The sequence below is a fragment of the Callithrix jacchus genome, chromosome 16 (genome assembly GCF_049354715.1).
Source record: "Callithrix jacchus isolate 240 chromosome 16, calJac240_pri, whole genome shotgun sequence".
Lineage (NCBI taxonomy): Eukaryota > Metazoa > Chordata > Mammalia > Primates > Cebidae > Callithrix > Callithrix jacchus.
Window position 1 is genome coordinate 33,327,310 of NC_133517.1, and position 117,813 is coordinate 33,445,122.

The following is a 117,813-nucleotide window of genomic DNA, read 5'->3' on the forward strand; positions in this document are numbered from 1 at the left end:
CAGACTGGCTGTTTATCATACAGCTTGGTTTTAACTCAATGAAAGGAAGAACCTCTCACCCTCAGAGCTTGCAGAAAACCAAATGGAGATCCCTGTAAAAGGTGATCTCCTAAGGGAGCCAGGAAGCGATGATCCACTGGGTACACAGGAAGCAAATAGGTGTTTTGTCCTTTGCACACTTGATGTGACCCAAGGAAAGAGCAGGGGTTCCGTAGCATGGAGGGTTGACAAAGACAGCCACACTTCTTGGCTGCCTTCCAGAGTCATTGTGATATTTGGCAGGCTAAGTGTGCCCAGTGAGGGGATTGTCTTGATTTAACTAAAGTATTTCCAACAAAATGGCTAAATGTCTAAAAAATGGTGACCACAAAATATCTAAGCACAAGAGAGCAGCAAGGAAAAGGCAGAGACGGCACTTCTCCAGCACTGAGAATTAGCTCTTTCTCAGCCACATTATGAGATAAATTCAAATCTGCTTAGAAGTTGGCCAAACACAGTTGAAGTGAACAGGAAGACTGAACTATGAGTTACATCTGCTATCGTTAACAAAAAATCAAGCTGGCAGGGAATATTATGTCTTGAGATACTAGTCCATCATAATATGAGGCCATCATGATTTAGCATTTAGAACATTATTAATAATAGTATAATTATAATGAGGGCAAGGGGGGTGGATAATATTAACAAAATAAAATTTGAGATCATTTCATGAGTATTATACATTTCATCTTTATCTTATCATTTAAATTCTGGGTTTTTGTTGTTGTTGTTTTTGGCTCACTACAGCCTCTGCCTCCCTGGTTCAGGCAATTCTCCCACCTCAGCCTCCTGAGTAGTTGCGATGCCTGGCTAATTTTTGTATTTTTTTGGTCGAGGCAGGGTTTCACCATGCCAGGCTGAAATTCTGTTTTTGTAAATGCTTTGATATTACCTATGTAGAACTCTAGACATATAGAGAGGAAGTATTCCTGCATAACATGTAATGGAGCACAGGAAAGGACAGTGGATTGCCTCAGTGATTAGACGTGGGATCTCACATGCATCAATTGATAGGAGAGAAACAGCTAAGAAGCAGGAGGCTTGGAGATAATGAGTTCTGTCATGGAAGCTGTTCAGACAATACATGGTCATTTGATAGCATGGTAGAGGGGATTGTAGAAACGATTGGAGATTTGGACTGGAAGACTTTTGAAGACTTTCCACCTTGAATTATTATTATTTTTTTTTTTTTATTTTGAGACAGAGTCTTGTTCTGTCACCAGGGCTGGAGTGCAGTGGTGCGATCTTGGCTCACTGCAACCTCTGCCTCCCCTGTTCAAGCGATTCTCCTGCCTCAGCCTCCTGAGTAGCTGGGATGACAGGTGCCAGCCAGTATGCCCAGCTAAGTTTTTGTATTTTTAGTAGAGATGGGGTTTCACCATGTTAGCCAGGCTGGTCTCAAACTCGTGACCTCAGGTGATCTGCCTGCCTCAGCCTCCCAAAGTGCTGGGATTACAGGCGTGAGCCACCATGCCCGGCTCCACCCTGAATTCTATATTTCTATGATTCTTCTGTGTTTCCAATGTACTCTGGTCAACTTATTTCATGGAATTTATCGCATTCTACCTTTCATTGTGTTGATTTATATATTTATTTGTCTCTTCTGAAAGATTAAATTTTTTTAGATGAAAGGTTATTTTGTATTTCTCCTTGTATCCCCAAGTTACCTGAAACCATGCTTTGCACACTGGTGGCATTCAATACATGCTTGTTAATTTACATAGTAAAATGTCATTTTGAACAATGCAAATAGCATTGTGTGACTTCTTGGAGAATAAAATGATGTATGAAATACTGGTGAAAGCAGTGAAGGAAGCTGTTCACAGATTACCTTTTCAGATTGTTTTCAGGATTGAATGCAGACCATTTTCAGTATTGAATGTGCCACCATTTATTAAAATGTTTTCTTTGTGCAAAGATGGTGGGATTGCTCCATCATAAGTAAGTCATGGCACCACATGAAGTTTTACTCTCCCAACAATAATAAATCCACATGTATTTACTGAGCAGTTATCCTGTGTTAAGAGCTGTGCTGTGCACGTTGAGGATTATACGATAAACATCAATATGGCTCTGTCTCAAAAAGCCCAGGATTCAATTCAGAAGACAACAGAGAAGAGGCACACATGAAGCCAAGAATGCTGAGATATCAGATATTACAACATCATAAACTGGTTCCAACTGAATGATCTAGAAGTCAAGGGATGGCTGGGCGCAGTGGCTCATGCCTGTACTTCCAGCACTTTGGGAGGCCTAGCAGGTGGATCACAAGGTCAGGAGATCAAGATCATCCTGACTAACACACTGAAACCCCGTCTCTACTAAAAATACAAAAACTTAACCAGGCGTGGTGGCACACAGTTGTAGTGCCAGCTACTCAGGAGGTTGGGGCAGGAGAATTGCTTGAACCCAGACGCGGAGGTTGCCGTGAGCTGATATTGTACCACTGCACTCCAGCCTGGGCGACAGCACAAGACTCCGCCTAAAAAAAAAAAAGTCAAGGGACAAGAAGATCTCTCCAGGTCAGAAAATAGGGAAAGAATGACTTTAGCGTAGCAGGACTGTGAGGACAGCATCCCATGTGTGGGACCAGCCCTTTCTTTGTCATTCATCCCAGACATTGGTTAGGATGCTGAGTAGAATCTGAGCCACAAGTTAGAGAGCTTCCTTGTTGTCAGAATCATCAGCTTCTTTGTTTGCTGCCATGATTAAGCCCCTAACCCAATGTTTTTATCTATAAATGTAGCAAATTGTGGTTGGGATGATGTTGAAAATTCCTTTCAGCTATAAAAAAAAATCTGCAATAACATAAGAAAAGATAATTTCCTGAGAGAGGAACAGATCCAGAGAACTTGGCCTTACCGTACAGGTCTGTCAAGGTATTTCCTTCCTTTCCTGAGAAAGGAAACCAAGCCTGAGAGCTACATAGAAAAGAACATAGCCAGGCTGTCTTCATGACAGCTTGAGCTTCTACATGACCCTCGCGAGCCCCCTGTGCCCTGGCCGTGCGATTGGTGTCTCAGGATGGCAGGGCCTGCTGAGGCTGTGCTTGCTGACTTGGGTTTGGTAGCTGGCTCTGCAGTAGCAGCAGGGCTGCTGCAGCCACAGTGAAAATTGATTTTGTTCCATCCTTCAGCCAAATCCATCTCTGCTGCTAAACATAAGAGCTCAGCTCTTAAGGCAGAGACTCTAAAATGACAGTTTCTGAAAGGAGGCTTTGCCATTAATGGATTAAAAGAGGAAGCTATTGTGAGCACAGCAGAACGAGAGGAAGTAGAGCTCAGGCAGGCGAAATCATTCTTCTGTTTGTTATCAGGGATGAGAATGGCTACACAGAAAACCAGCGATCAGAGGCACTTGCGTTTTTGTTTCTTGTTCTTGTGTTTAACAAGTACTATTTGAGCAGTACTTATTCATTTACTAGCTGTTCATCGGCTTGTTAATTCAACAAACTTACTGCTGCTCCAACACATCAGGCACTGTGCTATATGTTTGCAATGTAGAGACCAATAACATCCTGTCATGCCTTCTCAGAGATACCAGTTTATGCGAAAGGCAGGAGAGAACAATGCACTGTGACATGTGGATGTCAGGAGACTACAGAGAATGGGCGGTGGCAGCTCACAATTTGTCATCAGGGAAGAATTCCAGGCTGTAACCTGAGTTAAATCTGGAGAGTTTGAAAGTAAAATAGAATAAGAGAATTCAGACAAAAAGACCAGCTTAGACAGACACAGAGACAGATATGGTGAGTTCGCATATGAAAGTTATTCATTCAGCAAACATGTATTGATCATCTATTATGTGCCAGACACTGTTCCAGGTACTGGGAATACATCACCGAACCCAACAGACAAAGATTCCGGCCTTCCTGGAGCTGCTATTCTAGCAGGGCAGACAAATAAGGAATAATAAACACAATAAGTAAAGAACAGCAGCATGTTAGAAGGTGATCACTGTCTGAAGAAAGAAAAAAATAGAGCAGGGTGTGGGGTGGGGAACACCCAGGATGGGTTCAGGCCTCTAAAGGACAGGATGCAAGGATCAAAGAGACCGTTCAGCGTTATCGCTCTCCCTAACCTTCCAAGCCCTCCTCCCCAGTCCTTCTTCCAACTTGTGCCTGAGCCATCTTGCCAAAATGGATTGTGTCCCTCCTCGATTCCAATCATTCCGTGGTTGTTCCCTGGTTGCAAGCTCAGCCCTAAGCCCCTGAGCATGGCTCATGTGGTCTAGCCTCTGCCCACCTCAAGCTCCTCTTCTGGGGTTGAAGACATCTGTTCACTTCCTCCCCACCATCTATTTCTTTTTTTGTTTTTGTTTCTTTTTTCTTGTTGACAGAGTTTCACTCTTGTTGCCCAGGCTGGTGTGCAGTGGCGTGATCTCAGCTCACTGCACAATCTCTGCCTCCAGGGTTCAAGAGATTCTCCTGCCTCAGCCTCCCGAGTAGCTGGGATTACAGGTGTGCTACCGTGCCTGGCTAATTTTTCTATTTTTAGTAGAGACAGGGTTTTATCATGTTAGTCAGACTGGTCTCAAACTCCTGACCTCAAATGATCTGCCTGCCTCAGCCTCCCAAAGTGCTGGGATTACAGACATGAGCCACCCCACCTGGCCCCCACCATCTATTTCTCCCTCCATGCTTCCCTTTGGGATCCAGTGGTTCCAGGGAAGTTGGAGGCACCCCCAGAATCGAGCAGAGGCCAATCCATAGCCTCCACACCTGGCCAGTGTAACTGGTTGAAGAGGGCTTCAGATCTGAAGTGATCCAGTTCGGCTTGTTCCAGGAATGCTGGGGACACAGGGCATTTCTCATGTTCTGGACCATGTGGTAGGCAGAGGTGAGACCTGGAGCTAGGGCAGGCACTTCAGCTCTCGAGAATCAGCTTGCAGGTATATTGGAAGACAGAGGGGAGAAGCAAGAGACTGGGGAAGCAGAGCCCCAGTCCAGTGACACATGCACGGTCCAGGACACAGGGCATTCAGAGCAGCCTCGGTGTTCCCTAGCAGTGGCTACAAAGTCAAACCTTCAGTTTCCAGCCCAGCCCTCCAGGGTGAAAAGCATGGAGTGGGGTCCAGCCAGCTGCGTTTTCACAAGTTTTGCCAACTCCTTAAAGTTGGATAACCACAGGCCTAGAGTAGTTGTCTGAGCCAATAAATCCGCATAATCTGTTCAAGGTTCATCCATGGTGCAGCATGCAGTAGAATTTCCTTTCTAAGACTGAGTAATATTCCCCTTTTGTTTGTGCCTGTAGGCGTCGGTGAACACTTGGGTTGCTTCCACATTTTGACTATTGTGAATAATGCTGCCATGAACGCGGATATTCGAGTATATGCTGGAGTTCCTGCTTTCCCTTCAGGGAAATTCTTATCCCAGATTCACTTCCCAAATCCACTCTCTCTCTTTTCTCTCTCCCCTTGGAGCGAGAGGTGACCTGAAATTGGTTCTGGATACTTGAAATATTTTCTCTTGTATCTCAAAGCCTCAATCCAAATAAGCAACTCTGTATCCTGTTATACAACTGAAAACCGACGAACTGTTGCTAATCACCTGTGATAGCTCTGAAAGTATGAGTCATACACAGCCTCACCATCAAAGAGGAAAGAAACTCACTTGTATTTTAGAGGCTGCCAAGTGCTCTGAAAAGGGCTTTACATGTTTTTATCTCATTATACCGGGTAATGACCTTGCCAAATGAGGATTCTTATCTTCTTTCACAGATGAGGAAACAGCTTCAAGAAGGCAAGTAGTGAGTTTGAGTTCCCACAGCCAGAAAATAGAATCAAAACACAGGTCTGGGGTGGGCACAGTGGCTCACGCCTATAATCCTAGCACTTTGGGAGCCTGAGGTGGGTGGAGCTCCTGAGGTCAGGAGTTCAAGACCAGCTTGACCAACATGGTGAAAATACGTCTCTACTAAAAATACAAAAATTAGCTGGGCTTGGTGGTGGGTGCCTGTAATTCCAGCTACTCGGGAGGCAGAGGCAGGAGTTGCAGTGAGCTGAGATCATGCCACTGCATTCCAGCCTGGGCAATAAGAGCGAAACTCTGTCTCAAAAAACAAAACAAAAATACCACAGGTCTGTTGGTGTGCTAAGCATTTCCATTATTTCTTTATTCTACTGTAGTTTATATCCTTTTGTTGTTGTTATTGTTTTTAAGACAGGGTCTTGCTCTATTGCCCAGGCTGGAGTACAGTGGCACAATCATGGTTCACTGCAGCCTCAGACTCCTGGGTTTAAGAGATCCTCTTACTTCAGCCTCTCCAGTAGCTGGTACTACAGGTGAATGCCACCATGACTGGCTAATTTTCGTATTTTTTGTACAGACAGCGTCTCACTATGTTGCCAAGGCTGGTCTCAAATTCCTGGGCTCAAGTGATCCTCCTGCCTCAGCCACTTGAAGTGCTGAGATTAAAATGTGAGCCACTACACCCTGCCTATTATACTCTAGTTTCTTGTCTAACTGGAGAGACAAAAGTGTGAAGAAATGAAGTATAGAGGACTGACCACATGTTAACTCTTAGAAAAGGGAATACCATGGTGGACTATGCTGCTTTGAGAGTAGCCTGTGATGAAGGTTGAACTTGATTAGGACCTTGGAGAATGAGTAACATTTTGATAAACAGAAGGTAGAAGAGAGAACCTTCCTAGGGTGAGGAGTACACTAAGGCAAAGGTAGGGAGAAGAGCGTTCTAGGGACACACACTGGACCTTCCTAAGTAGTAAGTGCCTGTCAGAGAGCAGTAAGCAATAAGGTAGATACGCATTTGAGCCAAACTGGAAATCCAAGCCTTTTGAAAGCAACATGGCATAACACATACAGCACAAGATTAGACTTGGACTTGGATCTCTGCCCTGTCTATGTGGAATCTTGGGCAAGTCATTTAAACACTGTGATGCTCAGTTTCCCTCCCTGTGAACTAGGGATGATAATACCTACTCCGTGCAGCTTTTGTATGAATCTGTGATGATGTGCATACAAAGTGTCTGTCCCAGGCCTGGCACAAAAGTGCTCAGTACGTGCTAGTGATTGCTGCTGCTATCACTGTTGTGGTTATCCTTAGCAGTGCATTTGTTGGTAGGGATGCACTGAGAATTCCTAAACACAGGAGAGGCTGACTAGGAAAACTTGTCTAGCAGCAGAATGTAGTCCCAGTGGCTTAAGGGTAATGTTGGAGGCAAAGGACACTAGGAAGAGGTTCTCAGGTTATTGGGACACAGAACCACAAGGGTCTGAAGCAGGGTGGGAGGAACTGGAATGAAGAAGGAAAAGATGGCAGAGCTTGCTGGGGCTTGGAAGTAAAGTATTAAGCAAAGGAGAAAGTCCAAAACAACACCAAGCTTTCTAGTAAGAATGATGAGATAGAGGATCGTGCCTACTGGTGTCAGACACTAAACATCAAGAGGGAGAGCTGATTGTCTGGGGAGTGCAGAGGACCCAGGGAAGCTGTTAGGGTCAATTCTGGGCATGTTGAAGTTGGGAGGATGATAAGACATTAAAATAAAATAAAACTCACTTTGTTTCATGCATGGGGTGAGTTGGACTTGACACCAGAGTATATAGGGAAAAATCAGAGTGCCCAAGAGAACACAGCAAGAGTGGATTTGGGAGTGAACTGACATCAACACTCTTCATATAAAATGTTCTCATTGCCTGGAGTTAGTGGCAGAGAAACTGTGCACTTGTTTGACTGAGGAGGAAGCCACAGAGCCCCCGGCACCACGTCCTTTCGTACCTAGTCTGTGTAGTACTGCACCAGGCAGAGTGTCACGCAGTCCGTGCTTATGGCTGAAAGAGGGAAGCCTGTGTTTATAAAAAGTTGCTTGTCTTCAATGCTGGGAAACCCTGATCTTTTGTCTAGATACACCTCATGTGTCAGTTAATATAATGCAAAGCTAATACAACGGCATTGATCCTTATGTGGCGATGCTGGCATTCAATGTATATTCTATTGAAAATTTCCTGAACACTTCTAGGTTGCGAAGATGCTAGTCAAGACCACTGCAGTGTATCTTACTTGAAACAGTTAATATCAGTCCCCCAGTACTTTAAGTGTAACCCATTGCTTTAGGAAATTAAAATGGAATTAATTTGGTTTAACAATCATATGGTTTTATCCTTCTCAGCTTTTTAGAAAAAAAAAAAAAAAAAAAAACATTTCTGCAGAAATTACCTAATGAAAGAGCTGTTCTGTGAGTGAAGATTTTCTTTTGATTTTAAATCATATCTGACTATTTCCATGTAAATCACAGTGTTGATAATTTCTCCGAAGAGCCAGAACATCAGAGTGCGGCTCGTTTATTATTTGAATGAAATGGCATCGTTAGTTTAATCCTTGAGGTAGGCTCCATCTTGCTGCTATTGTGAGTTCAATCAGATTGTAAATGAAAGTCTAAATTTTACACAAGCAATGCAATGTCTCTAAACGTGCCTTCCAGGTAGGAAGGGAGTGAAAGGAGCAAGTTTCATTCTTGCTTTTGTTTTGGGGCTACACAGATGCCCACCGTCAACTTGAGCATACAGATGTACTAACAAACACATGCCTGTTTGTACGTAGACAGCAAATGCAAACCTGAAATTTTCACAACTCTAGCTTTTCTTTTTGGCACATGTTACATTATCATAAGCTGTTAGACCAGGTAAATAGAATACCAAGCATACAGAAGGATGTTTTGATTTTTATTTAGAGAATTTGAATAATATAATTTAAGATTTACTGAGGATGCCCCTCCTATACTTCCATTTTAGTCTCTGGTATCAAAACACTGGGGTGTGTTTATTTAACTCTTCTTCCATGAGACTGTTGGTTCTATGAGGAGGAGACCACATATGCCTTGCTCACCATCAGATCCCTAGTACAGTTCTTGTGTCAGATTGTAATCTGCATGCAATACATATGTGAATATCTAAATCCATGAACTATGGCAATTAATCTGTTTCATTTAACTAGTTGCACGGAATGCTAAGATATCTTTCTTGATCTTATCAATAGAATATTTTACATGGCCTATCAGACTCATAGAATCATAGGCTAGGTGTAGTGGCTAACGCATGTAATCCCTGCACTGTGGAAGGCCAAAGTGGGCAGATCACTTGAGGTCAGGAGTTTGAGACCAGCCTGGAAAACATGGGGAAGCCCTGTCTCCACTAAAAATACAAGAATTAGCCAGGCATGGTGGCACATGCCTAGAGTCTCAGCTACTTGGGAGGCTGAGGCAGGAGAATTGCTTGAACCCAGGAGGCAGAGGTTGCAGTGAGCTGAGATCACGCCACCGCACTCCAGCCTGGGCAACAGAGTGAGACTCCCTCTCAAAAAAAAAAAAAAAAAAAAAAAAAATCATAGAAGCTTATAGCTATATAAGCCTTATAAGCGATTTAGTGCAGTGGTTTTCAACTTTAGATGCCCATTTGTTTTTGTTTTCTGAGACGGAGTTTCACTCTTGCTGCTAGGCTGCAGTGCAGTTGTGCAGTCTCAGTGCACTGTAAGCTCCGCCTCCCGAGTTCAAGTGATTCTCCTGCCTCAGCCTCCTGAGTAGCTGGGATTACAGGTGTGCACCACCATACCTGGCTAATTTTTGTATTTGTAGTAGAGACAGGGTTTCACCATATTGGCCAGGCTGTTCTCAAACTCCTAACCTCAAATGATCTGCCCACCTCGGTCTCCCAAAGTGATGGGATGACAGGCATGAGCCACCACACTTGGCCTTTTTACATATTCTGGATAGTAACCCCATATCAGTGTATGGTTTGCAAACATTTTCTTTTCATTTATTTAAAATATATTTTACTGTTCCTTGTGGAGCAGGACTACCCCATAGGCAGAGTACCCGGAATAGCAGCCTGTAGTGTATTTTAAAGTCAGGTAGTATGATGCCTCTAGCTTTGTTCTTTTTGCTCAAGATTGCTTTGGCTATTTGGGTTCTTTTGTAGCTTTATATAAATTCTAGGATTTTTTTTCTATTTTTGTGAACAAATGTCACTGGTATTTTGATAGAAATTGCATTGAATCTGTAGATCACTTTGGATAGTATAGACATTTTAACAATATTAATTCTTCCTATTCATAAACTTGGGATATCTTTCCATTTATTTGTGTCTTCCTCAATTTCTTTCATTAATGTTTTATAGTTTTCAGTGTATAAATCTTTTGCCTCCTTGGTTAAATTTATACCTGTTTAAATTTTTTTGTAAATAGGATTTTTAAAAATTTCTTTTTCAGATAATTCATTGTACTACATAGAAACTCTGATTTTTATATTTTGAATTTCTATCCTGTAATTTTGCTGATTTTTTTTATTAATTCTAACAGTTTTCTGGTGAAGGATTTAGGGTTTTCTGTATATCAGATAATGTTGTCTGCAGAGACAACTTAAGTTCTTCTGTTCTAATTTGGACTCCCTTTACTTTTTCTCTCGCCTAACTGTTCTGGTTAGGACTTGAGTACTATGTTGAATAGAGATGGTGAGTGGGTATCCTTTTCTTGTTCCTGATCTTAGAGAAAAAGCTTTCAACTTTCCACCACTGAGTGTGACGTTAGCTGTGGGTTTGTCACATATGGCCTTTATTGTATTGGGGTACATTCCTTCTATATCTAATTTATTGAGAGTTTTTGTTATGAAAGGATGTTGAATTTTGTCAAATATTTTTTCTGCATCTATCATGATAATCATATGATTTGTGTTCTTAATTCTTTAAATGTGATATATCACATTTGTTGATTGAGGTATTTGAACCATTCTTACATCCCTGGGACAAATCCTATCTGATTATGGTGAATGATTCTTATGATGTACTGTTGAACTTGGTTTACTAGGATTTTGTTGAGAATTTTTACATCTATGCTTATCAGGATTATTGGCCTATAATTTTCTTTTCTTATAGTGTCCTTGTCTGGCTTTAGTATCAGGGTAACGCCGGTCTTGCAAAATGAGTTGAGGTATTCCCTTTTCTTCAATTTTTTGAAAGAGTTTGAGAAACATTAAGTGTTAGTTCTTCTTTAAATTTTTTTCTTTACGTGAAATTTTGCTTTTTCAAGAGATAAGCAAAATTGACAAACCTTTAACTAGACTAAGAGAAAAAGAGAGTAGACTCCCTCTCTCTCTCTCTCTCTCTCTCTTTTTTTTTTTTTTTCTTTGAGATGGGGTTGCACCATGTTGGTCAGGCTGGTCTTAAACTCCCTACCTCAGGTGATCTGCCTACCTCGGCCTCCCCGAGTGCTGGGATTACAGGTGTGAGCCACTGCACCCGGCCTTTTGAGAAGACTCTCTCTTTAAAGAAGACTTTCTCTAAATAAATGAAAGAGGAGATATTACAACTGATAGCATAGAAATATCAAGGATCATAAGAGACTATTCTGAACCAATTATATGCCAACAATTGGATAAGTTAGAGGAAATGGATACATTCCTCAACACATATAACCGACCAAGACTAAATCATGAAGAAATAAAACGTATGGCGAGGCGTTGTGGCTCACACCTGTAATCCTAGCACTTTGGGAGGCCACGGTAGGTGGATCACCTGAGGTCAGGAGTTCAAGATCAGCCTGACCAACATGGTGAAACCCCCACCTCATCTAAAAATACAAAATTAGCCAGGCATGGTGGCACATGCCTGTAATCCCAGCTGCTTTGGAGGCTGAGTCAGGAGAATCACTTGAACCCGGGAGGCAGAGGTTGCAGTGAGCCAAGATCACACTGTTGCACTCCAGCCTGGGCAACAAGAGCGAAACTCCATCTCAAAAAAAAAAAAAGAACAGATCACTAACCAGTAAGGAGATTGAAATGGTAATAAAGTCTCTCATCAAATAAAAGTCTAGGATCTGATAGCTTCATCGTTGAGTTCTATAAACCATTTACTCTTATCATTTGATATTTTCCTTTAAATTGACTTCCTTTTAAGCATTACAATTATTTTAAAAGAAAACTGTATATCATTTGATAAAACTGGGCAATCTGTTTCACCTGCTATACACAGATTAAAAATAAAAATAAAAGTAAGAATAAAATGTAATTAAGTTCTAGGTAGATAAAATTTTCTGCCAATGACTCTCAGCTGAAACTTGTCTCATTAAAAAGAATTGCTTGGAAAAATGTCATTAAATTGAAACCTTCTCCTTGACAAAAGAATTCAGAGAGAATTGAAACAGGGCAATATTTTTTATTACATGTGAGTCATATAATAAATTCTGGCATAATTAATTCTGTTATAAATGAATACATTCTGCACTCACATAGCACCTATAATTATTTTGGGAACCATAGTGGTCTACATAACATAATCCATAAAATACCATGCTGCAGGCACAGTTGGAGAACTGCTTATTTTATGAATATTTTTGCAATAGCCATCTAATCAGAATGGTTAAAGCTCAAAATACATTACAGGTAGAATTCTGGCATTAAAAAATTAGTATAAAATGGGGAAGAAAAGAAAAGGACAACTTTCTTTTGATATGCCCTCAAAAGGAAACATCTACCAAGAGCTTCTTTTATTGAGTTTAAAGCTCTTTACAAAGTACTAAGTAATCAAGTCTGATGCCGATTACAAACCAATACACATTGTTTCAGGGCTGTCTTCAAGCAAATGAAGCAAAAACATGGAGTGCCATTAAAAAAGGTGACAAGAAAGAGAGCTAAGTCAAATGCAAATAACCTGTGCTTTCTAAGGCAAAAAAAAAAAAAAAATTTGAGGCAAGATTTTTCTTATCAGACATGCCTCAATAGGTTGAACCAGTGGTATAGGACAAATTATGAAGGGGCATAAAACTTCATGTGTGCTTCCTCAAGCATTACTCTACAATGAGTAAACATTTGCTGGAACAAACCTTATACTCTCCATAAAATGCGGTCTTGGCACTCATTTCATTTCTTTTTTTGGAAACTGAAAATGTCTTTTGTCTACTGGTGCTGTTTAAAAGTTGTCTAATCAACATCGGCATAATGCTCTGTCCCTCCTGAGAAAGCCAGCTGGGATCTTTGGTTCTATCAGGGAGCAAGTTTTAATACAGCCACTTTCCTTTCAACATATTGGCTGGGAAATCTCCCCTGCCGGGAAGTCTAAAGCTTTAATTCTGTGAATCATCAAAGCTTTTTCTTATACATGTCGTAAAATAACCTTTCCTTTTCAGAAGGTCTAATCCAATAGCCTCCTGGACCTCAGAATGTCTGCAAATGGCATGTGCGTGCAAGAAGAACAAAGGAGGAAACCATTCAAAGCCGAGCCGTGTATTGCATAACACCTGGAATTAGAAAATCCACGACCCACAAAACGCTTACTTACTTTGTGAGTTTAAATAAAGCAGAGTGCTGCTCCTCTTTAAAGAACTGCTTTACAGTTATCTTCCTGTCAGAATTCCAATTATTCTATGACTCAGTGGGTATGGGTTTAGCGTTCTGAAAACTTTTTTTGGGGTAAGAATGTGAACAAGTTTTTATGAGAAGTTTGTAAAGGAAAAGTTTATATAATAATGCCCAGCTGCATCAAACACAAATACATTTTATTTCACTATCTGAAATAAAATATTTTTTAATGTTCTAAGAATTGGATCTTGTCTATAAGATAGATGAACATTTTCTTTGGTACATCTGAAAAACATAGTAATTCCCTCCTATTTAGGAATTAACTGCTATCTGTGACAGAGCTGGGAGTATTCAATATACGCCTCTCTCAGACCTTTGGACTAAGGTTTCCATATAAGAAGAATCCAACTGAAAATTTTTATGTACCAGAATTCATTTTTCCTGATTTTTACAAAACCTGTGCATAGGCACTTTTTGTTTCATCTGTACCAAAGAGTAGCTGCTGCTCACTTTCTCCACGTCCGCTTACCTCTGGGCACATAACTAGATGACATTTTTCAACTCCCCTTGCAGATAAGCATGGCTTTGTGACTCATTCTGGCCGAAGGAACGTGCACAGAAGTGATGCGCCTACCTTCAGCCTGGCCCATAGAAACCTCTCACGTGCAGTCTTCTTGTCCACAATCCACTCACTGAGTGGCAAAGGACCAGGCAAAGATGAAGAGGCTCTAAAAGGGTACCCAAGCCACAAAATGAACAACCACATGCCAATCATAAATATCCACAATGTTGGACTTTGAGAAATAAATTTTTATTGTTTAGATCACTGATATGTTAGAGTGCTATTGTTTTTGTTTTTAAAGTAGCTCTTAATATAATACATCACGCAATGTCCTTGCTTCTCTCTCTTTTGGCCTCCCTCTGCTCTCCTATTTTTCTTGCTCCTGTTATCTTTATCATATGATTAGGTCTTTCTGATTTAATAACCAAGTCAAAATGCCCTTAGAGGATTTAGAATCAAACCCTCAACTGTGTTGAAATAACAAGCAGACTCAATTAATTTAATTTAGAGAAAAGGTTTTACCAATGGACATTTTTTTTCTTTTTTTAATTTTTTTTGTTTGCCTTTGGCTACCCAAATCAAAAGGACAATTTGACTTTTTAAAAAGTTTACAAGTTGAATAGTTAAGATTACTTTTGTTAAACAACTGCTTGAGTGGATGAGCATTTATCTAGTTTAGAGATCACGTAAGAATCATGGTAATTGGGACAAACATGGTGATCTTAGCACAAATGACCCAGCAGATGTATATAAGATAAGCCTCTGCTGACAAAGAGGAAAACCAACGTGCATGACCTTGGAAAGACAGACTTGGAAACTCAGCCAACTTTCTTTATTTGTATGGCCCTGTGGCTTCTAGTGGGCACACGTAGACATTGAAATGGAGTCACAGATCTGTAAGAGCAGGCCAGAATGAGTATTAGTACTGCAAATAACTGGGTGAAGCTTCGAACATCATTGATGTTTCAAAAAATCTTTTCACAAAAAAAATCTAAAACTAAAATTCCAGTCTGATTTTGCATAAGCTGCTTTCTTACAGACTCCGTTTAGTAGTTAACTCACACTCTTCTCTTCTCCATGTAGGTGGTTCTCAAACTGGCCTCCGTGAAACCTGTTCAGAGACTGTCTCAAGAAGTGGGCGCCAGGAAACTCACTCTGGATTTAACCTGAAAAGCTTCATTTTGAGCGGTTTTGCAAACTGGGTTTTAGCGTAAGCATTTCTTTTTTGTGTGTGTGAGTGGAGTACCCCTTTCCTTGGCTGTAAAGGGGTACAAACCATTGCCTTATGTCTTATCTGGACATGACCTCTATTCTCAGAGTTTTAGTCTCACAAATACCCAGTGGTGTCCAAATCTGAATCTATGGCACATCTCTTTTCTGAGCCCCCCTCGCCCCCATAGTCCCACTCATATTTCACAGCTCTGCTTACTGGATGTCTCATACACACCTCATCACAATATTCCTGAAATAGAACATATTATCCTGCCTACTCTTTCTTAATTAATAACATCACCATCCACTCAATTGCTCAACATAAAATTCTGAATCATTCTGACCCCCTTTCCTCTCCCTCACTGTATCCAATCTGTCATTTGGTTCTGTTTCGTAAAGTGACCTAAATATCCTTTAAATATGTCCTTTCTCTCCATCCTCACTGCCACTGCCTTGGCATAGGCCCTTGTCATCATCCTTCATCTGGATCATTAAAATAGTCTCCAGATGGCTCTCATGTCGCTCTGCTTCGTGGCTGCCTTGATGGTTTATCTAAAATACAGTAGAATGCATAACAGTTAATATTTACGTTTAGCTTTGTAGTCAACCGATGCTTTCATGTACATTGTCGTATTTAAGTCTCACAACATTCCAGCAAAAAGACACTGTTATTATTCTTAATTCAGAACAGGAAAATGATGCCTAAGAAAATTACCTTGAACAAGGAATCTCACCAAGTTATAGAACTGTGCTTTGAACCCAGATCCAGAGACTAAAGTTTATGCTGATGACATTTAGCCATACTTCCAAACAGGCATCACCATGCCTAAAAGAGAAAGTGCAGAACATTTAGTCTGAGAAAATTTCTTTATAGTCATGCCCCACAGAGCATATTTAGTAGTTAATAGAGTTCTGGAATTAGAACTCACATTATAGTATGAAACCTAAGAAAAATTATGTAAACTCTGTGATCTGTAAAGTTTCTTAGTTTCTTCATCTGTGAGGTCAGGCTAATAATAGAGTTTATCCTACAAGGTTGTTGTGGGGCTTAAATAAATTTGTGCGTGTGAAGCCCTTCACACTTGGCCTGTCCCAGAGAAAGTGCTCAATGAATGTTGGTTGTTGGTACCAATTTATCAGCCTCATCCTGCACCATTTCCTTTCCATCTTCCGCAGAACACATTCTCTGCTATTTCTTCTTTGAAGCCTCAAAAATTCAGGTTGATGACTCCCCAGCCACTTTATACCACCCCTACAGTTAGATACTTGGTTGGAGAATATAACCTCTAACTAAGTCAGCAGTGGATTGTTGCCTGGGGTGAACAATCCTTGGTGAATAGGGCCTTGAGAAAGTCCCCATGCAACAGAATGTTCTTCCCTCAAACTCTCGCTGGTCTCCTGCTTTCGGCTTCCCATCTCCCCCTTCCCCTGCCATTTCTGACTTCAGATGTGTCCCCCAGGCTTGCCCTGGCTCCACTTTCCAGCCAGCTGCCTGGCCCCAGTGTCGTGGCAGCTATCTGACCTCAGCTCCATGCCAGTGCTGTGCTCCTGGGCAAGGCTTTGGCATCTTGGCCCTGTGGTCTCCGGCATCTGACCTCAGTCTGTCCTGTTTCTAGTTTTCCTGGAGCTGACAACTCCCAGGGACTGATTAACAATCGTTCAGATGGGATGATCATAGCTCTTATCATTCTGTTTCGTGTTATTTCTTTGTCTTTCTCGTTCATTAGACTGAACTCTTCCAGGACAGAAAGACCTTGCCTTTGATCTTGGTAGATCCTTCATAACACTAGGTTTAGAATAAGTGAGTGCTTGTTGATTGAATAGACGATTCTTACCCCACATAGAGGTATCTGATAGCATAATCTTCTGAAACTGCTGTTGTACAAACACATATAACTTTGGTCATATATGAGGTTTTATTTTTTTCCCCACCAGAATAATTTTGTAAAAACCTCACCTCTAAAATAGTTTTAAAAGATTATTTTCCATTATGTGCTGACAAGTTTCTATAAATTCGACTATGTCATCAACTGTCCTCATTAATTTCGTTTCATTCTATTCATTTGTATTGCTACCCCTGTGCTTTTCATCAAGCACTTTGTTGATAGTAATCCCTTACTCCTGTACATAGATTCCTTGAAAGGAGTTTGATTGTTGTGTTTTCTTGCAGCACCTTGCTGAGTAACTTTTCCAAGTATAGTATATGCTACATAATATTGCCTAAATTGAAATACACAGAAATTTTTGCAGCTACAAAATAATCTCATTTTGTTTGATTAAACCATCACAGCTTTCATTAATACATTTTTCTTTAACCACTGGGTCTTACTTTTATTTATTTATTTATTTATTTGAGACGGAGTCTTGCTCTGTTGCCAAGCTGGAGTGCAGTGGTGCAATATTGACTCACTGCAATTTCTGCCTCCTGCCTCCAGGGTTCAAGCAATTCTCCTGCCTCAGGCTCCCGAGTAGCTGGGACGACAGGTGCATGCCACCACACCCAGCTAATTTTTGTATTTTTAGTAGAGACAGGGTTTCACCATGTTGGCCAGGATGGTCTCAATCTCTTGACCTTGTGATCTGTCTGCCTTGGCCTCCCAAAGTGCTGGGATTACAGGCATGCGCCTGGCCCCTATTTTTTAAATCTGTAAAACAGTAAGGTTGCTTAGAATGAGCACCTTCTTTTTAACTCCAGTGCCTCAGTGTGTGGTTGTGAGATACGACTAAAAACTCTGGTGTCTCCTTGTCTCATGACCTCAAAATTAACAAAGGAAAAAATTTTTTAAATTCTATTGGTTTATTAAAAAGAAAAATGTACTTTGAAATTATTACTTTTTAAAAGAAATAAGCTTTAGAAAAATGCAAATTAATACAACAATGAGACACTTCTTTATATCTATTACCTAAAAACATACGGTTTAGGGAAATGCACATGAATGAAACAATGAGATACCACAAATTGCCTACCAAAACATGATTATCCCTGGTGTTGTGAGGCATTATTGTACACCACTGGTGGAAATGTAATTTGGTGTGATTTTCTTTTCTTTTCTTTTCTGAGATGGAGTTTAACTCTTGTTGCCCAGGCTGGAGGGCAATGGCGTGATCTCGGCTTACCGCAACCTCTACCTCCTGGGTTCAAGTGATTCTCCTGCCTCAGGCTCCCGAATGGCTAGTATTACAGGCATGCACCACCACACCTGGCTAAGTTTTGTATGTAGGAAACCAGCCCCCACATCACCTGTGGGTATCCCAAGTTTGGTGGTGACAAAGGAATGAGAAAAAGACAGATTAAGAATGCAAAAAGTGGGACCAGTGGGCCATCACTTGTAATGGAGGCAGTGAAGGCATCGAGCGCTGATATGCTACAGTATTTATTGGTTACAATCACTTTGATCTATAGGGTAGGCGGTGGAGTGATGGTGGGGAGAGGGTGATGTGATGGTGGGGTGAATCAGTGAGCCAGAACTGAATCAGTGAGCCAGGACTGAATCAGTGAGCCAGAACTGGTGCGTTATGCTAAAGATTGATAGCTGTGGTGGTTTGGGAGTTTCACAAAACAAGAACATGTAGTTATCTTTAGCTTATTATCTATGTGCAGCTGATGGAACTCGGAACTTACAAAGAGACTACAAGTCTGGTTACGTCTTAGTGCTATGAAGGGGTTTTACGTCCTTGAGCACAATGTTTATGGTAAAGAGCCTAGCTCACCCTGCACCAAAACATGAGGCATGGAGAAGTTTGCCTCCCCAGAGGCCTCCCGCAGTTTGCTGCGGTTTGTTGTTCCCAGTTTATATGTTACTCATAACCAATTTATGTAGGCACTCTGTAAGTCCTTTCTCCTTTGCTGCTTCCCCTAATGTTGTATTTTTAGTAGAGACTGGGTTTCTCCATGTTGGTCATGCTGGTCTCGAACTCCCAACCTCAGGTGATCCACCTGCCTCGGCCTCAGAAAGTGCTGGGATTATAGGCATGAGCCACTGCGCCCAGCCGATTCGGTGCAATTTTCATGGAAGGCAGTTTGACAGTATGTATTCACGAGACTTAAAAATGCATATAACAGCTGGGTGTGGTGGCTCATGCCTGTAATCCTAGCACTTTGGGAGACCAAGGTGGGCAGATCACTTGGACAGGAGTTCAAGACCAGCCTGGCCAACATGGCGAAACTCTGTCTCTACTGAAAATACAAGAAATAGCCAGAAATCGCTTGAACCCAGGAGATGGAGATTGCAGTGAACTGAGATGATGCCACTGCACTCCACCCTGGGCAACAGAGTGAGACTCCACCTCAAAAAAAAGAAAAAACAAAACCATATGATTACCCATCTGACAAGGGGTTAATAACCAGAATATACAAGGAGCTCAAATAACTCCATAGGAAAAAAAATCTAATAATCTGAACGAAAGATGGACAAAATATTTGAATAGACATTTCTCAAAAGAAGACATACAAATGGCAAACAGGTACATGAAAAGCTGCTGAATATAATTGATCATTAGAGAAATGCAAATCTGAACTACAATGAGATATCATCATTGATAGCAACGGGATATCAGCTAAAATGACTTCTTTCCAAAAGACAGGCAGGAAAAAATGCTGGCAAGAACGTGGAGAAAAGGGAACCATGTATACCCTTGGTGGAAATGTAAATTAGTACAACCACTATGAAGAACAATTTGGAAGTGCCTCAAAAAACTAAAAGTTGAGCTGCCGTCATGATCCAGCAATCCCACTGCTGGGTACATACTCAAAAGAAAGAAAATCAGTATATTAGTGAGATATCGGCACTACTATGTTTGTTGCAGCATTGTTTACAATAGCTAAGATTTGGAAGCAGACTAAGTGTCCACTGACAGATGAATGGATAAAGAAAATGTGGTACATAAACATAATGGAGTACTATTAAGCCATAAAAAAGAACGAGATGCAGTCATTTGCAACAACAGGGATGGAACAGAAGATAATTTTGTTAAATGAAATAAGCCAGGTATAGAAAGGCAAACATCACATATTCTCACTTATCTGTGGGATCTAAAAATCAGAATAATTAAACTCATGGACTAGAGAGTAGCAGGATGGTTACCAGAGGCTGGGAAGGAGAGTGGGGGCTAAGAGGGAGGTGGGGATGGTTAATAGATACAGAAAATAGTTAAAAAGAATGAATAAGGCTGGGCATGGTAACTCCGCCTGTAATTCCAGCACTTTGAGAGGCCAAGGTGGGCGGGTCACCTGAGGTCAGGAGTTCAAGGCCAGCCTGACCAACATGGAGAAACCCCATCTCTACTAAAAATACAGAGAATTAATCAGGTGTGGTAGTGCATGCCTGTAATCCCAGCTACTTGGAAGGCTGAGGCAGAATTGCTTGAACCCAGGAGGTGGAGGTAGTGCTGAGCTGAGATTGCACTCCAGCCTGGCCGACAGAACGAGACTTCATCTCAAAAAAAGAAAGAATAAGACCTACTATTCGATAGCACAGTAGGGGGGCTGTAGTCAATAATAGCTTAATTCTACATTTTAAAATGACTTAAAGAGTATAATTGGATTGTTTGTATAAGGAATAAATGCTTGGGGGATAGATAGCCCATTCTCCATGATGTGCTTATTTCACATTGCATGCCTGTGTCAAAACATCTCATATACTCCATAAACATATACACCCACTGTGTACCTACAAATTTAAAAAAATAAGCAAAATTGTTCTCATTAAAACAAAATAAATAAATAAAAATGCATATAACCTCTAAGCCAGAACTTACTCTTTTCAAATGTTCTCCTAAAAATATAATTGAAAATAGATGCAAACTTTTAGTTAAATGGTGGTTCTCAGCATTTTGGTTAGAAAAGAAGCTCGTGGCCGGGTGCAGTGGCTCACGCCTGTAATCCCAGCACTTTGGGAGGCCAAGACAGGTGGATTACGAGGTCGAGAGATCGAGACCATCCCGGTCAACATGGTGAAACCCCGTCTCTACTAAAAATACAAAGAAAATTAGCTGGGCACGGTGGTGCGTGCCTGTAATCCCAGCTACTCAGGAGGCCGAGGAAGGAGAATTGCCTGAACCCAGGAGGCGGAGGTTGCGGTGAGCCGAGATCACGCCATTGCACTCCAGCCTGGGTAACAAGAGCGAAACTCTGTCTCCAAAAAAAGAAAAGCAGCTCATTGAATGTTTGCAAATTACATTAAATTAAGTACCATTTCCCAAACAAGCAAGGACAGATATCTAGGGCTAGTGCTCTGTAAAAATTGTGTAGCCGGATACACAACAAAGAAGCAGCATCTAATCACCCTCTCTGAGGCTGAACCACTGGCGGGTGGAAGGTAAAGGCCGCTTTCCTTTATCCCTTCCCCAGCTCCATTTCAGGACAAACCAGAGAAAACTGAGCATCTTACAATCTGAGCAGTAAAAAGCTAGAAGGTAGGAGAGGAAGAGAGGAGGCCAGGTTGGACCTACTTCCAGAGCCCATCAGAGAAGCAGGTTCCAGAACACCAAGGAGACCAGGGGCAAGGAAACCTCTCTTGTGTCACCTTGTAATCCCCACGTGTGTATGCATCAAACAGAAAGGCTTCCTTCTGCTCATAGGCTGTACTGATGATTCTTCTAAATGGTTAGGATATATTTTAAAGTTTATGACGAAAATAATTTAAAGGTCCAACAATGGAAGACAGATTGAAGAAAATGTTTATAGAAGACTTTTACTAACATGAAATCGTATTTATAATATATAGTTGAGTGAAAAAAAGCAGGTTACAAAAAATGTATGCAAAGTTATCTCATTTCTGTAAAATATAATACATATACACATATATATGTACAGCCACAAACAGAAAAAAATATGGAATGGTGATATAGTTTCAATCTGTGTCACCACCCAAATCTGTCAAATTGTAATCCCCAGTGTGGGAAGTGAGGCCTGGTGGGAGGTGACTGGAGCATGGGGGTGGTTTCTCATGAATGATTAACACCATCTTCTTGGTGCTATTCTCGTGACAGTGAGTGAGTTCTCATGAGATCTGGTTGTTTAAAAGTGTGTAGCACCTTCCTTCTTTTCTCTTGCTTCTACTCTGGCACCTGCTTCCTCTTTGCCTTCCACCATGATTGTTATGTTTCCTGAGGCCTCTCTAGGAAGCCAAGCAGATGCCAGCATCATGCTTCCTGTACAGCCTGCAGACCCATGAGCCAATTAAACCTCTTTTCTTTATAAATTACCTAGTATCAGGTATTTCTTTATAGCAGTGTGAGAACAGACTGCTATATTTAGTATATTTTAAGGTGTTAACAGAATTCTAGGTACTGGGGTTAGATTCAGTAGCTAATAAGACAGACAAGACCCTTACTCATGGTGCTTTTATTCTCATGGGGAAATACATAACAAAAAATAAGCAAATAAATAAACATATAGTATGTCCACATACTGTTGTCAGTACTGGGGATACAATTTTGTGAACACACTAGGCAGTGATGGTCCCTGTCCTAACAAGTTCTTTTGTCTGCCTTCTGTGTCTGCTATGAATAGGGAAGCGAGGAGGCTGTGGGGACCTATGAAAGGAACACCTGACCTGGTCAGGAGGGATCTGGAAAGGCTTCCTGAGGAGGGTTGTCCAGGCTAACAGCTAAAAGATGAGTAAGGTATAAGGCAGCTGCAATAAGAGAGAGCTTTCCAGAGATAGATACAGGGCAGGCTTGCAGGCCTCAAGGAAAGAGTGAAGGAGGGCAGACAAACAGACTGGCTCAATGACTGACTGACTGCTTTATTCCAGGAATTCATTCTGATATCTGTGGCACTTAGGGTTTGAGCATGTTGGAGCAATGAGGAGTAAAGAAGCCCGAGAAGTAGATTGTGAAACCATGTTAAAGAGGGCTTGGGCTTGACCTTGAGTGATCTCTCAAAGGTCATCATGAGTAGTTCAAGCGCTCAGTAAATGAACTTAGCCCTAGTGTGTACTTCTTTAGGAAGAAACCATTTTTTAAAATCACAGTATCTTTAAAACCCATTTCTGAAGAATACTTAATTACAGGGAGATATACTTATGTTGTGGTGCTTAAAAAGAGCAGGCTATAAAATAATGTGTATAGTATACATGGTAACCCCCTTATGGAAAAAAGCATAAATATGCTATATGTTATTTATAATGCAAAGAAATATGTCTTACGGAAATATGCTAAAACCAAAATGTAACCTGCGGTTATCTCTAATGATGGAACTACAGATAGTTTTTGTTTTCTTTTCTTTGTGTTTTCTGTAGTTTAAAAAATTTCTACAATAAAATGAATATACACTCCTTTTATAATCAGAAAAAAATACTTAAGTGTGCTTTAGGGACATAGAGCAGTGACCTAAGCATTGTATATCACCAAGTGTCCTAATTATGCTTTTTTTTTTTTTTTTTTTTGAGACAGAGTCTCACTTTTTCACCCAGGCTGGAGTGCAGTGGCACAATCTTGGCTCACTGCAAGCTCCGACTCCCAGGTTCAAGTGATTCTCTGCCTCAGCCTCCTGAGTAGCTGGAATTACAGACACCTGCCACCACACTTGGCTAATTTTTGTATCTTAGTAGAGACAGAGTTTCACCATGTTGGCCAGACTGGTCTTGAACTCCTGACCTCATGACCCACCTGCCTCAGCTGCCCAAAGTGCTGGGATTACAGGCATAAGCTACTGCGCCCAGCCTCAAGTGTCCTAATTATGTAAAAGAGATATAGGCAATTATTCCAGGGAAAAAATAGGTTCAACATTGAAGTCTGTCCAGGCATGGTAGCATGCACCTGTAGTCCTAGCTACTTGGGAGGCTGAGATGGGAGGGTCACTTGAGCCTGGGAGGTTAAGGCTGCAGTGAACTGTGACTGCACCAGTGCACTTAATCCTGGGCATGGGCAACAGAGCGAGATGCTATTTCAAACAAAACAAAACAAATAACAAAAACACTGAAGTCCAGATGGGACTCTAGGACTCACATTTTTTACTCACATGAGATTTTACTTGCATTTTTCTGTAACAATGTGAATTGTAATTCAGGAAGCACTATCTTTTGACAGCACGACATAAATTTCTCTATTGGCAGACAGGTTTCATACAACTAATATAAATGCACATATTTTTGCATACCTAAGCATGTTATTTGTATATGCTTTAAACCATTAAGTCCTGTTTCTAAGAATTCTGTGCCACACTTGTTGTACTTGACAAGCCAGGTGAACCACCTAAATTAGGTCATTTCTCCGTGAAACTGTTCTCAGCCTGGCTATGGCTGTCCTGAGGCTTTAGTGCCAGCTCTCCACCGAGGGGCTTGCCAGTGACCTTGAACGTACCACAAAACTGCTTTGGGCCTCAGTTTTCTGAACCTCAAATGAATGAGGTAAGCTACTTATTGCTACTGTCTCCTAATATCTATGATTTTGGAATTTCCTCCCCATCGTAAAACTTGGCAACATGCTAAAAACAGAGTGAAGACCAAACACTCTTTGAATAGTAATAATTTTCATTTGTTGACTAAAGAAAAAGCATCAGGCTTTTAAATGATTAAAGCTAGCTTCATTTAGAAGTCTTCCTGAGGACTACGGACCAAGGCCTAGAGCCTGGGAGCAGTCTCTTGGCTCTGGCACAGTTTTTCATCCCACTGCTTACATGCAGGTGGTGGGGGTTCAGTACTTGCAAAATCACATCAAACGTTCTCAGAAGTTACATTAAAGCAGAATCAAGGTTTGGGTATAAGAGTACATCTGGTTAAAAATTACAGAGGCATAATCACTAACCCCATCTGACATTATCTTATGTGTAGGACAAGGCAAGAACCAAGTCATTTATCTTTTAAGGAGTATAGTGACTCAGGCAAGACACACGGGGGCTACGTACTCTCTTCTGTTTTGTCTTCAAAGCATCTTTCCAGAGAGCTGCATGTCCCACAGAGTCAGAGACTTTCTGAAATTGTGTTGACAGGAAGAAATGAACAAATATGGCTTCTTACGTGTACTACTTTGTCTCACATATTTTACAAGTTTTACAGAAATGGATCAAGTGCTATCTTATTAAATTTAAAAAATTGTTTATTTATTCATTTTTTGAGATGGAGTCTCACTCTGCGCCCAGGCTGGAGTACACTGGCACAATCTCTGCTCACTGCAACCTCTGCCTCCTGGGTTCAAGTAATTCTCCTTCCTCAGCCTCCCAAGTATCTGGGATTACAGGTGCCTGCCACCATGCCAGCTAATTTTTGTATTTTTAGTAGAGATGGGGTTTCACCATGTTGGTCAGGCTGGTCTCGAACTTCTGACCTCAAGTGATCTGCATACCTTGGCCTCCCAAAGTGCTGGGATTACAGGCATAAGCCACTGCACCCAGCCCAATTGGTATTTTAAAAAGAAATCTCTGAAGTTGCTTTCACATTTTGGAAGGTGGCAGAAAGAAGTGTGCTCTTTTGTTTGAGAAGTTCCTAGAGGGGAGTTTGATATAGAAGGTGATTTCTCCAAGGCATATTCTGGAAAGAGGAGATTCTAGAAGATAACTAAATTATTCTGTAGGTAAAGTAGAGATGGTGGAGTTGCAGTGCTAAAATGAGGGGTGGTTGTATCAATGCAAATGGCTTAAGCTCTTTCCTGTAGCCTCCACTGGATCTACCCCCCAACCCAAATAGCATACAGTCTAAGTAAAAACAGTGTGCTTCAAAGCAAAGCAGACTTTGAGACAAGACCTTTAGCCCCAGTTTCCAATCAGACTGTTCTCACTGAGCTCCTCCTGTATAGAGAGTTTTTGAGTCACTGCTGATGAAGGAGAAAGGTACAGGAACCCTGGGGACTCCAAGAAGATGATACAGAAGAATGAGGGTACAGAAGAAAGTTAGCCCTAGGAGCACAGCAGCAGGCCAGGCCTGAAAAGGAAAGACAGTAATGTAAATTGCCTGTGCTGGAGGGTTGGCTGAAGGACTTGGAGGATGGCAAGACTTGATGTCCAGCTTGAATCTGTTTTCCAAGCAGTGCCCCTCTCCATCACCCTAGGTTTTCAGCAAAGGTTGAAACATGCAATTGTCTAATGTCAACAGTGCTCTGGAGAATGAAGGAAGGGGAATCCCTATAGGGGATTCACCCAGTGAGGTGAAGTAGTAGAACAATAGCTGCAGGGCAAGATGAGAAATAGGAATTCAGCAGAACCATTCAGAGGGAGAGGTGACTTGACGAACAGAAGCCACCATGCCTTCTGCATACTCTGCTCCTCTGCTGTGACATCCACCACACATACAGGCACACAAGCATAAACACACACACATGCACACACACACACAAGCACATGAATGCATACCCTACTAGGAATCCTCAGAAACCTGGAAGGAGGCAGGGCTTCTCATAATATTTGGGTTGGGGACTGGACACTCACCATTTCATTTGGATGTTACAGGACAGAGTATTCTCAAAAGGTTGGAAGATTAACAAATGGCTTTCATTTGAATGTAAATGACAAAAAAACCAGTCTTGTTATATTAGCAATATTAAACCATCATCAGCTGTTATTTTTCTTTAAAAGAGACAAAGTGTCCACTGTAATACAAATTATTTGTCCAATTGTTGGCAAAATTCTCAACAGGTTATTTTTTTAGATGGAGTTTTGCTCTCTCTCTCTCTCTCTCTCTCTCTCTCTCTCTCTCTCTATATATATATATATATATATATATATATATATATATATATATATAGTTTCACCCACTATATACATATATACACATATATATAGTTTCACCCACTATATATAAAAAATACCATAAAGAAAAGGGGAGAGAAAGAGGGCTCTGTCACCCAGGCTGGAGTATAGTGGCATGGTCTTGGCTCACTGCAACCTCTGCTTTTTAGGTTCAAGTGATTCTCCTGCCTCAGCCTCCCAAGTAGCTAGGATTACAGGTGCCTGCTACCACACCCGGCCAATTTTTGTATTTTTAGTAGAGACAGGGTTTCTCCACATTGGCCAGGCTGGTCTCAAACTCCTGACCTCAAGTGATCCACCTGCTCTGGCCTCCCAAAGTGCTGGGATTACAGGTGTGAGCCATCAAAACAAGTTTGGTTTCTGTTCTCATCTCTTACTTCATCTGACCTAAATGCACACCTTGTACTCACATGTGCTTGTTAACCTGGCCATTCTTTCATTTCCAGGCCCCCTGTCTTCCCTGGGTCTTTTCTAAGAAAACCTTCACTTAAGGGGTCTCAAAGAAAGGCCTGGTCCACTCACATGGGTTGTCTCCTCTTACTTGTCATCGTGGTTTTAAAACTGGAAATGATTTTAGTGCTAGATGCTTCCTGTGCTCCCCACGTGGCATATGTAGAAGTGGGAGCACCAAACATATGACTGTGACAGGAGGGAATATGCCATATATGCTGCAGATCTCAAGGACCTGGCTTCATCCTGATTTAGTCTGTAAGTGTCCATGATTATCACAAGCTGAGAAAGTTCCAGACCCTCACTGTACTGTCACTTCTAAAATCAAAGTTTAAAGTATGAGATCAGGAGATGATTCTGCGAAGGCAGAATTTCTGATTATTCATGGAAATACGCGAGCAAATGCATTTTGTGTATGACGATTATAACAAGAATTCCTGCCAGGGAGAGCTTTGCCTGTGTTAGGAAAATACGATTCTGCCCGAGGTAAAAGTCGAGTATCTGGAAGCTGGGCTTGGCTTGTTATATAAGAAGCTCCTGGGTGAACCAGGAGGGAGGTCTGAGTCTGAGTGTGGATAAAATAACACTCAATGTAGAAAAATCCTATGGTTTTCATCCACAGTTCCTGGCTTATAACTCCCATAGCCCTTGTTACAGTCTTTGGTTATAATCTTGGGGCACTTTAGGCCTCAGAATCAGGCCTCAGAAAATAGAACCTTTCTCTGACCTTCCGCCACCCTTTTTTCTCTCCCCAGGACAGGAATCTTCCCCTACTTTTCTGTCTTGGAGTTGACCATAAATTCCCTGAGCTACCTTGTTTGATTGTAGGCCATAAAATCCCCATTTCAGAAGGGTCCTGCCCCACATCCTGGAGGAAGGAGCGCTGCACAGAGAAGCCAAGAAGAATCTGAACAGACAGGCCTTGCTGGGTCTCCCCACTCAGTCTATTAGCATTAGATCATATCCTTTTTGTCCAAACACATTTCTACATAGCTGTCAATCATGCTTCTCTGAGGACGTCTCTATAAAAGGCCCAAGAGGACAGCATTCAGGGAGCTTCCAAATGGCTGCGCAAATGAGATTCCTGGAGGGTGGAAAGCCCGTGTAAGCCCTGCACCCTTCCTGCGTACCTCGCCCTACCCATCTCTCCATCTGTATCCTTTGTAATATCCTTTATAACAAACTGGTTAATGTGTTTCCCTGAATTTTGTGAACTACTCTAGCAAATTAACCCAACTTAAAGGGTGGTTGTAGCAACCCCAAACTGAAGCTGGTCCATCAGAACTTCTGAAGTCCCTGACATGTGACTGGTATCTGGGAAAGGGGACCATCTTGGAGACTGAGCCCTCACCCTGTGGGATCTGACACTATCTCCAGATAGATAGTGTCAAAATCAAGTTGGGGGGCGCCAGGTGGTATCTGACACAGAAATGATTGCTTGTTTGGTGTGGGGAGAAACTCCCACACATTTGGTCACAGAAATTTTGTGTGTTGATTGTTGTACATATATAGGTTTTCATCCACAGTTCCTGGCTCATAACTATACACACACACACACACACACACACACACACACATATATAGTTTCACCCACTATATATAAAAAATACCACAAAGAAAAGGGGAGACAAAGAGGGAGATAGGAAGAAAGGGAGAGAGGAGATGTTGCGCTGTTCCGTGATGGGACCTCCTGAATTCCCAGAAAGTTAAAAAAAATTTCACAGAATGCTTGGTGAGACTGCATTTCTTATGGGAACCATAGAGGAACTGAGGAGCCAAGCAGCTCTAAGCCTACACGATCACAGGGAGAAGAGGCCCCTGGCTGCATTTGAGGGATGTGGCCCTTGAATGGAGTGCTGGGATTACAAGCATGAAATAGAGCAGTAGACCCAGTGAGCAGAAGTAGAGGTGCTGTATCAAGTGTGTTTGAGAAGTGAACACGGCTCATTAGTGAAAAGATCCATACACACAGAGCACTGACAGAGGAAATCTGATTTTGATTTAAGACTTGAGTGAGAGAGCTTATGAAAGCAGCTCATTCTGTCCATCTGGGACATAAGGTGACAAATCCTTACAGGAAGAAGAAAACTATGCCTATTTCTGCCCTTGAATGGAGGGCAGGCATGCATGGAAACTGTGACGAGTGTACAAAGTAGAGCCTATTCTCCTCCTAGGACAATGATTATAAGAACTGACCAATAACTCAGCATCACATAAGCCATCAATAGTACAAATCACATGTCATAAAAGCAAAGATAAGTATTAACTAATATAATTACCAAAATTATTCTTAATTTCTATAAAACAGCATAAATGTAATCTTGACCAATAACTCAGCATCACATAAGCCATAAATAGAACCAACTGCATGTCATAAAAGCAAAGAAAAATATTAACTAATATAATTACCTCAAATTGTAAAATTATTCTTAATTTCCATAAAATAGGCATAAATGTAATATACACATGATGTTACATGAGACTCTAGTATGCTATAAAATGAAGAGCCATAAAAACTAGTGCTAAAAAATATAATATGAAATGTTTGTTATAATAAAGATGAACTAAAAACTTGATTAATGATACTTTTGTTTGCCTTCTTAGCAGTTAAATATAGTTTTATAGCACAATATATAGATATAACTCTTAAAAGGGCTATTCAACAAAGTTCAAGCTAATATCTTTTTTTTTCTTTTTTTGAGATGGAGTCTTGCTCTGTCATCTAGGCTGGAATGCAGTGGTGTGATCTCATCTCACTGCAACCTCTGCCTCCCAGGTTTAAGCAATTCTCCTGCCTCAGCCCCCCGAGTCGCTGGGATTACAGGCGTGTGCCACCATGCCCAACAAATTTTTGTATTTTTAGTAGAGATGGGATTTTGCCATGTTGGTTAGGCTGGTCTCAAATTCCTGACCTCAAGCAAGCCACCCACCTCAGCCTCCCAAAGTGCTGGGATTACAAGCATGAGCCACTGCCTCTGGCTTCTTTTCTCTTGATAAGTGTTCCTGAATTAAGCAGTGCTGCTTTAAGTCAGTCAATCCAATTTCCCTAAGACACATTGTAAATACTACTTGTTTGTTGTTCTTGTTGTTGTTGAGGAGGATGATGATGGTGGTGGTGTTTTCTCTGAAAACACTGACTAGCATATGGCTACATGTTCTCTTAAGAGGTAGGACCTTCTGGAGGGTATCAAGTGAAATTAGTTTATACTATAGTGTATCTGACATGGAACAACTGGGGAGCAGTGGTTTGGGAGTATTTTATGAATCAGGATTGCATTACACTGCATGGATTAGAGACCTGTCTGTAAATAGGGCTTAGTCCTTCCCAGTAACAAGAAGAGGATGCAGCCTGGGGCTGGCACAGCTGCTCAAAGATAGTAGTCAAAAACCCAGCTCTACACACCTGCTCTGCATCCTCACGCTCCTACATCTCCAGGCATCATGACCACATTCCAGGCAGGAAGACAGAAGAAGGGCGAAAAGTGTATACCAGCCATGTTTATTCCTTTTTATGAGGAAATTAATAGCCTTCTCAGATGCTCCATCAGCAGACTTCTGCTTGCCTCTCATGAAACAGGGCCTCTTAACCACAATGGAAACTGAGCAGATTCTATTCCAAATGAAACCAGTGTTTCATAGTAAAAAAAAGAAGGGGAACCAGGCAACGTGGCTCATTCCTGTAATCCCAACACTTTGGGAGCTGAGGTGGGAAGATCTCTTGAGCACAGGGGTTCAAGACCAGCCTGGGTCACAGTATGGACTCCTTTCCTCATCTCTACAAAAAATACAAAACCTGGCTGGGCACAGTGGCTTACGCCAGTAATCTCAACACTTCTGGAGGTTAAGGCGGGTAGATGATGAGGTCAGGAGTTTGAGACCAGTCTGGCCAACACAGTGAAACCCCATCTCCACTAAAAAAACACAAAAAATTAGCCAGATATGGTAGTGTGTGCCTGTAATCCTAGCTACTTGGGAAGCTGAGGCAGGAGAATCACATAAATCTGGAAGGCAGAGGTTGCAGTAAGCTGAGATTGCATCACTGTCCTCAAGCCCAGGAGACAGTGCAAGATTCCATCTCAAAAAAAAAAAAAAATATATATATATATATATATATATAATATTAGACAGGCATGGTGGCACATGCCCATAGTCCCAGCTGCTCAGGAGGCAGAGGCAGGAGGCTTGCTTGGGAGCTGAGTCTGGAAGGCTGCAGCTGCAGTGAGCTATGATTGCTTCACTGCACTCCAGCCTGGATGAGAGTGAAACTCTGTCTCTTTTAAAAAATTAAATAACCACCCACGGTGGCTCATGCCTGTAATCCCAGCACTTTGGGAGGCCGAGGTGGGCGGATCACCTGAGGTCAGGAGTTCGAGACCAGCCTGACCAACAATATGGAGAAACCCCATCTCTAGTAAAAAAAAAAAAATACAAAAAAATTAGCTAAGCACAGTGTCAGATGCCTGTAATCCCAGGTACTCAGAAGACTGAGACAGGAGAACCACTTTAACCCAGGAGACAGAGGTTGCAGTAAGCCAAGATCATGCCATTGCACTCCAGCCTGGGCAACAAGAGTGAAACTCTGTCTCAATAAATAAAGAAAGAAAGAAAGAAAAAGAAGAAGGGGAGAATGGATATTCCATAGGCAACTAGCAACATCCTCCTACAGGTTGATTTATTTTGAGGTAGTAATTCAGGGCTTTGCTGCAGCATACTCCATGCTACGGGTCATGTTTAAATGGCAACTTTTTCACATATGTTGTCTGAGCTTAAAATGATGTACTTTTAATAAATTCTGCCATGTTTGCCTTTTCAATATTATTATCTGCCGTTTAAAAATATGTAAAACTGGCTGGGCGCAGTGGTTCATGCCTGTAATCCCAGCACTTTGGGAGGCTGAGGTGGGTAGATCACCTGAGGTCAGGAGTTCGAGACCAGCCTGGTCAACATGGTGAAACCTTGTCTTTACTAAAAATACACAAAAATAGCTGGGCGTGGTGGTGTGTGCCTGTAATCTCAGCTACTTGGAAGGCTGAAGCAGGAGAATCACTTGAGCCCAGGAGGCAGAGGTTGCCATGAGCTGAGATCGCGCCATTGCACTCCAGAATGGGTGACAAGAACGAGACTCCATCTCAAAAAATCATAGTAAAAAATACAAATAAAAAAATATAAAACTAAATTTTAGGATAAATGACATGTCCAAGAACAAGTGGGCTCAAATGAACATTAATCATCTTCATCCAGTATTTTACATGTAGAAGGTTATCAATTGACCTTAGAGAAAGAAGAGGACTTGAGACCATTGGGCTTATAAATGACACAGAAGCCCAGAAAGTGTAATGATTTAGGTGAGGTCTAGTCATCAACAAAGATAGGACAAAAATCTAAACTTCTGGATTTCCTGTTCAGTGTACTTTCCACTACCCAATTAAATGTATATCTAACCTTGGAGCCCATTTCTTTTGGGAGGAAGAGGAATTGAGTCACGCGGCTTTCACTTTATCCCTATCATTTCAGATTCTTTCCTAACCCACTTATTTAGAGTCCCTCAAGACCTGAATAACAAAGTTTGTTACTTAATGACTTAATGAACATAAACATGTCATTATGGAATAAGTTACACTCCCAAAATAGTACAAATATAGAAATGAGTCTATTACGATCTGATTAGTCTCTGACCCTTGAGTTTATTCTGCCTGTTAGGCAATTAGTTTCAAGATTTCTTATTTCAGTTGTCAGAGCTCACCATGATAGGAGGCCAAATAGATAGCCTCTTTCGACGTTGTGATTTTGTATGGGAAGGCTTTATCTGTACACCCAAATGGTCAATTGAGAAAGGATGGTGCAATCTATGTGGTCCATCCCTCCTCCAAGAGAGATAACCTCTCTTAGCATCCCTGTCTCATTTCCATAACACATATGCAGAAGGACTTAAATGTCAGGGAGCCACTATTATTTGAGTAGCTCTAAATTATCTAAAAATTCTTCACTCTTGAGCTGAAATTCATCATTTCATAGCTTTCATTTATTGATGGTAGTTCTGTACTTGGGAGCTATATGGATGTCAAACCCCATTTTCCTGGGACAAATGTTTGAAGAACACCATTATGGTTCTGGTTCATTTTTTCTCCAGTTCCTTCTATTATGCTTCATGGGCATCTTAGTGTCCTTCACTATCCTGAACACCATCCTACCAATAAAATCCAATTATCAAAGTACCTAGACCCAGGCATGTTCAGAAGCAGAAACAATACCAAGAATAAGGTGTGCATAGCACCCAATAGGGCCATTTCCTCCTTTATTTTGGACACTGAATTAATGTGGCCTTAAATTACATGAACAGTCTCATCCCAGTGTTGTTCCCTATTGAGCCTGTGGTCAGATGAAAAAACTATTACTGTTTTTCTGGAGCACTGTCATTACACCAGCTCTCCTTCTCCAGAATGTCGCACCTATACTCACCTCAGGCATACCACAGAAGCAGTCAAAGAGGTAAATGTGTCACATTGTTTTGTGGCTGTCAAAATAATAATTCAGTTGTAATGACACACTGCATTTGTTGTACACTGGCCTATTCCAGGCACTGTGCTAACAACTGTACCTCTATTATCTCCTTCAATCCTTATGACAACACTCTTGAGGAAGATATTATCCAGGCTGACAGATAAAGAAGAGGCTCACAGGCTGGGCATGGCAGCTCACACCTGTGATCACAGCACTGTGGGAGGCCAAGGTGGGTGGATCATTTGCAGTCAGGAGTTCCACAACAGCCTGGCCAACCAACATGGTAAAACCTCATCTCTACTAAAAATACAAAAAATTAGCTGGGTGTGGCTACTTGAGAGGCTGAGCTGGGAGAATCACTTGAACCCAGGAGGCAGAGGTTGCAGTGAGTCAAGATTGTGCCATTGCACTCCAGCCTGGGTGACAGAGTGAGACCCTATCTCAAAAAAAGAAAAAAAAGAAAGAAAAAAAAAAGAAGAGACTTATAGAGATGGGATAGTTTGCTAATGATCATATGCAAAGGAAATAGAGAAGTTGGGGATTCAAAGACAGGTCTGTCAGAATTCAAAGCCTTTGTCTTAGCCATAATTCTACTGTGCCTCTTTATCCTAAGCATACAGAAAAAAAAAGTGATTAAATGATGGCTCTTCCTGCAGCTTTATAACTGAGGAGCGCAGACAAAATAAGAGAAATGGGTTTGGAGTTCTATTTTGGTTAGAGTATAGGACAGATACTCTTGTGCATAAAATCTCATAGCCTTTTATCCTCTGGGAGTTAAAGCTAAAGTGTTCTAGTAATTCACAGAAATATTTAAAATGTCAATTTAATGAGTGTCCTTGGCAGCTGGCATTGTTGTGCTCGTATAATACCAGGTAGCTAAGAATAATACATGGAAAGGCATCTAAATTCTTATTAAAATATCAAAAATCAAAGCACAGTGCCAACACTGGCCACGATTATCTCCAATCAGCTGGCTTGATTTCAAAGCTCAGTAAGTGACATAAGAGGAAAAAGAGCTCTATGATTCATTTTAAAACCTTTTTTTTTTAAAGCCCTGGTTTGCTACCAGCTGTCCCTTAACTCCATACAATGAGAGCAGCTGCAAAAGATAACTGCCAACATGAAAACATGATCAGAATAGTAGCTGACCCCAGAAAGGAGCAGACCTTTCCCAAACAGGATCAGATCATTGACTTTGGCTTTGTGCTCTGAGTTTTGTCTGTCACCCTTCTAGGTAACAATCCTTTGAAATTGTGTAGAATGATGGCTTTGAGAGAGGCTCTAAAACATGAGAACTGTTCAGTGGATGGAACCACATTCAGCTAGCTAAAAAAAAGAAGACAAAATCTTTGTCTGTTTGCTGCAGTGGGGAAGACTGAAAACCTGAATTAAATGGGATAAGGCACTTCGTTTTTTCTTAATTTGAAACTATATTCTTGACTCTAAGTAAATCCCTTTTTGAATCCGGTCAATTCTGTCAAATGGCCAATCTAGACAAGGATGCCCCCATATCAGAGCCTTTGCTCATGCTGTTCCTTCCATCTGGAACATTCCAGCCTCATTCCTATCCTGTAGTCCTGGCAAGCTACTGCTCTTGCTTTATGTCTCAGTTAAAGTATCTCTTTCACAGGTCTTTCCAGACTACCCAAATGATCATAAATATAATAGTTTTTATGTTCTTGTACCCTATAGGTAGATTGTGCTCTATAATAGGCAAAAAGAATGCCCCCTACACCAGCACCCCCCCCACACACACGCACATACACAAAACCCAGGTCCTAATCCCCAGAGCCTATGAGTATGTTACCTTGCAAAGGGGACTTCACCAATGTGAGTAAGCTAAGGATCTTGAGATGGGAAAATTATCCTGAATTATCCAGTGGGCCCAATGTAATCACAGAAGTCCTTGAAAGTCAGAGAGCGGGTCTTCCTTAGAGCCTCCAGAAGAAGCCCAGCCAGGCTGACAAGTTTATTTTAGTGCAGTGAAACCCATTTCAGATTTCTGCTGCCCAGAACTGTAAGATGATACTTTTATGTTCCTTTAAGCCACTCAGTTGTGGCAATTTGTTACAGAAGCAATAGGATAAGAACACAGGACTTATTATGCTTTTATTGACTTGTTGTTCTGTCTTTTCTGTTTAACTATAAGCTCTATAAAAGTAGAGGCAATGTCTCATCTACCTTCTTATCCTTAGCACCTAGTATTCCCTTTGGGGAGACTGTATATAGAAAAAGGGCATTATATACTTTAGGTAAGAGTTTGATTTTTAAAGAGATTTTAATGTAAATACGTATTTCATTAAAATGAAGGGAAGGAGATTCCAGAATCATTAGATAATTCACTGTTAAATTTTTTCTGAAGCATGATCTGTTTTGTGACCCTAGTCCCTAGGAGATGGATGAAAGCATATCATCACTAATTTTAGCATTAGATTCCCTAACTTGGGTGTAAAAAACTCAGCACTAGATTTAGAATGCACTGTAGTCATCTGAGCTGCCCAGCACTCTGATGTGATAAAGGGCAAGATGACAGAAGTTAGGAGAGGGACAGTAAGTGAAGGAGGACGGAGAGAATGGCATTTCTCTTGCCATCACAGTCCTGTGAGCGCACTTACCTTTGAGCTAATCAGAAGAGCCCCAGCCGGGTCCTGAAAAGCTTACTGTGCGCTCCACTGCCACCTGCTGTCAGCCATGGGTTTGGTCAAATACAAACTGCAAAGGCTTCAGGTCTTCCTGTCTTGAAGATTCAGGATAGACCAAAAGTTATAAATGAATGTGAATTCCCTTACTTTACGTAGTAAACAGTATGAAACTTCTTTTGCTCCACACATTCTTGGCCACACATGGTATTTTTAAGTTTTTAACTTTTAGCCATTTTGTTGGGTTTGTAGTGGTATCTCATGGTTTTATTTTGCATTCTTATGACTAACAAGGTTGAGAACTTTTCACAGGTGTTTATTGGTTGTTTGGAAACCTTTTGAGGGATGGCTACTTAAGTCTTGCCCATTTTTCTATTGTGTTGTCTGTCTTCCCTATTGATTTGATGACTTCTTTATTCAGGACAGGATGCTTTGTCTAATCTGTTTGTAATTTTTTTTTCTTATATATATTGAGGTTTGCCTTTTCATTCTTACAATGGGGTCTTCTTCTGATGTTCAGTGTTCCTGATTTTAATGTAAATTTCAAATTTACACATAAATTTACATAAATGTAAATTTAACACAAATTGTAAAGTCCAATTTATCAATCTTTTCTTTTATGGTTCATCTTTTTTGGGTCTTGATTTGAGACAGACAGGGTCTCACTCTGTCACCCAGGCTAGAGTTCAGTGTGTGATCTTGGTTCACTACAACCTCTGTGGGCTCAAGCGATCCACCCTCCTGAGTAGCTAGGACTATAGGCACATGCCACCACACCTGGCTAATATTTTTGTATTTTTGCTACAGATGGGATTTCACCATGTTGCCCAGGCTGGTCTCGAACTCCTGAGCTCAAGTGATCCACCTGCCTCGGCCTTGCAAGGTGCTGGAATTACAGGCGTGAGCCACCATGCCCAGCCTTTTTAGGGTCTTGTTTAAGAAATCTTGGCAGGCTGGGTGCAGTGGCTCACACACAGGTGTGTGATCCTAGTGCTTTGGGAGACTGAGGCCAGAGGATCGCTTGAGGCCAGGAATTTGAGTTTAGCCTGGGCAACATAGTAAGACTCTGTCTCTACAAAAAAATTTAAAATTATCCAAGTATGGAGGCATGTGCCTGTAATCGCAACTACTCTGGAGGCTGAGGTGGGAGGATCATTTGACCCTGGGAGGACAAGACTACAGTGAGCCATGATCACACTACTGCACTCAAACCTGGGCAACAGAGAGTAACCTTGTCTCAAAGCAAAACAGAAAACTAAAAGACCACATGAAAGTCATGACTGTATTCCCTTATCTTCTAGAAACTTACCATTTACCCTTTCACATTCAGATCTAGCATCTACCTGAAATTGATTTTTGTGTAAGTGTGACATAGGGGTATGCATTTTTTCCACTGAGATATTCAATGGAACATCTAAAAAACACTTTTCCCTTACTGCACTGCATGCTGCCTTTGCCATGTCTGTGTATATACATATCCACACACCTGTGGACATGCCCTGGACTTCATTCTACTGATCATCTGTGATCATTTATTTATCCTTGGGCCACAGCCATGTATTCCTTGGAACAATAATACAACAGAAGCAATAATCATCATAAAAATAACAGAAGCAGTTCTTTTTTAAAGCCCACAGGCTACTGTGTGGCAGGCAGTTTGTCTACCGCTACTTTTAGCACACCCAGCAATGAGACAATGTCTTTTTTTTTTTTTTTTTTTTTTTGAGACAGAGTCTTGCCGTCACCAGGCTGGAGTGCAGTGGCGTGATCTCAGCTCACTGTGACCTCCGACTCCCTGGTTCAAGCGATTCTCCTGCTTCAGCCTCCGGAGTAGCTGGGATTACAGGCATACACCACAACGCCCAGCTAAGTTTTGTATTTTTAGTAGAGATGGGGTTTCACCCTGTTGGCCAGGATGGTCTCAAACTCCCAACCTGCTGATTTGTCCCCCTCGGCTTCCCCAAGTGCTGGGATTACAGGTGTAAGCCACTGTGCCCGGTGGATAGTGTCTTAATGTAGTCTCCAGTGGTTAATCTGGGTCTCTCTTTCTGCACTAAATATTAATAGGAACTACTCCTACTATTAGTACTACTACACAGCTTATACTCACATATCATTTACTATGTGCCAGGCACTTTTCTAAGCACTGTACACACAATAATTCATTTAATCTTCCCAATTAAGTCTTTGAAGTAGGTACTATTTATCTCTTTTACAGATGAGAACATTTTTTCATGACTAGGTCAAACTGCCCAGCCAGTAAGTGGTACAACCGGGACTTGAACACAGGCCAGTCTGGCTCCAGGGTCTGTGCTCTCAACTACTACGTTTGGTGCCTATTTTACGGACAATGCATTTGCTTGCAAACCACAACATGCAGCCAGGCAACAGAACAGGAGCACTAGTCTCCAACCTGGTTAAACACCCTATCCACGTGATGGAGATGTGGCCCAACATAAAAACCTTTAATGATGTGACTCCTGTTTTTTCCTTTCCAACCTCATCGCTCCCCAAAACCCCCAAATGTACTGTTCTGTGTTCTTTTACATAGAGATCAGTGAGAAATGACAAGAGACACACGAAAAAGTTTCTTACACTCACAGGTCCTAGAAACAGAAGGCACAGCACACCATGCACAGCCACAGTGGGGAAATCACCCGTCGGGAGGCAGGAGCAGCAGGAGCCAGGGGCGAGCCTGGGCGCTTACTGGAGTTTCCGAGGAAATGGCAAGGCAGAGCAGTAGGAAAAGTTTGGAATAGGCTTGTTGGAATAATTTCAGTGTGCTCTAAACTACAGAGGTTGTTTCTAGTTGCCTGTTACCTGGTCCTGGGATGATTTAAGGATGAAGAACATTGCCTCCAGGGGTTTCAGGGCCAGACAGAGGAGGTGTGGCTCAGGGCTAGTTTGTATACCTAAGGTATGCTCCTACCTGAGTCCTTTGCTGTCTAGAAGAACTGGGGAGTCCCAGGAGGGACAATCACTCCCCAGAAGGGAAAGTTTCTTAAAAATGGCAAAACATCTTATACAGAAAACTTTAAAAATATAAACAGTACATGTACTCTGTGTTCAAATGGCCCATAGTGCTCCAAACTGCCATGTGCTTCTTTGTCTCCAAGTATGTACTGTTGTTCCTTGCTTTGATTGCACCTTTTTTTTTTTTTGTCTTAAAATCTTAGATCAGGCCAGGTGCAGTGGCTCACACCTGTAATCCCTGCTCTTTGGGAGGCCTAGATGGGCGGATCACAAGGTCAGACATTCTTGAGACCAGCCTGGTCAACATGGTGAAACCCCCTCTACTAAAAATACAAAAAAATTAGTTGGCCCTGGTGGCTTGCGCCTATAATCCTAGCTACTCAGGAGTCTGAGGCAGGAGAACTGCTTGAACCCGGGAGGCGGAGGTTGCAGTGAGCCAAGATTATGCCATTGCACTCCAGCCTGGGTGACAGAATGAGTCTCTGTCTCAACAACAAAAAAATCTTAAATCAAATCCACTTCTCTGATATTAAAGCACTGAAGCCTTGATGACCCAGAAGTACAGTTAAGAGTTTTCCTTATATCACACCCCAGGGAATGCAGCTCTTTTCATAATGCTGTAATTATTGGTTAATATACCTGTTTCTTCTACCAATTATAAGACCCTTCTGAGGGGCTGAGGAGTAGAAAGAGATAGAAACATTGTTGGAATGAATGAATGAATGAGTGAGCAAATGAAAGAAACCCTCCCTTTCAGAGACAATACTCTACTCTTCCTGTCTTCTCCACTCTTTATCATGAACTGTGTCTCCCACAGGGGTGTTGTTTTCTTTTTATGTTTTACATGTATCAGTGACCCCTATCTAGGCCTCTTACTGGTGGAGCTGGGGGTGGCTGAGGAAGAAGGCAGGCTTGGGCTGGGCGCGGTGGCTCAAGCTTGTAATCCCAGCACTTTGGGAGGCCGAGGTGGGTGAATCACGAGGTCAAGAGATCGAGACCATCCTGGTCAACATGGTGAAACCCCGTCTCTACTAAAAATACAAAAAATTAGCTGGGCATGGTGGCATGTGCCTGTAATCCCAGCTACTCAGGAGGCTGAGGCAGGAGAATTGCCTGAACCCAGGAGGCGGAGGTTGCGGTGAGCCGAGATCGCGCCATTGCACACCAGCCTGGGTAACAACAGCGAAACTCCGTCTCAAAAAAAAAAAAAAGAAGGCAGGCTCAGAATTTTCATTGGTCAGTTACTGAGATCAGTAATCTGAGTTTTAATATCATATTATTAATTTATTGGCAAGATAAAAATATATTTTGGATCAGATATTTTAAAATAAAAATAAAAATTCCAGCATTCATAGTGTACCCAATGTTAAAAGTACATTTTAAGAACCTAATCCTGGCCAGGTGTAGTGGCTCACACCTGTAATCCCAGCACTTTGGGAGGCTGAGGAGTTCAAGACCAGCCTGGGCAACATGGTGAACGCTTGTCTCTACAAAAAAAGTACAAAAAATTAGCTGGGCGTGGTGGCATACACCTGTTGTCCCAGGTACTTGGGAGGCTGAGATGGAAGGACTGCTTGAGCCTGGCAGAAGTTGCAGTGAGCCAAGATCATGCCACTGCATTCTAACTTTGGTGAGAAGAGTGAGACCCCATTACACACACACACACACACCCTTCCAACAAGTGGTAAGCAAAGGGTATTATTTTCATTGTAGAGATGTAGAATAAAGCTCAGAGATGCCAAATGACTTTGTTCAAGATACCAAAGCTTGTAAGTAACAGGGGCAAAATTCTAATTTGAATCCAGGGCTTCTGTTACTAAATTTGGAGCATTTTTCATTAAGTCACACTGCTCACTGTTCTTTGACTTACATTCATTTCCCCTCAGCTTATATTTGTCAATATTTACAAAAAGGATACATGCTTCATACTTGCAAGAGCTGAGTTAATGATCATTTTGGATGTTCCTCAATGTAGGTAACCAGCAAAACCCTCTCAAAAGGCAGTTAGTTAAGAGAGCAGTGCCAGAGAAGCAAGCATTTACAAATCTCTCATAACCAAGGCCCGGGTCTACAGACGTATTTTAAGGGCTTATATGTTTCTAAGGAGCATACAAAGTGCACAACAGCTTCTAAACAACCTCTCTAGGTTTTGTTTCTTATGAAATGATGAAGAGACATCAAATGTTTCTAGAAAATCAGTAAAATCAGGGATATAAGATTCAAAGTACAGTGATTGCGTACTACAGAAATAAACAAAGGGTAATGAATCTAGTGAACATGCACATGATCATGAAATGTAAATTGTGACAATGTGAACAAAGGAGTCAACAGTGTTGTAAATTGTGACAATGTGAACAAAGGAGTCAACAGTGTATGAAAATCTGAACTAATTTTTATGCATCTAACCAAAATAAAAATATCATACAAAATTAATTAAGAATGATTTTAAATGTTTTCTGTGTTTTATCAGCAAGTAAGCCAATAAATCCTTTATTGTGAAATTTAATACTTAAAAACATTTACACTAAAATTAACTTCTGTGTTGAATGATGGTTGAATTTCTTACATATGCTTCTGAGTGAGTGGTTTTAAAAATCCATGCCAGTAATGTATCTATCTCTGCAGCTTTTATAAAGGCATTCCTGTACTGTGATCCTTCAGACACAGTAGTTTCAAAGACTTTCTTTTCAGTCATCCTCAAGATTCAGGGAAATGTGAAAGATTCAACTTTGGCAACGGCTGGGACCTCTGCCCCAATAATGCTATATTCCTAAATGCATGAGATATACATTAATCAAACAGAAAACAGAAACACCAAATCTTTTAGTATATATTTTCAACTGAGAAAATATAAACAATATTTGTACAGTATTGCATTTTAAGTATTTACATAGCATTAACACAGAAAGCAGTAAGAAACATGATACATTTACAGTATTTTGTTTTTTTTTTTCCTAAGATAGGTCTTACTCTGTCATCCAGGCTGGAGTGCAGTGGTGCTATCTGGCTCACTGCAACCTCCACCTCCTGGGTTCAAGCAATTCTCGTGCCTCACCCAAGTAACTGGGATTACAGGCATGTGCCACCACACACAGCTAATTTTTGTATTTTTTGTAAAGACAGGGTTTCAACATGTTGGCCAGGCTGGTCTCGAACTCCTGACCTGAAGTGATCCACCTGCCTTGGCCTTCCAAAGTACTAGATTGCAGGTGTGAGCCACAGCACCCAGCCTTACAGTTTGTTATTTACAGTCTTTAAACATAATTGAAAAAGCAAAACGGGGAGAGAACTCTTAAAATATTAAGAAATTAAAATGTATAAAAAACAATATTGGGAAAAATGTCACACATTATAGCTTAAAAAATGTAAACTATGTTAGAAATGCAAACGTATTTCATGGAAAGAGTATACTGACCTATACAAAGGAATGAATAGGTATCACTTCATGAGATGCATATTAATCCAACAGTGAATTAATTGACTGCCAGATACGGTGAACAATTAGAATGAGGCAAATTGAATCAGCAATAACACAATTTAAAATTTCTAAGTAAACTTGAAAATATCTTTCAATATTTATTTAACCATAAGCACATAAAACATGAAAATATCCAACTGAAAACTAGTCTTGAACTTGGAATCAAATTATTTTGTCAATGTGAGAAAATTCAGACAGCTCTCAGTTTATAAAATAATCTACAGAGACAAATGATGAAGACTATTTTAATTATCATTAAAAAGTACTATGCTGAAAGCAACATTTAGATTTTTTTTTGCCTCACTGTCACTGTTAATTACTTAGTGTATTAAGTACCACACACAATGGGAAAACAATATTTTCTACTATATCACATTATATATTCCCAAATTATAAAAATAAATCTTTCTGCAAATAAAAAACAAAAACAGAATAGTTTACATTACAAGTCTTAAAATATATGGCAAACTAACCTGATATCATGACACTTTCTTTTGGCCATGATTATACTGAGTCTTTAAGTTATTTATTCAGGAAGTTAAATCAAAAATCTTTGATCCACCAATGTTTTGGATGCCAAATTCTTTTGTCCTACTGTATTACGGATATATCTAAAAATCTGGAAAATTAAAACAATTCTGAATGAAAAGAAATATAAACAAAATGAAATATGCATATCAATAAAATATCTAGATTCAATTAGCTAATTCTCTCAACTATTTTCATCTATCAGGCATCTGAATCCCAGGGTGAAACGCAAAGTTATTTCAAGATGATAATTTCTTTCATACTTTCAAAGCAATATATGTTCTCATTTAGAATAAATTCTTATGAATTAATAATACAAATTCTCTCATGTTCACAGGGATACACTTTAAAATATTTAGAAAGGCAACTTTCTTCTAAGTCTAAAAGCTACGGAAACATCAAAAGAATCTACTCGCTAAGGACAGAATTTCTTCACAATTCTAGATCACTGTCAAGGGCTAATAAATTGCATCTTACTTGTATATATTCTTTGACATAATGGAGAATATTCAGTTGATAATAACAACATTTCAAGAACAGATTTGCCATTTCTTGATATCTCCATTTCAGAGTCCACACTCATATACGAAGTTGCTTTTTATTCACACAGGTAGGGAAGGTGTCAAAGTTGCAAGCTAAAGGGGTCTTCCCTTTGGTGCTGAGCCCTGAGCTAGCTCTCCAGTGCTTGCTTTTTTGTTACATTAACATCTATCTGGTGGAGAGGGTGAAAAGGACTCTAATTACTGTTCACTTGTAGCATCTAGGAGACTAGCAGTTAAGTGTCTTCCTATAGGATTCCTCTTCCAAGCACAATCAAGCAACTTATGCGTTCCACTAGACCCTGGTATTTCATTGACCCTAAAGGACAGAGTGCAGTTGGTTGAAATGTTACTCTTTCTTTTGGTGGGGTTAGTCATATTCTAAACCTTTACAAAATTGTAGTGAAAGCAGACATTGTTACTCTCTGCTATGAAAATAAATATCTACTACTAACATATTTCTCTCAAGAAAATGTAGAAAAATTTTTTAAATTTACCTCTTGTTGTAGATATGTAAGGAAGGCTGCTAAAATAAAATTTTGGCAAGCCAAATCCACCACGCAGAAGAACAGCAGATCAAAAATAAGAAGGGTAGCTTCATTTCCATAATACAGAACACTGCTGAAAGAATAACTTTCATCTATTAAAAAAAATTTAGAAAATATAAATTAGAAATTTTAAAAAGGAACAAGTCTGTGATAAATTTCTGGTGATAAAATTTGGATATTTAAAAACAGCATATTAGAAATATACTATATACAATACTTCATGGCTTACACAAAAATAAACAAAAATTTTAAGATTTGCTACTCTAAAAGAGGTTAAAAAACTCATAAAAAGCAGTTTGTTTGTTTTTTTTTGAGATGGAGTTTTGCTCTTATTGCCCAGGCTGGAGTGCAGTGGTGTGATCTTGGGTCACTGCAACCTCTGCCCCTCAGGTTCAAGCGATTCTCCTGCCTCAGCCTCCCCAGTATGTGGGATTACAGGAATGCGCCACCAGGCCCGGATAATTTTTTTTATTTTTAGTAGAAACAGGGTTTCATGATGTTGGTCAGGCTGGTCTTGAACTCCTGACCTCAGCCTGCCTTGGCCTCCCAAAGTGCTGAGATTACAGGCATGAGCCACAGCGCCCGGCAGCAGTTTTATCTTTTTAAAATTTTTATTTATTTACCTCAGCCTTCCAAGTAGCTAGGATTACAGGTGCTCACCACCACACCCAGCTAATTTTTGTATTTTTAGTAGAGAGGAATTTTCACCATCTTGGCCAGGCTGGTCTTGAACTCTTGATCTCGTGATCCACCCACCTCGGCCTTCCAAAGTGCTAGGATTACAGGCGTAAGCCATTGCACCCAGCCAAAAACAGTTTTAACATTAGGACCAATTGTTGGTAATGAATAACCTTTCTCTATTTCTTTATATAACTAAAGGCTAAATTAATCTTATAAACATTCCCTAAGATAGAGTAAATTAGAGAAAATACCCATCAAGGCACAGAATAGTACATAGTGTTCAAAAGTTCAAGAATTTATCTCAAATAGTCCCCCTAAGGTTTTGCTCTAAGACCTCTTTTCACTCTACCAGTGGGTTTCATCCTTATTGGGATATGAATACCCTTTTTAAAAGATTATGACAAGGCTGGGTATAGTAGTTCATGTATGTAATTTCAGCACTTTGGGAGGCTGAGGCAGGAGGACTGCTTGAGGCCAGGAGTTCAAGACCAGCCTAGGCAACATAGCGAGACTCCATCTCTACCAAAAAAAAAAAAAAAAGCTATAGTCTTAGCTATTTGGGAGGCTGAGATGGGAGGATTCCATGAACCCAGGAGTTTGAGGTTAGAGTGAGCTATTAATATCATCACCCCACTGCACTCCTGCCTGGGCAACAGAGCAAGAACCTGTCTCTTAAAAACAACAACAACAAAAGTCTGATGAAAACAATAGACTATTTCACTAGGAGGAAAAAAAGTATACATATACAAATCTTGCAAACAATTTCAGGGAAATCCAGAGAACTGAAGCAGCCCCTGGATACCGAGTTAGAAACATCTGCTTTATACAAGAGGGCATCTGAAGTGCTGGTTATGTTTTCTCTTAACAAGGGTACTAGTTACAGGGGTATATCCATTTGTGGCTTGTACTAGTAAAGGTTTTTTTGTTTTTTGCAGTGGCGCAATCTTGGCTCACTGCAACCTCTGCCTCTCGGGTTCAAGTAATTCTCCCTACCTCAGCCTCACAAGTAGCTGGGATTATAGGTGCACACTGACAAGTCTAGCTAATTTTTGTATTTTTAGTAGAGATGAAGTTTCACCATGTCGGCCAGGCTGGTCGGAACCCCTGACCTCAGGTGATCCACCTGCCTCAGCCTCCGAAAGTGCTGGGACTACAGGCAAGAGTCACTTCCTGTAATTCCTTTTTTACAAGCTATAAAATTGTTCAATCAAAAGAACAAAAGATTTAATAATCAAAAGATTTTTTTTAAAGCCATAAAATTATTAAATCAAAAGAAAAATATCTATAAGTACTTTTTTTCCTCAAACTTTGAAAACAGTTTTCAAGTTCTGTAAAGGGATTTAAAAGATACCATTGTAAAATATGCTTTTTTCCACTGGTTCCATGAATTCCATTCCAAGAATTCTTTCAAGAAGCAACTTGTCTTTTATAGAGTAATCCATTTCCTTATGAACCTAAAAAAAAAAAAAACAAAGAAAAAAGACAGCATCACTTCAAGAACAGCAGCAGTGAAATAATGCTTTCCAATTAATGTAAAATCAGTGGGAGGGAAAATGAAGAATGAATAGTAACAAAGAAAATCTGTTCTTCAAAAAGATTGATTTTTTTTTTTTTTTTGAGACAGAGTCTCCCTCTGTCACCAGGCTGGAGTGCAATGGCATGATCTCAGCTCACTGACACGTCTGCCTCCTGGGTTCAAGCAATCCTCCCACCTCAGCCTCCCAAGTAGCTGGGACTACAGGTGTGCACCACCATACCCAGCTAGTTTTTGTATTTTTAGTCAAGATGGGGTTTCACCATGTTGGCCAGAATGGTCTTGATCTCCTGACCTTGTGATCTGCTGGCCTCGGCCTCCCAAAGTGCTGGGACTACAGGTGTGAGTCATTGCACCCAGCCAAGACTGAATTTTCTACACTGAAACCTATGTCAAAATTCTCTTTAGGAATGTTTTAAATTTTAAATGCCCTTAGTAGTATTTAGGGCTAGACAAACTGAAAATGAGTTTATACAAAGCTTTTCAGAAATTTAATCATAGCATAACACAAGGATTTCAATAATGAATAATAGAGTGATATTTTGGTAACTGGCTAACAAAACTCCAGTGCACACACAGTTTAAGGGAATCATCATCATGTTAACAGACACATAAAATCTCATTTTACTTTTGTATAACCTAACTCTATTTCTAAGTCATAGTTAATGGCTAGAAATGCCTTTTTAAAATATATTATTCCTATGTATTGAAAGTGACAAAAAATGGGAAGGTCCTAAGGAAAGGTTCTAAGTTTACTGACTTAGTTGACTTGAAGAAATAATTGGCATTCCCATTCAACTTTCTAAAAATTGCATTTGATTCTAGCTTAAATATAAATGTTGACATACATACATGGTCAATGAAGGAGCCAAGAAATTTATTCATCATATGATAGGCTTTTATACTCTGCTCCAAAGTACTTGCTGATGAACTCAATAGTCTAGCAGGGCCATTTTTCTGATGTAAAAAAGAGAAATGAATACATGCAAAGTCTTATGTTCTTGGTATCTAGAAACATTAAATATTGACAAAATATATCTTAACTGTATTTTATACAAACCCTTATTAGAGTCTCATGAATTCTGTCATAGTGTTGTCTCATCTGGTTAGAAATCGCAATCTGAAAAGTCTGACCATCTGTGTTGGATTCCAAACCTCTCTGGCTACACAAATTTTCCTGAAAAGTTAAAAAATTTAAGTTAACATCAATATTATTAAAAATTTTCTGCCTCAAAAATAAAATATAAAACTTTTTTTTAGCTGTTATCATGTATTACAAGATTCAGATGCTAAGTGAAGTTTACTGAAACCGTATTTGAGAAACAGATTCTACCATTATCCAAAGTTCCCAGATTTTGCCAATTTCTACTTTATTCTAATTCATACTCCTTTACAGGATTTTATATCATTTCATTTTCTCTACTTAAATATATATATTTACTTATATATAATATATAAATATATTTATAACATGATATAATATATATTTATATATTTAAGTAGGGCAGATATATATATTTAAGTAGGGCACATATTTAAGTAGAGCAGAGTAAAGGTAATTATATAAAGACACATACATATTTATTATTTATTGATATTCTTAGTTTTCTTTATAATTAACCTATTGCTCTATTAATGTATGCTGAAAGGTCTTGCTTTGGAGTTAACCAGATTTATAATTGTAAATGGTTTTTTCTTGTTTTCTAAACATTTTTGAGATGCTTTCTTAATTAATTACAATAAAACATAGTAATACATGACCAAACAGTTAATGTTATAAACCAGATATTCATTTTGGGTTTCCTTAACACAACTTGGATCCTGACAACCACAAATACGTAAAAAAAAATTTTTATTTGATTGATGCTTCAAGGTTCGACACAAGTTCTCTTGCCTCCATAAAGCCTGTCTACCCACTGCAGTGGTTAATATTTTCCTTCTTTGCCTAAATCGAACCTGCAAACATAATATGGCACTTGGCTTTCTATACACTTAAAGGAAGAAGACATGTAGTGAACTTCTCTAAAAAAATTTTTCGGGGCCGGGTGCGGTGGCTCAAGCCTGTAATTCCAGCACTTTGGGAGGCCGAGGCGGGTGGATCATGAGGTCAAGAGATCGAGACCATCCTGGTCAACATGGTGAAACATCGTCTCTACTAAAAATACAAAAAATCAGCTGGGCATGGTGGCACGTGCCTGTAATCCCAGCTACTCAGGAGGCTGAGGCAGGAGAATTGCCTGAACCCAGGAGGTGGAGGTTGCAGTGAGCCAAGATCGCGCCATTGCACTCCAGCCTGGGTAACAAGAGGGAAACTCCGTCTCAAAAAAAAAAAAAAAAAAAAAAAATTTTTTTTCTTGATTAAAAACATACATGCCAGGCCGGGCACGGTGGCTCAAGTCTGTAATCCCAGCACTTTGGGAGGCCGAGACGGGTGGATCATGAGGTCAAGAGATCGAGACCATCCTGGTCAACATGGTGAAACCCCGTCTCTACTAAAGATACAAAAAATTAGCTGGGCATGGTGGTGCGTGCCTGTAATCCCAGCTACTCGGGAGGCTGAGGCAGGAGAATTGCCTGAACCCAGGAGGTGGAGGTTGTGGTGAGCTGAGATCGCACCATTGCACTCCAGCCTGGGTAACAAGAGTGAAACTCCGTCTCAAAACAACAACAAAAAACCATACATGCCATTGCAGAAAATTTACAAAATAAAGAGAAATACAAAAAAGAAAAAAAATTTACCTAAAATCTCAACACCCAGGGATACAGATTATCTTAAGGAATTTCATTTCCAATCTTTTCCCCAAGGCAAATACATATAGACAGCATAAAAATGGGATCACAATGATTTCTTTTCACTTAAAGTTACAGCCTGAGCAATTCACTATGTCGTTAAATATTCTATAAAATATGATTTTACCATCTATTTAAGATTTCACCACAAAGGTAAGCCAATTTATTTAATATTCTCCAATTTTACATACTTTTCCCCTTAGGAATAACCTCTGCGATGAAGATCTTGAATTTAAGTAGCTGTTCATATTGTTATTTTTTCCTTGAGCTAACATTCATAAAATAAGTGAAACAAAGATTATGAACTTTTAAAAAGCTCTTCGTATACATTGCCCAAACACCTTCCAGAAGGTCTGCATAAATTTAACCTGCGACCGGTAGCTTTGTGGTTGCCCATTTCACTGTGTCCTTGATAGTAAGTATTAGCTTTTCTTTCTTTCTTTCTTTCTTTCTCTCTCTCTCTCTCTCTCTCTCTCTCTCTCTCTCTCTCTCTCTCTCTCTCTCGACAGGGTTTCTCTATGTTGGCCAGGATGGTCTAAATCTTGTGACCTCGTGATCCATGCACCTCGGCCTCTCAAAGTGCTGGGATTACAGGCGCGAGCCACTGCGCCCGACAAGTATTAGTTTTTCTAAAAAATATTTTGCTAATTTGAAGAGAGGAAAACTATTATTTTTATAGTCAGTTCTTTGATTTTATAGTCAGTTCTTTGATTATGAGTTAAAATATTTTTAGAGGTTTATTAGTGTATATTTGTCATTTTTCCATTGAGATTTTAATTTAGTGTTTTCTTAGTGATTTGTATAACTCTTAACACTGTTTTCAATATCTTTGTAATATTTGTTATAAGTATTTTATCCTAACTCTTTTATGATTGTTTGATATGTAAATGTACCATATTAATAAAGTAACATCAATTAATATTCCCTTTTTGATGCTTTCTATTCTTTAGCCTTAGAATATCATCCCCCAGTCTGAAATATCCTGTTCTAGGTTCTTATGGCTTCATGATTTGCATTTAACTTTTTAATCAAAACATAATTTCTAATGTTTAATCAAGTGATCCAGTTCAATGTATTAAATAAATTCTTCTCTGAAATGCCATTATCATGTATCAAATTCTTACAAGTCACAGGTATGGCCCCTTAATCACGAAATCTTCTTGATTTTTCCTTTTAAGCATAACTTATTCTTTTTTTTTTTTTTTTTGTAGAGACGGGGTTTCACCATGTTGACCAGGATGGTCTCGATCTCTTGACCTGGTGATCCACCCGCCTCAGCCTCCCAAAGTGCTGGGATTATAGGCGTGCATATCTTATTCTCTAAAAAATTTTATTATGAAGTTTTCCAAATGTACATACTAGAGAGAATAGTAAACCACTCATCACCTAGCTTCAGCAATTATGAATATTTTATTAATTTTGTTTAATCTATCCTCCTGAATTTTCTTTTTTCTTAGAGTATTTTAAAGTAAAACCCAGACATGTCATTTCATCTGTAAATGCTTTGTATGTATTTCTAATAAGGACTTCAAAATAAATAACTACCATGCCATTTCATACCTAACAAAAGTAATTGTTCCTTAACATTTAGCCCACTAAAAATCTACCAGATTTTTCAAATAGTTGGTTTGTCTGAATCAGGATCCAAATAAAGTCTATACATTGTATCTCATTAGTTTGTTTATCAAACCTTTCTTATAATAGTTCATACACTGCCACCATCACCCTTCCATTTCTTTTCATGCCACTGATTTGTTTGGAGACACTGAGTCATTTATCCTGTGAGGCAGCCTATACTCCAGACCTGGCTAATTACTTCCTATGGTGCTATTTAATTTGTTCCTTTATCCCTTGTATTTCCTACAAACTGGTGGGTAGAGCTAGAGGGTTGATTATATTCAAGTTCAGTTTTTTAGCCAAAAATGCTTCATGTGTGATGTTATGTACTTCCTACTGCATCATGGCAGGAAGTGTGTATGTCAGTTTTCCTTATTTTTATTTACAGTGTGTCCAGATTATGTCAACCTAATCCTTCATTATAAAGTTCCATGCCAACAAATACTTAATTGTTTAGCATCCACTGATGATGGCAGCTTACATTCATCGATCAATTAGTCATTGCAAAATGGTAATTTTTCTAACTTACAATTCCTTCTACTTTCCTCTATAAGGAGGAACTTTCCCTCATGAACTGGTTACTGTGAAATATAGTTCATATAGGAACTGCAAGATAAAATTAGAGTCCTTCCCTTTATGAACGTTTGGGGTAATGAGTTGGTCCCTAGCAACTTTCAAAGTGATCAATAGGCCAGGCACAATGGCTCACACCTGTAATCCCAGCACTTTAGGAGTGCTGAGATCACAGCCAAAGCTGAACACCTGAGGTTAGGAGTTCAAGACCAGTCTGGTCAACACGGTGAAATCCCGTCTCTACTAAAAATACAAAAATTAGCCAGATGTGGTGGATGCCTGTAGTCCCAGCTACTAGGGAGGCTGAGACAGAAGAATCACTTGAACCCGGGAGGTAGAGGCTGCAGTAAGCCACGATCGAGCCACTGCACTTGAGCCTGGGTGACAGAGTGAGACTCCGTATCAAGAAAAAAAAGAAGTGATCAATAAAGACTTTAAAAAAAAACAAATCCTAGATTTATAAGAATCCATTTCTCAACTTAAAAACAAAAAGATATAAAACATTTTCATACCGATTCTCTTTTAAGGTTCATATTCATTTCTTCCATATTAGTATCTGCATGCCCATGTACTGATCTACCGTGAATATAATATCCAAAACATTTGTGGGATAACAGAAACACTGATATCTATAAAAAGAGAATAAAAAGAAGCAATTAATCTATAAAACAATAAAAAGGACTCATCTACAAAACAATAAAAAATTAAGTTTTCCTTAAAATTTCTTTCTTTTCCCCAAAACAATGAAGATTTTATTCTTGGGAAATATATAAAGAAGATAATAAAGTAATCAAGGATAATAAGGTTTTTTTTTAAGTGCTTGAAAAGGAGATTAAAGATATTTTCCAAGAAAAGGAGAAATAAGCCTGGGCAACATAGGGAAACTCTGTCGCTACACACAAAAAATAGTTGAGTGTTGGTGGTGCACACCTGTGGTCCCAGATACTTGGGAGGCTGAGGTGGGAGGACTGCTTGAACCCAGGAGGTCAAGGTTGCAGTGAACTACAACTGCACCACTGTACTGCAGTCTGGATTATAATGCGAGACCTTTTCAGAAAGGAAAGAAGGAAGGGAGGGAGGGGAAAAAAGAAAAGAGAAGCAGCAGCAAGAAGCAGGCATGCTATATAGATGAATGAACTATTTGCATCATAAGAAATTCATAATTAAAAAACTGCAAATAAACATTAAAAAAACAGGCTGGGCACGGTGGCTCACACCTGTAATCCCAGCACTTTAGGAGGTGGGAGGTGGGTGGATCACCTGAGGTCAGAAGTTCAAGATCAGCCTGGCCAACATGGTGAAACCCCATCTCTACCAAAAATACAAAAAAAAATTAGCTGGGCATGGTGAGGCACACCTGTAATCCCAGCTACTCAGGAGACTGAGGTATGAGAATTGCTTGAACCTGGGAGCCAGAGGTTGCAGTATACCAAAATGGTGCCACTGCACTCCAGCCTGGGTGACAGAGCAAGACTGTTTAAAAAATATATATATGAAAAAACTAAGGCAGTATTAACTTGTAGCTCATTATCATTATCTCTGGAATTAACAACCGGTAGAAAATTGGACCAAAAATTCAATCATACCAAATCACTTTTAAAGCCTCTCTTAACAAACTCATGACCTTTAAACAGTGAAAATTAACAGTTGCAAGATGAAGTCAGAAAATACTTACATTACTCATAGAGCATAAATCAACGAACTGTCGAATTTTATCTTCTATAAATCTCTCATAAAAGACAGCAAAGAACATGATCTGAAACATTAAGCCAAGTTTATGCTTATTAGCTTTTAGGATTTTAATTTTCTTTTACAGCCACAGTGTAATATCTTAAGAAAAAAAAAGTTCCAACCAAGAGCACAGTGGCCTTTAACAGTTCCTAAGGGATAAAATCCTACTTTTCATTTCTGACTCTTCTGTCAAAGGGAGGAGGATTTTAGAATTGTGTTGAGTCATTGAGGGAGCCTATTTTGAGTTTTGAAAACTTTTCTGTGTCATTAAAACAAGCTATGACAAACATGTGGGAAGAAAGAAAAAGTCTTTTTAAAACGTAGGATAAACGAATTCATCAATGGTCAGATTTATGTTTGGTTTTGCAATTTTGCTCATCTAAATGCCAAGACATGAGACAATTCTTTACTTTTCAAATTAATTTTCTCTGACAGAACAGCATATGCACATGAAAAGCATATATCTAGTATTCTGACTACAATGTATTAAAAACTCACATGGAATGGTTTCCAGTGTTTTCTTAGATTTAATATTAGAAACAGAAATTTTATAAATAAAAATTTCACATGGTAAATCTTTTTAGATATGTTTCAGAAAAATACAAAATTTCCTAACTCCCCTATTTAAAGCTGTCCCCACTGTCCCCTGTTCCTACCCTCCACTCCCCTCTTTTCTATTTATTCTCTATCTCATGTCCCTGCTGATCCTCTTCACAGCACTTGGCACAATCTGTCACTTGTTCCTATAAAAACATATCCATGAGCTCCAGTACTTAAGACATACTCAAATATGTGAATGAATAGGTAAATGAATCTACAGCAGCTGACTGCTGAGAAGGTTTTCCTACATACTCTCTCTATACATTTTAAATCTCTTTAAAGGATGTGAAAAACAGCAATGCTCAAGGTTTAAAAAATAAAAGATAACCACTTAAAAGCTGAAGAGGCTGTGTTTAAGGAAATAAAAGGAGTGAACAATGAAACCTGGCATTATTAGAATGAAGAACAGTTTAGACAAATTTATTTATTTATTCATTCATTCATTTTATTTCATTATTTTTTGAGACAGGGTCTCACTCTGACACCCAGGCTGGAGTGCAGTGGTGTGATCTCAGCTCACTGCAACCTCCGCTTCCCGGGTTCAAGCGATTCTCCTGCCTCAGCCTCCCGAGTAGCTGGGGTTACAGGCATGCACTACCACACCCAGCTAATTTTTGTATTTTTGGTAGAGACAGGGTTTCACCATGTTGGTCAGGATGGTCTCGATCTCCTGACCTCATGATCCGCCCACCTCGGCTTCCAAAAGTCCTGAGTTTACAAGCACAAGCCACCACGCCCGACCTAAAAAATTTCTAAAACTGTAACAGGTTGTTAAAGGAACCCTTAAGGATTCTTGACAAATATGTAAACACTGATCATTTTAGATTACAGTGAGGAGAAATGCTTTATTATCTAGCTGATGGAAAAGTGAGAAGCAAAGAATGAAGTTAGCTGGTGGTGTCTGAGATTGCTAGGTGCTGTCCCAACAATCCTTTCTCCTTAGTAACAGATCCCTCCCTCAAGCAGTATATACTGCTGCCCAGCTGAAAGATTCTAATGCAGCTAGGTGCGGCCATGCAATTAAGTTCTAGCCAAGAACTTAATGTTGAAAGGTACTTCTGAAAAGGCTCTTGAAGAGAAGGTGAGCTCACCCACCCTAATTCCCTCCTGTAACTCATTGGCCATTATGGACCATGAAGGGACTGTGGAGATGGAAGTCGCTTGTGGCCAGGCAGAAGGACAAGCTTTGGGGTCCTGACAGTAGCACTAAGCCACCATTCCACTCCAGCCCTGTACTTTTGACCTCTGTTCTTCTTCTTCATGGGAAAGACAAGGTTCTCTTTGATTTCAGCCACTCTTACTTTGTTTTTGGTTGTGTTATATTGAACCAAATATGAAAAGCTTCAGACGATACTGCTTTAGACTCTCTACATCTAGACGAGTCTGATATACTCACAAAATATATTGGTATATTGTACAAAATATTTCCTTACCATTACATTGATAATAAATGTCAAACCCTATACTCTTGATTCCATTTTGTTTCAAATTCTAATATGTTTGTCTTCCTTTCTGGTTGTCAGCTATCTTTCACTAATTCTATCTCTGTAGTTTCAAGTTTAAATAAGTATCATCAATTTAAAATAAGTATACATTTAAAAAGTTAATCCTGCCTGGCGCAGCAGGGCGTGCCTGTAGTCCCAGCTACTTGGGAGGCTGAGGTGGGAGGATCGCTTGAGCCCAAGGGTTCTGGGCTGTAGTGCGCTATGCCGATTGAGTGTCCACACTAAGTTCGGTATTAATATGGTGACCTCCTAGGAGCGGGGAACCACCAGGTTGCCTAAGGAGGAGTGAACCAGCCCAGGTTGGAAACAGAGCAGGTCAAAACTCTGGTGCTGATCAGTAGTGGGATTGTGCCTGTGAATAGCCACTGCACTCCAGTCTGGGCAACATAGCGGGACCCCATCTCTAAAAATAAATAAATAAATAAAAATTAAAAAATAAAAATAAAAAGTTAATCCTCAGATTAATGAATACCACCAACTGGACCTAATTCTCTAAGAATAAGCGCTCTTAAAAATATCTCAATCCCAAAAGATCAGCTGGGCATGGTGGCTCACACCTGTAATCCTGGCACTTTGGGAGGCCAAGGTGGGAGGAGAACTTGAGTCCAGGAGTTTGAGACCAGCCTGGCCAACATGGTGAAACCCTGTCTCTACTAAAAATATAAAAAGTAGCTAGGTGTGGTGGTGGGTGCCTGTAATCCCAGCTTCTCAGGAGGCCGAGGCAGGAGAATCACTTAAATTTGGGAGGCAGAGGCTGCAGTGACCCAAGATTGTGCCATTGCACTCCAGCCTGGGTGACAAGAGTGAAACTCTGTCTCAACAACAAAAAAGCTGCTGGGTGTGGTGGCATGTGCCTATAGTCACAGCTACTCAGAAGGCTGAGGCAGAAAGATTGCTTGAGCCCAGGAGGTTGAGGCTGCAGTGAGCTATGATGGCACCACTGCAGTCCAGAATGGGAGACAGGGGAAGACTGTCTCTAAAAAAAAAAACAAAAATCTCAAAAGATCCTTAAAAATAGGCTATTTTAGGTAGATAGCTAGTAGCCAGCTATAGGAAGTTAAAACTGGTTTCTCTGGAGGTCCTATCTTCAAGTGCTGATTATAAAAGTTAAGGAAATTTTTAAGCAAACAGGAGTCTTTCTGTTTATGAGTGTCTGAAAGTTAGATGCTTGCTGCTGCTGCTTCTTTCTTTTTCTTTTCTTCCTTTCCTCTTCTTTTTCTTTATAGCCTCTGCTAGATCCATGGGACCTGAGGCTAAAAAGACTTATTTTTAGTTTTAGTCATTTCAATAAATATTTCAAGAAAAACTCCCCAAGGGGTACAAGCAATTTGAGTGAGATTCATGATATATAAATAAATGTAAATGATAAGTTATGTTTCAAAAGAAAAGAACATATTTAGGGTAGCTTATCTGTCCCTGTATTTACATATAAACTAAACAAGGAGTCTGTCCTATGACTATAAAGCTGCAGACTCTCAAAGGCCCTTAAGAGCCTCACTATCGACAAGAACGCGAACTCTGAAATCATGTTGCCTGAGTTCAAATTCCAGTTCTGCCACTTACAAGGTGCATGACTTTAGGCAATTTTTTAACCTTCCTGTGTCTCAGTTTCCTCATCTATAAAATAAGGATAATAACAGAGTCTAGCTCTGAGAGCTATAATAAAATATTAAAACATTATTAGGTATAATGAAATTACAATTGTCCCTTAGTATGTCGGGATTGATTCCAGATCCCCCAAGTACACCAAAAGACACCCATACTCAAGTCCCACAGTCAGTCCTGCTAGAACCCATGTATACAGAAAGTTGACCCTCTACAGATGCAGAATTTGCATTCTGTGAACACTGTATTTTCTATTCTCAATGAGTTCAGTCAAACAGTTCAAGCCCATGTTGTTCAAGGACCTCTTAGCTAAAAGGCCAAGAAATGATGGATCAACTGTGACTACTTAATACAGTGCCTAATACAATATAAGAACTGACTACTGGCTGAGTGCAGTGGCTCATACCTGTAATCCCAGCACTTTTGAGAGGGCAAGGAGGGTGGATCACCTGAGGTCAGGAGTTCAAGAATAGCCTGGCCAACATGGTGAAACTTCATCTCTACTAAAAATACAAAAAAATTATCTGGGCATGGTGGTGGACACCTGTAGTCTCAACTACTTAGGAGGCTGAGGCAGAAGAATTGCCTGAACATGGGAAGCAGAGGCTGCAGTGAGCCAAGATCATGCCATTGCACTCCAGCCTGGGTGAGACTCTGTTCTGGAGGGGGAAAAAAAAGAACTGACTATTAGCTATTGTTCTTGTCACCTTCTTTCTGCTACAGAAATCAGGATGTGGTCAATATTTGATAATAACCAGTAAGTAGGCAGAGTTAATAAAGAACCAATGTTACTTAGAAGTATAATCTCTATTACCTGTATAATTCCAATGGCTAGCCAAAGAGCAGCAGACACTGCATATCTCAAAATGCGGCTGTAAGGAGCTATGTAGCTAGGTGGGCTTCTAGAAAGACTAGAAGATGAGTCCATTAATGCTAAGTTCTTGAATCCCACAACCTCGAGTAAAAAGAAAAAATAATAATTTATACACACATGTACAAATTTATACACTCTAGACTGAAAATGGAAAACCACTCCCTACTGCTCACCTTGAAAAACTAAAATATCCAAGTTTGATAAATAGTAGAAGATCTAGATAAAAATAATTATTATTCAGTATTTTAACTACAAAGTATTGGCCAGATGTGGTGGCTCACGCCTATAATCCTAGCACTTTGGGAGGCCAAGGTGGGTGGATCACCTGAGGTCAGGAGTTCAAGACCAGCCGGGCCATCATGGTGAAACCCCATCTTTAAATAAATAAATAAATAAAAATAAATTTAAAAAAAACTACAAAGTATTTATTACACAATATTTAGTTCATTTGGTATTCTTCTCAATACAACTAAGGGTCAAATATAATCTTACTGTCATACACATTGACAAAACTAAAAATTTAGTTAAAAGGATAAAACTTTCATCAGTAAACTACAATGTATGAAATCAACAACTAGTATTTCATGAGTATTTAACATGTGCTAGGCACTGTACTAAACACTTTTATACTTTAAAACAGTATACTACAAAATGTCTTCTAAAGGACGTAAGTTCTCTGAAAAAGGAATCCATGTTTAAATACAGTTGGTCCATCTATTACACTCACCACCATGCCTCCCACCTTGTAGAATAAAGGCTCTGAGAAGTTTTACAGTAAAAAGTAGCTACATTATTATATTGAATCCAATATTTTCCAAACTTACTTGACTATAAAACATTTTCATGTAACACCTTTTAAAGTTGAGGAAACACTCTTACACACACACACACACACACACACACACAAACTTTAGTACAAGAAAAAAGAAGTATGTGAGGTAACAGATAAACTAGCTTAATTTGGCCATTCCACAATGAATACATGTATCAAAACACTGTGTTTATGAACATATATAATTTTTATCTATCCACTTAAAAAAAAAAACAAAAGAAAAAACCAAAATGCGACTTCAAGTAAATTTTGCAAGTATTGCTTTTATCATTTAAAAGCCCTAGGGACACAAACATTCTTCTACTAGTTTTAAAAAAGGAAAGGGGAAAGAGAATGAAGAAAGAAAAAAAAGGGAAGGCTGACAGACAGAGCTGAAAGTTAATAATGTATATTCAACCTTAATTAAGCAGATAATTCCTGAGAAAACCTATTCCTATATAAACGGTTTCCAGGTTCAGTCTCATACTTAGTAGTGAATACTTCCTTTAATAATTCCAACCAAATCCATGAAATAACTGCAAATATATCACAAATATGTTGTGTCGTGTTCAGTCGTAGCCCCAGCTCTTAGCAAGGAACATAGTCTATAGTAAGTGTTCAATAAAAATTTGTTGAAAAATATCAAATTTACAATCGTGATTCTTTTTTTTTTTTTTTTGAGACCATGTCTCACTCTGTGGTCCAGGCTGGAGTGCAATGGCGCAACCCCGGCTCACTGCAACCTCCGCCTCCCAGGTTCAAGCGATTCTCCTGCCTCAGCCTCCAAAGTAGCTGGGATTACAGGCATGTGCCACCGTGCCCAGCTAATTTTTTTTTTTTTTTTTTTTTTTTTGTATTTTTAGTAGAGATGGGGTTTCACCATGTTAGTCAGGATGGTCTCGATCTCTTGACCTTGTGATCCGCCCGTCTTGGCCTCCCAAAGTGCTGAGATTATAGGTGTGAGCCACAGCGCCTGGCCTATAATAGTGATTCTAATGCAGGGGAGAATATGGATCATGGGGTAGGGAGCTTTTTCAAAATACAGATACCTGGGGTTACCTCAAAGCTACTATATCGAACATAGTCTCTAAGGGTAAGCCTAAGCATAGGTATTTTATGAAAGCTCCCCAACAGATTCTGATACAAACCATTGGTTTTAAAGCTACTCCTTTCACCTAGAGCAGTCAAACACACAGGGAGTATTATAGTATAGTGTTTGCCAGAAGTTAGGGAATTGATACAAAGTTGTTTAAGAGGTACAGAGTTTCAGTTTTGCCACGAGTTCTAGAGATGAATGGTGGTGATGATTTTGCATGACAATGTGAATGTACTTAACACTATTAAACTCTACCCTTAAAAATACTTATGACGGTAAATTATGTAATTTATTTTACCACAATTTTTTTGAAGTCACGTCTTTTTAATGGCCTCACCACAGTCTTTCAACCTTTAGAAAAATCTTCCACTGTCATGAAAACTTAGTTGGAATTATATTAGTTTAATATTTCTAAGGTACATGTAAGTTCCATACAATCACATCAAACAGTTCATACCTCCAAAAAGAAGAGGACAATAAATACTTGAAAGAGTGAATTAATTTTTCTCACAGTCTGAATTTCATTCCATTCATTTGCTACAAAATATGTTCTCCATATGCTTACAGGAACAGTGGCACTTCGTACACCACCCTCACCTGGTCAGTGAAATAAAATGAGTAAAAGAGTTTTACCTCCTTTGCTCTGCAATGGTAGCAAAAGAATTTTGGTACAAATGTTTATTTCAGTTACCTTCAACAGCTTTAAGAACCTTTCCTTTAGGTCGCTCCCAATCAATAAAGAATATATCTATTGTAATCTGGGATATGAGCGTATGCAAAAATTGTAGTGCCTGAGAATGACATATAATAAAACACCTAAGAAAGTATCAGCATTAAGCCTGCTTATGAAACCAATATTGATTCTTTAAGAAACATACTGTTATTACAAGAACATAAACTTTTGTGAGTGAATTCACATAAAGTTATAGTACCACTAGGGAATCATTAGAAGCTCATCAGATAACCTGGAATCACCAAATTTATAAAATTTTCATATATATATTAATTTACCTTACCTTTTTCTTTTTTTTTTTTTTAAATAGAGACGAAGTCTCACTATGTTGCCCAGGCTGGAGTGTAGTGGCTATTCAAAGGCACGATCCCACTACTGATCAGCACAGGAGTTTTGACCTGCTCCGTTTCTGACCTGGGCCGGTTCACCCCTCCTTAGGCAACCTGGTGGTCCCCCGCTCCCAGGAGGTCACCATATTGATGCCGAACTTAGTGTGGACACCAATCGGCATAGTGCACTATAGCCCAGAACTCCTGGACTCAAGAGATCCTCCAGCCTCAGCCTCCCGAATAGCTGGGACTACAGGCGCACGCCACCATGCCCGGCTCCCTTTTTATTTCTTTCTTTAAAACAGAAAATATGAAAAGAGGAGACTTTTTTACCTCTTCCTCACATAGGAGCTTGTATAATTGACCCTTACCCAAAGGTTCTAGAAGCACACTTTGTTGTATAGACCAGCTGACTTCTTTATAAGTAAATATATTTCCAACTATAGGTTTTCCTAAAGTTTTTGAATGCTCTTGCTGTCTTTTTCTTTCTATTTCTGCTATTAAGGTTTCTGATTTTTAAAGAATGTGTTGTTGAAACACATCTTCCTCATCTACAGAAGCAGTATGTTTAAACCGAGGCATTTTTTCTAGTTTCTGCATTATTGATCAAATAAAGGATAAAAATCTAAGTATGGGATACATCACTTAGATAAGCTCCCGGTCAGTGGAAAAAGCAGACATTTAATATTCACGGTACAATGGGATAAGGACTACCAAAAGGCACATAAAGAACTTCACCTACATTGACAGAGAACACTGAGTTGGGGACGTGGGGGCCATAGGAAGAAACAAGCAAAGGAATATGGAGACATACAAAACAATTTTTAAGATCTCAACACTTTATTCAGAGTGGTACCTTTTAACCTTGATTAGTGAAGACAAAATTCATGCCTGAAGACATTTTGTCCCATTGTCAATGTATCATCAGACTTTAAAGAAAGTTATATATTAAAATATCATTTTATCAAATTAGTCACAACTCATGTTAATCCAAATAGATGTACGGCTTCTTTGAAAAAAATATTTAAGGCAGATTTTCAGACTGAGTATCTACTATAAATAAAAGTAAATTTACCACATAAAATGATGAAGGCTTTCTTTCAAAACCAAAGTGAATTTCACACCAAAGATTTTGAAAGCATTTTAACTTTAAAGACTTACTAGTTCATTAGCAGGCCTTTTAAATTTAGTAAAACTTACCTTCAGAGCAAAGGCACATCCAACATAAGTGACAAAACGTTCTTCCTGAACTGGCATTGGGAGCAAAACAGAGACAGACTTTTGTGCCTATAATAAAAATTACTTGATTAAATACAATCACACAAAGTTTTTGTTATTTTGTTATTGTTGTTTTTGGAGAGGAGGGTCTCAGTATGTTGCCCGGGCTGGACTTGATTCTGGACTCACAGTATCCTCCCAGCCAAGTCTCTCAATTGAACAAGGTTTTTACTAAGCACAATTGATAGACCAAAGAAAGCATAAAAGAGGATGATAGTGATATAACCGATAAGCTCAGCACACTCAAGGAATGGGGAGTTGGGCACCTGTCTTAATACTATTGATCAAAAATTCTCCCAAATAAAAATAATTCCTTAAAAGGAAAGCTTTTCAATTATTCAGACATTGGCAGTTGGGGTAAATTCAGAAACTCACTCACTTTGAAGAAAATAAGCCAATAAAGACCTGTTCCCACTGTGATGATAAAGAAAACATTGGCCAGATAGCCAGCATAGTACACCAAGAATTTCATAACTGTCTGCAATTAAAAAAGAAAAAAGAATTACAGCTGTTTAAGACTCAATATATATAACCCCTTTAGTAACACTACCGCTTTTATACATCATCCACTCCATTTCTGAAGTCTTGTTTCACATATCCACATATAATCAAGCTATAAAGAACACCTGCATCCTCCTCCTTGCTACCTTTTTGTTCCTTATCTTTCTGTCCATTCCTGGTAGCCTCTTTTTTCAACTCTTCTCATCTTTCACTATCTAAGAAAGTTGAACTGCTTCCTAGTTTTCTGTTAGTTGGGAATCCTCCACTCTAATCTCTCCACACTACCACCAGAGTTAGTTTTCTAAAATGTAAATTGGATTGTGTCACTCCTCTTGTTAAAAATGAATAACTCCTCACTGCCGTATAAATTGCTGATCCACAAGGTCTTTCAGAATATGAGCCAAAATTAACTTTTCATCTGCCAGTTCCAGCTGTGTGGTTAACAATCAACCATTCCATTTCATCTTGAATACTTTGTAGAAAATGGGCATTGTTTTACCAAATATTCTTCCTCTGTCTGGCAAGCTCTCATGATCTCTGAGAGCACAGACTATGGCTGTCTTCACTCACTATCACATCCTCCAGTGCCTGGTAGAGTGCCAGACACTTCCACAGTGGAGCCTCAGTGACTACTGTGGAATGAATAGATAACCCCTCTTAAATTTCACTTCAATGGAAAGCCTTTCTGGACTATCACAAGTAGCAAATCAAGTCCTCCTGCCAATTCCTTAGCTCACTGGCTTTGGAATCAGAAAGATACTTTGGTTAAAGTTACCATGTAGCCTTTCTCATGTTCTTCATCAACAAAATGGAAATACCTATTACTGAGTTGTAGTAAAAATCAAGTGAGTAGAAAATTTAACCTTTGCCTCTATTTCATCATGTGTAAAATGTGACTAATAATAATAATATCTAACTTCAAAGAGCTATTGTGAGGATTAAGTTGTATCATATACGTAAAGATATATACATAAATTATATACATACAGCTTTAAAAAGTACCCAGTACATGGTAAATATTTTTTAAATGTTTGATAAAAATAAAAGGTTAAACATGAAGTGAAAGTATAAAGTTAATAGAATAAAATGTGGACTATCTTTGTGATCTTGACATAGAAAAAAATCCTAAAAACACATACCATAACATGAAAATATATTCAGATATGATGATATCAAAACTAAGTTTCTGGCCAGGCATGGCGGCTCATGCCTGTAATCCCAGCACTTTGGGAGGCCGAGGCAGGCAGATCACGAGGTCAGCAGGTTGAGACCAGCCTGATCAACGTTGTGAAACCCCGTATCTACTAAAAATACATAAATTAGCCAGGCGTGGTGGTATGCGCCTGTAATCCCAGCTACTCAGGAGGCTGAGGCGGGAGAATCACTTGAACCTGGGAGGCGGAGGCTGCAGTGAACCAAGATCGTGCCACTGTAGTACAGCCTGGGCAACAGAGTAAGAATCTGTCTCAAAAAAACAAAAACAAAACAAAACAACAAAAAAACTGAGGATTTCTGTTAAACAAAGGACCACATGGATAAAAATAACAGATGGGTCACATATTTCAACAGCAGAAACCAAAAAGCAGTTACTATTTAGAAAATATTAAAAAATCCTTTGAATAAACAAGAAAAACTGGAAACATAATAGAGAAATGGGTAAGGGATACAGGCAGTTCACAGGAGAAATCCAAACTATTAAAATGTATATGAAGAGTAATCAGAGAAATGATAATGAAATCAACAATGACATACGACTATTTGTCACAAGATTGGCAAAAAATGGAAAGGTTGCAAAAATATCAAGTGTTGCCAAGCATGCGCAGAAGTAAGAAGAGCACCGCAGGCAGGAATATAGACTGGCAGACAGTATGATGGAAGAACATGAGGTATGCATATACCATATGACCCAGCAATACTTAGATCCTAATTACATGCCTCAGAAAAATTCATTCTCTAGCCGTGTCTTATGAGAAGGATCCAGAATAGTCAAAAGATTAAAATATTCTTAAAAAATTCCTGAGATTTTACCTGTAAATCAATCATGGGACTCCCAATGCGCCTCTTCCATCCTGCTGTCTTCAAAAGAGATGCTAAAACAGCTAGCCCACCCAACACACCCAAAGCAATCTAAAAAACAAAAGAACAATTTAGAATTTATGTAATTTCTCTCATCAGTGTTCAAAAACACTGTGAACAGAAAGAAGTGCTCAAAAAAAACAGTGAGGGAGGGACATGTTGAAAGGACACAGGAGTCAAGGTGGAGAAACTTCTAAAGGACAAATCTGGGACAATTTGAACAAGAAAATAAACTATAATATAATTACTAAAACAAAACAAATATGAGTTCACAGTGATTTAAAAATAAATAATTGAATAAGTAATGTGAGCAAAGGGAGAGTTTCTCCTCACAGTAAATTTTCAAATTAAATAAATAAAAAAGTAATTAGGGAAACAGAAAATCACCATGAGGTAAATATCACAGTGAAACTTTCTGCAAGCAAGAAACACCAATGGATGCTATTTAATAAAATTAGAGGGCAAAATAATAATAAGAAGCAGAATGTTTGCATAATTTCAAAGATTCTCCCCCATGAGATCTATCTATCTATCTATCTATCTATCTATCTATCTATCTACCTACCTATCTGAGACAGAGTTTTGCTCTTGTTGCCGAAGCTGAAATGCAATGGCATGACCTTGGCTCACTGCAACCTCCACCTCCTGGGTTCAAGTGATTCTCCTGCCTTAGCCTCCCAAGTAGCTGGGATTACAGGCACCCACCACCATGCCCAGTTAATTTTTTATATTTTCAGTAGAGACAGGGTTTCACCATGTTGGCCAGGCTGGTCTCGAACTCCTGACCTCAGGTGATCCATCTGCCTCAGCTTCCCACAGTGCTGGGATTACAGGCATAAGCCACCATGCCCGGCCAAGATACTTATTAATTACAAATGGAAAAATGCAGTGGAGAACTCTGCAGACACCATCTTAGCCATATGATTAAAGTTAACATCATCAATAAGAAGACATGCTGACATCATGTGCCTCCCGATATGATGCACTGAGAAGGCACCGTATCACTTTGGTGGCATCTTTGCTAAAACTATACGAACTCAATTTGATCATGGGAAAATACCAGACAAACCAAACTGAAGGCTAAAACAATGGACCAGTGCTCTTCAAAAGTGCTAGGGTCATGAAGGACAAAAAAAGGTAAGAATCTGTTACACATTGAAAAACACTAAGGAGATATGACAGCTAAAAGCAATGTGTGACTCTAGATTGGGTCCTGAAACAGAAAAAAATTCAATAGTGAAATTTAAAAAGTATGTAGATTAGTTAATAGGAGTATATCAATATTAATTTCCAGATTATGACCACTGTACTAAGTAAGGTTATGTAAGATGCTAACATTAGGGGAGGATGGAGGAAGAATATCTGGCAAATTTTGTTCTAGCAACTTTCCTGCATATCTTATTTAATTATAAAATATACTGTATATATTTTAATAGGTTAAAATAAACTTACATCTGTCTGGATATCTGCTTCTCCATGATCCATTTCATAGGTGACTGAGAAAGAAACCTGATATTTAAAACAAAACAAATTAGCTATACTGAAATTATATAATACAAACTTAATATTATAAAAATACATTTGTAGCTGAGTTTTATCATAAACACTATAGTTTTTAACTATCAATATTACTAGAGTTGACCTTTACTTACACGTAAATACATATGCTTTTGAGAATTATTTTTGTGCTGCTTTAAATATCTCTTTCATACACATTATAAAGGAGCTCATTAGGAGATAAGTTAGATTCATGCACAAAAGTTTAAGTCAAACTAATCGTATTTCAATTTCCAATAGATTTCTGTAACTGAGGAATTTGATGAAACTTGTACATCAAGAATTTAGCAACTGGCTAAACAACCATACCCTATGCAAATTCATCAAAGGTATGAACAAAATTCTTAAAGATACCATACACTGAGACAATCAGACTAAGAGAAAGAAGAACCTAGTAAAGGGTCAGAGAAGAGGACTGTGATGGGTAGGAGAGGAAGATACCTAAGTCTTACCATGGTCACAGAATAGGGAGTTTCAAGGAGGAGGAGGTTGAGTACTGTGTCAAATGTTGTATAAATGTCAAGGTAAAGAAATAAAGCCACTATATGTGGAAATCATTGCTGACTTTCATGAAAGAGGTTTTCTAAGAAGTAAAATGGCAAGAGCCAGACTGCAAATGATGAAAGAGTAAATGGTTGGGAAATGATGGAGAAATAAATATCAACCTGGGCAGCTGGCAGAACTGAGTAAAATGTTTGGTTGGTTGGTTGGTTGGTTTAGTTTTTTTTTTTTTTTAAGATAAGGCAATCTGAGAGTCTTTATAAGCAAAGGAAAGGGACTTGTAGAGAGGCTGGCTGAACAAAAAGACATTGGGGATAAAACAGGTTATAGGAAAAGGTACTGTAAATGAGGTTAGACAGAAGATTAGTTTAGGAAGACAGGAGGGGACCTTCTTTCTCAGAAAAAAGGAACAAGAAATGGGAAGGGCAATGAAACAGAGATTCTGAAATATTAAAGAGGAAATCTTAAGGAATTTGTATTAGATAGTCTTGATCTGGTCAAGACCAGTTAAAGAGCAGAGACATAGCTGGATGTTTACAACTGATGTAAAATTTTACAACAGCTGCCATGAGAAATTAAGAAGTGATGAAAGAAATCTATGTCTTATAATTAGAACAATTTGAGGTAGACTTCATCAATGTAGTTTTCATGACTTAACTATTTTTTTTCTTTTTTTTTTTTTTTTTTGAGATGGAGTCTCACTCTGGAATGCAGTGGTGTGATCTTGGTTCACTGCAATCTTTACCTCCCAGGTTCAAGTGATTCTCCTGCCTTAGCCTCCCAAGTAATTGAGATTATAGATACCCACCACCATGCCTAGCTAATTTTTTTGTTGTTATATTTTTAGTAGAGACAGGGTTTCACCATGTTGGCCAGGCAAGTCTCTAACTCCTGACCTCAACTGATCTGCTTGCCTTGGCCTCCCAAAGTGCTGTGATTACAAACATGAGCCACCATGCCCGGCAGACTTAACTTTTTTCTATTTGTTATTTTTCAATTTATCAAGGCTTAGTTTAGAATTATTTTGGACAAAAACAGTATTTAAAGGAAAGACTTACAAGTGTTTTACATTAAAATAAATATATTCCTTTTCATTTTTGGCAGGGGATGAAGTTTCGTTCCTGTTGCCTAGGCTGGAATGCAATGGCACACTCTTGGCTTACTGTAACCTCTGCCTCCTCAGTTCAAGCAATTCTGCCTCAGACTCCCAAGTAGCTGGAATTATGGACTTCTACCACCATGCCTGGCTAATTTTGTATTTTAGTAGACATGGGGTTTCAGTATGTTGGTCAGGCTGAAAATCAATATATTCTTGATTACCCATAATATCACTCTAGGAAGTTTTAAACCAGGCAGACTTTTATTGTTACCAAGCATGTTTCTAGATTTTCTTCTCCTCTCATTACAGTGTATACAAGCTCAGTCAATGGAAACTAATTTTAGCATTGGATTAGGTAATACAAATGAGGATGGAAAATCTTTAAAAGTTATACTACATGTGTATTTTTGCTTAATTTTTTTTAACGCTTTTTAAAAAATAGAGACGGGGTTTCTCCATGTTAGTCAGGCTGGTCTTGAACTCCCAACTTCAGGTGATCCGCCTGCCTCGGCCTCCCAAAGTGCTGGGATTACAGGCGTTAGCCATTGTACCCGGCCGTATTTTTTGCTTAATTAAAGTTATAATCCAATAGCACTGGAGCACAAGTACCAGCACAACACAGAGGCCAAAAGCACAGGCTGAACAAACTAGAATATTAAAATTCAGAAGTAAAATAGTAGAAATTCAAAGCTCTTACAGAGTTTGGAGGTAAGAAATGCTTATGCTCCACTTCTCATGTTTTTAGAGAAGGAAGGGAATATCCATTTAATTTCTAGGAGGAAAAAGTATAGAAGAATTACCGCTGTTTTTTTTTTTTTAACCTCTATCCCTCTCTCATTTATGCCTCCTCAAAGCAAGGATGCTTTGTCTTACTGGAGAAGCTAAGAAGAGGAACTGAGTATGTGTGGCTCAACTTCTCTAGGCTCATTCTCTGCACTGCAGTCTAAGAGGTCTCGCTTCCATATATATAGGCCCTCCCAAGCATAAGAGGCCTTCTGTCCTGTGGTTAAGTTTAATTTAGTTGGGGAAGTAGCAGAAAACTTATGTGGCTTCAGGTCCAAACTACATCCTCTAGTTCATGTTAGCAATATTAGCTATAAAGCTGATAAATAGCATCTCTTTTTGCCTGTTGAAGCGTGTTTCTATCAAGTGGGTCATAGATTGATGAGCACACATACTCCCACTGTAAAGTCTGAGTTCCTGGCTTACTTGGGCAAAGACACAAAATCTTTTTTTTTTTTGAGACAAGAGTCTCACTCTGTCACCCAGGCTGAGTGTAGAGGCACGATCTCAACTCACTGCAACCTCTGCCTCCCAGGTTCAAGTGATCCTCCTGCCTCAGCCTCCTGAGTAGCTGGGATTACAGGCATGTACCAACATGCCTGGTTAATTTTTGTATTATTAGTAGAGACAGGGTTTCACCATGTTGGTCAGGCAGGTCTTGAACTTCTGACCTCATGATCTGCTTGCCTCGGCCTCCCCAAGGACTGGGATTACAGGCATTAGCCAACATGCCCAGCCCACAAAATCTTAACAAAAGCAAGGTGGCAAAAAGAATAGGAGCAGACTTTGCACATCACAGCACATGCCAGAATCCCTAACAAGGACACTCAACTGCTGGTGAGACTTCTACCGAAAACCATAATCCATTCTTCCTTTTTTATACTCAGGATCCATAAGAAATGCACCTCTTAACCATTATGGGTAAAAAATAATTAAGACTTGACTATAAGTAGAGAAAGGTTTATTTAGAACTTAGAAAAAGACTCTCTTTTGACCAAAATGCAAACTGAATCAGTATTATACTGTATTTACACATATGAAGGCACTGATTAGTCAGGAACTCACCTTTACAGACTGGCTGTTGTCATCTTTGATATCAATGTCACTATAGGCAATGGTGATTAAGGGAGGGTAGATATTTCCATTTATTGTGTTGGGTACCAGACGGATGCTATTTAAAAGAAAATACATTTACAGTAATCCAGGCCCTTAAACATACATTTATCCAGGCCCTTAAACATACATTTAACTTACCATTTCTTCTGAATTATTATGAATTGTCTGATGATCTCAGAACCAACCAGTTAACAAGGACCAAGGAAGGTTACACATAAGCTAATTATGACAGCACAAGCTACCTTGAGTGGTCAAAACTTAAAATATACCATCTGATTATGTAAGAAAAAAAACCAAAAATGTACCATCTGAGAGAAATTAGAAGCTCAATCTAAGTCCTATGAAGTTTACAAATGAAATCATTGAACTGCTATAAATTATCTTTGAGGAATAATCAATACATGAAGCCTGAAGAAAGGCAGATAAAATCTTGATTTTCAAAAGAGAAAGATGAATTCTTAACAAAATAACATGTGTTAAGCCAGGTGCAATGGCTCATGCCTATAATCTCAGCGCTTTGGGAGACCAAGGTGGGAAGATTGCTTGAGCCCAGGAGTTCAAGGCCAGTCTGGGCAACACAGCAAAACTCTGTCTCAAGATAAATAAATAAATTTTTTAAATTAAAAAAAAGTATCAGCTATAATATGGATGACACAAAGTGAGGTTCATTTTACCAAATTAAATGTATTAGTACTGTACAGTTCACGAATTCAAAAAGGAAAGTGCGAGTCACTAGGGGCCAGCATGGTTTCATCAAGAACACATCAAGTCTGACTAAGTTCATTTTCATTTTTATCAGGAATACCATATTAGCAGATTGAAGAAATGGTGAAAACACAGGACATTTGGATTTCAGCATGATATATAACAAAGTTTCTGTACTGTCTCTCTCATAAGATTATGAAAATCAAAATGCAATAACTGAAATAAAAGTAGACTGAAGTACTTCAAAGTACCAAACTACTGAGAGATGATGGTGTTGATTTTCATCACTGTATTCAAGGAACACAACCTAAAACATTAGGGTGGGAAAGTTACTAAGATTTTAGAGATCTCACACTGGAAAAGACAGAAAAATATAAGTGGTATGGTACTCTCCTAAGGTAGGATCATAGGTTATCCTAGGAAGAAGGAGGTGTTCATAATTATTCTGGGTAAACCTAGAACAAACGCCACTGAAAGAAATGAGGAAAGGGGAGTCCTAAAAATTAACAACCATCTGGCAGGCTCTTTCTAAAACACCAGTTTCAGCTCACTGGTATTTATTTAGCTATTTGCAATCCATTCTAATTCAGCAGGTCTACGTGGGACCTAGAATATGAATTTTACCTAACTCCTCACACTCTTCTGTTACAGTTTTCCCCTTGGCTATTTACTTTTACTGGTCTATGCCAATCTACACATATACCTAAAATAACCTGACCAATTGTTCCAACTCAGTCATCCTTAATGTTTTCATCTACTAACGACTGGCAAACACTTCCATTATGACGTTTTCCCAAAAATAATGTTGTTAGACATTTATTTACCTCAGTGATATCTGGGTGGCCACTCGAATTACTCTTGGCTGACTTCCTAAGTCATTTTCTCGTCCACTTACTGCATCCACTAAGAAAATGCGCCGAGTCAGAAGCCACTTGCCAGAGTTGCTGTCTTTTATTATAAAAAGAAAAAAGTTTACTGAACAAATTTAAAACATAAAATTACTGTTTTTAGTTAGAATGGCTGCAAGAAGCTATTGGTATAAGAAACACCTGACAATGGCCTTCTCTTAACTCATGTGAATGTCTTCTTTTGTTTTTTTTAGATAGGGTCTCACTCTGTTGACCAGGCTGTAGCGCAGGAACATGATCATGGCTCACTGCATTCTCAATCTCCTGGGCTCAAGTGATCCTCCCAACTCAGCCTCCAGAGTAGCTGGGACTACAAACGGATGCCACCACACCAAGCTATTTTTTTTTAGCAACAGGTTTTCATTATGTTGCCTGGGTTGGTCTTGAACTCCTAGGCTCAAGCAATTTTCCCGCCTTGGCCTCCCAAAGTAATGGGATGACAGGTGTGAGCCACCACATCTTGGACTTGAATGTCTTCTGATTGTTTAAACTTTTCATAAATTTGGAAGGCTTTTCCCGCAAATTACCTGAAAATGCAGGATTTTATAACATGAATAACAACAAAAGAAACTAATTTGTCCAAAAAAGTATATTCAGGACAGCTTGAAGAAAAAGTCCCAATTTACGGTTCTACTAATGTTTCTCAGGATATACCCTTAGCAATAGTATAATTTCTTAACAATATGTCTGGCAATAAAATTAGTAAAAATTTCTAAATCCACCAGCAATTTATTGCTTTATTTTTGGCATGCTGTATGGAACCATATGAAAGAGGATTCATGACCTTTCTTATAATCAGTGGTTTATTAAATTATCATGTGGGTTAACTTATTGATTTATTTCTGCTCAGGGAAAGAGTGGTTATGTATGGATGTCTTACCTTGGTTCACAAACATCTTATTGTGCTGAAGATTTAGGTTTAACACAGGCACAGCCAAAATATATTGATGTTGATTTTCAACAGTATATTCAAGGTATACATCATAAAATATAGGAGTGGGAAAGTCAGTTAAGATCTTAGAGATGGGAATCTCACACTGAAAAGTAAGATTAGAAATAAAAGCATATAAAACAGCAACTTAAAGTACTAAAAAGTAAAATAAAAAGATAAAAGATCACAATTGAAAATTAGCAAGCACATTTATCATCTTCAGAGTGTTTTTCTAGTTTTGCAAAATATCTTTACACTACCTTGTCTATATGCATTTCCATTTGGCTTCCAAAGCATGAATACCGTAAATACGATTATTTTATAAGAACCAAAAACACCAACAGTAAAGAACTGCTTTGTTCTTGAGCCTCAACTTGGATGAAGAAGGTATGCCTTCATTCTCAATAAGTGTACATCCATGAAAAGGCTTAAAACTACCGTCCTGTGGGATAAAGTCCCATTTTTTTCTCCTGATGTACAATGATGTCTATGATCTGGCTTCCATTAACCAAGCCAGGCTTATCTCTCATTACTCCCTATCAGTCTGTGGTGGTCCATTCATACTAACCTACTTGCAGTTTCTGAATATGGCATGCTATTCTATGTCTCTCTGTCATTGCAAATGCTATTCTATGTCTTTCTGTCTGACATTTCCTTCTCCACTGTGTTCTCCTGGCAAACTCATATTCATTATATAAGCCCAATATCACTTACTTTGTGAAGCCTTTCTATAGTTCCCCAGAAATCAGTACCTTGTACATACCTATAGAATGACACTTACCACATTCTTTGCAATTCTTTGTCTATATAACTGTTCTGCCCACTAGGCTATGAACTACTTGAGAAATTAAAATGCTTTTTAAACCTGATGGAACATTGGTTCCACAGTTTATGTGACACAAGACTTTGAGTAAATTACCTAATTATTTGGCATTATTTCCTCATCTGTGAAGCACAGATATTATGTATCTCACATAGTTATTTTATAATAATAATGATAAAATGCTGAGCATACAGAGACAGGCATTGCATAGGTGTTGATCTTCCTGGCCTATGTTAGACGCACAATAACATTTATTTTAAAAACAACAACAGGGCTGGGTGTAGTGGCTCACGCCTGTAATCCCAGCACTTTGGGAGGCCGAGGCTGCTGGCTCACTTGAGGACAGGAGTTTGAGACCAGCCTGGTCAACATGGCAAAACCCTGTCTCTATGAAAAACACAAGAATTAGCCAGGTGTGGTGGTGCACGTCTATAGTTCCAGCTATTTGGGTGGTTGATGCACGAGAATTGCTTGAACCCAGGAGGCAGAGTTTGCAGTATGAGCCAATCTCACCACCGCACTCCAGCCTGGGTAACAGAGTGACACTGTCTCAAAAAACAAAACAAAACAAAAAACCATAGATAACAAGATGCTCTGTTTATGCCACTTAAGCTTTTCTGTACCAAGATAAAAAATTATATTAATTAGTGAAATTATTCATTACTATTAAAACATTTCCAATCTCAAAAATTTAAGTATTATTCCAATTACTGTTGATGTGATATTTTGAAAAATAAAGCTAAAATATAGACTAATATAGTTCAGACTTACATTTTGTTGATAGGTTGTTCCAAACGAATAAGCAGCATTGAGCCTTGTCTCTGTGTCTGGACAAAGCTACAGTAAAAGAATACAATAGATAAATATCTCTCACAAATATTTTCTATGCTTATACTCAAGAGTTCTCAAACCCAAAAATGTATATATGCTCTACATAACACTTATTTAACGTATTAAGGATATGAAAAGTTAAGGGAACATCTATTATAAATTAAAGTCATAACTTTAAAAAAAAAAAAGAGGCCGGGCATGGTGGCTCACGCCTGTAATCCAAGCACTTTGGAGGCCAAGGCGGGTGGATCACCTGAGATCGGGAGTTCAAGAGCAGCCTGACCAACATGGTGAAACCCCGTCTTTAAAAAATACAAACAAATGAATAAATAAAATTTAAAAAATAAAAAAAAAGAACAAGAAATTCTCGTTTAAACTACCAGGAAAAAAAAAAGTCAACTGTAGTATGTAACTGATGCTCTATTCATACAATAATCTAGTCTTTTCCTCTTGTCTTTGCCTCAGGCAAAATCTAGTCTATTTCTAGGAAAAGACTAGGAAATCTAGTTTTTTTCCTCTTGTCTTCTCAGGAAAAGCCTGAGGCAAAGAAAAGAGGGAATAAACAAGGCACATTATTAATTCTTTAACTAGCATTATGCTTACCTGTAAAACACCTCCTTCTAAAGTCTGCCACTTGAGAAAATTTCCTCTTATATCATAGGAAGCAGCAACAAACTTCAGTTTTGTATTCTAATTAAAGAAAACAAGAGCAAAATCAGGTCAAATACTCTGAAAGTAATACAATATCCTATAAAGAAATTTTCATTGTTGACTCATCTTTTTTGTTGAAAAATTTCATTCAATTACCTTTGTTTTCAGGCTTAATCTATTTTTATGACTAAACATACCTAAAAGAATTAGGCTGGTTTTTTGCATGAAAATTATTATTCTAGAATTGAGAGGCAGCACTAATGATAGATAAGCTCCTTTCGAATCTGTTAAATGGGAGGCAATGTGGGAGAATAGTGTCTGCTCAATCTGGAAGCTCAAAAAGTTAGAGGTGGGAATTTAGCCCTGTGAAGTGCTGGGCAACGTCACAGAGCCCCCATCAATCTTTGAAAGCACCTCTTTAAGACATGAAAAAATAGGACAGAGATTTTTTTTTTTTTTTTAGTTTGAGATGGAGTTTCACTCTTGTCACCCAGGCTGGAGTGCAATGGCATGATCTCGGCTCACCTGCAACCTCTGCCTCCTGGGTTCAAGCAATTCTCCTGCCTCAGCCTCCGGAGTAGCTGGGACTACAGGCGTGTGCCACCATGCCCAGCTAATTTTTGTATTTTTAGTGGAGACAGGGTTTCACCTTGTTGACCAGGATGGTCTCGATCTCTTGACCTCGTGATCCACCTGCCTCGGCCTCCTAAAGTGCTGGGATTATAGGCGTGAGCCACCACGCCCGGCTTTGGACAGAGACTTTTTTTGCATTTGGTGATGAAAAGTACTCTTCCCAAACCTACAAGTACTATGTCTTGCCATAACCACATAATCTAGAAGTATCCATATATTCAATAAGGTAGCTAAACTCTATACTGTTTAGTTGTTATAAATTGCTAATATTTATATTTATTTTAGTAACTGAGTTTGTAGCAACAACCTAAAAAGACAAGAATTCTAACTTTTTTATTACCTTTTAAAATTGTAAATAAAAATGTAGTTATTCTCTAATGATATTAGAGACTTTTACCTGGTTTTCTCCTTTGAAACTGAAATTTGTAGGAAGAAAAGCAGTACTGAGCACTTGAGGTGCTAATCCTAACTGGTCTCCATAGAACAGCCAAGGAAGATTCTGTCTCCTATAAATAGTTACAATTGTTTTAATAATGGAGAATAAATATTTCTTATTATTAACATTATTATTATTTGTGAATATATTCATAAACATAATGAATTCAGTAAAAATAACATTTCATTAATCAAAATATCCTTACCAAAATGAAATAGAATGAACAGTGCTCAGTCCGCCAGTATTTTCAAAGATAAACTGAAATAGTCGACAAGCATCAAATGTGGCAGAGTTGTAAGAATTCATGTTCATCACACACATATTTCCAAGAGCTTGACAAGATGTTAGATTGGCATATACCTATACCAGAACAATGGCAAAGAAAAGTAACGTGAACCTGAACAGCCTATGCAAAAGTTCATATACAAATTTTATTTTGTTTTAATTTTACTTATTCTAGGCCAGGTGCGGTGGCTCACGCCTATAATCCCAGCACTTTGGGAGGCTGAGGCAGGCAGATCACTTGAGGTCAGGAGTTTGAGACCAGCCTGGCTAATGTGATGAAACCCTGTCTCTACTAAAAATATAAAAATTAGCTGAGTGTGGTGGCACACACCTGTAGTCCCAGCTACCTGGGAAGCTGAGGCAGAAGAATATCTTGAGCCCAGGAGGCAGAGGTTGCAGTGAGTTGAGACTTCATACTCCAGCCTGGGCAGCAGGGTGAGACTCCATCTCAAAAAAAAAACATTTTTTTTTTTTTTTTTTACCTATTCTACTAATTCTTTTTTTTTGTATTCTTTGGCTTGTTAAAACCTTTCCTCTGGCTTAAGCAGAAAATAAACTTTCCACATGGGAAGAGAAATAACATGAACATTTTAATTGCTAATTTTAGGCTATAATATAAAGACAAGAAACCGAAAGAACTAAGGAAAAACTCATAGCACAACATTAAAAAAAAATAATTAGACTATATTTGTAAGAATAAGAATTTGTATATTACAGTTTACACATAAAATCTAATCCATTTTGTTTAAGTAATCTGCTTTATAAACAACAAAATAAGATCATTTGTTGAGATTGCCTCTCAACTTTCTTTCTTAGTTTTCCCTATCAGGAGAGGACAGTTTCATTTTTACACTTATTCACATGAAAAACTTTGAACTTTTTTTCTCTCTTGCCCCATATCCAGCTCATGAATAAATCCTGTAAGCTAAATCTTCAAAGCATAGCTGAAAGTAAACCCTTGTGTCATTTCCACAGTACCACCTCATGCAATGGTCCACTATCTCTCACTCAAGTTACTCTAATACTCTCCTAAATGGTCTTCCTGCTTCTGTCCTTACCCAAACAAATTCTGTTCTCCATGCTACAATAATTCTTTCAAAAACTGAAGTTCTATCATGTCTTCCTTTGTATGAAATCCTTTTATCTCCCCTTAAAATAAGCCCCAGGTCCTTGCCATAGCCACTCCCTACATCCCTAACCTCATCTCCACTCCGCTTTCCCTGCTCACTCTGCTCCAGCCACTCCAGCCTCCTCCTTCTCTCTTAAATGAATAAGTCAGTAAACTCTATTTTGAGACCTTTGCTCCTGCTATGGTTTCTGTTTATAACACACTTCCCCTTGATGTTTACATGGCTCACTCACACTTTTTTCAGTTCTTTGCTTAAATATAGCCCTCTCAGAGGTGCCTGTCCTGATTACGACATAAAATAGCATCCCCACCTGCTCTATGTTCTTTACTCTTAATTATTTGCCTTCATAGCACTTAGCACAACCTGACATTTACTTAGACTGTAACTCCATGAGGGATTATTTTTCTCTTTTTCTAAACTATCTAACCTGATTTAAAAACTGGGCCTGACACACAGTAGGTCATCAATAAACATTTACTAAGTGACAGTCAGTTTCCCCTAACACTCATTTTCAGCTAAAAAAGCTTGGAGACACTCAATTTGTATATATTAAATAACATCTTCTTTATGTATTCCCTTTCAGCCCACTAGAAAGGGTTTATTCTTCTTATAAAATTATGACTAAGATGCTACAGCTACTTAGAAAGAAACTTTTATTATCTGGGTAAAAAAATGGTACAATTCTTCAAAATGAAATGAAATTTATTTAAAAAATTCAAACTTACCCAACACGCAGCTGCTGATGATTGCAAATACTTTGCAAACCATTCTGAAGTTAAAGACATGCCCTGTAAACAAAAAGATGAATTTTATTTTTAAGTTCAAATGACGTCAATATGCTTATTGCTGAATGAGAAGTGTCTCACATTACTTTCACAATGTTAGTAGAAAAACAGATACTAATAGGAATACAAAAATTGATTTTTAACCAATGTCAGTTATTATAAATAGGACTGACTTACAAAATAATAACACTTAGGCAAAAGATATAAAGAGAAGAAATGGGTCTATAATCCAGAAATACTACATGCCTATTTCACTAACATAAAAAATATAGTGTCAAACAAAAGAAAAAATAATAGATCCTGACTTAGTATTGAGTGGTTAATATTTATTGGTTTAGAATTATTATAAATACTGTACCAAAGTGGCAAGCAAAAAAAAAAAAAAAAAAAAAAAACAGGGGAAATCATTTCAAATCTCCAAAGTGGTGCTTCTCAAACAATGGTGAGCATTACAATCACCTGCAGAACATTCTAAAAGCAAAAAATGCCTGGCTTCACAAACAAAAAAGAATCAGAGTCTCCAGATTAGATCAAGGTAATTACATGGGTTTTGAAGGCTATGCATAAACCCTTGGTTAAAAACCATTGCTTTAAAGCTTATCTGCACATCTTGCTAAAATATGAAAAACTAAGAAGCACCTTTCAGAGAAAACTGTCTGGGAACAGACAGAAATGATACAACTAAATTATATGAACATGGGACCACAGAGATCAGATAAATCTATAATAAAAATTTAAGGTACTATTTTCTTATCTTTAATAAGCAAAAACTGGCCGGGCGCAGTGGCTCAAGCCTGTAATCCCAGCACTTTGGGAGGCTGAGGCAGGTGGATCACGAGGTCAAGAGATTGAGACCATCCTGCTCAACATGGTGAAACCCCGTCTCTACTAAAAATACAAAAAATTAGCTGGGCATGGTGGCGCGTGCCTGTAATCCCAGCTACTCAGGAGACTGAGGCAGGAGAATTGCCTGAACCCAGGAGGCAGAGGTTGAGGTGAGCTGAGATCGTGCCATTGCACTCCAGCCTGGGTAACAAGAGCGAAACTCTGTCTAAAAAATAAAAAATAAAAATAAGCAAAAATTATTTAGTAAGAAAAAAACATGCATAGAAGGCTGAGGCACATACACACACAAGTAAAAATGGAATGCAACACAACAGTACTGACAAATGCATGTAAAATGGAGCCAGATACAACGCCATTGATATTGTGAAAGTTGCAAGATACTTTTATAAAGCAATATCCATATACTCTAACCCAGAAATTTAGAAACATTTAGGAAATTTATCTTAAGGCAATTATCACTCCAAATGGGAAAACATATTTAGTGTATACAATGGTTGACAGCAATATAATTAATAACTGAAAACCTAAATATTCTCTGAAGATACAATTATACAAATTTTAGTGCATAAGCCAGAATATTACGGAACTATTAAAAAATATCATTTACAAAGTGAGTCTGGAACATGGTATAGAGAAACCAAGGAAATCCCTAAAGTCTAAAGAAGTCACATCAAAACAACACAGGAGCTATGCTGAAAGAAGTTCAAATTTGGTACAACTTGAACTTTGAAAAGAAGAATAACAGTAACAGATTATAACACAATGAATAAACAAAGATTCTATGAGTTGATAATAAAGCTTTAAAAAGAAAAAGCACAGAGAAAAAGTAAACTGTTTCTACAGACAATTGCTAGCTAATAAATGTACCCAGGCTGAAGTGCAATGGCATGATCTCAGCTCACTGTAACCTCCGGCTCCCAGGTTCAAGCGATTCTCCTCCTTAAGCCTCCCAAGTACCTGGGGTTACAGGAGGCTGCTGCCACACTTGGCTAATTTTTATATTTTCAGTAGAGACAGGGTTCCACCGTGTTGGTCCAGCTGGTCTTGAACTCCCGACCTCAGGTGATCCACCCACCTTGGTCTCCCAAAGTGCTGGGTTTACAGGCATGGAGCTACCGCACCACCTGGCCTAGCAATCAAATTTAGTATCACCAATAACTGAACAACCTGACAGACATTACATGCCCCTTGTTGTGATGCAATGGGCTGTATACAACATCTATACAATATCTTGCAAAAGTGTGTTTCACTGAGTTTAATAATGAGAAAACAACCAGAAAAATACAGAAGAGAAAACCATAAAAGCAAAGTGAAGCAGGGATCTGTTCTAGACTAAAGGACACTAGAAAGACTAACTGCAATGTGGGATCCTTGATTGGATTCTAGGTCTCCCTTCCCCCTAAAAAGGAAGGGAGAATAAAGAACACTTTTGAACAACTGGGAAAATTTGGGCATTAACGGGTATCAGTTAATTCTATCATGATAATTTTAAATTCCTTGGGTGTGATTCTAGGAAAACGCCTTACTCTCTTACTCTTAGGAGAGCCACACTAAAATAGTTGGAGTGCAATGCCATTATGTCTACAACTTATTTTCAAATGGCTCAGGGGAAAAAAATTATGTGTGTGTATATATTTACATATATACAGAGAGAGAAAGCAAATGTGGGAAAACTAATAATTTGTTAACCTAGGTTAAAGATATATGCATAGTCATTGTCTTATTCTTTCAGCTTTCCTGAAATTTTGAAATTGTTCAAAATAAAGTTGGGAAAAACACAAACCACAATGTTAGTTTACTATTAATGTCTTTGAGGGAAAAGGAATGGGGAGATACTAACTCATGCATGTGAAGATTGTTTTCTGATTGGCAAGTAAATTACACGTGTAGGATGAGTAGGATTGGATGCCTTGTTACAAAATTATACAAACAGAATTATGTTCCAATTTTGTTCTCTAAGAAAACTGCTGACCCTAATGTTGAAAGCAGACTTTTCTAATTAGGAAGAATGTATGTTATGAAGTCAATACAAGTATTTCAGTCTAATTTGCAATTATAGTCTCAACATAAACTAATAAACATGTATTCTGGTTTATTAATTAATCTAATCTCTTCTGAGTTTAATTACTGTAAACAATTCCTTAAAATCTGACTGACCTATATATACTTGGATAAAATGAGCTCTTATTCTTGCAAACTGAGGACTAGGTGAGGGTAGTAAAACCATCTTAACTAGATTTTGTTTATATGTTTTATACAGTGACTACATGGAACCAGGCTGAACACCAGTTGCAACATGAGTTAAAATCAGGAATTCCAAACCTGTACTTAGGAAAGAATCAGTGTTTAGAACTGGTATGGTTAGCGCACAATTGCTGTGGTGATGTCATGCTCTCCCTGGCCAGGTCTGATGAGGGACAGACATTCATGGCAAATGGGACCGCTCTTCTCATTCCACCTATGGGCCCCTTGCCTCTCCTTCCTGACTTTGGGAAGTGTGTGGGATGCAGGGATGCGTAATCTGGCTGATTTCGAGTCCCCCACCCTCTGCCTCGTGACATTGGCAGTACTGGGGGGTCCTCTGAGGCAGCAGACACCCATTGCTGGCCTCCTATGGCCGTTGCCTTGCAGGCGGCCCTTCTTCTCAGTGGTGGGAGTTGCCCCGCCAGCCTGTCAGGCTGTCCTTCCCTGCCCACACCGGTGTTGCTCTGCTAGACTTTTGCAGTTCTCCTGGAGCACTCCAGTTGTCCTCAGGTGCCCCAGGCCCAATGGTGGTGTCATTCCTGTTCCCAGTGCCCCATCCTCCAGTCACCGCTAAAGTGCCTGTGTGTGGGACCCAGAAAGTACTGGGGAGGGTTGAGGCGGTTTTTTTTTAAATTTAGCATTAATTTCTTTTAATTAAAAAGAATCTGGTATATTTAAATGAAATACATTAACTGAATCAGAACAACATTAAGGATGGAACCTCCCTACCCACCTATCAAAGAAGTCTACAATTAGTCGACTGCATGGTGCTATCAGAGGAGGGAGAATGTGGAGGTGGAAGAGAAAGTGAGGGGGTTGGAAGATTGGTTACATTGACCATATGAATAAATGGAGGATAATGAACCCCAGATTTTCACTACTGGAGAAGATATGTAAAACCTATCAAAGGGAAAGGTTAGAAAGAACCCTGAGATATTGCTTCAGAATTGAAGGTATCTGTATCAGCTATTTTTATTTTATTTTATGTATTTATTTTGAGACAGGTCTCACTCTGCCGCCCAGGCTGAAGTACAGTGGTGCAATCTTGGCTCACTGCAACCTCTGCCTTCCAGATTCAAGCAATTCTCCTGCCTCAGCTTCCCAGTAGGTGGGATTACAGGTGTGCACCACCATATCCAGCTAATTTTTGTATTTTTAGTAGAGACAAGGTTTCACATTGTTGGCCAGGCTGGTCTCAAACTCCTGACCTCAAGGGATCCACCTTGGCCTCCCAAAGCTCTAGGATTACAGGCATGAGCCACTGTGCCTGGCCCATTTATTTTAGTATATATACAGACACAAAAATAGTCATAGATATGTGTATGTAGATATGTGTATATTTCCTAGCTATGTTTGCTGAGAGGACATACTAAGTGTGTTAATCTTGGTTTCTAAATATTATTCTTCAAAACTAATTAAAGAAATGGTTGACTCCAGCTGGGTATGGTGGCTCACACCTATAATCCCAGCACTTTGGGAGGCCGAGGTGGGCAGGTCACCTGAAGTTGGGAGTTCAAGACCAGCCTGACTAATATGGACAAATCCCGTCTCTACTAAAAATACAAAAATTAGCTGGGCATGGTGGCACATGCCTGTAATCCTAGCTATTCGGGAGGCTGAGGTAGGAGAATCACTTGAACCCAGGAGGCCGAGGTTGCAATAAGCCAAGATCGAGCCATTGCACTCCAGCCTGGGCAACAAGAGCAAAACTCTATCCCAAACAAACAAACAAAAGAAATGGCTGATTTCAGGGGTGAGGGAGGAAAAATGGAAAAGTACAAGATCAGCCTAGAAATCTTCTTGTACCATAAAGTAAGCGAATGCTGAAAGAATGATGGGGACATGTCCAAAAAAAAAAAAATGCAGGTGCTAACTTGAAAGGACTTTTATTGGTCAGATATAGGACAATTTGAGCATCAAAACAAATAATGAATATATTAGATTAAAACTAACTGAATAAATGAGAAACCCATAAATCCACGTGGACATTAATTTTTAAAAATAAGTATATAGGCTGGGGGTGGTAGCTCATGCCTGTAATCCCAGCACTTTGGGAGGCCGGGGGAGGTGGGGGCGGATCAAGAGGTCAGGAGATTGACCAACACGGTGAAACCCTGTCTCTACTAAAAATACAAAAAAAATTAGCCAGGCATGGTTGCACACACCCTAATCCCAGCTACTCAGGAGGCCGTGGCAAAAGAATTGTTTGAACCCAGGAGGCAGAAGATGCAGTGAGCCAAAATCGCACCACTGCACTCCAGCCTGGGTGGCAGAGCAAGAGTCCATCTCAAAAAAAAAAAAAGTAAGTATATAAATGGGGAAGAAGAGATAGTTCTTCCTTACAATAGCATGTCAATTAATAAATGTGGACGTAATCAAATGTCGGTGGAAATCAAAAATTAACCTTTGGCAACCATCACAATAGTGGTTGTTAAGGGCAAGCATCAACAATGGAGACTAATGCTAGTGGGTTAAGGGTTAGTGAGAAAGTGTAATCTTAGAAATACTCCTCACAAATACTAATCAATTACAAATGGAAAACGGTAACTTTATGGTAGCCATGGTGACTTTAGGGCAGATGATCAAGGTTAATGGCATCAATGGTGGCACAGGTAGATATTGTGTGCCCCTGGATGTGATGCAGTGCACTGAGAAGAACATGGCATCTTTTTTGTGGCTTTTAGCAGGTACTGAATATGAGGAAAGAATCTGTAGGAATGGTAAGGCCTGTAATCTTCAAAACTGTTGCATTCATGAAAGACAGGAAACACTGAGGACCTGGTTCCAAATTGGAGGAAGCTAAAGGGACATGACCACTAAGTAATTGGGGATCTCAGACCAGAAAGAACAAAGAGCCATTGTTGAGACTTCCAGCAAAATTATTTCAACTTAATCATTTGAAAAAAAGAAAAAAGGAAAATTAAAGACCTGCAAATTTAATAATCATATACACACATTCACTTCAATCTGGAGGAGAATGCCCCAGAAGACATGTACTTTGTTACAGATGAGCCAGTTTTTAGATAATCTCAGAGTTCCCTATGTATACAGCTATTTTAGCTTCTATTTTGTTGTCTTGTAACTACTTTGTACTTGCCTGTCTTCTTCACAAGAGCTATACTGGAGGAGAGGAACTATACTTCACAAGAACTATACTTGCTTGATTCATCAAGAGCCTAGATCCCACTCTCATCATTGCTACTCTCACAGTCCTCTTAATCACTCCTAAGTTCAACAATAATATTAACAATAATGATATTAACAACTAGATCACAGCCTGTCCACCCCAAGCTCTGATATACTAAGGCATCCTCAGTGTTCATTCATTAATTCCTATTCCAACACCTAGTCATCTAACTCTTGTTCTCTTGGATTTGTGATCTCTTTAGTTACAATTCATCAACTTACTTCCCATTTTATACCCTAGAACTAGTTATCAACAGCATCTGTTACCAAAGCTCTAACTCTAGGCCTCAATAATCTCATCCACAAAATAAGGAACAATCTGGCCAAATAAGAATAATCCTGGCTAGGCGAGGTGGCTCACGCCTATAATCCCAGCACTTTGGGAGGCTGAGGTGGACGCATTACCTGAGGTCAGGAGTTTTGAGACCAGCCTGGTCAACATAGTGAAACCCCATCTCTACTAAAAATAAAAAAAATTAAGCCCAGACACGGTGGCTCATACCTATAATCCCAACACTTTGGGAAGCCAAGGCGGGTGGATCACCTGAGGTCAGAAGTTCAAGACCAACCTGACCAACAAGGTGAAACCCCATCTTTAAATAAATATATAAAAAAAGAAAAAGCAATTAGCTGGACATAGTGGCTGGTGTCTGTAATCCCAGCTGCTCAGGAGGCTAAGGCAGGAGAATAGCTTGAACCCAGAAGGCAGAGGTTACAGTGCCACTATACTCCAGCCCTCGCAACAGAGCTTCCATCTTAAAAAAAAAAGGAAAAAAAAAGAATAATCCTGATTTATCTAATGCTTACTATGTACAGGCTCTGTGATAAAGGTACTTTCATTATGACAAATTTACAGACAATAAATTGAAGTTTTGGAATTTTCTCAAGGTTCAAGGATACAAAACTAATGACTTGCAAATCCAGGCTTCAAATCTAGAGTTTCTGGTGCCCTTAAATGTATTATGTATGTATGTATGTATTTTTTGAGAGGGAGTCTTACTCTGTGACCCAGCCTCCTGAGTAGCTGGGATTAAAAGTGTATGCCACCACGCCCGGCTAATTTTTATATTTTTAATAGATACGGGGTTTCACCATGTTGCTCAGGCTGGTCTCGAACTCCTGACCTCATGATCCATTCACCTTGGCCTCCCAAAGTGCTGGGATTACAGGTGTGAGCCACCACACCTGGCCCCTTAAATGTATTATACTGCATCCTATACAGGACATATACCAGACATTTCTGGTGTAAACATTCTGTAAAGTACTGAAAAACAAACAGGCTATGGTACAGACTAAGTACTGTACTTAGAAATTATAATGCCGAATTATTAGACTAATGTTTCTTAGATTGATATGTGTTTCTGTTTTAAAATGATTTGCACAAAAGTGTTTCTCATTTTAGCCCAAAATTAATTACTAATGAATGAAATATAGAAAGTTCCTTAACAACAGAACAAAAAAATTTAAACATACTCACAACCTCTCCATAACGTGCAGTTGAAATTCTACGTAGAGGAAAACTCCCTGTGCTGCTGAAACATAATCCTCCTGTCTTCATAAATAAATGAGGAAAAAAAATAGAAGGTTATGAAAAGGCATAAGCAACTGAAATAAAAATATATATACTTCATCAATTTGCTTAGCCTTACTAAAATGTTAGGTTCTGAACATGCACAGGACCTGCTGGTATTGACAAATGTTGGCTCACATCGGATGCACCTGTTCGATATAACAAAAATAATTTTTAAAATGTGAACAAATTATACTAAACCTAATTTAATAGAAAAGCTGTCTTCCTAAACAATGGATTAGATTCATTCAGTAAGCAATTACATAAATATGTCAAACAAATTTAAAATAACACTGATTTGAATAGTTTTAGACCCTTCTGTGTTACAAAGCAAAGTATAAAGTAAATTAATCAATAATAGAAGAGTTTTAACTACGTGGACTGTACAGAATGAGTAATTCTAAATATCAAAGATAATTATATCACCCAACTAACAAAAGAGACCAATATCAAAATGCACATTATCGAGGAAAAAAAAAGAGACCAACAAACTCGCATAAATAAACCCAATCAATTTTTACAATTAGTTAATCAAATATACTTTCCTTATTTTATGTGCCACAAAGTAAAGAGGTAGCATAATTTAAAGAGAAATGTATATATAGCTCCTATCAAACCTACAACCAAGACTTTTAAATAAATTCTATTTATCATCTTTGTTTACTTTAGGAAAATACTTCATATCTTTCAGTAATGAATGACGTAGAGTAGAGAGAGGGAGGGTACCAGACCAGTGAGGACAGTGATGAGTCAATATATGGGTGTTCATCACTTGCAAGATAGAGCAGGTAGGAGTGGGGCTTGCACATGGCGTAAAACAGACTAGGCTAGGGGAAATAATAGAGGGGTAAACTTGGGGATCAGCCCAGTAATCAGTATTTGGATGCTGTAACTCAGGTCAGCCTTAAAGAAAAGATAATCCAACACTAGCCCTCAGAAAAGCTGCTCAACTATTTTCTGTATTAAACCTGGAAACTAAAGAAAAAACTGTGCCTCAAGGGAAGTCATGATGTAGGCCTCTAAAAAAATTAAAGAAGGCTGGGTGCAGTGGCCCACGCCTGTAATTCCAGCACTTTGGGAGGCAAAGGGGGGTAGATCACGAGGTCAGGAGTTTGAGACCAGCCTGGCCAATAAGGTGAAACCCTGTCATTACTAAAAACACAAAAATTAGCTGGGCATGGTGGTGTGTGCCTGTAGTCCCAGCTACTGAGGAGGCTGAGGCAGAAGAGTATCTTGAGCCCAGGAGGCCGAGGTTTCAGTGAGCCAGAGATTGCACCGCTGTACTCCAGCCTGGGTGACAGAGTGAGATTCTATCTCACATAAAAAAAATAAAGAAGCTGAAATTGGAGTAACATGCTTAAGTTAGAGGGACGCACATAGGCAGGCAGAGGTGTGTGTGTGTGTGTGTGTGTGCACGCGCACACGTGCCTATGGTTCACAAACACATGTACAAAGGGGGAACAGGAAGTAACAGAAAATGAGACTATAAATCAGGGTACCTGGGTTATGATTTAGTATGCAATTTTTTTTCTATGTCACATTTTAATACATAAGAGTGTTAGCATAGTACTTAGCATATAATTACATTATAGATTATAGACAAATGACATAGTAACAAAAAAAAAATAGCTACCCTTTACAGAGTGGTTACTTTGTAGCACTACACTAAGAACTGTACTTATTTGTTTCTGAGCCATTATAGCCTATGAAGTGGGTGGTTTATTACCATTCCAAAGACAAGGGATTGTGAAGTAGTGAGCCATCCGAGGTCAAATAACTAATAGACTGGACCAAAATTTGAACCCTATTCTGCCTCATGCTCTGGGCCTCAGCTTCTGTATCTGTTAATGTCTACTTCTATCCTTCCTTGGGTTATTGTAAGAAGCAAGTGATACGAGAGAAAAATACTCTTAAAAGTATAGATTATACATTAATATAAGATGGTATTAATAAGTCAGCCCCCATCACACTGCATACCTGTCTCGTAAAGCATTTGCTACTGTAAAAGAGTTTTCATTTCCATCACAGAGCTCACAAGTTGCTTGAGACAACAATGTTCCATTAACATCTCTTTCCACTAAACAGTTTAGAAACAAAATAAAGATGTAACTCATAGCAAACATACAAGCTTCTACAAATTTAGAAAATATTTAACAAAACCCAACTGTAACAATTATTCTAATAATTCTCAAAACACTTTATTTGCATTAAAGGCATAACAAGTATCTCCGTAATTAAGTATAGAGAAGTAATGCCTTCATACCCTGTCCATGCCTTCAAAAAAAGAGCGGTGATGCCTTCCCTATTCTCACATAGTAAAATATAGAGAATAATTTTCCAAGTCATCATAAAAATTAAGTGTTTTTTTCCCTCAAAATCTTCTTACCTCTTATCTATATATTGTCACACTAGGATGGGGAAGTAAGTATTTTCATAGGTTACTAATAAGTTTCTGCAACTTAGAAGGCTTTTAGTAGTGTCTATTAAAGTTTTAAATTCACATCCTTACAAAGGTACAATTTTGTGTTTACATACCTAACCTACAGAAACACTTGAACATGTATGTAAGGATATTCATTGAAGCATTATTTGTTATAAACAACATGAATATTTAAAATAGCAAAATGGTGGTATATTCATGCTACAAAATACTATGGAATAGATTTTTAAAAATCAGGTGGCTGGCTGCGGTGGCTGAACGCCTGTAATCCCAGCACTTTGGGAGGCTGAGATGGGAAGATCACAAGACCAGCCTGCTGTGAAATCATCTCTACTAAAAATACAAAAATCAGCTGGGCATGGTGGCGTGCGCCTATAGTCCCAGCTACTTGCGAGGCCGAGGTGGGAAGATCTCGAAGTCAAAATATCGAGACCATCGTGGCGAACCTCATGAAACCCTGTCTCTACTAAAAATACAAAAACTAGCAGGGAGTGGTGGTGCACGCCTGTAGTCCCAGCTACTCAGAAGGCTGAGGCAGCAGAATTGCTTGAACCTGGGAGGCGAAGGTTGCAGTGAGCTGAGATCGTACCACTGCACTCCAGCCTGGTGACAGAGTGAGACTCTGTCTCAAACAAACAAGCAAACAAACAAACAAACAAACAAACAAACAGAATCAGCTAAGGCAAGATGAGGAGGCTCATGCCTGTAATCCCAGCACTTTGTGAGGCCAAGGTGAGTGGATCACATGAGGCCAGGAATTCAAGACCAGCCTGGCCAATATGGCTAAACCTCATCTCTACTAAAAAAAAAAAACACACACAAAAATTTGCTAGGTATGGTGGCATGTGCCTGTAATCCTAGCTATTCAGGTGGCTGAGGCATGAGAATCGCTTGAACCTGGAAGGTCGAGGTTGCAGCGAGCATCACTACTTTCTAGCCTGGGCAAGAGTAAGACCCTGTCTCAAAAAAAAAAAGAATCAGGTAAATCTAACAGAGCATCAGAGCATATCTATCGCTAACTGAAAAAAGTATGCTAGACTAATATTTGTATATGAAACTTTTAAGCAAATATACCACTACGTTTCCTGTAGCTACATAATATAGATCCTTACAACAAAACAGAAAAAAATTCTGAATGTGAGCACGCGCGCACACACCCCCCAAAATAAACATCCCAAAATAACCAATTACTTTGGGGTTGAGGGAGCAATAGAAAATCAGCATTGGGAAAAGTGGTCAAAGAGGATTGTGGTCTTATCCATAATGTTTTGTTTTGAGACAGAGTTTCGCTGTTGTTACCCAGACTGGAGTGCAATGGCGCAATCTCGGCTCACCGCAACCTCCACCTTCTGGGTTCAAGCAATTCTCCTGCCTCAGCCTCCCGAGTAGCTGGGACTACAGGTGCGCACCACCTAATATTTGTAGGCCCAGCTAATTTTTGTATTTTTAGTAGAGATGGGGTTTCACCTTGTTGATCAGGATGGTCTCGATCTCTTGACCTTGTGAACCACCCGCCTCGGCCTTCCAAAGTGCTGCGCCTACAAGATGTTTTAAGTTTGTACATGGTGGTAAAAAGTGACTTTAACAAAAGTAAAGATGAACAACTTGTTCCTCATACAGTCATCCCTTTCTCAATAAATGACAGCTCCATTTGACCATTTACTCCAGTCCATAAGAGTCTCCTCATGTTCCATATCAAAAAAATAAAAATAAAAAACAGATCTGCAAACCCTGTCAGCTCTCTCTTTAAAGTATGTTCAGAAACAGAATTATTCTCTCTACCTGTACAACTAATACCATGGCCTGCTGGGTACAGTGGCTCATGCCTCTAATCCCAGCACTCTGGAAGGCTGAGGCGGGCGGATCACCTGAGGTCAGGAGTTCAAGACCAGCCTGATGAATATGGTAAAACCCCGTCTCTACTAAAAAATACAAAAATTAGCCAGGTGCAGTGTTGGGTGCTTGTAGTCCCAACTAGTCTAGAGGCTGAGGCAGAAGAATTGCTTGAACCTGGAAGGCAGAGGTTGCAGTGAGCTGAGATTGTGCCATTGCACTCCAGCCTGGGCAACAAGAGTAAAACTCCATCTCAAAAAAAAAAAAAAGAACAAAAGAACGAAGATATCCCAAAAACTGTTTACCTTGATTACCTGTTCAAATGATAATATTTTAAATAATATTAGGCTAAATAAAATACAGTATTAAAACTCATTTCACTTGTTTCTTTTTATTTTTTAATGTGTAGACAAGAAAATTAAAAATTACATATTTGGTTTGCACTGTATTTCTACTGAACTGCCCTACTTTAAATAATGCCAATTTTTATTCCAAATTTATAATTAAAATCTGGATTTTAATATAATTTTAGGATAATGAAAAATTAAAAATTAAAGATTTTCCATAATCCTAAGATTTATAGTAGAAACAGTACATCATGAAATGGAATAAATTCAAATTTCCATCCAAGTCATAAAACTTTCATTACTCCAATCCCTAAGAATAGACCCCCAAATACTATGAGAATCTAGTTAATCTTTTCAATGGAGGCAACGGTGCCAATGAAACTACTAAGAAGCCAGGTGACGTGGATTGCTTAAGCCCAGGAGTTTGAATCCAGCCTGGGTAACGTAACAAGACTTCGTCTCTAAAAAATAAATAAATAAAAGACCAGGGATAGTGGCTCACACCTGTAATCCCAACACATTGAGAGGTCAAAGCAGGAGGATTGCTTGAGGCCAGGAGTTCTAGACCAGCCTGAGCTATATAGTGAGACCCCCCCCATTGCTACAAAAATAATTACTAAAATTAAAAAATAATTTAAAGATAAAACATAAATAATTTTTTAATTAAAAAATTAATCTTTGGGTAATTAAGTATAAAAATAAAAGGCACAAAATAATTTATTTTATTTTTTGAGAAAGAGTTTTGCTCGTCACCCACGCTGCAGCGCAGTTGTGCAATCTCACTCACTGTAATCTCTGCCTCCTGGGTTCAAGCAATTCTCCTGCCTCAGCTTCCCAAGTAGCTGGGACGACAGGCGCCTGCCATCATGCTCAGCCAATTTTCGTATGTTTAGTAGAGATGGGGTTTCACCATGTTGGCCAGGGTGGTCTTGAACTTCAGAACTGCCCACTAGGCCTCCCAAAGTGCTGGGATTATAGGCGTCTGCCAACGCACCAAGCACAAAAGGATTTAAAATAAAAATTAGCCGGGTGCGGTGGCACGTGCCTGTAGTCCCAGCTACTTGGGAGGTTAAGGTGAGAGGATCACTTGAGGCCAGGAATTCTGGGCTGTAGTGCACTATGCCGATCGGGTGTCCACACTAAGTTCAGCGTCAGTATGGTGACCTCCCAGGGGCGAGGGACCACCAGGTTGCCTAAGGAGGGGTGAATCGGCACAGGTTGGAAATGGAGCAGGTCAAAACTCCTGGGCTGATCAGTAGTGGGACTGCGCCTGTGACTAGCCACTGCACTCCATCCTGGGCAACATAGCGAGACGCATCTCAAAAAAGAAAATAAATAAAAATTAAGTCTCTTTCCCAACATTCCCAGACACTCAGTTCTTCACTCAGGAGGCAACATTGTTACCAGATTCTTATGAATTTTTTCAGAAATAGCCTGTGCATATACAAGCACATATGCATATATAATGGTCTTTAAAAAGCTAAATAACGGCATACCAAATACATAAAATAGTGCTGATAAATAGCAGGTACTCAATAAATATTTGTAGATAAATGAATAAATTATTTTATATCTTGCTTTCTTACTCAATATACCTTAGATTTCTTTCTATAGCAATGTGTAGAGCTGCCTGTTTATTTTTCCATAATTGCATTCTATACCATTGTATGACTATATAATAATTTATTTGATCTCATCTTGATAGATTTTTTTTTTTTTTTTTGAGACGGAGTTTTGCTCTTGTTCCCAGGCTGGAGTGCAATGGTGCGATCTCGGCTCACTGCAACCTCTGCCTCCTGGGTTCAGGCAATTCTCCTGCCTCAATCTCCTGAGTAGCTGGGATTACAGGCATGTGCCACCATGCCCAGCTAATTTTTTGTATTTTTAGTAGAGACGGGGTTTCACCATGTTGACCAAGATGGTCTCAATCTCTTGACCTCGTGATCCACTGGCCTCGGCCTCCCAAAGTGCTGGGATTACAGGCTTGAGCCACCGCGCCCGGTGATAGATTCTTATATTGTTGACGATCTTTTGTCTTAGGAATAATGTTGCAAGAAAAAACATACAAACACTTCTTCATGCATACAGTTAAGTGTATTCAAACGAGAAATTTCTAGATGAGAGCTTTCTGGGCAAAGATAATCTGTATTTTAAATTTTTATAAGTACTGTAAATTTGCTCTCCACAGAGATTGCACCAACTTATAATTTTCCACTGATGCATGAATGACTGTTTCCCGGTATCCTTAAAAATGTATTGCCAAGGCCAGGCGCAGTGGCTCGAGCCTGTAATCCCAGTACTTTGGGAGGCCAAGGTGGGTGGATCACGAGGTCAAGAGATCGAGACCATCCTGGTCAACATGGTGAAACCCCATCTCTACTAAAAATACAAAAAATTAGCTGGGCATGGTGGCACGTGCCTGTAATCCCAGCTACTCAGGAGGCTGAGGCAGGAGAATTGCCTGAACCCAGGGGGCGGAGGTTGTGGTGAGCCGAGATCATGCCATTGCACTCCAGCCTGGGTAACAAGAGCGAAAACTCTGTCTAAAAAAAAAAAAAAAAAAAAAAATGCGTTGCCAAAGTTGAAAACTTTTTTTTGAGACGGAGTTTCACTCTTGTTGCCCAGGCTAAAGCACAATGGCACAATGTTGGCTCACTGCAACCTCTGTCTCCTGGTTCAAGTGATTCTCCAGCCTCAGCCTCCCAAGTAACTGGGATTATAGGCATTCATCATCATACCCGGCCAATTTTATATTTTTAGTAGAGATGGGGTTTCACTATGTTGGTCAGGCTGGTCTTGAACTCCTAACCTCAGGTGATCCACCCACCTCAGCCTTCTGAAGTTCTGGGATTACAGGGGTGAGCCACTATGCCAGGCTAAATAATTTTTATAATAAAATCTGGTAGGTTAAAAGTAAAATCTCATTTTGGTTTTAATGTACTTCTTACTCTGAGTAAGGTTGAACATTTTTCTCATGTTAAAATATTTTTTTCTGTGTGAACTTTACTCATGATTTTTTGGCTGTTTTAAAAATTGGGCTATTCATCTTACTCTTATTTACCTGTAGGAGCTTTACATTTATTGAAGAACTTTGACCTCTGTCTATTGTGTGCATTAATACTTTTCTTTAGTTTGTAGTTTGGTTTTTGGTATTATAATTTTATGGCATTCTGTAAATTTACCAATTTTTCCTTCTGTGGTTTTTTTCTTTTTGTAGAGACAGAGTCTTCCTGTGTTGCCCAGGCTGGTCTCAAACTTCTGGGCTCAAATAATCCTCCCACATAGGTCTCCAAAGTGATTGAGTATTTTTGGTCATTCTTAGGCCTATTATACCAAAACTACACAAATTTTTCCTACATTTTTTTAAGAACTTTCATATATTCATATTTAATATTTCACTCATTTGAGGTTTAATTTTCTCAGAAATAAGGTAGAAACCCAACTTAGTGTTTTCTCAGTTTTCTCAGCACCATTAATCAGTCTTATTTCCACATATATGAAATGTCACTTTTTTCACATACCAAATTCCCACATAAATTGAACCTATTCTGATGATCTGGTTTAAGTCTCATCAATCAGTCTGTGTACCCATATGCCTGTCATACATGTTATTATAATAGCTTTATAACATGCATAATATCTGATGGGGTAGTTCCTTCTTTCCCTTCCCAGAATTTTTTTATCTTTTCATATATCTTTCCTGATAAACTTCAAAATCTATTTGTATATTACCCCAAAACAAACAAACAATATCCTGATAGAATTTACTAAGATCCTTTAAAATATATAGACTGGTAGGAGAGTTGACATCTTTCTAATACGTAATCTTCCCATCCAAAAATAAATGATGCATCTTCACTTATAAAAGCCTGCCTTCGTATCTCTCAGTAATATTAACAAATTCCTTCAATTAATTATGTTGCGCATTCCTTCTAAAGTATATGCCAGCTGGCGCGGTGGCTCACGCCTATAATCCCAGCACTTTGGGAGGCTGAGGCGGGTGGATCATGACGTCAACAGATGGAGACCATCCTGGTGAACAAGGTGAAACCCTGTCTCTACTAAAAATACAAAAATTAGCTGGGCATGGTGGTGCGCGCCTGTAGTCCCAGCTACTCAGGAGACTGAGGCAGGAGAATTGCTTGAACCCAGGAGACGGAGGTTGCGGTGAGGCGAGATTGTGCCATTGCACTCCAGTCTGGGTAACAACAGCGAAACTCTGTCTCAAAAAATAAATAAATAAATAAAATATATGCCAAGGCCAGGCACAGTGGCTCACACCTGTAATCCCAACACTACTTTGGGATGCTGAGGTGGGTGGGTCATCTGAGGTCGGGAGTTTGAGACCAGTGTGACCAACATGAAGAAACCATGTCTGTACTAAAAATACAAAATTAGCCAGGCATGGTGGCCCAAGCCTATAATCCCAGCTACTCAGGAGGCTGAGGCAGAATAATTGTTTGAACCTGGGAGGTGGAGGTTGCAGTGAGCCGAGATCACGCCACTGCACTCCAGCCTGGGCAACAACAGCAAAACTCAAACAAAAAAATGAAAGAAAGGAAAAGAAAAGAAAGAATATGCCTAAGTATTTTTTCTTTTTTGTTGCTACTGTAAACATCACTGCTTTTTTGCTGCTGGTTTTTCTTTTTTTTTTTTTTTTTTTTTGAGACAGAGTCTGCACTATCATCCAGGCTGTAGTGCAATGGCACGATCTTGGCTCACCGCAATCTCTGCCTCCTAGGTTCAGGCAATTCTCCTGCCTCAGCCTCCTGAGTAGCTGGGATTACAGGCATGTGCCATCATGCCCAGCTAATTTTTTTGGATTTTTAGTAGAGACGGGGTTTCACCATGTTGGCCAGGATGGTCTCAATCTCCTGACCTCATGATCCGCTCACCTCAGCCTCCCAAAGTGCTAGGCGTAAGCCACCGCACACAGCCCTAGTTTTTAGTCATTCTCTTGGGTGTTTTAAACATACAATCAAATCAACTGAAAACAATGATTTTTTAACTTTTTTTTTTGAGATAGGGTCTTAACCCTGTGGTACAGGCTGGAGTGTGGTGGCGCCATCTCGGTTCATTGCAGCCTCACCTTCCAGGCTCAAGTGATTTTCCCACCTTCGCCTCTGAGTAACTGAGACTACAGGTGTGTGCCACTGTAACCGAATGATTTTTTTTTAATTTGTAGAGATAGGGTTTCACCATATTGCCCACACTGGTCTCGAACTCCTGAGCTAAAGCGATCCACCTGCCTTGGCCTTCCAAAGTACAGGGACTATGGCCTACCTTTTCTTTTCCAGTGATAAGTATTTTTTTCTCTTACTTAAGTGCATAGTTTGGACACAGTGACTAATGGCTATAATTCCAACTCTTTACAAGGCTGAGGCAGGAGGAACTCTTGAGGCCAGGTATTCAAAGCCAGGCTGGGCAACATAAAGACCCAGTCTCAATAAAAATTTAAAAATTAGCCAGCTGCAGTGGTGGATGTGTACAGTCCTAGCTACTCAGGAAGCTGAGGCATGAGGATTGCTTGAGCTGCAAAAAATATTAAGTAAACACCTAACTATTTAAATCAATACCCTTTTCAAAACACACACACACACACAAATGAAGATTTATCACTACTTTTTCGTAAGGAATCTAATTCTTACCTAAAATATGACCAGTGGGACAGTGACATTTTCCTTCTGCAGTTAAGCCACTAGGGCAAGAAATGCAGTCCCAGCCATCCTCAGTAACACCTTTCTAAATTAAAAAAAAAAATGTTTTTCTCTTTTTAAATTAACTTTCTTTTCCTAAATCATGTAAGTTCAAAATGCCCTAAGAGTATACAACTGAAGGGAATATTCAAATAAGTCATACATATATGAGCCACATAAAAATTCCCTGGAGAGATAATTCATGCTTATATTCCAAAATTAAGCTCTATATTATTACTATGTCCTGACAACTATTAAAGGATTAACTCTGGATAATAGTTCTCTTCTTCAGGATCTTTAATTCAAATGGATGCCTAATTTCATAATTATTTGTCATTTCGTTTTTCCATTTACAAATATAAAACACGGGCCGGGTGTGGTGGCTCACATCTATAATCCCAGCACTTTGGGAGGCCGAGGCCCACGGATCACGAGGTCAAGAGATTGAGACCATCCTGGTCAACATGGTGAAACCCCGTCTCTACTAAAAATACAAAAATTAGCTGGGGATGGTGGCGTGCGCCTGTAGTCACAGCTACTTGGGAGGCTGAGGTAGGAGAATTGCTTGAACTCAGGAGGCGGAGGTTGCGGTGAGCCGAGATCGCGACATTGCACACCAGCCTGGGTAACAAGAGCGAAACTCCAACTCAAAAAAAAAAAACAAAAAAAACAAATATAAAACACAACACAACACAAAAAGATTGAATCAATAGTTAACAGTTTAATCTTACCTGTCCAAAACATTATTCTACTTTTTAAAAATCCAAATACATAAAAAAAAATTTAGTCCAGGCACAGTGGCTTACGTCTGTAATTACAGCATTTTGGGAGGCCAAAGAAGGCAGATAACCTGAGGTCAGAAGTTTGAGACCAGCCTGGCCAACAAAGGTGATTCAAAATATGTGAATTTTATGAAATATAAATTATACGCATAGTTGTTAAAATTGATTTATGAGAATATTTTCTTCTATCCATTTATGGCTTGTACTAGTAAAGTTTTTTTTTTTTTGAGATAAAAGTCTCGCTCTGTCACCAGGTTGGAGTGCAGTGGCACAATCTCTCAGCTCACTGCAACCTGTGCCTCCCGGGTTCAAGTGATTCTCCTGCCTCAGCCTCCCAAGAAGCTGGGACTACAGGCATGCGCCACCATGCCCAGCTAATTTTTGTATTTTTAGTAGAGACAGGGTTTCACCATATTGACCAGGCTGGTCTCGAACTCCTGAGCTCATGATCCATTGGCCTTGGCTTCCCAAAGTACTGAGATTACAGGCATGAGCCACCACACCTGGCCTATATAGGACAATTTTAAAATTATAACTTAACGTCACTGAAAAAAATATCTGTTGTGGGATCACTTTTTATTAACAGCTTTTTACCACGGGTAATTCGGCTAGGATCAACATTTGTAAAGATATAAAATAAATATCAAAATGATAATCAGATCCTGTAAATTGGGATAACTTGACAATTTCATATTAAATTCCCAGAATTGCTTTATATGACAATGAGAAGAAACACTGCTGTAAATGTCAGAACTATTACACAGAGACTCTTAATTATCGAAAATGATTGACAAATACATTTGTGTTGATTGAAAATTATATACAGTAACTTAATTCACTAATTTTTCAAAAATTACCATATCAAATTACTAACAAAACAGTAACAGACATTATTTAACCTATTTATTAATGTAATTGGTATTTCATGAAATAATTATACCTTAGATATCATTATGAACATCTGTAATCATATAAACTATTGACATGGTGGGTCTTATACATTGAACTCCATTTTCACCAGTCAAAGAATATACACATTCCAAATTGCACACATCCTAAACTGCTCTACATATGCTTTATCCATTGAATTTTCTTTATAATCAAGTTATTCTACAAGTAAAACCAAAAACTTAAATTTTTACAGCTTTGTGGTTTTTTTAATTTCAGATTTTAAAAGAAATAAATCTCTGATTTTTCCAAGTTTGAATAAAATTTCACTGATCTCCCAAAATTTACTCTGATAAAAATAAAGTTAGCATAATAATTTTAAAGTCTGTGGGGAAACAGAGTAAATGTTAAATTATAGTTTGAAAAATAGTCACTTAACTTACTACTTTTTACAGTTATTTTAAAATAAATTATACGCACCATGTTGTCTGGGCACTTTTTACAAATAATAGTAGGTCCTCCATTATTAGAGATCATCTGAAATCCTGGTAGACATACACATGAAGTTCCTAAAAAAAGCCAATTTTATCCTGGATAAATAAAAATAAAGTTCCAAGATAGTGAAACTTTTAATAAGTCTGAAGATTCTGAGAAGCAGCATGACGATTGACAGCAGGATTCTGGAGCCAGTACTCCCTAGGTTCAAATCCAGAAACATACTTCTTGAGTTCCAGTCTTGGTTCTCCTAGTTGCATGACCTTGAACAAGTTACTAAACTCTCTGCCTTGGCTTCCTTTACAATAAAAAGGAGGGGAAAAAAATGGTACCTACCTAATAGGGTTAGTATGAGTATAAAATTAGTTATTATACGTAAAGGTCTTAGACTGGCACACAGCTGGTATTGTGTTTGCTACCATCTTAAGTGCAAGAATAACTAAACTATTAAACTACTTAACTGCTAAGGGAAATTTCACATTTCTACATCACTAAATAATATACGTGTATTTAGGCTGGGTGCAGTGGCTCACACCTGTAATCCCAGCACTTTGGGAGGCTGAGGCGGGTGGATAACCTGAGGTCAGGAGTTCAAGACCAGCCACATCAACATGGTGAAACCTTGTCTCTACAAAAAAATACAAAAAAAAATTAGCTGGGCATGGTGGCGGACACCTGTAATCCCAGCTATTTGGGAGGCTGAGGCAGGTGAATCGCTCGAACCTATGAGGCAGAGGTTGCAGTGACCCAAGATCACACCATTGCTCTCCAGCCTGGGCAACAAGGGCAAAACTCTGTCTCAGAAAGGGAGGGAGGGAGGGAGAGAGGAAGGAAGAAAGTGAGAGAAAGAAAGAAGAAAGAGAGAGAGGAAGGAAGGAAGGAAGGAAGGAAGGAAGGAAGGAAGGAAGGAAGGAAGGAAGGAAGGAAATCATACATACATACACACATACAGCCAGGCATAGTGGCTCATGCCTGTAATCCCAGCACTTTGGGAGGCCTAGGTGGGTGGATCACGAGGTGATGAGATCAAGACTATCCTGGCCAACATGGTGAAACCCTGTCTCTACTAAAAATAACACCACTCTGGCCAATATAGTGAAACCTTGTCTCTACTAAAAATACAAAAATTAGTTGTGCATGGTGGTGCACGCCTGTAATCACAGCTAGTCCGGAAGCTGAGGCAAGAGAATCACTTGAACCTGGGAGACAGAGGTTGCAGTGAGCCGAGACTGGGCCACTGCATCCAGCCTGGCAACAAAGCAAGACTCCCTCTCAAAACAAAAGAAAGAAATAGGGGCCGGGTGCGGTGGCTCACACCTGTAATCCCAGCACTTTGGGAGGCCGAGGTGGGTGGATCACGAGGTCAAGAGATCGAGACCATCCTGGTCAACATGGTGAAACCCCATATCTACTAAAAATGCAAAAAATTAGCTGGGCATGGTGGCGCATGCCTGTAATCCCAGCTACTCAGGAGGCTGAGGCAGGAGAATTGCCTGAACCCAGGAGGCAGAGGTTGCGGTGAGCCGAGATCACGCCATTGCACTCCAGCCTGGGTAACAAGAGTGAAACACCGTCTCAAATAAATAAATAAATTAATTAATTAAAATAAAATAAAAAAAAGAAATATACAGTATAGTAAAAACATATAGGTCAACACTGAGAGCAAACAAATATGAATGTTTCCAGTTCCCAATCTGGGCTTCAATGTCTTTATCTGTAAAATGAGAAGAAAACTCATTTTCTTAATTACTTTCCTTATTAGGGAAGTTGCCTTCATTCAAATAAATCACTGTTTCTCTCTGTTAAGATAGATAGTAAACATAGTAAGATAATCACTATTCAATTTGCAGTATAGATAAGGACAGCATTCTCTAAGGAGTCATTAGGTAGAAGCAGCACTCATAGGAGTCTATGTAGTATAATACATACCATATCTGGATTCATAGATATGGAACTATACCTTTCCATATTCATAAATATGAAAAAATATCTTACATTTTAACTTCTGAAATGCTTTCTCATTCATATTGCCATACATGTGTAGCCTGACCTGTTCGAGAACTTAAATGAGGATATGTCAAAGCTGAACATGCCAGAAAGTTAATAACATGGGTGACCAAATTGAGATAGAAAACATCTTAACATCTTTGCCGGGTGCGGTGGCTCAAGCCTGTAATCCCAGCACTTTAGGAGGGCAAGGCCGGTGGATCACGAGGTCAAGAGATCAAGATCATCCTGGTCAACAAGGTGAAACCCCGTCTCTACTAAAAATACAAAAAATTAGCTGGGCATGGTGGCACGTGCCTGTAATTCCCGCTATTCAGGAGGCTGAGGCAGGAGAATTGCCTGAACCCAGGAGGCGGAGGTTGCGGTGAGCTGAGATCATGCCATTGCACTCCAGCCTGGGTAACAAGAGCAAAACTCCGTCTCAAAAAAGAAAAGAAAAGAAAACATCTTAGACTTTAGAATATGGGAAAAGACATTCTGAGCAGTTTCAGTGAGAACTAGGAACAAATGATGTTTTAGGTATAAAAAATAGATTTAATCTAAAGAGACCTTAAGAATAATGAGTAATATTCTATGATAAAAAGGACAAGTCCTAAGGAAATCTGTATTAGAGGCATACAGCATAGTATGGGTCAGGCTCAGTGGCTCACTCTTTTAATCCCAGCACTTTGGGAGGCCAAGGTGGATGATCATTTGAACTCACAAGTTTGAGACCAGCCTCAACATGGCAAAAACCCCATCTCTACAAAAAAACTGGTGAGGTCCTGTAATCCCAGCTATTTGGGAGGTTGAGGTGGGAGGAGGATGGCTTGAGGCCAGGAGGTAGAGGCTGCTGTGAGCCAAGATTGAGCCAGGGCACTCTACCTGGGTGACAGAGCCAGACTTTGTCAGAGAAGAAACTAAAATAAAAGAAAATAAAGAGAAATGAAAGAAAGACAAAGAAAGAAAAGAAAGAGAGAGAGAGAGGGAGGGAGGGAGGAAGGGAGGGTATGGTGAAAACACACAGGCAGAGAGAGAGAGAGATGAGAGAGAGAGAGAGAGAGAGAGAGAAAGAAACAAACAGTATAGTGAAAACACACAGGCCAAGACTGAGAAAGGAAAGGAAGGAGGGAGGGAGGAATCGTGAAAACACATAGGTCAAGACTGAGAGCAGGGATATTTATTCTTTCAGTCCCCATCTGGGCCTGAATGTCCTTATCCGTAAAATGAGAAGACTGGATCTGATTATGATTAAGGTCCTTTCCAGTTCTAAACGTCTGGGATTTGAAAAGAAAAATGTAGGGCTGACCGGGTGCAGTGGCTCATGCCTGTAATCCTAGCACTTTGGGATGGGCAGATCACAAGGGCAGGAGTTTGAGACCAGCATGACCAACATGGTGAAATCCTGTCTCTAATAAAATAAAATAATAAAATAAAAAATTAGCCGGGCGTGATGGCGGACGCCTGTATATACATACATACATACATACTACTCAGGAGGTTGAGGCAAGAAAATCGCTTGAACCCGGGAGGTGGAAGTGGCAGTGAGCCGATATCGCACTATTGCACTCCAGCCTGGGTGACACAGCGAGACTCCGTCCAAAAAAAAAAAAGAAACAAAGAAAGGAAAAAAATGATGTAGGGCTATTGAGGTTCACAAGTGCTAGTTTGTTCTTCCTCCCTAATCTTTCCTGTCACCTGCTCCCGTTTACCTCAGATTACTTCTCTACTAGTTCTTCTCTATCTTCGGTAAACAGCATTCCGGGTGTCGCCCTGAAGACCCCCGTATGAGGAGTCGGGGACTGGCACCGAGAAACGAACTACAGGCAACGGTTCATTGGGTAGCCGACTCAGAATCTCCCACTTCATTCGTGTGCAAACTGCAATCCTTCCAGAAAACCCTCTTCTGAGACTTCCGCGGTTAACTTTTCTGATACATTTCTACTGCAGACGAAAAGGTGTTTGAATGACTCCAGAGACTAGGGGCAGACCAAGGCGGAAGTGTTACTTTTGCCAGGGCCCACTTCAAGCCGTCTTACCTCGGGCATCCTGCCTCTGGTTAGCTCCACACGGAACACAGGAGAGCGCGGAGATATCAAAGTACTGGTTGTTATCGCAATTTTCCGGCTGCTGGAAAGGGAGAGAGAAGGTCTGGGCCTGTAAGATGCGAGGGAGTAACAACAGAAGGAACGCAGTCACGGCTCGGGCAGATAAAAGGGACCAAGCCGCCATTGCCACCCCAACCCCACCGCGCGTAGCCATGGTACCGACGCTAGCAGCCGCCCAGGCTCCAGCGTCCCATCAGCCTCTGCGGTAACTCCGCTAAGCTGATTGGATAACCCAAGTTTGGGTACCGGAAGTCTCTGCTGGTGCTGCTTGGTTGCTAGGTTACCAATCCTGACGGAAGTTGACAAGTCCAGTAAAGAATGGGTTAAAGGCCGGCTAAAGCCCAACGGTATTTTTGAACTTGTGCAGAGCTCCTCGACTTACGACAGGGTTACCGCCTCCCCGCAATAAATCCATCATAAATTGAAAATATCATAATTTATTGAATTATATTTACATCAGAATTTATTCAGACTAGGTGATTTTAACCTTAAAGGAAACTTGTTTAACAATTTGACAGTCCGTCAAAAAAAAAAAAATAATAACAAAAAATAACAACACACTGACTTAAAACCCAGTGAAGGATTACTATAGAGAAAAGATTGAAAATTTTTAAAAAAATCTTTCCTGCCAGGTTTGAGCACAGGAAATCATGTATGTGAGACAAAGTACGAAGCGGAAGAAAACTGTTTACTCATTCTGTTGCCAGCGGAATTTCACAAAGCCCTTGACTCAGTGACTGAACGAAGTCCTCCAGAAGAATGCCCTACAGACAATAAGTAGAATAGAGCACAGGTTTCCACATCTGTTGCTTGAATCACTTCATTTTTTTAAAAAAGATACGTTCAGTGATCCTGGCCCTTGCCTCTTCCTGTACATAAGATAACGACTGACAGGATTAATGATTTTGATTATGTCTCTGTAATCTATAACCAGATGTACTCTCCAACCAAAACTTTGATGAGATTTTGCTCCAATGTAACTTCTGAGCATGTTTAATGTAACTTTTGAGCGCATCCAGAACTCCACCCCTTGATATAAAAACTGTGGGCAGAAACGCTGCTCTGGAGCAGTCTAACATAAACTCTTTGAAAGACTCTCCAGGGTGGCATTCCTCAGTAAGACTCTGAAAAAAACTAACTTTGAGTCTTTAAAAGCCTTATTTTTTCTTTAGTTGACTTGTATATAAATTGAAATAATCTTTACATCTCTTGTGAATAAAATAATCTAAGCCTGGTGCTGTGGCTCATGCCCCTAATACTAACATTTGGGAGTCCACTGTGGAAGGATTGTCTGAGTCCAGGAATTCAAGACCAACCTGGGCAACATAGTGAGATTCCATCTCTGCAAATGCAATTTATTTTAATTAGCTGGTTGGGTGGCACATGGCTACGGTCCCAGCTACTTGGCTGGCTGAGGCGGGAGAACCATTTAAGCTCAGGAGGTCAAGGCTGCAATGAGCTGTGATTGTGCCACTGTACTCCAGCATGGATGTCAAAGAGAGACACAGTCACACGCAAAAAAGAAAAATCCTGGACAAATATATGGAAACTGTTAGAAGTAGAGACCATTTGTAAGGCAAAGATGGAAATCTAGAGTCTAAATTGGAGCAATGGAGGAAGAGAGAGGCAGGAGAGGATGAATAAAGGAACTATTCAGGAGAAAGCATAAGAATTTTATGATTTTGGCCCGGCACGGCGGCTCAATCCTGTAATCCCAGCACTCTGGGATTGGACTCACGAGGTCAAGAGATGGGCCTTGCACTCACGAGGTCAAGAGATCGAGACCATCATGGTCAACATGGTGAAACCCCATATCTACTAAAAATACAAAAAATTAGCTGAGCATGGTGGCATGTGCCTGTAATCCCAGCTACTCAGGAGGCTGAGGCAGGAGAATTGCCTGAACCCAGGAGGTGGAGGTTGTGGTGAGCCAAGATCGTGCCATTGCACTCCAGTCTGGGTAACAAGAGCGAAACTCCGTCTCAAAAAAAAAAAAAAAAATTTTATGATTTTGACATAGGAAGTAAAGAAACAGAATCAAGGCTAACTTCCAGGTTTCTGATTTGGATGACTGGGTAGATGGTTGTGATATTAAAGGAAGATAACTGTGGCAGATAGCTTCTAGGCCAAAGCTTATCAGATAGATTAAAGAAAATGTTAAGGTAGAAATGAAAGTTACAGGAATATCTAACATGGTGGGAGCTAGGGGAATGGATAATAACAGAAATAGTAGGTATTAATAGCTTGTTTTGTTATCAAGCAAATAAGCTCTCTACTCAATGAATGCACAGATTGCATACTATGTGGCGGAAGCTTTTGAGGGAAAAAAAGGCTTTATTTGCACAACTGGTCAGCAAGGAGATACTGGATTCAAATCTGCCTCCCTGATTTGGGGCCTGACTTCTTCCTGCAGCCCTGCATTGTCCTGTGCTCCTGTGCTCTGCCTGCACTGGCCTTCTTTTCTTTCCCTGGATGCTGCCAAGCCTTTGCACTTCTCTGCCTGGACCACACCCTCCTCCTTCTTCCCCTTCCCAGCAATTTCCATTTATCTTTTTAATTTTTTTTTTTTTTTTTTTTGAGCTGGAGTTTTGCTCTTGTTACCCAAGCTGGAGTGCAATGGTGTGATCTCGGCTCACTGCAACCTCCGCCTCCTGGGTTCAAGCAATTCTCCTGCCTCAGCCTCCCGAGTAGCTGGAACTACAGGTGTGCATCACCACACCCAGCTATTATTTTTCTATTTTTAGTAGAGGCGGGGTTTCATCATGTTGACCAGGATGGTCTTGATCTCTTGACCTCGTGATCCACTTGCCTCAGCCTCCCAAATTGCTGGGATTATAGGCGTGAGCCACCACGCCCTCCTTTTATCTTTTTAATTCCTCCTTTCCAAGCAGCTCATTCATTACTTCTTCAGGGAACGTCTCCCACCCTTCCTGACCAGGCCGGGCCCTCCTGTGAAATACCTTCACAGTGCCATGGACTTCTCGTCCATAGCACTTTTCCCTGTAGTAAACTCACAGTTTTTCATTAGTTTTACTTTTCTTTCTTGAACTGCAGGCTTTGTAAAAGCAAGGACTGTGTGTACGCATGTGGCTGTCTTTTTGGTCACCACTGCCTTCTCAGCATAACACTATGCCTGGCACATTGTAAGCATTTATTTCTATCATATTTTATTTTATTTTTGTATTTCTTTTGAGAAAGGGTCTCACTCGGTCACCAGGCTGGAGTGCAGTGGCATGGACACATCTCACTGTACCCTCGAACCGCTGGGCTTAAGCAATCCCTCCACTTCAGTCTCCTGGGTAGCTGGGACCAAACACAGGCATTGCATGCCCAGCTAATTTTTGTATTGTTTGAAGAGACGAGGCTTTGACACATTGCGCAGGCTGGTCTCTAACTCCTGGGCTCAAGTTGAGGAAGGAGACCCAGGCATCTAGGATCACCTCCCCCTTGACTTCCACCCTGCATTTCAATAGCAGAAAAGGATGGCTGACTGGCGCCTCCTAAATCACCTTCCTGTAAATTGCAGGTTTGGTATTGGGGAAACTCTCCGGTAGACATTGTTTTTACTTAAACAAGATCAAAACCCCACCCCACTCCTCCATCAGCCAAGACCCTTTCTTTCTTTCTTTCTTTCTTTCTTTCTTTCTTTCTTTCTTTCTTTCTTTCTTTCTTTTCTTTCTTTCTTTCTTTTTTTTTTGTAGGAAGGGAGGAAGGGAGGAAGGGAGGGAGGGAGGGAAGGAGGGACGGAGGGAGAGAAGGGAAAGAAGGAAATCAGGCAGTGAGAGAGATATTGCCGACCTGGATCTAGAGGTCTACAAGTTGATTTCTTTTTTTTTTTTTTTTTGAGAGGAGGAAAGAAAAAAAAAGGAGTGAAGGAGAGGAAGAAAGAGGAAGAAAAAGAGGGAGAGAGAACGGAAATGTTGCTTTATTCTAAAAAAAATGGGTATTAATAATGGCCAATCAATATTTCATTTAAACCTATGAGTAGGTGTGATGTGTGGTATTGATAAGAATGTATATTTTGTGTATTTGAAGTGGAGAGCTTTATAAATATTTATTAAGGTTACTTGTTCCAGATCTGAGTTCGAGTCCTGGATATCCTTATTAATTTTCTGTCTCATGGAGTCTAAGTCTCTATGTATCTGCGTGTTAGGATCCTTAGCTCTTATTGTTGCATTGATCCTTTTACCACTATATCTTTGTTGCTTTAAAATCTATTTTATCAGATATGAGAATTGCAACTCCTGCTTTTTATTTATTTATTTATTTTTGCTCTCCATTTGGTTGGTAAATCTTTCTCCATCCCTTTGAGTCTTTGTGTATCCTTGCATGTGAAATGGGTCTGGATGCAGCATACCGTTGGGTTTTGGCTGTATCTTTTGATTGGGGGATTGAGTCAATTTAAATTTAGGATTACTGCCATTTGATGATCCATTCGTTGATGTAAATTCTTCTTTATGTTGATGCTCTTTACTTTTTGGTATATTTTTAGAAAGGCTAATACTGGTTGTTTCTTTCTTTGTATAATGCTTCTTTCAGAAGCTCTTGTAAAGCAGGCCTGGTGCTAACAAAATCTCTGAGTACTTGCTTGTTCATAAAAGATTTTATTTTTCCTTCAGTTGTGAAGCTTAGTTTGGCTGGATATGAAATTCTGGGCTGAAAGTTCTGTTCTTTAAGTATGTTGAATATTGACCCCCACTCTCTTCTGGCTTGTAGAATTTCTGCTGAGAGATCTGCTGTAAGTCTGATAGGCTTGCCTTTGTGGGTAACCTGACCTTTCTCTCTGGCTGCCCTTAGTATTTTCTCCTTTGTTTCAACCCTGGTGAATCTAATGATTATGTGCCTTGGAGTTGCTCTTCTTGAGGAATATCTTTGTGGTGCATTCTGTATTACCTGGGGTTGAATATTGTCCTGCTTTGCTAGGTTAGGAAAATTTTCATGAATAATATCCTGACGAATATTTTCCAGCTTGGATTCATTCTCTCTGTTGTATTCAGGTACACCTATCAAATGTAAATTTGGTCTTTTCACATAGTCCCACATTTCTTGGAGATTTTGCTCATTCCTTTTTATCCTTTTTTCTCTAATCTTGTCTTCTCGCTTTTTTTTCATTAAGTTGGACTTTGACCTCTGATAGCCTTTCTTCTGCTTGAACAATTCGAGTGTTTAAACCTGTGCATACTTCTCAGAGTTCCTGTATTGTATTCTTCAGTTCCATTAATTCACTTATATTCCTCTCTAAGTTGTCTATTCTCATTAGGATTTCGTCAAACCTTTTTTCAAAGTTCATAGTTTCTTTACATTGGGCTACAATATGTTCTTTTAACTCACAGAAGTTTCTTATTATCCATCTTCTGAAGCCTGATTCTGTTAATGGGATGCGCTTGTTCTCCATCAAGCCTTGTTCCATTGTTGATGAGGAACTGTGATCCTCTTTAGAGGGAGAGACATGCTGATCTTGAGTATTCTCAGCCTTTTTATGCTGATTTCTTCCCATCATTGTAAATTTATCCACCTGTTGTCTTTGTAATTACCAACTTTCAAATTAGGTCTCTGAGTGGACGTCGAAGTTGTTAATTCCCAGGGCCGAAATATGAGCAACCCACTACGCCAGCCAAAACAGCGGTGCTAAGATTTTCTGCCTGGGAATCTCCAGTCTGGCTTCCTTCTTGAGTCTGTAATAGACGACTCTGCCTTCCCGGAGCTCCAAACGTTGGTCAGAAGGGGAACCAGTCCCGTTTACTCTGCACCAAGAGCTGCACACCGAGGTGCTGGCAAAACCGCTGCGCTGGCCACAAGAGTTGCGCTGGCGACCCGTGTGGCTCCTCCACTGGGAATCTTCTGCTCCGTGAGTGACAAAAATTTGTCTGATAGTGTGGCATCCTCTCGTTCTCTGCGCCTTCACTGGGAGCTGCAATCCCGAGATGTTAGCAATCATCTATCTTGGATAGTTCCTCTCTTTTTTTTTTTGAGATGGAGTTTCGCTCTTGTTACCCAGGCTGGAGTGCAGTGGCGCGATCTTGGCTCACCACAACCTCCGCCTTCTGGGTTCAGGCAATTCTCCTGCCTCAGCCTCCTGAGTAGCTGGGATTACAGGCACACGCCACTATGCCCAGCTAATTTTTTGTATTTTTAGTAGAGATGGGATTTCACCATGTTGACCAGGATGATCTTGATCTCTTGACCTTGTGATCCACCCGCCTCAGCCTCCCAAAGTGCTGGAATTACAGGCTTGAGTCACCACACCTGGCCCTATGCTGACTGTTAATGATTTCATTCATTTTTCATGACTACCAAGTACAGTGGGTACTATTATCTTTACTCTTTCAATGAAGAAATATAAGGAATTCATTCACAGTCATGGAGTGGCAGAGCTATTTTCACATTTGGGTCTGTCTGCTCTGAGAGCCCACTCTCTTAATCCCATTACACACACATCTTCCTGTGTATAATAACTAGCGCAATGTGTGTGCTTTCTCCTCTGCTAGAACGTGAGCTTTTTGAGGAAAGAGGACAATGCCTTTTTTATCTTTGTCTTTCAGGAGCCTTAGCAAGGCTCTTCTTCTTTTTCTTTTACTATGGAACTATGGTACAGAGGACTTAGCAAGGCTCTTGACTCATAGTCTATGATGCTTGATAAATGCTAGTTAGATTTGTTACCTACACAACGGGTGGGTTTGTTAGCTTGGAAAGTGACAGTCCAATGACTGCAACCAAAGAGGATTTAACAACGGGATTTCATTACTTGCAACAAGGCAGGACACTGGGAATAGTTCCCAAAGCAGGGCTTCTCCAAGCAACAGTGAAAACAGTGCTTTTATTGGGCTGGTTAGCTCCGTCAACTGTATGTACAAGTGGAGTAAAGACAGTGAAGACACACTGCCTATCATACTTCTACATACATTGCATGTAGAAAATGGTGAATAAGCTCTTCTGTGGGTGGGGATTTTAGTAGAATAATAAGGGGAGTTTGCCAAAGTTCATCTTTAACTCAGGCATCTCTGGATCCAAATCATTTTGGTCTTTGTTTTTCCGGGGCTGACCTTCCTCTTAGCACTTTTTTGAAACAACAAGAATGCAGGGTGTAACAGTTACAAGTGGGTACATTTTCACAGTGCATACCCAAAACCCAGGACCTTGGGCTACAAATTGACTAGAAGTCAAGGTGTGGAGGCTCTCAGAGTAGAAATCAAGGAATAAGTTGAGAAGATAAAGGTTCCAGGAGTTAAGGAGATCAAGGAACTCTGAGATCAAGTGATGAAAGGCTCTTAAGTGGATGCCGAAGACCTAAGAAAGGCAACTGAAAACTCTCTGAGACCAGACTTGTCCATGAAGGGTGGGTGGTGGTACAGTATGGTAAAACACCTGGAAGGCTAATTATCTAAGCAGAGTCACAGAATGGCCACAGCTCAGTGTGGTCACCATGCTTAGGATCTAGTCTTGTTTTACCACTTGAGAAACTTCATTTTCTCTCAATTCCCCAAAATGATTAAGTTTTCATGCTGACACACCAAAGGCACAAGAAACTGTTCAAGAACCAGAATATCACGTGATTATGCTCAAATTTCATTGATCAGAATTTTCTTGTTCTGATTATAATGGTATGATCATCAGAAAAGCAAGGGGCAGACTAGAAAAGACATTTAGGACAGGTGCAGTGGCTCATGACTGAGGCAGGCAGATCACTTGAGGCCAGGAGTTTGAGACAAGCCTGGGCAACATGGTGAAAACTCATCTCTACTAAAAAAAAAAAAAAAAAAAAAAAAAAATAGCCAGGCATGGTGGCACACATGCCTGTAATCCCAGCTACTTAGGAGGCTGAGGCACGAGAATCTTTTGAACCTGGGAGGTGGACATTGCAGTGAGCCAGGATTGTACCATTGTACTCTAGCTTGGGTGACAGAGTGAGACTCTGTCTCAAAAAAGTCCCAAAAGGACAGACATTCAATAAAGTGTCCTAGCTGGAGAAAGTCTGTGTGAATAGAAGGAGGATGGTCAGCCCAGAACAATGAAGGAGGCCATGGGAGGCTGGCAACACCTGACAGAAGACAGAGTCTGATCTGAGCACACTTGGCCAGGTAAGTCCCATAGTAACTATTCATTAAATGATAGCTGTTATATTTGTTAAGCTGAGTTTGAATGTTATTTTTGTTAAGCTGAGTTTGAATGTCTCCAGGGACCCTTAACTGAGAGTCACCTTCTGAGATTAGGTAACTCATGTCTAATTTCTTAGAGTACTGCTTCTGTATACTTGTTTAAAGGGAGTCTGCCTCTGAGGACAGAATCCTCTCTCTGTGCAATACAGAGTAATGGCTTCTGCAGGCAGACCAGTAGGGCTCAATTTTGCCTGGTTTTATTTTGTACTGTGTCACGCTGTGCAAGCTGTATAATCCTCTATGCCACAGTTTCCCATATCAGTAAAACAGGAACAATAATAATACTTGCCTCCAAAAGTAGTTGTAAGAATAAATTGAGATAATGCAGAAGTCCTAGCACATAACAAACTCAATAAATGTTAACTTTTTTTTTCTGAGATGGAGTTTTGCTCTTGTCACCGAGGCTGGAGTGGATTGGCATGGTCTTGGCTCACTGCAACCTCCATCTCCTGGGTTCAAGCGATTCTCCTGCCTCATCCTCCTGAGTAGCCAGGATTACAGGTGCCTGCCACCACACCCAGCTAATTTTTGTAATTTTAGTAGAGATGGGAGTTTCACCACGTTGTCCAGGCTGGTCTCGAACTCCTGACCTTGGGTGATTTGCCTGCCTCGGCCTCCCAAAGTGCTGGGATTATGGGTATGAGTCACTGTACCCAGCCAATGTTAACTTTTAAGGTCATGTTCCTGAGATTGCAAGACCAGAACCAAATTATGGATTATCAAGGTGAATGATATCTAATCAGTGAGCCTAACTCCTCAGAATGACATCCTCTGCTTTGCTACAGATCCCCTTGACATCTCAAACAAGTCACAAATACTTATAATAGTCTCACTTATTTACCTATATCTGAGACATACATATTTATTGAATGTTTCCCACAACCCTAAGAGGTAGGTACTAGTAGTATCCCCATTTTACAGATGAAGAAACTGAGGCACAGAGAGGATAATTTGTGTAAGCGAGTAAAGATGGCCCTCACTGTGGTAATCATCTTTTTATTTACTTATCAAACTAACTCTTCTTTCTTATATCATTAAAGAATGAGTATTTTGCAGTGAAAAAGGGATTCACAACTCACTTTTTCTCCCATCTGTAACAATATGTTTTAAATGTGGCCAGGCATGGTGGCTCACACCTGTAATCCAAGCACTTTGGAGGCTAAGGTGGGCGGATCACCTGAGGTCAGGAGTTCAAGATCAGCCTGACCAACATGGTGAAACCCCGTCTTAAAAAATAAATAAATAAGGAGGGACTCAAGATGGCGTGGTGAGAACAACCCAGAATTGAAGCTCTCAGTGAATGCGTGGAGAGGGTGAGTCAGGGCCGCATTTCCAGTTGGATCTTTGTTGCCCACAGAACGGGGAAATACCCAGGTATAAAAGAGACGCGGGACGCCAGGCAGAGGTTTTGGCTGGTGCAGCCAGCAGTCAGTGCAGCCGGCGGCGGGCGCTGTAGCGCAGCAGTGCTACACAGCGCTCCGCACAAAGCGCACTGGTCCGGGTGCCCTGTTGAACCGGCAATCTGAGACTTGAGAGGGCTGAACTTGAGACTGAATGGGACTTGGACAGTGAGCCAGGTGAGGAGATTCCACAGAAACAGCGTTTGGGGTAGAGCAGTGGGACAAACAAAACGACGATTCCAAACGCTCCGGGTGGAGAGGTTCCCTGAGGGCACAGCTGAACCCAGGACAGTGCAGCTTCGTGGGGGAGGGGCGTCCGCCATTACCAAGGCAATCCGCTCCTACTGAGGTACCCGCCCATTGCTGACACAGACTGCAGTTGCCGAGGCAACCCGCTACAACAGAGAGACTCCGCCGCAGGGTGTAGCCCGTGGCAGCAGGGTGGAGACCTCAGCAGCAGGGCAGAGCCTGCAGCAACAGGGCGAACCTCACACCAGCAGGGCAGAGCCTCGGCAGGCAAATAGTGACTAGACTGCCTCCTAGCTGGGCAGGACAACACAACGGACACTCACAAAGAAAGCCCCAACACCCCCGAAGCAGAGCATCTGAGAAAAAAAGGGTTTTTTTAATGAGTTCTGTTGCAGCAGAATTAAACGTAGCAGCCTAACAGCCCTGAATGAACAACAGAGCTCACAGCTCAGCAATTGAGCTCCTTTAAAGTACAGACTGTTTCCTCAAGCAGCTCCCTGACCCCTCTATATCCAAAAGACTGACATTTGGCAGGCATCATTCTGGGACAAAGATAGAAGATAAAGAAATGGGTAGCATTCCTCACTGTTCCGCAGCTGCTATAGGTGCACCCCAGACAAGCAGGGCCTGGAGTAGACCTCAGAAGTCGTACAGTGGAGGGGCTAGACTGGTAGAAGGAAAACCAAGTAACAGAAATACTACATCATCAACAATCTGGGCGTCCACTCAGAGACGCAATCAAAAAGTCAGCAACTACACAGACGACAGGTGGATAAATCCACAAAGATGGGAAGAAACCAGCACAAAACGGAGGAAAACACCCAAAACCAGAACACCTCGCCTCCTAGAAAGGACCAAAACTCCTCACCAGCAAGGGAACAAAGCTGAAGAGAGAATGACTGTGACAAAATGATGGAATTAGACTTCAGAAGGTGGATAATGAGAAACTTTTGTGAGCTAAAAGAACATGTTTTAAATCAATGCAAAGAAACTAAAAGCCTTGAAAAAGATATGAAAAAAGATTCGAGGAAATGATAACAAGAATGGATAACTTAGAGAGGAATATGAATGAATTAAAGGAGCTGAAAAACACAATACGAGGACTTCGCAAAGCATGCACAAGTTTCAACAGCTAAATTGACAAAGCAGAAGAAAGAATATCAGAAGTCGAAGATCAACTCAATGAAATAAAACGAGAAACCAAGATCAGAGAAAAAAGTGCAAAAAGGAATGAACAAAGTCTCCAAGAAATGTGGGACTATGTGAAGAGACCTAACCTACGTTTGATAGGTGTACCAGAATGTGACGAAGAGAATGAATCCCAGCTGGAAAATACTCTTCAGAACATTATCCAGGAAAATTTCCCCCACCTAGCGAGACAGGCCAACACTCAAATGCAGGAAATTCAGGGAACACCACAAAGATATTCCGCAAGAAGAGCAACCCCAAGGCACATAATCATCAGATTCAACAAGGTTGAAATAAAGAAGAAAACACTAAGGGCAGCAAGAGAGAAAGGTTGGGTCACCCACAAAGGGAAGCCCATCAGACTCACAGCAGATCTCTCGGCAGAAACACTACAAGCCAGAAGAGAGTGGGGGCCAATATTCAATATCCTTAAAGAAAAGAACTTTCAACCCAGAATTTCATATCCAGACAAACTGAGCTTCATAAGTGAAGGAAAAATAAAATCCTTTGTGAACAAGCAAGTGCGGAGAGATTTTGTCACCACCAGGCCTGCTTTACAAGAGCTCCTGAAAGAGGCACTACACATAGAAAGGAACAACCAGTACCAGCCATTCCAAAATCACACTAAATGAGAAAGAGCATCAACATAATGAAGAATCTACAACAACTAATGGTCAAAACAGCCAGCTAGCATGAAAATGGCATTATCAAATTCACACATAACAATATTAACCCTAAATGTAAATGAACTAAATGCACCAATCAAAAGACACAGACTGGCAAATTGGATAAAAATTCATCAGTGTGCTGTATCCAGGAAACCCATCTCACATGCAAGGATACACAAAGGCTCAAAATAAAGGGATGGAAGAAGATTTACCAAGCAAATGGAGAGCAAAAAAAAAGCAGGAGCTGCAATTCTCATCTCTGATAAAATAGACTTTAAAGCAACAAAGATCAAAAGAGACAAAGAAGGCCATTACATAATGGTAAAAGGATCGATACAACAAGAAGAGCTAATGATCCTAAACAAATATAGACCCAATACAGGAGCACCCAGATACATAAGGCAAGTTCTTAATGACTTACAAAGAGACTTAGACTCCCACATAATAATAGTGGGAGACTTTAACACTCCACTGTCAATATTAGACAGATCAACCAGACAGAAAATCAACAAGGCTATCCAGGGCTTGAACTCAGACCTGGAGCAAGCAAACCTGATAGACATTTACAGAACTCTTCACCCCAAATCCACAGAATATACATTCTTCTCAGCACTACATCACACCTACTCTGAAATTGACCACATAATTGGAAGTAAAGCACTGCTCAGCAAATGCAAAACAACTGAAATCATAACAAACAGTCTCTCAGACCATAGTGCAATCAAGTTAGAACTCAGAATTCAGAAACCAACCCAGAACCGCACAGCATCATGGAAACTGAACAACTGGCTGTTGAATGTTAACTGGATAAACAATGAAATGAAGGCAGAAATAAAGAAGTTCTTCAAAACCAATGAGAACGAAGACACAACATGCCAGAATCTCTGGGACACATTTAAAGCAGTCTCTAGAGGAAAATATATAGCAATAAGTGCCCATATGAGGAGAATGGAGAGATCCAAAATTGACATCCTATCATCAAAATTGAAAGAGCTAGAGGAGCAAGATCAAAAAAACTCAAAACCCAGCAGAAGACAAGAAATAACTAAGATCAGAGCAGAACTGAAGGAGATAGAGACACAAAAAACCCTTAAAAAAATCAATAAATCCAAGAGCTGTTTTTTTGAAAAGATCAACAAAATAGACAGACCACTAGCCAGATTGATTAAAAAGAAAAGAGAGAACAACCAAATAGATGCAATAAAAAATGATAAAGGGGAAATCACCACAGATTCCACAGAAATTCAAACCATCATCAGAGAATATTACAAACAACTCTATGCACATAAACTAGTAAACCTGGAAGAAATGGATAAATTCCTGGACTCCTGTGTCCTCCCAAGCCTAAACCAGGAGGAAGCTGAAACTATGAACAGACCAATAACAAGGGCAGAAGTCGAGGCAGCAATTAAGAGCCTACCAAAAAAGCCCAGGTCCAGATGGGTTCACAGCCGAATTCTACCAGACACACAAAGAGGAGCTGGTACCATTCCTTCTAAAACTATTCCAAATAATCCAAAAAGAGGGAATCCTTCCCAAATCATTTTATGAGACCAATATCATCCTGATACCAAAACCCGGCAGAGACCCAACAAGAAAAGAAAACTTCAGGCCAATATCCATGATGAACATAGATGCAAAAATCTTCAATAAAATATTGGCAAGCCGATTGCAACAGCAAATCAAAAAACTTATCCATGATTATCAAGTAGGATTCATCCCGGGGATGCAAGACTGGTTCAACATACGCAAGTCTATAAACGTAATTCACCACATAAAAAACCAAAAACAAAAACCACATGATTATCTCAATTGACGCAGAGAAGGCATTTGACAAAATTCAACAGCCCTTTATGCTAAAAACCCTCAATAAACTCGGTATCAATGGAACGTATCTCAAAGTAATAAAAGCTATTTATGACAAACCAACAGCCAATATCATACTGAATGGGCAAAAACTGGAAGCATTCCCTTTGAAATCCGGCACTAGACAAGGATGCCCTCTGTCACCACTCCTATTCAATATAGTTCTGGAAGTTCTAGACAGAGCAATCAGGCAAGAAAAAGAAATAAAGGGTATTCAAATAGGAAAGGTGGAAGCCAAATTGTCTCTATTTGCAGACGACATGATAGTATACCTAGAAGACCCCATTGCCTCAGCCCAAAAACTCCTGAAACTGATAAGCAACTTCAGCAAACTCTCAGGATATAAAATCAATGTACAAAAATCACAAGCATTCCTGTAAACCAATAACAGACTTAAAGTCAAATCAAGAACGAACTGCCATTCACAATTGCTACAAAAAGAATAAAATACCTAGGACTACAACTCACAAGGAACGTAAAGGACCTCTTCAAGGAAAAGTACAACCCACTGCTCAACGAAATCAGAGAGGACACAAACAGATGGAGAAACATTCCATGTTCATGGTTAGGAAAAATTAATATTGTGAAAATGGCTATACTGCCCAAAGTAATTTACAGAATCAACGCTATCCCCATCAAGCTACCATTGACTTTCTTCGCAGAACTGGAAAAAAACACCATGAACTTCATATGAAACCAAAAGAGAGCCCGCATAGCCAAGTCAATTCTAAGCTAAAAGAACACAGCGAGGGGCATCACACTACCGGATTTCAAACTATACTGCAAGGCTACAGTAATCAAAACAGCATGGTACTGGTACCAAAACAGAGATATAGACCAATGGAACAAAACAGAGGCATCGGAGGCAACACAACATATCTACAACCATACAATCTTTGATAAACCTGAAAAAAACAAGCAAAGGGGAAAGGATTCCCTGTTTAACAAATGGTGTTAGGAAAACTGGCTAGCCATGTGCAGAAAGCAGAAACTGGACCCCTTCCTGACACCTTACCCTAAAATTAACTCCAGATGGATTAAAGACTTAAACATAAGACCTGGCACGATAAAAACCCTAGAAGGAAATCTAGGCAAAACCATCCAGGACATAGGAGTAGGCAAGGACTTCATGAACAAAACACCAAAAACATTGGCAACAAAAGCCAAAATAGACAAATTGGACCTAATCAAACTCCACAGCTTCTGCACAGCAAAAGAAACAGTCACTAGAGTGAATCGGCAACCAACAGAATGATAAAGAATTTTTGCAGTTGACCCATCTGACAAAGGGCTGATATCCAGAATTTACAAACAGATTTACAGGAAAAAAAAACTCAAACAGATTTACAGGAAAAAAACAAACAAGCCCATTCAAAATTGGGCAAAGGATATGAACAGACACTTTACTAAAGAAGACATATATGAGGCCAACAATCATATGAAAAAATGCTCATCATCAGTGGTCATCAGAGAGATGCAAATCAAAACCACACTGAGATACCATCTCACGCCAGTTAGAATGGCGATCATTAAAAAATCTGGAGACAACAGATGCTGGAGAGGATGTGGAGAAAAAGGAACACTTTTACACTGTTGGTGGGAGTGTAAATTAGTTCAACCATTGTGGAAGACAGTGTGGCGATTCCTCAAGGCCTTAGAAATAGAAATTCCATTTGACCCAGCAATCCCATTACTGGGTATATATCCAAAGGACTATAAATCGTTCTGCTATAAGGACACATGCACACGAATGTTCATTGCAATACTGTTTACAATAGCAAAGACCTGGAATCAACCCAAATGCCCATTGATGATAGACTGGATTGGGACAATGTGGCACATATACACCATGGAATATTATGCAGCAATCAGAAATGATGAGTTTGTGTCGTTTGTAGGG

The 117,813-nt window shown here is 39.7% G+C and overlaps 1 protein-coding gene across 26 annotated transcripts; it reads right to left on the reverse strand.

Moving 5' to 3' along the window:
• Window positions 1–14,427: 14,427 nt before the first annotated feature.
• TMEM67 (transmembrane protein 67) lies at window positions 14,428–102,559 on the reverse strand. Of its 26 annotated transcripts, none has more exons than XR_001907616.4 (29): window positions 102,318–102,559; window positions 98,278–98,366; window positions 96,080–96,173; window positions 87,789–87,888; window positions 85,891–85,960; window positions 85,719–85,793; window positions 77,906–77,968; window positions 75,971–76,125; window positions 75,727–75,835; window positions 74,649–74,735; window positions 73,986–74,051; window positions 72,341–72,497; window positions 71,377–71,500; window positions 69,797–69,902; window positions 66,244–66,300; window positions 64,744–64,842; window positions 62,594–62,692; window positions 62,137–62,223; window positions 60,566–60,665; window positions 60,332–60,471; window positions 57,908–58,048; window positions 53,328–53,408; window positions 52,165–52,281; window positions 47,733–47,849; window positions 47,525–47,629; window positions 46,490–46,592; window positions 44,407–44,549; window positions 43,316–43,461; window positions 14,428–15,941 (listed from the first exon to the last, which is right to left on the reverse strand). XR_001907616.4 is itself a non-coding variant. In XM_078352684.1 (29 exons), the coding sequence occupies exons 3-29, from the start codon at window positions 96,106–96,108 to the stop codon at window positions 43,381–43,383; spliced, it is 2,682 nt and encodes an 893-aa protein (XP_078208810.1). In that variant the 5' UTR covers window positions 96,109–96,173; window positions 98,278–98,366; window positions 102,318–102,559; the 3' UTR covers window positions 42,175–43,380. The 26 variants fall into 26 exon arrangements, 23 of the variants coding, with proteins under 23 accessions (XP_078208810.1, XP_078208811.1, XP_035132326.3 ...); XR_614516.4 differs by lacking the exon at window positions 14,428–15,941 and adding an exon at window positions 41,806–42,134; XR_013527903.1 differs by lacking the exon at window positions 14,428–15,941 and adding an exon at window positions 41,806–42,134 and having other exon boundaries at window positions 85,715–85,793.
• Window positions 102,560–117,813: the final 15,254 nt, after the last annotated feature.

What these genes read in the sequence shown, in the direction of transcription:
- TMEM67 (XM_002759075.6), bottom strand. Translation starts at nt 102,540, where the DNA reads ATGGCTACGCGCGGTGGGGTTGGGGTGGCAATGGCGGCTTGGTCCCTT. An exon ending in GTTTCAAAGGAGAAAACCAG is followed by an intron (nt 74,736 to 75,726) that starts GTAAAAGTCTCT and finishes TTCTTTAATTAG; the next exon opens with AATACAAAACTGAAGTTTGT. An exon ending in GTCCCATGATTGATTTACAG is followed by an intron (nt 62,693 to 64,743) that starts GTAAAATCTCAG and finishes TTTTAATTGCAG; the next exon opens with ACAGTTATGAAATTCTTGGT.